Source organism: Lycorma delicatula, chromosome 1 (genome assembly GCF_047948215.1).
Source record: "Lycorma delicatula isolate Av1 chromosome 1, ASM4794821v1, whole genome shotgun sequence".
Taxonomy (NCBI): Eukaryota; Metazoa; Arthropoda; class Insecta; order Hemiptera; family Fulgoridae; genus Lycorma; species Lycorma delicatula.
In genome coordinates this window covers 163,064,527-163,208,705 of record NC_134455.1, presented here as the reverse complement: position 1 = coordinate 163,208,705, position 144,179 = coordinate 163,064,527, and the positions used below count along the sequence as shown (strand labels likewise).

The window sequence follows — 144,179 nt, the reverse complement described above, 5'->3', positions numbered from 1 at the left end:
TCCAAGATTCCCTATCTAATGCTAGTCGTTTCATTTCCGTTTACCCCCTACATCTTACAATCATAACAATTTCTTTTACATATTCCAAACGTTGCCTGCCTACACAATTATTTCCTTCAACCTATCCCTCCAATTTTAAAGCGACTATTCCAGGATGCCTTAATATGTGGCCTATAAGTCTGTCTCTTCTTTTAGCTATATTTTTCCAAATGCTTCTTTCTTCATCTATTTGTCTTCTTTTTAACTCTCTTCATTTGTCACTTTATCCACAGATTTGATTTTTAACATTCTCCTATAGCACCACATTTCAAAAGCTTCCAATCTTTTCTTCTCAGATACTCCGATCGCCCAAGTTTCAATTCCATATAGAGCAACACTCCAAAAGTATACTTTCAAAAAACTTTTCCTGGCATTGAAATTAATTTTTGATGTAAACAAATTATATTTCTGACTGAAGGCTCGTTTCGCCTGTGCTATTAGGCATTTTTATGTACCTCCTGCTTCGTCAATCTTTAGTAATTCTACTTAACAAATAACAAAATTCTTCTACCTCCATCTTTTCTCCTCCTATTTTCACATTCAGTGGTCCATCTTCGTTATTTCTACTACATTCCATTACTTTCGTTTTCTTCTTGTTTATTTTCATGCGGTAGTTCTTGCGTAGGACATCATCCATGCTGTTCATTGTTTCTCTAAATCCTTTTTACTCTCAGCTAGAATTACTATATCATCAGCAAATCGTAGCATCTTTAACTTTTCACCTTGTACTGTTACTCTTAATCTAAATTGTTCTTTAACATCATTAACTGCTAGTTCCATGTAAAGATTAAAAAGTAACGGGGATATGGAACATCCGTGTCAGACTCCCTTTCTTATTACGGCTTCTTTCTTATGTTCTTCAATTATTACTACTGCTATTTGGTTCCTGTAAATGTTAGCAATTGTTCTTCTATCTCTGTATTTGAACCCTAATTTATATTAAATGCTGAACATTTTATCCCAGTCTACGCTATCGAATGTCTTTTCTAGGTCAATAAATGCCAAGTATGTTGGTTTGTTTTTCTTTAATCTTCCTTCTACTATTATTCTGAGGCTTAAAATTGGTTCCCTTGTCCCTATACTTTTCCTGAAACAGAATTGGTCTTCTCCTAACACTTCTTCCACTCTCCTCTCAATTCTTCTGTACAGAATTCTAGTTAAGATTTTTTATGCATGACTAGTTAAGCTAACTGTTCTGTATTCTTTACATTTATCTGCTCCTGCTTTCTTTGGTATCATGACTATAACACTTTTTTTGAAGTCTGATGAAACTTCCCCTTTTCGATAAGTATTACACACCAGTGTGTATAATCTATTGAATCACTTCCTCACCTGTACTACACAGTAATTCTACAGGTATTCCGTCTATTCCAGGAACCTTTCTGCCATTCAAATCTTTTAATACTCTCTTAAATTCAGATCTTTGTATTGTTTCTCCCATTTGATCCTCGTCAACTTCCTGTTCTTCCTCTATAACATCATTTTCTAATTCATTTCCTCCGTATAACTCTTCAATATATTCCACCCACCTGTCGACTTTACCTTTCGTATTATAAATCGGTGTACCATCTTTGTTTAACACATTTTTGGATTTTAATTTATGTACCTCAAAATTTTCCTTAACTTTCCTGTATGCTCCGCCTATTTTACCAATGTTCATTTCTCTATCCACTTCTGAACACTTTTCTTTAATCCACTCTTCTTTCGCTAGTTTGCACTTCCTTTATAGTATTTCTTAATTGTCTATAGTTCCTTTTACTCTCTTCATCACTAGCATTCTTTTATTTTCTACGTTCATTCATCAGCTGCAATATATCGTCTGAAACCCAAGGTTTTCTACCAGTTCTCTTTGTTCCACCTAAGTTCGCTTCTGATGATTTAAGAATTTCCTTTTTAATATTCTCCCATTCTTTTCTACATTTTCTACCTCATCGTTTTTACTCAGACCTCTTGTGATGTCCTTCTCAAAAATCTTCTTTATCTCCTCTTCCTCAAGCTTCTCTAAATTCCATCGATTCATCTGACACCTTTTCTTCAAGCTTTTAAACCCCATTCTACATTTCTTTATCACTAAATTATGGTCGCTATCAATGTCTGCTCCAGTGTGTTTTGCAGTCAACGAGTTAATTTCTTATTCTTTGCTTAACCATGATATAATCTATCTGATACCTAGCAGTATCATCTGGCTTTTTCCATGTGTATATTCTTCTATTATGATTTTTAAACTGGGTGTTGGCAATTACTAAATTATAATTCATGCAAAACTCTATAAGTCGGTCCCCTCTTTCATTACTTTAGCCCAGCCTGTATTCACCCACTATATTTCCTTCCTTGCCTTTTCCAATGCTTGCATTCCAATCTCCAACTATTATTAAATTTTCATCTCCTTTTATGTGTTTAATTGCTTCGTCAATTTCTTCGTATACACACTGTAGCTCTTCATCATCATGGGCGCTTGTAGGCATATAACAATCGTTGTTGGTTTAGGTTTTGATTTTATCCTTATTACAATGATTCTATCGCAGTGCACTTTGAAATACTCTACTCTCTTCCCTAACTTCTTTTTCATTATGAAACCTACTCCTACCTGCCCATTATTTGAAGCTGAGTTAATTATACTAAAATCACCTGACCAAAAGTCATTTTCCTGTTCCCACCGAACCTCACTAATTCATCTTCTGATGCAATATGTAATGGTGGTCCCAGAAGTTAAAAAAAAAATTAAGGTTAATTAGTAGATGAGATTAGCGAGCGTTAGATTATACACAGAAACAAAGTTTATACACGGAATCATTTGTTACCTAACCTTAACCTAAAATGTTGCCTTTAAGCTAGTAGAGTAATAAAACATGATAATGTTTTATCATGTGATTTGTTACTAGACAACTAATGCCATCTAGAAGAAAATCTACAAAACTGAGATGTGTTTGTAGCTATGTTTGCCGATCAGTGCATATGTACCTAATAAAGTTTTGTTAACTTTATTTAACAAAGTATCAGAGGGTATATTTCTAGACAGCACTTCTTGTAGATAAAAATTTACCACACTAATCATTTATATTGTATTCCCATCCTAAATGAAAAACCAAGATGAACACCTAACAATTTAATACACAAAATTTTCTAGATAATATTATCTAATAATTTGGGGGTCAGCAATTTTGAGGTTTGAAATGCATTACATGAGTTTTACAGATATTTAACTCAAAATTGTTATATGTGAATTATGTTTGGAGACAAACTTCTTTCTAGTGAAGGAAAATGTGAGAATAAGAAAGAGAGAGAAAATTAAGGATGTAAACTAACAAATAGAATCAAAAAGAGAAAAATTCAGAAACGTCAATAAAAAGGAACAATTGAAAGAATTTAGGGAATAGTGTAGAAATTTAAGGCAATAGAAGATGTTATCCATGAAATAAAAAAGAATGGATTGGCTTAACAGAAGCCAACTCTGCTTCTACTGCCGAGAGCAAGCAAACATTGGGGCAGTACGTGTTAACATCAAAAGTGAGTGTGATTACATTGCAAGAGGATGTACAATAACAGTTAGGCATAAAAATGGCACTAGTGGTAGCATCTTGGCCTTTCATCCAGAGAGGTCCTGGGTTGAATCCTGGTCAGGCTTCAAAATTGTCATTTCACATTTCATCTCATCCTCTGAAGCAATACCTAATGGTGTTTATGGAGGCTAAAAAAAAAAAAAAATGATGAAAATATTACATTTGGGACATGTTCTTTTCTGCAGTTAAGTACAAAAATTTGTTTGGTGAGTTTGTTGTAAATTGGGGAGAAAGTGAGTAATAAAAGTATAAGCTAGTCTCCTATAAATAGTAAAGGTATTATATATAAACTCTATGATTGATTTTGTAATTGATATCTCACTGTCATAATCACTTTGTAATTTTGTATTCACTGTAATTAATTAATATAAACTTTATAATAAAATCAGAATTACATTTGTGACACATAATTTACTTATTTTATACATATTAAGTCACTTAGTAAATAAATTGCTTTTTTTTTATATTTTAATGTTTGCATTATTTTAATATTCTTTATCAATATATATTGCATTATGATATATTTTTTTGGTAATTTTATAGTAATATTTTGCATCATAATATGTGTCATAAAATATTATAATTAAATAACAAATTTAAATCTCTTACATTTGAGAAAATATACATCAAAAATATAATGTAATGAACAAATAAAATTTGACCTTTATATTGGATTAGAGAAATAATACATTTAATTTGAATTATTTGACTTATGTTTAAAATAAATATTCAGATTGGTATTAAAAATGAATAGCGTTCTTATCTGTCATATACATTGCAGTAATAGTAGAACAGTTCATTTTCAATTGAGATGGTAAAATTACCTCTCTATATTTGTAATACTTCAATTATGTTTTTGGTTTAAGTGCCATATAAAATGATCTGATAAAGCAGAAATTTCTGCAAAATAGTAGTAGTAAATAATTATCACTATTTTCATAAATAATAATAATTATTGTTATTAAACTATTATTATTATTATTATTATACTATTTAAAAATTATAAATAGTTTTCTGCTGCTAGATCCAATCTGTTAAGACTATTTAATAACATACAAAGTACATACTTACTTTTTTAAATATTAAAAACACACTTCACAACAGAAAATACACAGTGCTAACCAGCTCTTAAATCAATTGAATTCATGCAAAATTTTCAAGAACAGTCATTTACTTTGAAAAAAAAAAGAAGATTATACGAGTATTTTAAATTAATGAAGCACACTAATAAACACAACAAACAGAGTAACCCACTGGTTTAGTCTAGTGGTAATACTCATCATTGTAAATCAGCTGATTTTGAAGTCGAGGGGTCTTAGGTTCAAATCATAGTAAAGGTAGTTACTTTTATTCGGATTTGAATATTAGACTGTGGATACCAGTGTTCTTTGTTGGTTGGGTTTAAATTAACTGCACGTCTCAGGAATGGTCGGCCTGCATTTGTTCAAGACTATACCTTTACTGGTACAGTTACAGTTACACTTAAGTTGCTAATGATGTTAATTGTTGATATGACTATAAATAAAAGAAATAATAATAAACAATGTTAGCAAAGATTAAATTGCAGTGACTGCATTTAGTAGTAAACTGGGATGAAAAAATCCATCCTCAACTACATTCCATAAAAGCATGTATGAACTACCATTATCTTTGGAAATTATACCATAAAATTGGACTACATTATTATTAACAATATGTAAATTTTACATGTAACACATAAAAATAACGAACTGCCTAAACAGCAAAATTTTTTTAATGTTTTTTTTTTTTTTGAGGGCGAAAAACGCTTGTGCGTTATCATCGCCCGCATCCTTTTTTTTATATAAATAATTAAAGGCTTTAAAACTATTCTAAAAGATGAATAAAACTTACAACTAATATCACAGGTAAAGACTAATATAAGATCAAGAGCAAATAGAATTTTACAAAGTCCAAGATGGGTGTAAGGGCCCATTCTTGGATAACAAAAGACTAAAAAATAAAAATAAAAACCATAAAAGATCTAATATAAAACTTAAAACTAAAATAACAAAATTAAATAAAACTTAGAACTAACACAAATTATATAATTAAAACTAGGTTAAAAATAAAAATTAAAAAGTTGAAATAAAAGTTAGAACTAACATTACTAAAATCTTACAACTAATATCACAGACAGTCTTTAAAATATTAAAAAATAAAAATAAAAAATAACTATATAAAATTTAACAAATTCCGATAAGGAGTGTAAAAGGCTCCTAATCGGGTAAAAGAATCAAAAACTCAGAAAAAAAAACTTATTAAAAACTCTTCCAGCATTAAATAATATACGCAACACTATTAAATGTTTTGCATTAAACCAGCACTACGCAGAAGTAGACACATCCGGGTTAAAATTTCATTATCATTGCACAAGACACCACGGATATTTCTGGGTAGATTAAATTTACGACGCAACGCCGCATAACATATGCAATCCACGAGTATATGGTACACAGTCATGGGGCAGTTGCATCGTGCGCAAAGGGGTGCTTGTCCTCTTGTCATCAGGTAATCGTGTTTGATCCTCGTGTGTCCTATCCTCAATTGACAAAGGACTACTTCCTCACGCCGAGTTTTTCTGTATGAGGAGTCCCATGGTAACACAGAATCTTTAATCTGTCGGAGTTTATTATCAACGGTAGACGTCCAGTCACCTTGCCACCACGCTCTCAGTGATTGTTTTACACAATTAATAAAATCAGAGGTAGCAATTCGGTTGGTGAAAGGAGGCTGATTACATGCTTCTTTGGCAGCAGAATCTGCATGCTCATTACCTGGAATCCCTACGTGGCTAGGGACCCAGCAAAAAGTTACTTCTGTGTTGCAATTATTCAACTCAGCGATTGCGTTGTAAATTTCAATGACGATAGGATGTTTAGAATAAAAGTTTTTTAAGGCTTGGAGAGCACTACACGAGTCACTGCAAATAAGAATTTTTCTATATTTAGGGTTAATGATGTTTAAAGCCTTATTTATAGCGTATAGTTCAGCGGTAAACACACTCGTAATACCGGGTAGACCAAACATAAGTTCTTTCATTGACAACAAATGCACAACCAACGGTATCGTTTTGTTTCGATCCATCAGTGTATACAACCGCGTCTGGTTTCATCTTGGAGAGAACACACTGAAACATTTGCTGGAAGACAATAGGTAGTGTTGATTGTTTATTGTATGTCGTAAGGTCAAAAGTAAAATTTATAAGGTTTATTCTCCACGGAGGATATGAGTAAGGATACGTAGGAAAGAATGACGGCCTGTCAACATTTATATGTTGCAGCAGACGCCGGGTACAGACACCTACAGGTGCAGTACGACGTGGATGGTCCTCATACTTTCCTAGATTATGATTTCCAAAGACTGACTCAAGAACCGGGTGATTTGGCTGTCCTCTGAGACGAGCAAAATAAGATAATAAAAGCTGGTCTCGTCTAACCCAAAGTGATGGTTCACCACAGTCTACAAGTAAGCTTGCGACAGGACTTGATCTAAACGCGCCTGTGGCAAGCCGAAGGAAAGCATGATGTACACTATCCAGCATTTTAAGCACGGTTGGACGAGCTGAAGTGTAGGCGACACAACCATAATCTAAACGGGAGCGAACAAAGGAATAGTAAAAACGTATCATACATGACCTATCGGCTCCCCAGTTGGTGTTAGTAAGGACTCGCATCATATCTAGAAGTTTGGAACATTTTGTTTTTAATTCTTTTATATGTTTGACCCAAGTAAGTCGGCTATCAAAAAATAAACCTAAAAACTTGACGTAGGTAGAAATAGTAATAGTCTCTCCGTTCAGAAAATCTTGCGGAATAGAAGGGTTTCGTAGCAGAGAAAAACTACACATTTTGTTTTTTTCGGATGAAAATCTGAAACCAGTAATCCTGGACCAAGCTTCAAGGTGAGATATAGTGTTCTGCAGTAGTCTCTCTGCTGTGGGTGTTGAACGGCTTGCAATGTAAATAGCAAAATCGTCAGCAAATAGAGAACATGAAATAGAAATCTGCACACATCTGGTAATACTTTCATGGCTACAGAAAATAAGGTGGCACTTAATACACTACCTTGAGGCACTCCATTCTCCAAGATGACACTATCTGAGAGCGAATCGTCCACCCGAACACGCGCTGTTCGGTGATTTAAGAATCCCCGGATAAAAGCAAGCATATTGCCCATGATTTCCCATTCTTTAGAGTGTTAAGAATACCACGTCGCCAGGCTGTGTCATACGCCTTTTTTATATCAAAGAAGATAGCGACGAGGTGCTGGCGATTGAGGAAAGCGTTTTGTATGGCTGTTTCTAGTGACACTAAATGGTCAATGGAAGATCGTCCTTGTCGAAAACCACACTATTCTGGAGATAGAAAGCCATGTTTCTCCAAGTACCACGTAAGCCTGCGGTTTACCATTCTCAACATTATTTTACACAAAACGCTTGTTAATGATATAGGGCGGTAGCTTGAGGGGTTGGTTTGGTCTTTACCAGGTTTAAGTACTGGTATAATAAATGCTTCTGACCAGCCGGGTGGGAAGACTTGTTCAGAGAATAAACCGTTGAAAATATTCAAAAGTTGTTGTAGTGCCGAATTAGGAAGGTGTGAAAGAATGGAAAGGCGAATGTTGTCCGGTCCAGGGGAAGTGTCCCGTGAGTTTTTAAGTGCATGTAACAATTCCTTAAATACGAATGGGGTGTTTAATTCACCAACTGAATCACCAATGTTTAACGATAATACTTCTATCTGTATCTTGTATCTTTGAAAATCGTTATTATATGATGAGGTGAGAGACACCGAGTGGAAAGATTTTGCTAGACTATTTGCCACTGCCGAAGGTGATGAAAGGAGTTCTCCTTCATCAATAAGACCGAGAATAGATTGTTTCGGTGATCCGAAAATTGCACGGATTTTCTTCCATACAGTAGACGTGGGAGTAGTGCGTGAGAGAGTGCTCACGTATTTCGTACATGAATTCCTCTTAGCGTCCAAGAATACCCGACGGCACACCGCTCTAGCCCTGCAGTATAAATTTAGATGTTCTGCTGTAGGCATACGATTAAATTTGCGTAGTGCCTGCCGTCGATTCCTAATAGCATATTTGCAATCATCGTTCCACTATGGAACGAGAGGACGTCTAGGATTACCCGATGTTTGTGGGATATATCTGTTGGCATTCTCAAGTATCATGAACGTAAAAGAAGAATATTGGTCGAGGATGTTCGCTCCATCGTCATACTGCGATTGGAATGCTTTATGGTATCCATTCCAATCTGCCTTTTCAACAATCCATCTCCGTGGCCTTCTTTTAATATCGCAGTCTACATCGAAACCAATAATAATTGGTGTGTGATCACTGCCGTGAAAGTCATCACAAACAGACCAATTAAAATGAGGGAATAAATTCGGCGAGCATATGGAGAGATCAATGTTAGATACAGTGCCAGATGATAAGGACATGAATGTGTGTAATCCATTATTCAGTAGACAAAGGTCCAAGTCTTGTCTCACTCTGTTTATCATATTTCCTCGAGTGGAGTAGAAGATTGAGCCCCAGGAAATATGATGGGCATTGAAGTCTCCTACTATTAACGATGGAGATGGTATTTGCGTGAGATTTGAGACATCTAGAGCACCGAACTCAGTGTTCGGTGAGAGATACAGGTTGCAGATATGCAATTTGAAGGGGATAGAGACCTTTACTGCAATAGCAGGAATGACAGTGGGTAGTTGAATTCTTGTAGCCGACACCCCATTCTTCATGAAGATAGCCACTCCACCACTCTCCCTACTGTCAGTAGACAGTAGTAAGGCACTGCCTAGTAAGGCAGTCGTATCTCTCACAGAAGTATCCTCTGAGTGTAATTGGGTCATGTTGTAGAAGGTGAGTTTCTAGGAAACACATGATTAGTGGATCATGTGCGTGCGCCAGTACTCTAATATCTTCAATGCGGGACCGAATACCTCGAACATTCTACTGAATAATGTTCATAAGTGTAAAAAAAATTAAATAATTAAATTTCAGAAATTATATAAAAATTAGCTGAACGTGATTCGGTTTTTCTTTTTTGTATTTTTTATTTTAAAGAACTCTGATACCCTAGGGTCGGGTGGTTCTTCAACCATATCCTCAAGTATATGAGGTGATGGTGGAGGAGATTTATTTGATTGGGATGCTGCAGTTAACATCCCAGAGGAGATAGATATGTTGGTTCCCTTTACGGGGAGCTTATTAGGTGGCTTACTGCCAGCTGTGATAGTCGCTACTCGTGCCGGTACGACTTTGGGAACAGGAACTTTCGTATGTATCACACTGTTGGATTCACTAACTGCGACGGAGGACTTTTTATTCATTTTTGTCAGCTCTGAGATTGTGGCTGTAAGTGAAGCTACTTGATCAGAAAGCATCTGAACAAGTTTTTTAAGCTTGCAGGATCCGCACTACTGACTATTAACATTTGTAGGAATTTGTTTAGATGTAGCGGTGGCAAAAGATACATCTGGTTTAACCAGGTTCCGTGAATTGTTTATCTTTTTATATTCTCTACGTGCAGCCGGGAAAGATAGTTTTTGCTCCGTACAAATTTTGAGAATTGCCTTTTCTTCTTTAAAAGTTGGGCAATCTCGGGAGCGGGCTGTATGTGGACCACTTCAGTTTGCACATTTTTCACTTTCTTCGCAGTTAGTGTCGTTGTGACCTTCTTTACCACATCGAGCACAGATCTCAGTTTTCGTGCAAGATGTTGTAGTGTGACCAAAACCTTGGCATCTGAAACATCGCCGTGGGTTGGGTATGAATGGTCGTACCCGAACCGAGAGGTAACCCACTTTATTCTTCTCTGGTGGAACAGGGAGATTGAATGTTAGTATAAGAGACGGTCTCGGTTCTTCTGTTCCGTTCTGCCGTTTCATTATACGTTTCACGTCAACAACATCTTGGTGGCAAAGCTCATCAACTATTTCAGAGATATCTATATCTAAGAGGTCTCGACAAAAAATTACACCCCGGCTCGTATTTAACGTTTTGTGGCTTTCTGCGCTTATATTCATACCACCCATATTACGGAGACGTAAGATAGATCGACTCTGTTCATCGTTGAATGTTTCGATCAGAATCGATCCGTCACGTAATTTCCTGATATTCTTCGGGGAGCCACTTGCACCTGTTATGGTTTTGTTTATTAAGAAAGGTGAAACCTTTTGAAGGGAGCCACCTTCCTGACTATTTCTGAGAACAACGAATCTAATATTTTTAGAATTAGATAAAAATAAGTTGTGGTTCTCTCAGTAGGACTTTTATCCTCGTCCGACAAAGCTGACCGATGTCTCTTCACAATACTGGATTTGGTGGTTTTTTCAGATGGACCACCAACCAATATTGTGTTTATTATTGGAACTGAAATTTTGGCCCCACGAGTACCAGCGAAAAATGGACCACTCCAGCAGAGCGCACGCGTACTGGAGCTAGAGCTAAATACAACTGGATTCGCCCTGGTGCCCAGAGGACATCGTTCGAGACTCACTACGTAGAACCATTCACCCATCGGCACGATTTGTTCCCACCTTGGGTTACGGTTGCGTTTCGTAAGATGTCGCAACACCACCGAGTGTAAATGTAAGAAATATCAGTGTAGGTTGTTGTTGTGTAATTGTGTAAGTGTGTATGTTGTAATTTATGTAGTGTTCTTGGTGTAGTATATGTGTATAATGTAAAGTGTTCTGCAGCTCATTGTATAGTGGAAAGAAAAGCTGCAGAGGCTAGGCCTTTGGGGACGCCAACCCCCAAAGTCTTAAAGAATAAGACTCCCCGTCAGGGATTTTTTTTTAATGAACTACCACACACAGATAAAGGGCACTTTTTGACAAGACATTAAACCAGTTTACTAATCACTAAAACAAGAGAAGAATGTTAGTAAGATTTAGTTATTTTCATCAGTGCTCTCTGCAATGCCAATGAAAAATGAATTGAATCATAGCTGAGAAAATAATTGTGGAAGCATAATTCCCAATAATTAAGAAGTGACATATTAAAATATATTTTCATTAAAAAAAATAATAAAAACATGTGAAAACCTAACAAAAAAAAAAAAAAAAATAGATCTTATGACAAATTTGTTTAATAGCTAAATTATGTTTCATTAGTAATTACAAAGAGCTAACTATGTTAAAACCTCAATTAAAGTTGATAGTAACGTATGAGATATTTACCTGCAATGGAATGGAGACAGTACATGTGTTTGGGGTAAGAGGTTGTGTGTATGTCTGTTACCATTTTCCTCAAAAACTACTAGACCAATTTCAATGTGGTTTTTTACATTACATAGGTACCACTTCAGAGAAGATTCTTAGACATGTTTTATGGTTGTAGGCTAACAGGGGGCTCTGCAATAGATGTGTTTCTCTAAAACAGCTGGACTGATTTTTGTGCAGATTTTTCAAGATGAAATATATCTAAAAAACCTCTCAGTTATGCCAAGAAATATGGATAAAAATTTGGTTGTGGTGATCATGTAGTATTTTACCCATGATGGAGACAGTATATGTGTTTGGTATGATAGGTTGTTTGTGCACGTGTGCGCATGTGCTTGTATGTATATCTGTTACCATTTTCCTCAAAAACTACTGTGCCAATTTTGATGCAGTTTTTGCATTACATAGGTATCACTTAAGAGCAGGTTCTTAGAAATGTTTTACGTTATAGGTCAGCACTCCAGTAAATGTATTTCTGTAAAATGGCTGGGCCGATTTTGATGCTGGTTTTTTCATTATATAGGTATCACCTCAGAGCTGGTTCTTTAGATTAGTTTTTTGGTTATAAGCCACCAGGGGGCGCTGAAGATATGTTTCTTCAAAGAAACATATCTTTGAAGAAGATATGTTTCTTCAAAACTACCTTGTACGTTTTTAAAATTTTTAATTTTATCACTTGTTTCAATAAATTTTCAAGACAAAATATAAATATTTTTTTTATGAAAAAAAAAAAGAAAACATATGATTTATAGTAGGATTTTTTATAGATAGTAGGATATAGTAGGATATTTTGCTTAAAAATTGGTGTAAGTACAAATACAAAAAAGTTTTAAGTTTTTTCTTTGATGTATCATATACAGGGCAGATAATAGACAAATATGTCTTATTCATGAAAATTAAAATGTTTGTCATGGATTTTCATTTTTTTTTTGTTGAGTTCATAGCTTTTTTAGTTCCCTGTATGAAGGAAAGGAAGTATTGTGAAAGATTTCAACGGAAATATCCATTTTGACCATACCTGAATACATTTCGACTAGTTTTGGCATGACGTCTGTGCATACATACTAAATGTATCTCGCATAACTCAAAAACGATTAGCCATAGAATGTTGAAATTTTGGATGTAGGTCTGTTGTAACATCTAGTTGGGCACCTCCCCTTTTGATTGCATTCAATTGGACCAAAAGTCCAAAATAAAAAAAAATTGTATTTTGGACTTTTTCTTAACTGTAATAAGCCCTCATTGAGAGCTTTTCAATGATATATCTAAGTGGAATATATTTTCATTGGTTCCAAAGTTATAGCCAAACAAAATTTTAGTATGAAGTATTTGGATCTTACAAGGGGAAGGCAATGGTTTGAATCATACTTCATTTCTTATTTTTTAATTTAAATATATTGATTTATTAATAATTATTAACCTCTTATTGTTAACAAATGTTTATGCTGAATAATAATTCAATAATAACAAAATAAAAAAATATTACAAGTTAATAATGAAATAAAATTTTATGTAATTTTCATTTTTTTTAAATGTGTATATGTAATTTAATAGGCATACAAGGAAGTCATGTGGTATCAGACTTTTTTTAATTTAACTGCTATTTTCCTTAGTATCAAACATTTAATAAAACAAAGAAATGTAGGTTTTGTTTTTGTTAGATTTTTAGTGCTAGGATGGACTGTATTGATTGCTGGATGAATGAATGAAACAATATTCTTCTAGAATAGTTGAATTTAATTTGTAAAAGATACTAAATAACATACTAGATAACTAAACAAATCAGTCACATTAGACAAAGAAATACATGACCGCGCCAGACGGGATTCTTAACTCGAATGAATGTATGAACTGGCTCACAGGCCAGCGCTAATAGAAACTAGAGAGCAGCACTAGCTGGCTCAAACTAGGAACGGATCAGTTTTATCCTGCAAGAGGCCATGAGAATATCTAACAACGACTTTCTTAAATTAATTTAATAAAATTTAAATTAATTTAAATCAATCGATCTGTGTAGCAGAGTGGTAGCAGCTTCTTGGTCTTTCATCTGGAGATCCCGGATTTGAATCCTGGTCAGGTGTGGCATTTTTCATATGTTACAAAATTTTATTTTCAAATCCCATGGACAAGTTTCAAAGTTTACGTGGCAAAATAATCAAGCAAAAAAAATGTTAGTTTTAACTTACTCATCAGAAAATTAAGGATTGTAAGGCTTAAAAAGGAGGTTCCTAATTTAAACACATATCTGTTTCTCTCATAAATGTTCATGTGTTACTCTTTACCAAACGGGGAAATTTTTTTTAGAGAAACTTTTTTTGGTAGATGTTATGTTTCTTACAGATGGCATTAGAAAGAATTATTAAACAAAAAATTATATTGCCTTCATAGCTTATTATCAGAGATTTTTTCCTGTTATTGATTAGTATTCCATTGCTATTACATTATGATGTGAATGATTGATGTCATGATAGATGAAAATTAATTGAAATTTTTAATGAAAATTCAATGAGATTCGTAGAGTAAAGCTATGTTTTTAAAGTAATACATACTTGAACCCACCGGGTTGGTCTAGTGGTGAACGCGTCTTCGTAAATCAGCTGATTTCGAAGTCGAGAGTTCTAAGGTTCAAAACGAAGTAAAGGCAGTTACTTTTATACAGATTTGAATACTAGATCACAGATACCGGTGTTCTTTGGTGGTTGGGTTTCAATTAACCACACATCTCAGAAGTGGTCAACCTGAGACCGTGATTTAAATAAAAATATTACTAAAATAAAACAAACTTTTTCAAAAGAACAAAAAAATGAATAAAACCATTTTTAAAAATAACTGCCCCATAAAGTTAAGAATAATATTTTTCATAAAATTTAGACTTTTTGAAGTCAGCATAAAATTAAGAGTTGCTAAATTCATAGTTGTTTTTAATTTGGTACTACTTCAGTGGCAGACATTTGAAGAAGCATTAAAAAAAATATTTTTACTTCTTTAGGTAGTTTGTAAGTCAGTTTTTTTTTCATTACTTATCGGTTTTATGTTTTTTCTTCTTTACTTCTTCATGAATTTATGTAATGAAAAAAAATCTTACTTTAACATTGAAAATTTCTTCTTGCTGATTTATTTATTCCTCATTTAGAAACACTAGTTTTTATTATAGTCATTATTTACACTGCAATATATAAACAAAGACAAAAATTATTCTGTGATAACAGTATAAAAACCTCCTGCATGGTTCTGCTCAAGAATACCAACTTTCATTATTTTATTTTGTTTCCTTTTGAAAACGTATCAACTCATTCTAATAAAAAAAAAACTTTGAACCCTACACACAAGTATCAAATTTAAACTCATTCACCACTGTGACTCACTGCGTAAGTGTGTATGAAAATACACCACTACACAGTCAGCATAACCCTTACATAAAAAACAAATACTCAGTCATAAAAACTCTCAAAGGAGGTAACACTACTTGAATACGCTGAACAATATTGTTAACAATAAATTCTGCAGATAAAGAAACACCAATGTTCCAACTTGCAGCATCATAACATACCACACTTCTAACTTGCACTGCTCAGATCTTTTCAACATTAAATTGAGCAAACTCAAGAATGACTCGACCAATCTTCATCAAATTTTTAGATGCACAACTTCAACATATCTAAATCCCAATGAAATTAATTAAGTAGTTTTGGAAATTTTCAAGCCACAAGATTTTATACATAAGTCTATAAATAAATATATAAAGAGACCACAATTTAAGTTAATGGTATTTTTTTATATCTCAAAACTTAAAGAAAATTCATTTTCATACCTCCCTCCCACCATGTAACCAAAAGTAGAACCATACTTTTCTTCGAGGTAAAAATGTTTATTTGTTAACAAATTAATTATTGCAAATTATTTAATGATGAATCATACATATTATTACTCTTATATAATTTGAATATCTTGAATAACTTAGCTTTAAATGAATTTAAATGATATAAATGATTCATTCTTTTATCACCAATACAGTAAAGTTAGTAGTTTGATATTCATAGTTACTGGATATGCTTACAAATATTTGGTTGTCAATTAAAAGGTTTCTGATTCATTGTAATGAAATAGCATCTAAACAGATATATAATAATAGATTACATAAATTTTAAGAATGCAGTGTACAATTTTGTATTGGGCAGTTTAATTGTATTTAGATTTTAATTAATTTACTTCTTTGCTAAATATTTCAAAATTAGGTAGTAGAATTCTATTTTTACTTATGGTATGATTTTCAACTTATTCAACAGTATTAAACAAATCTGATGTGGACACTATATAACTTCCTCATACTACTATTAAATTAGATATAAACATTTTAAAATTACATAAAATTTTATTTCATTAATAACTTCTAATTTTTTTTATTGTTGTTATTGAATTATTACATTTTAATATTATTGTAAAGCTTTTTGCAATCAGAGGTTAGTAATTATTGATAAATCAATATATTTAAATTTAAAAAAAAGGAAATTAAGTCTGATTCAAATCAATGTGCCTTCCTGTTGTAAGATCCAAATATTTCATTCATTAAAATTTTACTTGGCTATTACACTGGAACCAATGAAAATAAGTACCACTTATGATATATCGTTGAAAAGCGCTCAATGAGGGCTTACTACTGCAGTTAAGAAAAAGTCCAAAATTCAATTTTTTTTAATTTTGGGCTTTTCGGACACTTTTGGTGCAGTTGATTGCAACCAAAAGGGGAGGTGCTCAATTAGATGTTAGAACAGTGCTAAATCCAAAATTTCAACATTCGACTGTTTTTAGTTTTTGTTATCGTTTTTGAGTTATGCGAGATACATATATATACATACGTACGTACGTACGCATAGACGTCACGCTGAAACTAGTCAAAATGTATTCAGGGATGGTCAAAATGGATATTCCAGTTGAAATCTGAAAACCTAAATTTTTCGCGATTATAATATTAATATTCCTTGCACTTTGTACAAAGAAGTAAAAAGTAGCAAAAGCGAATAAGTTTTTAACAGATCCAGAAAAAGAATATTGAGAAAACTGAACCTACTGCTGTTTATCTTTTGTGTAATGAAAAAGATAATGATAATTTAAAAAATAGATAATTTATCTTTCGAAGAATCAATAGCATTCCAACTCCCGTAGAGGAAGACACCCGCCTTGTGACGTTTCCGTCACCACACCGCCCCCTTCGTTCCTAGCCCTGATGGGCTTTAACGGGAGTCGTCTTTTATCCTCTTAACTTTTTACAACTTGGTGGGATGCCACCGATGTAAATGCCTCGGTAGACATTTGCATCAGTGAGTTAAAGACTCAAGCTTTGCCTTCACTGTATGCTTCTTTTGGACAATCTTGGCTGTCCTACTTTGTTGGCTTCTGAACTAGCTAACGCAGTTCGCAGCAGCACGAACCCCGCACCTAGTTCTACACTTTATAGAGTCAATTGTGTGCAAATGTCTCATAATATTCGAGGCAATTGAATAAATAACATACCACCAAAAATGTTGTTCGCAACAACAAAATTTATTCTTAGTTCCCTTAGTGAACTCAGCTTTAGTTCATACCCCTGACTTGGTTTCATTTATGGATTCCAGTCTGCTCTGCCAGGGCGGACAGACCTCCTACTCCCACTCAACTCCATTGCAGAGTCCCGTGTGACATTTATTTTCTTTCAATCTTTGTCGAGATGCCGCTACACCTCACGGCTGCATGGGATCCATGCCCTCGGCAGTGCAATCCCCATCTCGTCTATAGCTAACATTCAAATACTCACCACAATTTTATCTAACCATGGCTTGACGCCAATACGGCTTCCTCCGGCCGATCAACTGCCCAGGCAGTCCGTAGCCACCCAAGGTACTACTCTACTATACTTCTTCAGCTGTTCTGCCCTGAGCAGAACAGCTGCCTTGTGGGTAGGCAGGTAGGTAGGTAGGTAGGCGGATAGGCAGGTTGGAAGGTGGATAGGCAGGTTGGAAGGTGGGTAGTTGTTGTTGTGTGTCCTGCACAGCATGAGGGTGATCCTGATTGGTGTACAGTTCTGATTGCGGATTATTGTCGGAAGAGGACCGAGTATTTTCACAAGGTTAGGTCTTCTAAGCGTGATTCCTGGCGCTCTTTTGTACAAAGAGCAGAGAAACAAAGACCCATGTTGGGTTGTCTATAGAGTACTTGCTCCTAAGCGGAAAAAAGACATTCTTCTGTTGGCTCTCTCGACCCAGGATGGAGTTGTTATAGACAAAGATCGTGTCCTCACTTTTCTGATGAATGATCTGCTTCCTAATGATAGTGAGGTTGGTGAAACCTCGCATCATCGATGTGCTCACAGGGAAGTTGCTGGTTTTCGCTCTCAGAATTTGTCTTCTGAGATTACTGAGGCAGAAGTTCGCCAAGTAATTTGTAGCCTGGCTAGAAATAAAGCCCCCGGATATGATGGTATCACAGTGGAGCTCCTTGTTCGCATGTTGCCGGTGATTCTTTACATAAAATCATTTCAACTGTGTTCCATTTTAATGAAATTTCTGTTAAAATTAAATAAATAAATTGTAGTGGAATTTTTTTACAAAAACAAATTTTAATTTTATAAAGATATCTCTTGAGGTAGAATTTGGAGAAATAAAAATCATTTTTAAGTGAGCAATCTCACAAGCTGTATAAGAGATTTTATTGGATAAAAATAATTGGAATTTTAAGCTCAAGGTCGTGTAATTAATTTATATGAATGAGACTTAAATCTATGTTTAACATGGTCTAATTAAAGGATGGATGCATTTGGCTATAAAATATATGGTTTGTATTTTGATGTCAAAAGGGTCCTAATTAATTTTTATTATCCATGAAGGTAGTGAAATGAGTTTTATCAAGTGTATTGCACAGTTAAAAATTGAGTAATTTCCTTTAATAACACTTAATTAAGTCTGTAGAAAGTGACATCAAAAGTTATGAAGTAGACAAAACATTAAATCCATATATTCTTTCTGTTTTGAGACTTTTTCCAGACCAATCTGTCTGTTGACAGACCAAACTGTTGTTTTTTTTTTTTGTATTCTCCAACCAGTTTTCCAGCTACTACCTGGTCTGGGTGTTTGTGTGTATAGTCTAGCAATTGCAGTCACTATTACTGGCTTGCCAGGCCTGATGTAGCTGCAGACATATTGCAATACAAGTACAAATGTACCAGTAAACATGTAGTCTTGAACAGACTCAGGTCAACCATTTCTGAGATGTGTGCTTAATTGAAACCCAACCACCAAAGAAGACTAGTATCCACAGTCTAACATTCAGATCTATGTAAAAGCAACTGCCTTTCCAAAGACTCAAACCTTGAAACTCTCAACTTGGAAAATCAGCTGATTTTACGATAATGAGTTTAACCATTAGACCAAACTGGCAGGTTATCAATCTGAGCTTTGTATAATACTTGTTAATAAACAACTAGGTACACCCAAATAATTCCAATTATATTGGTGATGTGAGAAAACTGTTAATGAAAAACATTTTCAATTAGTGTAGAAAGCTTGAAAAAACAAGACTAGAATGCATATAAAGATGAAGAAGAAAGATACAGAAATGACCAGTAGATCACTTCAGTGTTTCAGTTATAACTTTTTCTGTTAAGAATAACAGTAAAAGTTCTTCAGAAAAAAATATGAGTATATGTGAAGTGGAATTTGCAGAAAAAAATTCCAGACATTACACTACATTTGGCAACAGACACAATAAGCAGATTATTTTAAATTGATATAATTTTATAGTTAATTTATTATATAACTACATATAGTTTTGTAGTTTTATATATATATATATACATTTAAGTTAAGATTTAATTCAAATTTTATTAGTTTTAAAGTATAAAAATTCCATTGAAAAATGTTCAATTCAATTTGGTAGTATTGATACATACAGTATTATATTTACATTTTTTTAGTTAGTTATTTAATATATTTCTTATATAATATTAAATAAACTGAGATTAATGTAATTTAACTTTTATTTTAAAATATGTACAATATAATATGTAATTTTTTAATAACAAAATATTATACTGAATAAATATAAAATAAGTTTTAAAAAAGAATAATACAAATTTTTATATTTTTAATAAATATTTAAAATCACAAGCCCGTTTATATAAAAATCTTTATAAATTATAATTGCTTTGAAAATAAACTTTTTTAATATAATTTAAAACACTTTAATTAAAAAAAAAACTCCATAATTTGTAATTAAATATTGTTCACACAAACCACATGTGTTCAATCTGTCTAGTGGATTAATGTAGCCCCATTCAGTAAATTATAAATGATATTTACACAAGAACCTTATTACATAGCCTTGTATATATGTATATATACATACAGTTCTATTATAAATATAGAACTTCATGGAACATAACCAGGAATGAAATTAAAACTTCTTCACAACCTCTGAAAATATCAATTTCAGTATGTGAATTTAATAATTATTTTGTTAATAATAGCAAAGCTGAAATCTTTATAGTTACAAAATTTAAGGGAAATTTGTTTAGATGAATGTGTAAAAGGATTAAAAACATCTTCAGTAGTAAAACATTACTGGATAAAAGATCAAAGAAATAGGTAGTAGTTTTTTTTCTCCATTGAGTACTGTTTACCTTTCTTAGCTTCATTTTTTTATTTTTAAAATCTGTTCATAGCAGAAAATATAATAATAGTTATTATCTTAGTAACAACAAATAGTTCATAAAAACAAAATAGTGTTATGAAATAGTTCATAGTATGAAGTCATGATTACTTTGATATATAATAAATTTTTTTGAAAAATATTGTTGTAATTGCTATACAATTGACTACTTTGATTAAGATTTCCCATTCTAATTGTTATTTCCCATCCATATTAAACATACAATAAGACAACTCCAATATTTAACAAAGGAGATAAATATATGTCTCATATCCATTGTTATTGTATTTTTATTTTTTTTTCGTTGTTTGATGACATCATAACAGTAAGCTTGAAGCCTGTGGGATATGGAAATGTAGCGTATGAACCCAGGACCTCCAGGGTGAAAGGCCGAGATGCTACCACTCATGCCACGGAGGCTGGTGGCGTGAGTGGCGCCACCCTTTTTTTAAGGGTTTTGAAACTGTTATAAAGACAAGTGAAATTACCTACTCTTTGACCAACACTTTGGTTTCCAGGAGGAAAAGAAAAATTAGGGCTACTCAAACCTTAGTAAAGCAAGTCATGGATACATTTGAAAATCACAAATATTTTGGGGTAATTCTATGCAATCTAAAAAGGCATTTGACTCATTCCCACAATGAACTGTCCAAAATAAACTGAAACATTATAATATTACTGGTAATGAACACAGATTGCTTCAGTTATACCTGTCTGACTCTAAAGAAATAGTTTCAGTAGACAGAATTCAGAGTTTAATGCAATAAAATCTGGTATTCCCAGGTCATTTTTGGATCTTTTTTATTCACTGACTCAATTAATGATATAAGATTTTATTTATCATCAAACCTATAGTTTACACAGATGAGACATTTTTAATCAGTTTCATCTGACTGAAACATGTTATCCATTTTGTCTGACCATTTGCTAAGGGGTAGTTTTTAAGTAATAACTTATTCCTTAATGAAAGCAAAACATAAACCTTAAATTTTAATCTTTGATCGCTATGTAACGTCTCTTCATCTACTATGTGATGAGATTAGGGATCTCACTATCCCTAACCTCATTCTTTTAGGGATTAATCTAGATGTTAAATTAAAAAGGTCTAGCCAAACAGAAACTGTGGTAAGGAATCTACCCAGATTCTTTACGTGTTATAGAAACTTGAAATGAACACGACTGACAATCAATAAGATTTTTCATTTTTGTCTTGTGGATTAAAGCATAAAACTTTTAAGGGAACTTTAATGGCAAGGAACTTAAAAGAAAACTATACAAATTTTCTGTAGTATTTGCTCTAATAGTACTTATTAGACTTTCATTATAAAAAAATTAGTAGACTATTATTATATTTATAAACTGATTATACTTATAACTGATTTTATAGACTTTTATTTCAGTTTCACAGAATTATGATCCTTTATTCTCAGTGTAATTCTTGATAATTTAATTGATGTTGAAAATAATTTTGATAGTCTAAAATATAATTTGGATACTGAGTTATAACTCCAAAAATAATTTAGATCCGTTCATGTTCTATTCAAGATTAGTTGCAAATAGTAAAAACTACCACATAATAGAGTTCTTTTACAAGAATTATTGATGAGTGATTAATATCTAAAGTGTTGTTAAATAAATCAGTTTTTTACTTTTACATTATTGTTATTATTTTATTTATTTTCTTTTTGGCAGTAATATTATGTTATTATTTCTTTTATCTGTGTTTTGTCTATTTAAGTAATAAATAATAAGTCTATTTTGTAATAAAGTCTTATTTGATTTACATATAATTTTCCATTTTTTTTTTTTTTTTTTTTTTAACTATTGCACAAGTATAAAGAATGATTATATAAATTTTAAGTTATGGTCAAATGTTTCATTTATCAGTTGTAATACTGACTAAACTTGTCTTATTTGTAAAGATTATGGATCAAAATAATAACAAAGAAACATCAAGATCTAGATTTAATTAAAAAAATTAAATTATTTAGGAAAAAAATGTTTGCTGTATCTATTAAACTCTCTTTTTATTGCCTTTTATGTGTTCATGATTAAATTCCATTTTTTCTGAATTACCCAGAATATGTGTCTTCAAGAAAAAAGGCAGTCTTATAACTGCTTAGTTATCTTCCTCAATGCTTTTGTATTTCTTTTTCTTTCAGTTATGCACCCTGGTATCACATTTTTAATGTAGTACTTGTTAGATTGAATATGATTTTCGATGGTTGGAAGCTTCATCCAAATTGTTACAAACTAATAGGGTTGTCATATCTTTAATAGTGTTTATATAATTAATGATAAGTGATTGATGATTACAATTTGGTGTAGCTTGCCAGACAGTTAGTTGCTTTATCCACTGTCTAATATTATTACAATTTCGAACACAGGCAGTTGAACCTATATATAGTGTAATATATTTGGAGGTCTGTATGTTTATTTGCATGGTAGACAAAAGGACTGCAAGTTGCAAGTGAAGTCATACTTTTAGTTCTTTGTATAGTAGATTTCACTCATTTTTTACTGAATTCAACAAATTGAGTTTTGTAATGAAGTTGAATTAATAAAGTGAAAATAAAACTAGAGTAGAATTGTCAACTGTTACTGATTTTGGTAGGCTTAGTCAGTGCTAAAAATAATTTTACTGCATTAGCAATATTGTAAGGACTATATCCAGAAAGACGAGTTGCTGTAAAGCAATAAGAGAACTGTCTTTAAGATAAATATTAAGTTTAGGTATGGAATTGAACATGAATGTACAAGTAAAACAATGGTGACACTACTGATCTACTTGGTGTAAAGGTAATCTCTCAGCCTTTCATCTAGAAAATCCTAGGTTCAAATCCCAGTCAGGCTTGGCATTTGTGTGATAAAGGTTTCCATAACATACTCCCACACACAAACTTGAATTATATTTTGTATTATCCATCAGTTAATCACTAACAAAGTAAAAAAGAATGAAGAGTCTAACATATATCCACTGAAAGAAAGATGGGAATTGGGGGTGATTTCTGGAGAGGGGGAGTCCATGTGTTCAGTCTTTTAACAGAGAGAGCATAGGAACATAAACTTCCAATCTACTACACTTCAACTGTAAGAATGTGGCACTGCCATTTTTAAATGAAATATTTTAGGAAAGATTTTTATATATTAGTTAATCCCCTAATAGCAAGGAACCTTGTCAATATCAGAAAATTGATTTGGCAGTAACAGGTCAACTCACTTCACTTAGTCAATTAATCTCATTTCTTTTTTTTTGTGAATATTTTACACATAAACTTAAAACTTGTGTTTGGGAAAAACACACCTGCTATGAAATGTTTTGTAGCATGTGAAAAATGACATCCCTGATGAGCTTTCAAACCCAGGACCTTTAAGAAGAAGGTTTTTTGTTGCTCTTTTTCAAAATCAATATCAAAATAATTTCCAATTATTCTATTTAAATATACTTTCATAATTTATTTACATTAATTTTGATTTATTGTGATACTAAATTTAAATTATTGATGCGATTAGTGAAGAAGTTACGTAATTCATTATTTATGTTAAGTGATATAGTCAATATCAGTGTAACTCAAATTTACCACATTTGCTGCTTATTAAAAAGATGTATATGTGATTTTTTGGATACCACAATTTAAAATACAGAATTTTTTTTCTTTTTGTTGGCGCAAAACAAAGTGTCATCATTTGTATCCAAACACAATACTTACATAATAAAAAATTTAATTTAAAAGATTAACCTAAAAATGAAAGAAAAGTAGTACATAAACACAGTATAGATGGAAAATGACTGTCATATGCTAAAAGTAAAGTAAATCCACATTTAAAATGTAACTAAAAGGAACAAAAATACCATCTGGCTAATGCCTAATGGCAAAAATAGATAAAAAAGATTGTATGGATAATCAAATTTTTAAATCAAGATGTACAGCCTTAGGAAATCATAAGACATTTGATAACATAATTATATCATTCTCTAAAATATTTCTGGTGTTAGTTCCAAATTTCCAATGCAATGCTGCGTAACAGTCACAGTTCACAAGTAGAGGCGTACCGTCAGCTGGCAGTTGCAGCAAACAAACAGTGCATCAGTCTGAGTCACCAGATATCCATGAGTGAGCCTAGTGTGCCCTATTCACAAATGGTAAATAATAACTTCCTCACAACTGTTACTCCTATACAAAGAGCTCACGAGTGAACATTTTCCTTAACTGGACAAAGTTTATTATTAATGATAGCATTCCATTCACTCTGTCTCTTATCACGAACCACACTCTTCAGAAAATGGACAAGACAATGCGATTAGTGAAAGGAAGCTGCAAACAAGCCTCTTTTGTTGTATGATCAGCACACTCATTGCTTGAAATTACAATATGGTTGGAAATCCAGCAGAAGCTCATAGTTGTATTACGTTGCCATTTCAGAAATGATAGTGATAGACTGTATATCACAGATAATACATATCACTAATGGCTTGCAAGGCACTCATGGGGTTTGAACAGACAAGTATTTGTCGAAATTTGGACTATGTTTAAGGCCTTGTTAATTGCAAACAGTGCCATGACGAAAACACTGGTGATACTAGGAAGGACAAATATATATGTCCTAACAGGTGTTATATTAAAAACTTTTTCTCATAAGATAACAGTATTCACGTCTTTTTTTGATATCAACCAAGACTAAAGAAATAATTCACAAGAGAAGGTTGCCAAGGACAGTAATAACGTTGAGTAACAGGAGGTACTGGAAGTAATTTTATATTTAAAGATAAGAAAACGAGAACAGTGCTGATGGCAAGCCAAGTAATAGATCTTGGCCGTTTGCTCATATCGATTAACATGCTGGTTGGAGAACACAGCATCAAAGTTAGGATGATTTGAACGCGCATTAATGCTAGCTACATAAGAGCAGATCATTTAGTTTCGTCTATTCCAAAGAGATGGCTCTCCATTGTCCATTAGTAGACTTACCAGGAGACTTGAACTAAATGCACCTGCAGCCAGAAACAATGCGGTTTCCGCCAAGGGCATTTCTCTAAGGTACCACACTAGACGATGATTTACCATTCATTCCATCACCTTGCCCCGGAAACTGGTTAAGGGGATAGGACGATAACCTGAGGGGCATGATTTATCCTTACAAAGTTTCAATACGGGAATCACCAATGCTTCTGACCAAGAACTTGGGAAAAACCTGATCAGAGAATACTCTATTATAGATATACAAAAGCTGTCGTAATGCAGTATCCGGGATATGTGATAACATACTGAGCCTGATATTATCATTTCCAGGGGAACTGTCACTGGAATTATTCTAGGCATACCTTAGCTCATCAAAAGAAAAAGGAATGTTTAATTCATTTTGCGAATCTCCGATAACAAATGGCACACTTTCTACCTGCAATTTATACCTGGCAATAATTAAGTCACGACAATATGATAATGAAAGTGAAAAAGACATAAAAATCCGAATTCACCACATCAAATGGCGCCGTTACGAGAATGCCGCTGTTTTCCAGTCCAATTGGCTGCGGAGATTGTTGTGATCCACATGTGGCTCGAACTTTTCTCCACGCAATCGATTATGGAGTTGTCCGAGAAAAAATATCGACATATTCATCCAAGATTTCTGTTAAACACACCGAAACACTCGACCGCAAACAGCTCTCGCGTTGCGGAAGGCACAGAGCAATTCTGTCGTAGGCCTTCGATTGAAATTACGTAAAGCTTTCGACCACCCTTCGTGCACGATTGCAGTCCTCGTCCTACCGAGGACAGAAGGCCGCTTTGGCTTTCCAGATGTTAAAGGGATGAATTCATTTGAGAATCAGATGTGTAAACTTGGCAAGTTGATGGATCACGCTATCACTCTTTTAATATTGACCAAAGGAATCCTTTCATCCGATCCTGTCCGCTTTCTGAACCCTGGGTTAGAGGATTTTCTTACTTTATTAGGATTTCAATATCTTCATGGTGAGAACGGAACCCGCAAACATTCCAGTAAATAACATTCGTACCCATAAAAATACTCTTTTCTTGTTTAATACAAAATTATGTGCAAATTATCTGTTAAATACTATCTGGGTTTTCTTTTTGCAAATGATAACCTTATGGAAGTTCTTTGGTTCTTTGGACACTTCATTGGCCTCCATATTCGCAAAGAGACCTCGAGATGGTGGCGGGAACTTGGAAGCCTGGGAGACCAGGTGATGATTTTTTAATAGATACCTTCATAGAGATCTCAGTAGTTTGCTCTGTAGTTAGTGCAATGGGAATCTTTATTTGGTTGTGTACCGACTAAAGTGGTTTTTAGTAAACCACTGTCTGTCTTTTCACCAATAATACCTTTCTTCTTGTTTGTATTCTTAGTTAGCTTTGAAATAATGGTTGTGAATTAGGCGACCTGTTCAGATAACACCTGAACAAGCTGTTTTAATTCATTGCAGTATCCGCAATGTTGATTATTGGCATTTGCAGGGGTTTGTCTTAATGTAGCTGCTGCAAAATAGAAGTTTGTTCTACTAGGTTCCAGGAGTTCAGTATCTGTGAATATATGAATTCAGTATCTTATACTCTCTTCATGCGGCCAGAAAAGACAGCTTCTGCTCTGACGTTTTTGTTATTATTCTTTTTACCTCTGTATCACCTTAAGGATGAAGCTGATTGGCATTTTCACTGCTGTAGTTCCACAGTGCCTATATGCGAGCCACCACTGATGTATGAACATTTCATGGTGTATGAATAATTATAACCCTAAACAAGATTCAGACTTAGATTCTTCTGAATGGTAGGTTGAGATGCTACCACTCTGCCTGAAGGTCAGTGAAATGGTTAATGCTGGGTTGTTGTGTTTTACCATTCTCATACATTTGTTTCCCTTTCTATGTTTTGAAAGCTGCTCAGCAACTCTCTTCATGGAAACTGTTAGAACCTTTGTTTGAATTCTGACTGATTTGAATCTTAACTAATGTTAAATCTTCCTGAATGATGCAATACCAAGCAACATGTGTGTGTCTTTCCCCTGCATTGGTTTTTACTACAGTTTAGTGTACCACAATACTTCATTTTCCAGTCTTGAGTTAGGTCGCATTTTGCTTCTCAGATGTTGTAGAATTAGGAAATTGTTCTGGACCATCTAGCATAATCATAAACGTTTTGTTTGGAATGAATTTTAGATTCCTATTAGGTTGTTTGTCTTATCTAGTTTATCTTATGTATATTACTATACATCAATTTAATCTAAGCCATATTTACAATAAAATTTTACTGCCCAAAAAGTACATTTTCATTTTCTACAAGGTATGCATTTTCTATTTTCTGTAAGAAAATTATGCATTAAATACAAGATCTAAGTATTAATTTAATTTTAGTATGAGCACTCTGTTTATATAAAAAATGTATAAAAGATATGCAAAAAATATATATCATAAAAAAAAAAAGGCTAAAAATATGCATTTTAATAAAAATAAAATAAGAAATGTACAGAAAGGAAGTAGAGAGATTGCTGCTAAACATGAAATAGGTTGTTTAGAAATTACATAATGAATTCTAAACCGTCATATTGTTAAAATTAAAATAATGAGTTATTTATAATTCATTACTTAGTCATTAATTATTATAAGATTACATAGCACCTACTATTGCTGAAATAATCATAGTATTTTCATGTGAAAATTTAGAATAAAAAGCTATTTTAGAGAACATTTGTTGATTCCCAGCAGCAGTGTTTAAATTGCTTCTATGCAATAATTTTTGTATTTTTATAAATATTTTTTGCCTCTATGTTTCATGTGAATGAATTTTTTTTGTTGAATTTGCAATAAAAAAAAATTTTTTTTTTGTTTTGTCTTCAGTCATTTGATTGGTTTGATGCAGCTCTCCAAGATTCCCTATCTAGTGGTAGTCGTTTCATTTCGGTATACCCCCTACATCCTACATCCCTAACAATTTGTTTTACATATTCCAAACGTGGCCTGCCTACACAATTTTTTCCTTCTACCTGTCCCTCTAATATTAAAGCGACTATTCCAGGATGCCTTAATATGTGGCCTATAAATCTGTCTCTTCTTTTAACTATACTTTTCCAAATGCTTCTTTCTTCATCTATTTGCCGCAACACCTCTCCATTTGTCACTTTATCCACCCATCTGATTTTTAACATTCTCCTATAGTACCACATTTCAAAAGCTTCTAATCTTTTCTTCTCAGGTACTCCGATCGTCGAAGTTTCAATTCCATATAAAGCGACACTACAAAAGTATACTTTCAAAAAACTTTTCCTGAGATTGAATTTTTGATGTAAACAAATTGTATTTCTGACGGAAGGCTCGTTTCGACTGTGCTATTAGGCATTTTATGTCCCTCCTGCTTCGTCCATCTTTAGTAATTCTACTTAACAAATAACAAAATTCTTCTACCTCCATCTTTTCTCCTCCTATTTTCACATTCAGTGGTCCATCTTCGTTATTTCTACTATATTTCATTACTTTCGTTTTGTTCTTGTTTATTTTCATGCTTGTTTTTGTTCATGTTTCAGTTCTTGTGTAGGACTTCATCCATGCCCTTCATTGTTTCTTCTAAATCCTTTTTACTCTCAGCTAGAATTACTATATTATCAGCAAATCGTAGCATCTTAACTTTTCACCTTGTACTGTTACTCCGAATCTAAATTGTTCTTTAACATCATTAACTGCTAGTTCCATGTAAAGATTAAAAAGTAACGGGGATATGGAATAGCCTTGTCAGACTCCCTTTCTTATTACGGCTTCTTTCTTATGTTCTTCAATTATTACTGCTGCTATTTGGTTCCTGTAAATGTTAGCAATTGTTCTTCTACCTCTGTATTTGAACCCTAATTTTTTTTTAAATGCTGAACATTTTATCCCAGTCTACGCTATCGAATGTCTTTTCTAGGTCTATAAATGCCAAGTATGTTGGTTTGTTTTTCTTTAATCTTCCTTCTACTATTATTCTGAGGCCTAAAATTGGTTCCCTTGTCCCTATACTTTTCCTGAAACAGAATTGGTCTTCTCCTAACACTTCTTCCACTCTCCTCTCAATTCTTCTGTACAGAATTCTAGTTAAGATTTTTTATGCATGACTAGTTAAGCTAACTGTTCTGTATTCTTCAAATTTATCTGCTTCTGCTTTCTTTGGTATCATAACTATAAAACTTTTTTTGAAGTCTGATGAAACTTCCCCTTCCATAAATATTACACACCAGTGTGTATAATCTATTAATCACTTCCTCATCTGTACTGTGCAGTAATTCTACAGGTATTCCGTCTATTCCAGGAACCTTTCTGCCATTCAAATCTTTTAATACTCTCTTAAATTCAGATCTTGGTATTGTTTCTCCTATTTGATCCTCTTCAACTTCCTGTTCTTCCTCTATAACATCATTTTCTAATTCATTTCCTCTGTATAACTCTTCAATATATTCCCCTCACCTGTCGACTTTACCTTTCGTATTACAAATCGGTGTGTCACCTTTGTTTAACACATTTTTGGATTTTAATTTATGTACCTCAAAAGTTTCCTTAACTTTCCTGTATGCTCTGTCTATTTTACCAATGTTCATTTTTCTATCCACTTCTGAACACTTTTCTTTAATCCACTCTTCTTTCGTTAGTTTGCACTTTCTGTTTATAGTATTTCTGAATTGTCGATATTTCCTTTTACTCTCTTCATCATTAGCATTCTTATATTTTCTACGTTCATTCATCAGATGCAATATATCGTCTGAAACCCAAGGTTTTCTACCAGTTTTCTTTGTTCCGCCTAAGTTTGCTTCTACTTATTTAAAAATTTCCTTTTAACATTCTCCCATTCTTCTTCTACAAAAAATGTATTAAACGAAATTTAAAAAAAATATTAAAATAAGTTAAATAATCGGCTAAATAAAAAATAATTTATTTTCAGATCTTAGACATTTTTACTTTTCATTATCATTAAGGCACTTAATATTTTATATAAAAGTTGTTACTTTTAATGTTGATTTTATTTATCTTTTTCATTAAGTTTAACTTAGTTGGTTAAAAATAGTTTTACGAGAAGAGTCAAGCTACCATAACTTATTTGTACTTATTTTATTTTGTTCTGCTGATTGTCCTTCTAGTGTCAAAAATAATATTTTAAATTTGCCGCTTTTCCTTGCCTTCCTGATTTGAGCAAAGTAAAATGCTTTTTTAAATTTCCGAAAATTTACGTACTCTTACTGGCAAGAAAGTTAATTGTTTCTCAAAAATAAATTTTATTAAAATCAATGTTTATAAACATCTACTACTTTTTTTAAAATTTTGTTATGATATTCCATTTTTACTATTACATACAATCATTGTTAGCGTGCTTGTACGTTATAGAAATAAACATCTGATTGCAGTTTGATATGTTGGCGTTCATGTGTTATATTTATTTGCATCTAAATTTGGTTATAATAAGACGATTTTAAGACTAATAAATTTAAGATTTATTAAAAACCAATTTATGCAATATCAGTGAAATATATTAACGAACGAATAATATGACAAATATATACACATATGCGACACCTCTTACATGAAGTTATTTTATTACTATTTTAGATAGCCAATGTTCTTTTACATAAGCTCTTTGTAAAATCTGATTCTAATTTAGTGCCAGTACTTGCGCATTGGTATCACGTGATCTTTTTTTATCTGTTCTCGCTGAACTGAATTGACCGTCCTACTCTTGCGGCCATGATGATGAACGTACTAGCGAGAGCGGCTTCTGGAGCTTTGAGGGCTGCAAAACCCTCATTATCATCGCCATTATTAAAAAATGAAGCCGCAAAAGTTGTGGGTTCTCTTGCAGCTACGTGTGAGTATATTTCTTAATTTGTACGTTACTTTTGTTCGTAAATTCAAGTTTGTTCTCTTTGTCACATTCAAGGGTACGAGGTCAATATGTAAAATAGCAGTATTACGTCCAGTTTGAATTTTTTAATATCATTATTGTTATTTTTATAATAGCTACTCATTGTTTTATAGATTTTTACCTTTCAAAGTTTATGAAGAAAGATATATTTGCCGATATGTTGTGCCAATGCAAGTGCTTCGTTGGGCAGGGCTTAGGATTGGTACTTTTCGTTTTAATGTTGTATTATAATTAACTATAACGATTTTTTTTTAGAATGAGGTTTTCCTAAGCGGTAATTTATATTGACTTGTCGCTTTCGCGGATTGCGAAATATTTTGGATTGGAATATTAAATATTTCAATCTAAAATTAAATTTGAAATTACAATTGCACAACAATTTTGTACTAACAGTTTGTAGTTGGGTTAACTTTTTTGTGATCTCATATTTGAATTCTTTGTTAAATTTCATTAATAGTGCTTTCCTACATCCATATCAAGCCTTTAGATGCTTTCATTGTGATAAATTGTAATAATATTGATAACTTGCACTCGCATTGAAGGTCGCATTTTCAAAGTGATGTGAAAAATTTGTTTATTTTCAATGTAAAAAATTATTACAAATACAAAATTGATAATTTTATCTTAAACAAAGTACTTAAAATATAACAAAATAATATAAAAATACATGGTAATGCTGTTCTGTGATTATGAAATACATTTTAAAATTACTTTGTGTGAGGAAGCAAATTATATTAAATATCTAACATAAAATCACATAAATTATAATTTACCAGTTATATGATAAATTTATTTAATAGGTATTACTTTAAGGTCAGCATATTTCAGCAAGTTTCATAAGAATGCTGAACGTATAAGAACATTTAATCATTGCTTTATTTTTAAGCAAAGGTTATTTATATATTATGTTGAATTTACTAAATTTTTGCAAATATTTGAAATTGCTAACATTTTATGTTGCTAAGTGTGATTGAGAAATATTCTTAAGTCTGCAAAAATTCAGGTAAGGTTATACTTTAATGATTGGTTCACAGTTTTTGTGTGAAAAATCACAACACTGAATGTATATATATTTTTTTAATTGCATTAAACATTGTACATAGAGATTGACCATTGGTTGTAAAAGAGGTCATGATATTTTCCACCACGCCCCCTTTGGAATACTACTTATTTTGTTTTAGGGTTACAGTATTAAGCATTTATTGAACATACCCAAAAAAAAGAGAAGAATTTGCCTACTTTGAGAAGTAGTAATTGAGTATAATCCTATGCTAGATTGTAATGAATTCTTTGGCATTTTTATTTCTTATTTAGTAGAGAATTATATTATACTGGTCCCACATCATTAAAAAAAATTTTCATTTATTGGGTTACAAATTATAATGTTGTATACTGCTTGAATTATAGATTTTTGGTTCTTGTAAATGTAAATTTAGTAGTATTTGTTACTCATAAACATTATGATAAGCAGATTTTTTTTATCTAAAAATTGTGATATACAGATAAGGAATTGCAACTCTTAAAAATTTGCTTTCAAAGTCAATAGACAACCTATTATATTGATATTAGATTTCTGTTCTCTGATTATATATTAAGTTAAATCGGTAATGACCTTTGGTTTAGTAATGGTCTTTGGTTCATATGCACACCTGCAATACATAGGTTTCCTTTTTCCCTGCTACATTTAAAGCAGTTTTATTGTGGAAATGTTAAGCAAAGTAAACTTAGCTTAGAATTTATTTGCAGTTACTTAATTCTTTGTTGGAAATTTTCATAGGTAATAAACTTTTCCAGTTTATTTATATAAATAAATAATATATATTATATTAAGCATTTATTGAACATACCCAAAAAAAAAAGAGAAGAATTTGCCTACTTTGAGAAGTAGTAATTGAGTACACACACAAAATACTTGATTATACATTTTTTTGTTTTGCAGTTTTATTAATGCTGATAAATTGTATTTCTGTTTTTAAATCTGTGATTAATTTCCTAAATGATATTTGCTAATGTATTTATTTAGCCTTGTTTGGAATAAGCTCTAATGGTACTGAATTCAGTTCACACATTTTTCTTGCTTGAAATTAAAATAAATATTGAAACTCATTCAATACTTTAATTCTCTTTGCTTAGTTCATTACAGTATTTATGTGAACATTATCTGATAATGTGCAAAATATTGTATAATATGTAAGCTGGCTTATTTTCAAAAGTGTTTTGTTGTAAAATTAAGTCAAGGCATCATCAGTGAGTTAACCAAACTATTGATTTGGTACGTTACTATTAATGTACTCCAGTTATGTATATCTGTGTTTTTACTTATTAGTGTGTACAACATAAAATTAATGGTTAGCTGAAATTCATTTAACAAAATTGATATAACTCTTAAATCCATCTGTCAGTAAGATTGTGTTTGTTTGATAAACAAAATTAATTTAATCTTAACACCTGCTTTTCATACTGTTAATAACTGCAGGCCGAAGGCCTGGCTTACTACTGCAAGTATTTAAATCACTTAAATTAATAAATACACTGTCAGTATCATTGCTAGGAAATTTTTATAAATTTCCTTGCAGTGATACTGGCAGGGTATTAAGTGATTGCTGTGTATAATTAAGTATTTCAGCAATTTCTGAATTTCTGTAGTCTGGCAAATCAAATACACCTGAACTTAGATTGTATATATAATAATTTTTCTCTCAGAAAAAATTAAATTATACTTAACCAAAGCTTGTTCCTTTATGTGAGATAAATGCAGGGTCTCTAGAATTTAAACAAAAAAGTTTTTGTAGAATGTGCAGTTTACATATGTTAAAAAATATGATCTCTATTTTGACCCCCTCATCAGATTTCAGGTCACCTTGTCCAGTAATCTGGCTATGACAGGTGTTTTTTTAAATGCTATCCATATCCTGTAGCAGTATCAATTTAATTAGAATTTTTCACATTAATAAACAGTTTACATCAGAAATTAACATTAAAAAATTGACATTAGATGTGTGTGCGCATGGTGAATGTAAGTGAGCGAGCGAAGTTAATTAAAAACCAAATCTTACTTAAAAGTTTTCTTCAATAGTCTGTTCTGCTGCCATTCTCCACACTGAAGATACACAGTGACCACCCAACGAAAACTTTTCTCTCCCTTAATTACTTAATGTTGTGGCTGCTGGTAAACGTAATTAAGTTTTTTTAAAAACCTAATCTGGTGGAGTTGGATTGGGTGATTGTGCAGGCCCCAAACCCCTTGAAATGATTTGTTTACCAAAGACATCTGTAAAGCAGATAATTTTAATTTGTTTTAATAAATAGTAAACATTTTATAAAATTAATAATTTTAAATTATTTCATTGATCAAAATTAATTACTTATTTACGATTATGGGAAAACAAAATGTTTTTCTTTATTTAGACTGACCTTTCAAATTGTATAATTGTTCAAGACATTCTTCAATAATACTTTAAAAAAAAAAAAATAGTTTTATAATGCTCTATGAATGTTTTTGTAGAAGACTTATTAGAAAAAGTAAGACATTGTTTTTGGGAAGTAGAAATTTTTAAGGGATAAGAAACACAAGATTATTATTTAAAATCTTTTAATACTGATCATTGCCTTCTTAATGTTTCGTGGGTGGATTGTACAAGAGAAGGGACTAAAAGCGAAAAATCTGTGAAGGAGAATATAATTGTTTATCAATGTTTAAAAAACTATATTACCATGAGAAAATGATGCCAATGAGATTACCATGCAAATAGACTGGAAAAATTGTTTGAAGAACAATTACTACCAAATATCCCAACTAATTCTGTAATTATACATTGTCTTTGGAAAATTGCTGTGTGCTGTACTTAAGGAAGTGTAACCATGGAACTTTCTTAATTATTACTTTTTTATATAGAAACTTATATAAGAATAACTGGAGTAGTTTATAAAAGGTGTTGAAAATGACCTCCTCCAACATCAATACAACACTGCATATGTCTCAATTAGTTTTCAAACATTTTAATCAGCTGATGCATTGCATGTCATGTACTTACACTGTTACTGCAGTTTTTAGTTTGTCAGTTGTGTGATCTGTTACGATACTGTGCTTGTTTTATTGTCCCCTGTAGAAAGTAATCTGGTGGAGTCGGATCGGGTGATTGTGCAGGCCCCAAACCCCTTGAAATGATTTGTTTACCAAAGACATTTGTAAAAAAAATTCATTTGACCTGTTAGCTATATACACTGGGGCACCATCTTGTTGGAACCAACCGTGATTGATTTTCACTTTTATTAACTGACCAATAAATGAAGTTTATTAAAACAGCACAGTAACTATCATTAACTGTTTTCCACAATGATTAGTTGTCAACCACAGTCTTGTATTTTGTGGATTAATAAACCCTTTCGGATGAAACCACACCTTATTTGTAAAAAACAGTGTTGAAGATATCCGCAAAATTTTGGTTGACAAAATGTTTAAACCATTCAGTCTTTTGGCATGATCAGGTTTTAATTCTTGAACACGCATTACTTTGCAGGGTAAGGTTTCAATACTTTTCTTACAGCTTTGTGCAGTAGAAGTCCAATATCTTGCTACTGTGCTAACTTACACGTTGACTGATGGTCTTTCGACCATAGCATCCAAAATATCAAGCAGCTTCTGTTTGTTTAGTTTAGGTGGTCTTCCAGTTAGATCAGTGTCTTCAACAAAGTCTGTTGCCTGAAATCTTTTGATAAGAGTTTGAACTGCATTGCGATGAGAAATAGGAGTAAATGGAAAATTTTCTAATTTAAATAAAGAAGTGAACAAAAATATATATGCCTACATCTGACATACAAACAGTGGTAACGAAAAATACAAAAGACAGTACATTCTTTTATAAAGAACTGTTATCCAAATCTGTAAATTACTAAATCCCTAAAATCAGTATGTATACTTTTCAACTTCAGTAGAGTAGTACATCTTTCATGAACTATTATTTTTCTTGCAAACATTGATCCTGATAAACGAAACAAAGCACATTCAATCAAGTAAACAACTGATGTCTTGGTTTATTACTGAGCAACACCCAATGAATCCACATGGCAACTAACCTAACACCATAAGAACAGAATAGAACGCGCCACATAATTTTGAAGCATACTGCGCAGCAACTTTCCAAATGCACTGTGTTAGATAATGAACTAAAGTAGAGAAATAAACATAAAACATTGAATAGGTTTTGAATCTGAAATGAAACTAGTGGAATTGCTTGAAATAGCAACATATAAACCGAACACAGTCCATATGTAATCTAAATAATATTGTTGAAAACAGCCACCAAATAATAACATTGTGTCATTGCCAGGATAATGCTATATAACCAATTAGGACCAATGTTGAACATTGCATAACTGTCAGTACCAAGTATCTTAACTTTGCTTAATAGAAGAGCTTTTCAGAGATTTGTGCAAAAATTTAAGTAAACTGGACTAGAAAATTGAATAGAATACGTTAAATAATTTATAAAGCCTGTATGATTTAAGCACTTATGAAAAACATGTTGAAAAAGTTTATTGTAATGAAGAATTTGATGATATTCAAGCCTAATATGTTCACTTATAATGATGAACTAAGAAGGTGTTCTCAATTAATGTAGATGCAAACTAGTAGTTATAATAAAATATACTTTTAAATGTATTTAAAAGTATGTAAAAAGTGTTTCTAAAAGTAATATCTGTATTAATGTTGTAAGGTCGTTGCATGTTAAAGTTTCAGTTTTAGGTTGGCAGAATTAAAACTCATATTATAGCACTTGATTCTCTACCTCATATGATCAAGCCTTGAAATCAATACAAACTGTTTTATTTTACCTTTTCCCTTTTCTATAAAATATGGTTCTTTCATTAGAACAGCCTTATCTAATTTCTGTTTCAAAATCGCTTCTTTTAAAAAACTAGATTATATCAAATTATTGAGAAAACTGGCCTGCCAACGCAGGCCAGTATTTGTATTGGACAAATATCTCAATCATGTATTTTTGTTGATTTAGGAATAAAAAATATTTAATTAAATGCCATTTAAGAGCCTGTGATTACATAAACCAAAGAACTGTAATAGCGAATACAATATATACTTGTCAAATGATGTTTAGCAGAGGATAATTGTTTACTGTTTTCCATGTTTAGTGGTTATACACATTACAGCTTTATTGAAAGAATTCTGCAGTGTTGAGTTATAATCAGTGAAGGTTTGAAAAGTATTAAAACTACTCTTCTAAAAAACTACATTTTTTCATTTACATTGCAATTAACAGATCTTTGATGGAAAATTTTATTTTGTTTGGTTTTCATTATATAAAGTAAAATTGTACATCCCAACAGAACCACTGCTTGGTGAATAAACAGCACCAATGTCTATCAGCATTTTAGTGTTGACAGTTAAATTACAAGGGTGGTCTGAAAAGTTCTCTGCCTGGTCCATAGATCATAAAAATTAGTCGCATGATTTTTTCCCCTGCACATTGGTAGAACTGTTAGAAGCCAAGGTGGAAGGAAGGTTAGAAGGTGAAATAGCAAGTCATTCCATTCAGCAGTTGGCTGCAGGCAGCCGTCTGAATCTGTTGCAAAGGGTGTGGTTGAAATTGAAAAAATAAAAGTATCATACACTGATAAAATTCTTCATAAAAGAAGGTTTGATTCTGACCAAACTCATTTGAGGATCGTAAATATGTATGGAGACTCTTCTCTTAAAATTTCCACTGTGAAGAAATGGCTGGGTGAGTTTAAACGAGGCCGTGCAAGATCCAAGTGAAGGATGTTTGAAAAGTACAATCACACCAGAAATCATTGAAAAAGTGCAAGATATGATTTTGGAACATCAGTGTACAAAGGTGTGTGAAATTGCTATGACTAGAAATTTCAAAAGAACACATGTTACATAATGCACGAAAAATTGCACATGAAAAAGCTTTGCACGTGATGGGTGCTGCCACATGTGCTCATATAATGTTCTCTCTTAACACAGTAGTCTGTTCAAAATACCCCTAACTTTCTTTCTATTTGTCAGATCAAGGATTTCAATAGCTTTTAACCTTCTCTAGACAATGCGGACCATTTGCAAAAACCTGTGTGTAAATCGGTCCAGTAGTTTTTTTTTTTGAGTCTATAGCGAGTACATATATGAACATTGCCTTTTATATATATAAAGTATTTGTATATTTTTGTTAGTTTTGTAAATATCTTGACACCAGCTCCACCTAGTGGATATAGTTTTTGCAAAAATATTTCTTTTCACATAGCTAATGTCTATTTTGAATATGAGCCAAATATCTCAACCCCCAGCGCCAGCTACAGGGTTCATTTTTTGCATGTAAGTATTTTTTTCCATGTAAGTAACATATATTCTGAATTGAGCCAAATCAAACCATAAATACAATTTTTTGATATATCTCGACCCTAACGGCATCTAATGGTTCAAACTGATTCAGAAACCTTCATGGGCTTGCGCATAACTCACCAAAGTTTCATCATTGCAATCAGATTAATTGTATAGGAATACATATAGGACAAACAAACATTCATTTTATATATATAGTCAAGAGTGATTTTTTGCATCGATATGGGACAGTAGACGAAAATGGATTTACCATAATACTAAAGTCAAAACATCAATCCATGTAGTGGATAGAAAGCAGTTCTTCAGCTCCAAAAAAGGCAAAGACAGTGCCATCGGCAGGAAAGATCGGCGTTGGTTTTTTGGGATGCAAAAGAAATTTTGTGAACAGACTATCTGGAAAGAAGTAAAATAACTGGGGAATACTATTCTAACCGTCTTAAAAAACTGGATGCATAAATTAGTGAAAACAGTGCCTATCTTGGAGAAGAAAAAAATCATCTTCCATCAGGACAATGCACCATTCACCTGCCACAAAGTGTCTTTGCGATGGGATTTACACCATGAAATGCTAGAACATCCACCATATTCCCCAGATTTGGCTCCCTTGGACTTTCACCTATTCCCAAAACCGTATTCCTCGCTGGTCAGTGTTTTTGTCCAATCAAGAGGCAATTGTGGCTGTAGACGGGTATGGCACTGGAACACACCTGGATGGAAATGTATTGTTATTATTAAGAGATTATTTGAAAAATAAAAAGTTTTTGAAAACATAAATTCTCATTTTCACTATCTGGTAGAACATTTTTCAGACCACCCTTGTATGTAGTTTAGAAATATCTATAGCTCCAATGAATGCCTTGTTAATAACTTTTAACCCATAAAAAAGTTGTTTTATAAGCTAAATCTTTGATTTATGCTTGTACTTATGAATAAAAATAACCTTAGTTAATAATCGATAATTAAGTCTACCGCATAAGTACTCTTAATTGAATATAAAGCTTTTTCTCTTTTATTTTTCAGTTGCTGAAAAATTATGATTTAAAAAAAACAAAATTTAAAAATTAGTTTTACAGGTTATATATTTTAATCTCGCAGAGATTTTAGTGTATACCTTTTTTTGGGATGTTTGTATTTAATTATGATATATAGTATTTTACTGTACTTTTAAGTGTATTATATTGCTAATTATTTATTTTTTTATTTTTCTGTGCTGTGTATGCTTAGTGCATACCACGTTTGAGGGATGTAGTCCTCACAGTTCATTGCCATTATTGAAAGGTAAAAAATCTGATGATGACGACGACATTCCTTGCATTCCTAAAGATGCTGATCTTGAAGATGATGTATTTAAAAAAAAAAAACCTGATAAAGATGAAGTTTGTGATCCTTGTCGTCCCAAAGATCCTAAATTCCTTCCTGGTGATGAACCTCCTGCATCTTCTGATGAAGTTACACCAAAGGTAAAATCTCGTAAAGTACAAGAACCAGAAGGACAAGAGGATGTTCCTGATATTTCTTCCACAGTTCCTTCTGGACCTATTGCACCTAAAGAACCTTTATCTCCTCCCCTGGCTGCTGAAATGTATACTGCTGCTATTGATCAAGGTATATTGTCTTATCCAAGTTATGGGGAAAATTTAATATTTCTTTGATTAGTGAAATGTGTTAAATATTTCTTATTTAGTGTTCAAAATTAAAGTTATCAGTCAACTCTGTTCATATACAGAGTGGTATATGATGATCTCTCATCATAGTATCTCTCATTTTAGTATGAAACTAAAATTTATAACTCAGTTTTTTGCTTTGTATCATGTTATAAAGCTTGACCATATATTTAAATCATATATCTGTATTTCTGAGCGTAATATTTTCAGGGTAAATAAAAAAGTAGAATGAAAGTTAAAAAAAAAAATTTTGCACTTGTCTCACTAAAGTGTGCAGCAAACCAAAACAAAACAGTATGATTCTAATTTAAATACATAATCCATCTTAGGAAAAAACACTGTTTCTTTTAACATAAAACTGAAGTAAAAATAACTTTTTTTTGTGATAAAATGATATATTTACTTTAAAAATAAAAATTTTAAGAAAAAATATTACTGCTATATTAAAATTTCATTAAGTAAAACGGAAAATAAATATTTGTTACCACAATAATGTATTTCTTCTATACCTGATAAGCGTGCTACCCGTCTGTTGAACTATTGTAAATTTATCACTATATGTTCAATATTATTTTCTTGCAAATTGTTTGCTTGCTTCCAATGCCTTTTTCTTCTTAAATTACGTTTGACAATTTCCAATTTTATGGTCAAAACATTTGAAATTTTTTTCAGGTATTGGTATGGTGCATTATCCATTACTATGATAGATCATTCAGCAACAATTTTGACATTTTTTTTTTACACTACTGCACAATTTTGTCACCATTCATGTCATCATAATACTCTAGGAAGTTTTGGAATACCCATAAACCACTGTTCAGAAACCCATTTTAACTTGCAACATGCTTCACTATTGTTTACATTTTCCAGCTGGGGGTCTTCACCCAAATATATTTACCTGGGGTGAATATATTGTCTATATTTTATGTTTCTAGCATCTTTTGCATTTTACCCACCCATACCTTTCCTGTACATGTCCCGCATTAACCCAAGTTTCATGTAGGTAATTTATTGTCTTTTCCTGATCACAAAATTGCTTCTTATTCCCTACATCATGAAATATGTATACATTCATTCAATCGATCAACTTTTTTTTCTGAGAATCATTGATTTTAGAACACGATGAAATGTGTACATTACATCGATGTAATGTACATCAAAATTGGCAGTTCAGATTCTGTATTTGTGCCAGTTAATATTTTGTTCCTGTTGGGAAGCTCATTATTGAAATAAAATAAGTGAAGAACTTTTTGTAATAGTGGTTTTAATAAAATCTTCCCAACTTTTGAGTAGTTTTTACATGCTTTAAGTCTTTTTAGTATTAACATGTTTACCACCAATCTTTTGTTTCTTTATTATATTAAAAATTGTTCTTTCACTTAAACAACTATTGCACGACATGCTCTCTGAGCAGTGTCTGACTGAAGTTTCAGGGTTTTCTTATTTTAAGGTTATACATACATTGCTGATTATTTTAAGGTTTTTTCCAGTTTGTTTCACGACAGATTCGCTCGTTCTTAAAACCAGATTGGCACAAAAACACAGGGTTAATGAAAATGACACTGAATAAATCTTATAAAAATGAAGTGTAAAACTGTATCTTACCATGTAGAGTAATACAGAGATAAAAAGTTAAAAAGCTGTGACAGCATGTCACAGCTCTAGACAAGTGATAGCTTACAGCAGTTCCTAAACTTTTCCAGAGTCTCTGTGCCCTTTTTCAACTAAAATTTTTCCCTGGCGCCCTACCTTAAGTAAAAATATGACTACTCGTAAGATGAAAGTAAATAAAACTTGTATATCTTCATTATTTTTTACTTTATTAACATTAAATTAATAATTATAAATGTCTTTGTTCAATTAATTATGAAGCTTTTACAATATTTTGTGGCACCCCTGTAAAGAAGCCATGCCTCACTGGTGCACAGTTTGTGAATCACTGGCTAGCAGTATATGCATAAAGTAGTTATTGCACTCGCTTGTGGGAGTGACGAATGACACAGCCTAATTACTGAGATATTACTCATGCATACTGAATTCATATTTATATATACTATACACAGTTCCATGAAACAGATTATAGATAAATTGTTTCTGTACACCTAGCCCATTTTATAACAAGCTTTTGAATTGCTTTTTAGAAGAAACGTTTTTGTCTGGTGGAGAGGTAATTTTGCATAGATTTGTATGAGCTCTTCAGATTGATTCCATTATCTGCTTCAGAAATGTACTTTACCTTTATAACCCTCAAACTGAAACCATTCTCTTTGTTTGTCTGTTGATTGGTGTGGAACTCCTCAACAGATTTTTCAAAAGTTTAAAGAATGTGGATGGTTGAAAATGTGAAGCTGTGGCTTTTATTTAACACATGCATTTTCATGAATTTTAATTTATTGAGACCACTATGTTAAACTGCTTTGATATTTTATTAACAGAGAAATCATTTTGACTTTATACAAACAACGTTCTCTGTATTGTTCCAGCATTCTAAAAATAATATATACTAGTTTCATTCCTTCTGAAGTGAGAAAACGTACCACTGTTGACAGATTTTCCTTGTTCCTTGGTGTAATTTAACTAAGTAGCACTCATTTTAAAGTGAACTTTTAAACACAATCACAAGCTGCTATTAATGAAACAATATTTCCAATGAACAAATTGTGAGGTAATGAGTTATTGAACAAATTGTTTGTTACAAGACATTGACTGGGAGGAAAATAAAATTTCCCTTTATCTTTCCGAACATTTAGATGAATGTGATCAACTTGAGTTAAAATACTTGAAGAATAAGTGACTATATGTGTATGGTCATGACCATGAAATTTGCTACTGAATGTAAATTGTGTACTGTGTATTTTTAAAATTTTTAATTGTACAATTTCATTATTGACAGTTTTTCCATGTGCATTTTATGAAAACTTTAAATAAATATTGTATTGGTGTGTGCGCACGCTTGCTCGTGTGTTTCATAAAATAAACATGGAGAAAATTTCAGTAGTGAAATTGTACCATTAAAAATATATAATATATATGTTTTTTTCTAACCTGTCCAGAATGTCAATAGCAAAATCAAATTTTCACTGTGTCCTGTGGATAAAATTGTAACACCTGAATTTTTTTTAGTGAAATGTTAGTCTTTATAACACATTTTATACATCTTTCACTTTTTTCTACAAAGTATTAGTATTCGTACACAATTTTGTTCAGATTAAAACTACTTTTCTTGTTGACAAGAAAACTTATGACATGAAATGTTATAGTAATGCTTATGTTTTTATAAGTAATAAATAAGGATTTATTATGAAATTTATTACTCTTTATGCAGTTTTTACCCATTCATCACATCATGTTTCATGAAAAAAAATTGATGTATCAGCTGTTTTACGTAGGGTATTTTTGTATTTTTATATGTTTGCTGAAAGTAAGACAAAAATTTTTATGTTCAATTCATTTATAATTAGATTTTTAAAATATTAAAAATATGATCAAATTTTAAAAATTCAATACCATTGCAGAAAAAAGTATTTTTTCCGAACAGAAAATTTGAAAAATTGGCTTTTCAAATTATCGCAATGTTACTTTGAAGATAAGATTTGTAAGAACAGATTCCTTTGAAAAATGACAAGTTGACCCATCAGCAATTTCTATAAATTTATATGGCTAGGATTTTTAGGATTTGTAATATTAGGCATATTTGGAAAGTAAGTACAGTGTTAATGATGCATTAACTTTCAGTAGGATAATTTTATTATTAACAAAGAGCATTACTTAGATTACCCTTCTACATAATTTCCACCATTATTCAGGCATTTTTTATATTTTTTAACCAGTTTTCTCATATGTAGCTCAAAGATCTGTCGCTGGGTAATGACTGTTGTACAGCAATTAAAATGTCTGCATATTCATAGTTATTACTGACCAGCAAGTGATTGCTTGGGATAGAGAAACAGTGATAGTTACTTGTTCTGAGTCAGGACTCTGCTGCTTGTTACTCTATGGTTGCTTCAATTGTTCCTAGACAAGTTCAGCCAGACTTAAGTTCCACTGACAACTTTTTTTTTTTTTTGTGGTGGGTGAGCATTGTCTTGAAACAACAAAACCTAAGACTGCCTCTCTTGTTTTAGATTGCATGGTACAGATTTTTGAGAGTATCACAATAAAGCAAAGCATTTAAAGTCCTACCTTTTGGCAAGAAGTTTACCACAAAACTTCTTTCATATTTGCTCAAAAATCATCACCTTCATTTCTGTGTTTGGTAAGAAAAGACAGCAGAATCCAATCTCTTGTGAATCAACATTTTAGCACCCAATAAGAGCGAAGTTTGTGGTAGCTAGGTCTTTTAATTACTTTTTCCGGGAACTCAATACATAATGATATTCTAAACAGTCAATTTTCTATAATTTTTTTCATCCACTTGTTTCATATTTCTCTGTTTATCATGCATGTTACTGGTTCTCCTCATTGATTTATACCACTTTTCTAACCATTCTATTACACATAGATTATTAGACATTTTACTATAAAATCACATTTGCACATGAATATCAAGTGGTTTGGCATTTCTTATGTTTAAAAATCAAGATAACTGTCCTAATGTCTATCTTTGGGATTCTCCATTTTAATTGACAGTTTAATCAACTGTAAACAAATGTTGCTGTACTCTTAATGGTGTCTATCAAAAACTAACGAATTAGAGCATGTTGCACAATTGCTCAGAGCTGTGATTGCATTCCTGTGGTATTTGTAGAAGGAAACAATTCTTACTGGATATGGTTCATAATATACTAATGAATTCATAAGTGAGTGATACTAACATTATGTAAATGTAATGTAGCTCTTAAGTACTTGTTGGACCTTCATTAATGACAATATTACTATCACATACACGTATTATGAGACTAGCCTTATTCTTACACACTGAGGGCCATTTTGTGTGTATTATGAGTGCTTAATTATGGTGTTATATAATATTTGCATATCTGCCATCATTATGTTTATTCACATATATTTCTATTACTACTGTGCTTGGTAATTGCTTATAATACATGCACAAGTTTGTTTGCTGTAAGTATGGGTTAATAAAAAAATATTGAACAGATATAAAAAATTCTTACAGTATTATAACTTTCTGTGCGATAGGCTATGTAAAATTACATAACCCCTCCCTCCCTGTTGTAAACTCTAAATTGTCATTTCCTTTGATGTGTACTCCCTTCATAGCAGTATGATAGTCTGATTTTAAGACTCTGTCTTAAAATTTGGTAATTTGGTTGATTTGTATTATTTTCAGTTAGATGTTTGATTTTTTCTTTTCCTTTTTTTTTTTTATCTTTCTTGAACTCATCTCTCCCAAACTCATAACTCTTGATTCCATGAGATAAGAGAATCATTCTGTTACCAGAGCTGAGGAAATTGTAACTACTGATAGCCCTTGCTTTATTGCCATAAAATAAATTTGATTTTGTAATATTAACATTTTTTTTTTTCAAATGCTGCCTTCAGAAAAAATAGAAATATCAAATAATACAAGAATTTTACCTCCTCTGGCCTCCTAAATTTATGAAAATTGAAGTATTGCAAGTTTATTCATTCCTTTTTCAAAATATGTAGCTGTATATATAATGTAGAGGCATTAGGGATTCATTCCTTTTTGCCTCTAAAAGTGCTCTTCAATGACATTAATTAACAAACTATTAAGTTTTAGTATAATATTATTTCAAAATGTATTTTACTTAAGAAAGAATAAAAATGCAATAGTGTCCTAGAGAATTAGGTTTTTGCTGACATGAATGTTTACCCTCTTAATTGAAGTATGTGTACTCTTTAAATTAATTAATCCATTTTGCTGTAAAACATGTGGAGGGACTACTTCTTCAGGATAAAATATAAATCTCTTTGTAATTTTTTAATGTGTAATTAAAATTTAAAGTTTAAATTAAAGATTACTTAAATTATAATGACTGAATAGTAAGATTTAGTCACATAACCATTATTTTCAAGTAATTTATGTTAAAAACTGATTCTCCTGGAATATTGAAAATTTTATTATTAGCTAGTACTGCAAATGAAAGTTGATAGTGTGGTATGTGATTGTATAAGATCTTTAGTATATGTTATTAAAAGCAGAAACAAGCAAGCAGTGAGAGACCACAGTAATAGGGGGGAAATTATATCATAATGATTTAATTGCCCTTGACTAATGTCTGTAGCAGCTGAAAGGTGGTACTGTTTTTTCTAATTTTCTCCAGTTGATGCTTTGTTGCATTAAAAAATACTACCTAACTTTTCATAGGCCACACATAAGATTAGCTATAGAGGTAATTAGTTTTTTGTTTGTTTGTGGTAATTGAGCTGTTCAGGTTCTTGTTGGAAGAATTTTTCATGAATTTTATGTTGTTTGGTGTTTCTGACAATATTTATTATATTTTCATGCTTTTATAAAAAAGTAAAGTTATATAGTTCATTTAAATCCCTTCTAAAAAAAAGGATCAAAAGTTTTTTATTTAAATATACTTTGAAGTACTTGGAAAATGCTTGCCTATATAATGTGCTGCCATTACAAGATAAATACAAAAAAAAAAATGGGCTGACTAGATTTGAAATAAACATGGATTAAAATTGTCTAATATGTCATTACCACAATCTTACTACGCAGTGATTATATTTTACAATTATATAAAAATGAGAATTAAAAAGTTGTAATTATTAAATTACAATAAAATTGTTGTAATTAAAAAATGTAATTATAAAAGTTCTGATAAAAGTAATTACTACTGAGTCAACTAATATGTTGACCTAATATATAGGGTGTTCAACTTAAAAAATGCCCCATCACTTAGTTTAGTTTATAAATAATAGTTTATTAGCAAAGATTCACCTAATAATTTATAGGTGTTGAAAATGAATCCATCCACTTCTATGCACTTGTCTATATGTTTGACATGTTCCTGGTTACTCTTGTTAGCTGTAACCTGTCTTATTTCCTGGGTGGCACTGCTAATGTCAATTCCTGCAAGATGTGTAAATTGCTCCTACAAACAATTAATCCATCCACTTCTATGCACTTGTCTATATGTTTGACATGTTCCTGGTTACTCTTGTTAGCTGTAACCTGTCTTATTTCCTGGGTGGCACTGCTAATGTCAATTCCTGCAAGATGTGTGAATTGCTCCTACAAACAATTTCTTTAAAGTAAACGCACAAAAAGAACTCTGGACTGGCCAGATCACAATCCTTTAGAAATTATTTTTCCACTGAAAAAATCCTGCAGCATTTGCTTGTTGTCCAGGTGGTGCAGTCTTGATGCAACCAGCAGTCACATTCATCCTTTTGCAGTAAGGCAATGAATTGTTTGATAATTTTTCTTGGCTATCCACATTTTTCAAAAGACAAGTGCAAGGCTCTTAATATTCATCGCCTTCAAATTGCACACCATACACTTATTTTATGTGGATGTAGGGGAGATTCAAAGGAATGTGTGGGTTTTCAGTACCCCAGGTCCAGTAGTGACTATATATATACATACATACCCACAAAGGTGAAACCGTGGTTCTTATGTGAAAAATATGATCCAAAATGCCAGTGTTGCCTGTAATGAAGTTCTTGAACCATTGACAGTAGTGAATCATTTTATGGATTTTGCTGGATTATCAGCATTATCTTGCTCATGGAAAACCTGCATTCGATACAGATAACATCTGGCTCAGTCTTGTAAAAATTTATAAGATCTTGTAACTGTTGCTTTAATGTCTTGTATGACCTATGTTGTTGTTAATCTGATCTGTGGTATAACATCAAACCTGTTTCTCAAATTTTTTAACTAACTTATAATATTTTCACTGGTGCTTTTCAAATTTCTCCCAGAACTTTCATCAATATACAACATGAGATTTCATTAATACACCATCATGAATACACGTTCTTCAAGTTAAACTGCATTTTAACAAATAACATATGATTACATACCAGTTTTCAAAAGCTAATGCTTGACATGGACTGGTCGTACTTAAATGTGTCGGCAATAAACAGTCCTCCCCACTGCACCACCATCTTCTTGTTGTATCAATGTCTTCCATGTTATTTTACCCATCTCACACCTGTAAGCTTCTGGTTCGTTATCTTATATCAAATTGTAAAACTTTTTAATAACAAAAAAATTTTAATTTATAATTTCAAAAGTACTTACTATGGTTGGGATTTGTGAAATAATGTACTAGGTCTATGCTGCATATGTTCTCACAAATTTAACAAAAAAAATTGCAAAAGCTCATTACATGAAAAAATATTACTAACAGCGATGAATGATACATTATTTATAAAAATAAAGAAAATGATAAACACATTTGACTCAGTTGTCTACTTAGGTGCGCTCATAGAACCGCTATTACATAACTACTTGTACACATCAAAAGTTAACAAAACATCTTACTAATACATATGATACTAAAGAATTGACCAATCCAGGATTAGTCTTAATTATAATTTTACGATTAGTTTTGCCATTTTAACATGTTACAATTTTAATAATATTTTTAGAATTATCTTTAAAAAATTGACAAAGTAAGAAATCCTCTAGTAGATCAAAGAATGTTTCTTATGGAGTGGCCTTTTATTAAAAATTCTCATACCTGTGTTCCTTATAATTCATGATCAGCCTTTTTTTTTTATATAAATGTTCACTACACACAACTTGCCAAGACAAAATTATGCATATAACTGACGCTTTGTGTTGGTGTCACAGGTCTAACCCCACCACTATTTCTCCAAATTGTTGAAGTATGTGTATTCACACAAACGTAACTCTCTTCGTATAGAAAATGTTAGTACATTTTTCCAGTATGATGTAATGTTAATTAAAATTCTATTTTAAGAAAGAATTTAATAACAAATTAATCATACTGCTATTAATTTAACTTTTTATGTTTTAACAAATATATAGTCTGTTGACATATAAAAAATCCATATAACAAAATAGTTTAATATAAAGTAAAATACAAATGAATTCGCAAATTTGCATAACCCAATTTAATTTTAAATTTAGGTCAGAATTTATAATGGTTACACACCAACAACAAATGAATTTTAACAAAAATATTGATTTTAACATAAATTATTTAGTGATATAGGGTTCTTTTTAAGTTGAACACTGTATTTATTGAATTAACTGTCATCAGATGCTTGCTTACGTGCTGAAGTAAAGGATTAGTAAAAACAAGGATAAGGCATCTCTTTTGTTAATTTTAAAATTTATTTACTTAGGGTTCCCCCCATTCAGGGTATTTCAGGAGGAAAGGGAATAATTTGTAAATTGATTATAGAGCTTGAAACATGGAAAACGTTCATACAGACATTTGTCTGAAAATGCTTTCAGGTTATGGCTAGTCATATTGAAATTTTAAGGAATTATATAAGGGTGTGAACTTGACAGCTTCTTATTTGACATGAAAAATCAGATAAAACAGGTTCCAGAACTTAGTGTATGAAAAAAATAGTAACATTTTATTATTGAAACCATTAAAAAAATAACAAAAATGTTATGAATCTGTAAAAATTAAAAACAGCTCTTTTTAGTACAATGCATTTAAAACTTTACAAAATTAGGTTTTTTTTTGTCTTAAGTCATTTTGACTGATTTGATGCTGCTCTCCAAGATTCCCTATCTAGTGCTAGTCGTTTCATTTCAGTATACCCTCTACATCCTACATCCCTAACAATTTGTTTTACATATTCCAAACGTGGCCTGCCTACACAATTTTTCCCTTCTACCTGTCCTTCCAATATTAAAGCGAGACTATTCCAGGATGCCTTAGTATGTGGCCTATAAGTCTGTCTCTGCTTTTAACTATATTTTTCCAAATGCTTCTTTCTTCATCTATTTGCCACAATACCTCTTCATTTGTCACTTTATCCACCCATCTGATTTTTAACATTCTCCTATAGCACCACATTTCAAAAGGTTCTAATCTTTTCTTCTCAGATACTCCGTTTGTCCAAGTTTCACTTCCATATACGGCGACACTCCAAACATACACTTTCAAAAATCTTTTCCTGACATTTAAATTAATTTTTGATGTAAACAAATTATATTTCTTACTGAAGGCTCGTTTAGCTTGTGCTATTCGGCATTTTATATCGCTCCTGCTTCGTCCATCTTTAGTAATTCTACTTCCCAAATAACAAAATTCTTCTACCTCCATAATCCTTTCTCCTCCTATTTTCACATTCAGCGGTCCATCTTTGTTATTTCTACTACATTTCATTACTTTTGTTTTGTTCTTGTTTATTTTCATGCAATAGTTCTTGCGTAGGACTTCATCTATGCCGTTCATTGTTTCTTCTAAATCCTTTTTACTCTCTGCTAGAATTACTATATCATCAGCAAATCGTAGCATCTTTATCTTTTCATCTTGTACTGTTACTCCGAATCTAAATTGTTCTTTAACATCATTAACTGCTAGTTCCATGTAAAGATTAAAAAGTAACGGAGATAGGGAACATCCTTGTCAGACAACCTTTCTTGTTACGGCTTCTTTCTTATGTTCTTCAATTGTTACTGTTGCTGTTTGGTTCCTGTACATGTTAGCAATTGTTCTTCTATCTCTGTATTTGAACCCTAATTTTTTTAAAATGCTCAACATTTTATTCCAGTCTACGTTATCAAATGCCTTTTCTAGGTCTATAAACGCCAAGTATGTTGGTTTGTTTTTCTTTAATCTTCCTTCTACTATTAATCTGAGGCCTAAAATTGGTTCCCTTGTCCCTATACTTTTCCTGAAACCAAATTGGTCTTCTCCTAACACTTCTTCCACTCTCCTCTCAATTCTTCTGTATAAGATTCTAGTTAAGATTTTTGATGCATGACTGGTAAAACTAATTGTTCTGTATTCTTCACATTTATCTGCCCTTGCTTTTCTTTGGTATCAGGACTATAACACTTTTTTTGAAGTCTGACGGAAATTCCCCTTTTTCAAAAATATTACACACCAGTTTGTATAATCTATCAATCGCTTCCTCACCTGCACTGCGCAGTAATTCTACAGGTATTCCGTCTATTCCAGGAGCCTTTCTGCCATTTAAATCTTTTAATGCTCTTAAATTCAGATCTCAGTATTGTTTCTCCCATTTCATCCTCCTCAACTTCCTCTGTAACACAATTTTCTAATTCATTTCCTCCGTATAACTCTTCAATATATTCCATCCATCTATCGACTTTACCTTTCGTATTATATATTGGTGTACCATTTTTGTCTAACACATTATTAGATTTTACTTTATGTACCCCAAAATTTTCCTTAACTTTCCTGTATGCTCCATCTATTTTACCAATGTTCATTTATCTTTCCACTTCTGAACACTTTTCTTTAATCCACTCTTCGTTCGCCGGTTTGCACATCCTGTTTATAGCATTTCTTAATTGCCGATAGTTCCTTTTACTTTTATTCATCACTAGCATTCTTATATTTTCTACATTCATCCATCAGCTGCAATATATCGTCTGAAACCCAAGGTTTTCTACCAGTTCTCTTTATTCCGCCTAAGTTTGCTTCTGCTGATTTACAAAATTTCCTTTTTAACATTCTCCCATTCTTCTTCTACATTTTCTACCTTATCTTTTTTACTCAGACCTCTTGTGACGTCCTCCTCAAAAATCTTCTTTACCTCCTCTTCCTCAAGCTTCTCTAAATTCCACCGATTCATCTGACACCTTTTCTTCAGGTTTTTAAACCCCAATCTACATTTCATTATCACCAAACTATGGTCGCTATCAATGTCTGCTCCAGGGTAAGTTTTGCAGTCAACGAGTTTATTTCTAAATCTTTGCTTAACCATGATATAATCTATCTGATACCTTGCAGTATCGCCTGGCTTTTTCCAAGTGTATATTCTTCTATTATGATTTTTAAATTGGGTGTTGGCAATTACTAAATTATACTTTGTGCAAAACTCTGTAAGTCGGGTCCCATCTTTCATTCCTTTTGCCCAGCATGTATTCCCCCACTATATTTCCTTCCTTGCCCTTTCCAATGCTTGCATTCCAATCTCCAACTATTATTAAATTTTCATCTCCTTTTACATGTTTAATTGCTTCATCAATCTCTTCGTATACACACTCTACCTCATCATCATGGGCGCTTGTAGGCATATAGACGTTAACAATCGTTGTCTGTTTAGGTTTTGATTTTTATACTTATTACAATGATTCTATCGCTATGCGTTTTGAAATACTCTACTCTCTTCCCTATCTTCTTGTTCATTATGATGAAACCTACTCCTGCCTGCCCATTATTTGAAGCCGAGTTAATTATTCTAAAATCACCTGACCAAAAGTCGCCTTCCTCTTCCCACCGAACCTCACTAATTCCAAAATTAGGTATGCTTCAAAAATATTTTGAATACTATTCATTTTTGTCATAAAATTGTAGTTGGGTGTTAATAAATGTAAGGTGGTTTAGCTGTTTTTGACATAATTTTGATTGTGTTTAATTACTTTTGAGAATAGATTTAAGTAGTGTTTTTGTGTTGTACTTTAAACTGTACGTGCAGCTTTCCAATTGAATCTGAATCTAAAAAAGTGTAATAGTGGTTTGTATTCTTTGTTTTCAAAATGTAGTGTCCTCACTTGTATAGAATATGCTGATAAAAATTTTATGTATGGCTTTTACGATGGAATTCCACCTGCTGAGGTGGAAGTATACTGTAGGTATCGTGGACAAGTTGTTCCAAATTCTATTCCAGCAGAATTGGAAGTAGAGAGACAGGTATCCTGGACAAGTAGTTGCAAACTGTTAAGTATTTTGTAGAATTTTTAACTTATCTTTGTGAGAATGGTATACTTCCCAGCACATGTTTCATCTGAACATTAAGTGGTACATTGTGATGAAAGGGAAAACATACTTAGGTGGTACAACTTAGCCCTACAGCGAGCACCCAAAAACATTACTACAGTCTCACTGACTGCATCCTTATCATGTTCGGAAAGTTCAACACCTCCAGCTTTGTGGCCATGCCAGACAACTGCTGTTTTTTCAGTGGGTTAACAACAATTACTACTTAATTTTGTTCATATCTTTTTTTGGACGAGTACTTTTAGCCATAACATAAACATGGAATTCACATCAGTGGTCTGAACAAAAACCACTTTATGTGGTTGAACTTCCAGCAGTGATTTTCGGTAAACGGTGGTGTGTCATGATAGACAACCAATTAATAGGCCTTTTTGTTCTAGAACATGTCACGGGGAGACGTATCTAGAATTTAAAAATAATTAATTCGTATAGTGTTAAGAAAATTTCTTGTTTGCAAAATGAATGATGTACTATCAACTTCATGGACCCCTAACACATTTTATGAACGAAGTAGTGTGTGCGTGTGCGCGAGACAATTCTTGGATGAAAAATTTACTGGTAAATGGATTCGATGTAGAGGACTGGTAAATTGGCCACCAAGATTCTCTTGAGGTAGGTGAATTGCTAGATATACAAAACAAAAAGTAGATATCTGGTGAACTGGTTGCTTGCATTCACAATGCTGCTGCCTTAATCAAGGAATGTAAGGATATCAGAGTTGAAAAGTGTGCAGATGTCAATGGTGGTGGCATTTTTAAATGTTTATTGTAAATTAATACATTGTAAACCACAGTGAGTTTAAATTTATTTTACTGAGAACTTCTGGTTTTTTATTTTTTTCAGATTCATAACATTTTTCTGTTCTGATTATTTTGTTTTTGATAATAAAAGTTAATTTTTTTCTTTTTTTTGTTACATCAATTTTGTCAGAATTATATTTTCTACAAGTCTTGATAATAAAATATATGCATTTATTATTTGTTAAACAAAGTTATTGTACGTCAAACCTAAAATAAGATGTTTATCACCAGATTTTTCAGTTTTATGTTTGGTATTTGATATAAAATTATGGGAGGTATAGTTCTGGGACTTTTCAATTTTTCAGGTCAAAAATCATAAACTATCAAATTTATTCCTTTTATAACTCCTTAAAAATTTCAGTATGACTTATTTCACAAAGGGTACTGAAATCTCGGCAAAAGTTTTCACTGGCCTTAACTCAATAACAAAGGATTTATATATATATATATATATATATATATATATATATATATATATATATGTTTATCTGAATTTTTTTTGCCTTATTTCAAACTTCTAGAATTGATTACCAAATTATTTCCCTTTACTCCTGAATTCCTGTTAATAACCACAAAAAAGTCGAGACCTAGAAAGAAGTGTTATGTATTTTTAAGACTTAGATCATTTTGTTAATATTCTTTTACTAGGAGTTGTTAGGAGAGAAAATTGCCATTTTCACATAAGAAATCACTTTCATGTTAGATATCACCATTAGTAAGAATGTTCATTGAAAACGAATGATGAGTAAGGAGTCAATTTCTCATGGCTTTTGTTATATTAACAATTATTTTGAAAGTAATTTTTTTACTTAAAATTGTTGGTCTTTATATTCCTCCTTCCATACAGAGTCCATTTCCACATTACTGTAGATCATTGTAAATTCTTACTATTTCCTATATGTGCCTAATTCAAAATTCCCTACTACATCCACCAGTGTAATATTCCTCTACATTTTCCTTTTGTTGAAACCATACAACTCCATAAAAAATTGACTTTTATACTTAACTTACTCTTCTGGGTGATTTCTATTTTGCAAATTCATACATATTTAAATTCCAGTGAATAATTCATTCATCTTTTTGTTCTGTTATTAATTTTGCCGATCGTAAGAACTGCTTAGCTTTTATTGGTAGCTAAAAAAGATCTGTAAAACTCAACTTCATTTCTTTTATCTAAATATATGTTTTGGATAAGCGTTTTACTATTGGGTGTATATATTTAATGGTGAAAATTTTACTCTTGAAATATGTCATTAACATAAAGTTATAACATGAATGGTTTTTGTAGATTTCTGATAAAAAAATGAAGCAGCTTGGGCATATATAATGAATCTGATAGAAATTCAGTAATCATATCTTCTTTTAGTGAATTTATGTTTACAAAAAATTAAATTTCTAGGTACTTCTTAAATTTTAAGATGACTAATTTTTTTCTAGCTTATGCAACTGCTGCTCAGGCAAAACCCTCAGCTGGAAAGGGAGCTAAGGGTAAGATCGTGGCTGTAATTGGTGCAGTTGTAGATGTGCAGTTTGATGAGAATCTACCTTCTATTCTAAATGCCCTGGAAGTCCAGAATAGATCACCAAGACTGGTTCTTGAGGTCGCTCAGCATTTGGGTATGTTGATAAAAGATGTTACGTGATGCAGTAATTTTGTTTATTTTATAGTGTATTTTATTTATTATTCATTTAAATTTAGTGATATTGGAAGATCTTAGTGACATTTGTGGAAAATATATGTACTATTTCTACTTTCACTTAAGTAAGTTTTTATTGAAATTGTGAAACAGGCTTTATCAGACAACCAATTTTTATGCCACCTATAATTCTATAGATAACTTTCAGCTACTTTTTTTTACAGCTATCTTAGCACTAAAATGATAGACAAATCCTGTGAAGTTAAAAAAATTAGTAGTATGCAATAGTTGGTTATTCCAATTTATCAAATTTAATTTGCAGTGGGTAAAATTTTCCAACATTCTCCTTGCAGTGGAGCCTAAAAAAATATCTTAGAATGCTTCAAGGATTGCTTGAATATCCTTCATTACCTCTGTTGTTAAAATTGATTTGTCTGTTGTTTTCTTTATTTAAGATAAAATTGTTACTCAGTTGAGTTCTCGATTACATTTTTTGCTGGGATTTATCAGAAAATTTACCCAAAAAATAGAAAAGTGTTTCTTCTACTGTAATTTTCCACTACATGTTTTTTAATTATTAACCACATAATCTGCACATAATTAAAACAGAAGGTAAATTAATTGAAATAGGAATGAAAGTGATAGCATTCAGGGAACTATATTTTTGCATGAACTATACATCCTTGACAGTGTAAATGTCCTTCCTAAAAGAATTTTACTTGGAGTATTTGAATGTACGAATTCAAATACTGCCCACAATGAGAATCAAATGTTTTCTAGCGCCCCCAAAATTTTTAAATTTACCATCTGTTAAAAATAATAATTACAATTGGTGTTTGCGCTCTTAAAAACAGCAATTGCCATTATTGTTTTTAATGGCATACCCTATTTGAGTTGAAATTGACATTTTAAATGAGAGCAATTAAAACTCATTTAATCATATTTGTATATATTTTTATTGAAGGGGTGTTCCATTTTAATTCTAACAAATGATCAGTGCATCACTGTTATTGATTTTTATGAAATTTGGTTTTATAACTACCCACCTTGTAGTGGCCAAAAAACTTTTTTCTGAATAATAGAGACTATTTCGTAACTCGTCAACAAATAAAAAGAGCCATTTTTGTCGCTTTTTCCATGTGCTGTGTAGCATTCTTATTTTACATCATACAGAGTCAAAAAGGGCTTTTTGGGAAGTGTAAAGATGGAACTTCATCATATTGTATTCAAAATTCAGTTTGTTACATAACCAAATCTTGTAATGTTTACTGAAGTTATGTTTACAAATTTTTTCAAATTTTGGGCCCAAGATAATGAAGGGCTTAGGGTAAAGCTGGTCTTTTTATACCTTTTAACTCATACGTACTAATAGTACTAATAAAAAAAAAATTGGACTGTTACTGAATGTCCTTCATTAAAAAAATGGCTGCCAAATTGTAAGATTTTGAAGATTTCTCATTTTTAGGGGCCAAAAACCACATGTGGGACAGGTGGCAAAAATCTGAAATGTCTACAACAGTAAGTACTTATGCACTTATAAAACTGTAACCATATAAAATTTATTTTAAGGGGTAGACGAGTAATGGAAGTCAACATCAGTAAAAACACCATTGCTTAACTTAAACAACATATCCAAAAATACTGATTTTATGTATTTTTTCATATTATAATAATTACAACTAGACTTATTAGAATGTTTATCATTACAAAATGATAAACAATTCAAATACATTAACAGGTTGTTCAATTCACTTTTACCTTATATTACTCCTGTTAATTGAAGTTACGAATAAACCTACTGCCATTATTTTTTTTTTTTTTTGAGTAGGTAAGTCCTTATTCATCTTAGGTGTAATGTTGTGTCCTATCTCAGTAGTTGATAGAAAAAGCTCTGAAGGCATGAGAATCTTTAAAATATTTTTCACTTGAGCCCATGTTTGATTATCCCTCAACGATTTCTTGAGTGAAGTACCCTGTGGATGGAAAAAGTGTATTTGATATTCCTCTTGGTTTTCATGTATTTTGACTTCACCAGTTGCCATCGTATATGCAGCAAACATAATTTTTACATTTTGGCTTTGGTAACCTATAAAGCAATCAGAAACACCTAATGTCCTTGTGTGCTGATATTAATGTAAATGTTTCTGATTTCAGAGGTTACCCAGACTTTCAGAATACATTTCTGACTTGTAGGAACATAACTGTGAAAGGTTCTTGTTTCTGGAACAGTTTTGATAATGAGAACTGAGATGTTCTTCAGTGTTTTGAACTTCTTTATTAGTGCAGAAAATAAATTTTATATTTTTAATATTGTCTTTGCAATAATTGTACATTTCAGAAGATGTAAAACTTTGATTGTTGGATGTCCTTTGAAGGCTTAACTTTAATCACAACCCTTTTTACAGTTCCACCATTATCATCATATGGTCCTTTTCCATGGTATGAGGCAAAAAATGCCATTCAGCTGAAATTTCGAAATCTTGATGGTGTAGCACAAATTTATGAATTTTTTTTATCTTTAAACTGGGCTGAGGAGCCATCAGAAAAATAAAAAAATTGTTTAACATTTGGTAACAGTATATTACTTGTTTTTGGAAGGAGAAGAATGAAGTAGTATTGTGCTTCAGTAGCTTTGGCTTCGTAATTTTCCTTCTTTGTTAAAATATGTGAGAAATGGATGTACTGTGGCATAAGTTTTTGACCACTGATATGATTGGACTTCATCCTGTATCATAAAAAGGAAAATTTTGAGTGAAGTCTCCTATTACAATACATTCACCCTCCAACAAGTTTTCCTTTTTAATTTTGAGGAAATTAACTTGTTTTTTTGCGACAAATGATGCCTTTTTAGATTATTTAAATTTTCAGTATGTTTAAGTACTCTTGAAATTGAAGAATTTGAGTAGTTAGTTCACAATGGTCAACAGAAACCGCTGTTTGAAAATAATTTCAGAATCAAAATAATCCAGCTCTTGCAGTAATCTGAGCACTTCATTAGTGCCTGGACATTTTTCCCACTGTTACATCATGCAAGTTTCATTTTGTATAGCATGGTTGAAAGGAGAATTTTATAAGAGTTTTACATTTTGGTGGGTGACACACATACACACACACACAGAGAGAGAGAGAGAGAGAGAGAGAGAGAACACACAAAATTTAGGTCTTAATCAGCAAATTTTGAAAAACCAATTTTTAAATTGTTTTTCTTTGACGACTGTGTACATTTCTTTTAAGTTACATAAGCTTTTTTGAATATTAATTGTCTTCCTGTCAGTTTTTCTTAGACGCAATCTTTTTTGCCTGGCATCATTCTGGTAAAAATCATGGACACATTTAATAACATTTTCATCAATTACATTACAGGTTCTTTTTACTGATTTGTGGCGAATTTCCACTTGTCTTAACCAATTGTTTAGATTGACTGGCTAAATACTGATAATACTAAACTCATTTTGAATTTTTTGAATGCTTCACCTGCTTGGTAATAAACTTAAAAAATGTTTTCCTGGGTAACTGTTTCATTTTATCCTTTATTTTAATGATTAATATTTCATATTCCCTACTATATTCTTCATATATTTCTTATTTAAAAATAAGAAATATGTAAATCAAAGGAATCTTTTAATTTACTGGTAACTGACTCGGCTATCTTTGTAACTTTATTTTTTAAAATTCTATTCTTTACGCAGCTCTATAATTTTTGAACCTTAACAGAGGAAATGCCAAGTGCTGAACAAGTTTTGTTCACTAGCTCGGCTATCTTTGTAACTTTATTTTTTTAAATTCTATTCTTTACGCAGCTCTATAATTTTTGAACCTTAACAGAGGAAATGCCAAGTGCTGAACAAGTTTTGTTCACTAGCTTGCCTATAACACATTGAGGCTCAAACATATCTTGTAATTTCGGTTCACTTTCTGTATCATCTTGTGGTTTTTGTATTTTGTTAAAGCATTTTATAGACAGTGCTCTGCCAGGAATTAATTTTAAATTTGGATTGCTTGTTGAAAGTGTCAAGGATATTTCTCGAAGAGATTTCTTAACCAGTGTAGTGTGACAACTAAATAGGTCGGAGAGCAACTTTTCCCATTAATATGAAAATATTTATCTAAATACTTGGTTTTATGAAAAGTATAGATATTTTTTGTTTCAGTACATCCAGTTCTGATATCAGTGTTATTTGCTGTTCAGTAAACAGTAAAATATGCAATACTGAATATCTATTGTAAGTCAATTTGTGACTACCTTTCACAGTAGCTCATACTTTAGGATTATATAAAAAAATACTTTGGTTATTGTAGTGCCTTTTAATTAAATACAATTTTTAAATTTTGTTTTTTCTTCAATAAAATGATAAAATCCAGGTTTGAGCTAATATTTACTGCGGCAATTAAAAGATTATTTAATGTATATTTTTCTGAAATTTTTAGTGAAAAAACCATTGTGATATGATGAAACTAAGTTTTTTACTAAATCAACTTCATAATTGCTAAAAGCCTCAGAAACAACAATGTATTTTTTAACAGATTTAAAAAATTAATAACTTAAAATGAATTTAAGATATCAAAATAAAATTTTACATCGCTAATAAGCTTGGCAAATAAAAGTAATAAAAAAAATGTTCATGTCATTCTAAGACCATGGGTTTCATGACCTGTATGTCTTAATATGGATTGACCAAAGAACAACTATTATTTGCTAGAAATTTACAGACAGATGCAAAGGCAGAAACCGTATAAATACACTGGAAACATTTTGTAACAAAAAGGAAATTCTTTTGAAGAATTTATTCAATTTCTACTGAGGCGCTCCAGCTATGAAAGGGTGTCACAAAGGCTTTATAGCATACTTAAAAAATAAAGTTCCAGACGTGCTTGCTGTACATTGCTTCATTCATCTAAGTGCTTCAAGTAATCCCAGGAACTGAGATTACTTCTAAGAGTCTACTTTCCCAACTTATTACCCTTTGTAAATTTTTTCATTCACACTGATTTTATTCAATTTGTTATATAACTTAATGTTAAAATTAAAACTTATTTGTTAAGCCTTAATGTTAAAAATATGGTACTCTGTACACAAACTTTGTATGATTTTATGCGCTAAATTAAATAAATACAATTGTAGATAATGTATATTTTAGAAATGAGCCATACATTTTTTTTATAGGATATTGATACTATGTCGGGTTTCATCATAATTAATGTGATTTATTTGTCAGTTGTTTCATGATGTATTAAATGTATTGGCAGTCAAAATACCACAGATTTTCTTCCAGAAGCTACTTTCATAATAATTGTTCGATATTTTCAGCCATCTCATCAAAATGTGTCTTTGCATAGAACTATTGCCAAAGGAATTTTTTGGATATCTGCCACTGGTTTATGGAGCAAGGCGGATATACTTTACTATTTTACTGCCAGTAAAACTAAATCTTCCCCAATAGTGTGTGGTTTGCCTTTTTTAACAATGAGATTGTACAAGCTCAGTTCATCATAGTCTTGCTTGGAAGCCACTGAAAAACACAATGAAAATAAAAGAAACAATTACTTCCTTTATTTAGGTTTGAAATGCAATATATACCAACAGGAATAAGTATTTTAAGCAGGATGATGTAAGCTGTAATTTGGTATAAACACATATTATCCGATAATTGGTTTGTGTAATTCTTATTTGAAAATTAAAAATATGTTAATTTTTTCTACTTCAATTTTATATTATGTTGTACATGTTATTTCCTGTCGCTTTATCTTCATTGATAATTGAATAATACTTTGTATATAATAAATACTCATTTCTTTTGACATATTTATTATAAGTAGTCATCGAAATGACACATTTTGGTGACTGCTACACAGAAAAAAAAAGTTTGAACTTGCGTCAGTATAATATAAAAATAATATAAATCTATAATAATATAATCTTAATCATAATCTATAATAATATAAATAATATTAATAATAATAAATATATATATATATAAATCTGTTTTGTACTATTGCTAAATTATACACTGGTACAAAAAAAATAGTGACACATATATATTATGATAAAAATGATTGTATTCAAACTGTTTTAACTTCGCAATCCAAGGGGCTTAGAGAGACGAATAAAAAAATTAATTAAAGTTTGACACTACTTTTTGACAGTGCATTTCAGATTTCAAATCTTCAAATTAAAAAAATATGAGAGTACAAAAAATTTACAAATTTGGTCTTCATGTTTGATTGAGCACATGAGGAAAACAAATTTTTTCAGTAAACTGCATTAAAATTGTTTGAAAGCTTAAAACTTTAGCCTTTTTTTTTTTCTTTTTTTTTTTTGTATAATATTCCACTTTAAAAGAGTGAAGGCCACATTTGTCTTTAATGCCCTGTATATTTCCAGAGCTAAGCAACAAATAAATATGGAAATAAATATTGATATAAATAAATACGGAGATTAAAGGATTTTGATCTAGCTTTAATGACAAATTGTGTTCTTTAATTTAGCGTTTTTGTTTTTTTCATTTTGTGCTGATATATTGAAATCTATAATGATTGACAGTGTAACATGATCTTGGATTAAGCTGAGATCAGGTGGTACATGCTTACAATGCAGCATTTCAGTTCAGAAAAATCAGACACAAAAAAAGAAAGTAAAGTTAAAGCCTTAAGGTTTTAAACGATTTTAATGCAGTTTACTGAAAAGATTAGTTTGAAATATCAGGAAAACATCATTTTTGCCCTTTTTTTGATCAACCATTGCCTTACTAGACCACCTGAACGTCTCCAATTTTCTGTGAGCCTTCCTACCGCCCCCCCCCCCCCTGAATGCCTATAAGGAGGCATTATCGCCCACTTTGAAAACAAATGTACTAGGGTATAGTAGTAGAGTTTAGCCAGAATCCCCTTTCACTGCCAGTATGAACTGATGGGGAGCTGATCTTTGCATACTATGAATTTTTCTAAGTCTTCAAGGCCGTTAAATCCTTTGCTCTGTCAAATACCCACAACCTGGTGTAATGTTAAGTTTTCAAAACAGACATCTGAATTGTTGGGGAGAGCCCCACTCAAGGTGCAGCCTGAGTGAAGATAAAACTAATATAAACCGCTTGAAATTGATTTTTCAATATAATTATCAGTTCATTCATTCTTTCATCATTTAATAATATAATCAGTGTATTCATATATATATTCATATATATATATATCCTTTAAGTTGGTGGACTATAACAGTTTTATCTAATCCTGAAAAAAGTTTCATTAATATTGAATTTTTAATGATTGACAGCTATAATACTTAATGTAATAAACACTTAATGCGCATGATGGTTTTTGTTTTAATAGGAGAGAATACAGTTCGAACAATTGCTATGGATGGTACAGAAGGTTTAATTCGAGGTCAGGAAGTTCTTGATTCTGGATATCCTATCAGAATACCTGTTGGTGTGGAAACATTGGGCAGGATTATCAATGTCATTGGTAATAATCTTGATTTTATAAATTTTTTAAATACTCTTATTTTAACTACTTCAGTTTTAGGTAACTGCACATTTCTTTTGTCAGGTTTGTTAATGAGTATTTGAAATTGTGCATAAGTAATTATGTGGAGGTTCTAATTAAAAGGTTTTTTAGCATATAAAAACACTTATTTTACATTAATATTATACAGTTATTTTACATTAATATTTTGGCAATTAATTTTTAGGTGAACCTATTGATGAGAGGGGACCTATTGCAACCGATAAGTTTGCTGCTATTCATGCAGATGCTCCAGAATTTGTAGACATGAGTGTTGAACAAGAAATTTTGGTTACTGGAATTAAGGTTGTAGATCTTTTGGCTCCATATGCCAAGGGAGGAAAAATTGGTATGTGTGTTGGTTTTGTTATACGTATATTTTTAGTTTTAAGCAAAGAAATATAAACTTGCGTTACAAAAATAAACCTAAGAAAAGGTCTGGCTTAGATTTTAATAATGTTAAGGAAAATGCATTTTTCTGGTAAATTTTTATTTTTTATTATAATTTTGACTGATTTCCTCCCCTATAACGAACATAGAGGACTGGTCAATTATAGACGTTGTCAATGTTTATTGAAACCCTGAAAACACAACATAACAAGGTGTAAAGGGTCCTTGTTGTTTTAAAACCTTTTTAACCATTTCTTTTGAAACTTTGTCAAAACTATCAAACAACACTTCACAGTGATAAAAATTAAAATGCACTGAAAAAAAAAACTTCTTAATAAGGGTGTAAAGGGTCCTTGCCATTTAATCATATGGTCACTTAATCATATTTAATCATATGGTCAACATCAAAAACACATATCAAAACTATCAAGTTAATCAAAAATGAAAAAAATACACCTTTTATTATGAAATTCTTCATGGAAACATATAATCAATCTCTTTTTCAATTCTGTTGCCTTGGTTTCCCTTTAGGCCATCTTTTTTTGCTTCTTTTTTCCATCTTCCTAAAGGCCTCTACATTGAATTCCAAGGTACCCGAGGTCTCTGAGATGGAGTCTTCACATCCTCTGTTGTAAGTTGTTGAGAATCTCCTGCTGCTGGCATCATATTAACAGTGCTTTGCTGGTGCAGTCAGAAGTACATCACAGTCTAGACTGAATTCTCTCATCACTGAAACATGTGGGACGGCTGAAGTTCTTGCCCTGTCTGCTAAAGGCCTCTGTGCTTTTGGAGATTTCATTAATGGTTGTTCAAAATTTTCCTTTTCCAGTATTTTCACTTCTAGTTTTGTAGATCTCTCGATGGATTTTTTCTACCTGCACTTTTTTATTTTAGATGTAGTTGGCTCAGTCTCTCACAGTTACTGCTTCATTTGACTATATTGTGTACTAGTTGTAGGCTCAAGGTTTGACTTTATGGAGTTCTTTTCTTTGGAATCGTCTGCATCTGCTTTGGACTATTTCTTCTTGATGGTCATCTCTTCATTTTTTGATTAATGACTTGTCCAACCATATTTGAGAGGACCGGTGCTATTTTTGTTATGTCCTTTGAAGCTATAGGAGCTGCAGCAACCTGCGCATATAATGTAACCTTTGGTGTTTGCTGACGCACAATCTTCCTAGCTTCCATGTTGCTAATCTTTTATATTATATTGACTTCCTGAATAGCTACCTCTTCCTTGTAAATAGGACAATTTTGAAGATCTCGCAGAGTGGTATTCATGACAATTGACCTAACAAGTGGGTCCCAGCATGGGTCATTAGGATGCAATGACTCACCACAGACGCAGATTTGTTTCCTGGTACATCTCACTGCTGTATGTCCAAATCATTGACATCAAAAGCATGGCAACTGAGTCTGTATAATAGGATATACAGCCTATCTTTGAAGTTCTGCTGTAATCTTTTCCAGACACTTCGGTTTATTGAAAGTCAGGACGTGCAATGCAGAGGGAACAACTTCTGTTCCATTGTGCATTCAGTTGTCGACATGCAACAACTCCTTGAGCATGTAATTCTGACAGTAATTTTCTTTGCTGCAATTTTATAAATATACATACAACACCTTTTGAGGTATTTAATGTAACATTCAGCATGACCTTAACGTCTAGTACTTCAATTTTTAACTGTGATGATTATACATCACGACTTCTACAAATAGTCCAACTGCAGTTTTCTTAAGATCCTTTGCTGGACCTCCAGTGGCTTCTGTGATATCTCAAGCTATCACAAAAGGCTAGTCTTCATAAAATTGCCTTCGTTTTTCTTGATTTTTGGAGCGAGTCCACTACTCTTCGATTGAAACTTTGTTCGAACAGTCTTTTCCAAACAGTGAATTTTCTTTCTTACTCAACTCTATGCTCTTCCTTCCTTGTCTTTGCCAGCGAAGACAGAGGCTCTCCGAGGGGTTTTATGTGGGTCCTTTGCCATGAAAGCTGTGGGTGTTGAATTATCCATAACCCTATTCTTCGTTGGTCAATATGTCGTAAGGTATGGGTGGAGAAATGATTGGGCATGCCTTGGGTTATTGATTCTGCCTGGGTTCACCCAGTCAGCCACCTCTCACAAATTTAACCCAGGCCAGGGAGTCGCGTACTGCCTGACCCATGATACTGACATCCCAGAGCTCACACGTAGCAGTAAGGGCTTTGATACCCTCACCCACAGGGCAGTTCCTGCCAAGGACTGAAGTGACTGACATATGCTAGTCGGCGCAAGACTTAGGGAGAGCAAGCTCACAGCAGCCCACCCTCAACTTGCCTCCACAACTGAGAAGTGAGAAGAGGAATCAGAAACTCCCCGTTTGCCCTCCACCCAACGTTGGCAAAACAGATCACGATAATGCTCCCCGCCACCACTGCAAACAGCGAAACTGAGAAGCACAACCGCAACCAGCTTGGATAGCTCAGGACTACCAATCCTGTACTCCGCAGGGAGCTCCTGAGAAAAACAATTTTCCCGTTTGCCGACCTAAGTGAAAGTACCGAAGTACGATGTCGTTGCCTGCCCCAGATGTGTGCGTAGATGTTATTGCATGGACATGGGGTTGGATTTGTCTGGGGCAGATAATGCTGTATGTTATCACTGATGGAACCCCGTGGGCTTGCACAGTTCCTATAGAAACTTCAAAGAAAATAGGGTGAAGGATAAGGAACGGAGTAGAGTAAATTAAGATTACTGGTCTTTGGACCAGTTTCTATAGTATAATCTTTATTGATTTTTTTTTTAACTGTTCACAATTTTTATCTTTTTAGGATTGTTTGGTGGAGCCGGAGTTGGTAAAACAGTATTAATTATGGAACTTATTAACAATGTAGCCAAGGCCCATGGTGGTTATTCAGTATTTGCTGGTGTAGGTGAACGAACACGTGAAGGAAATGACTTGTACCATGAAATGATTGAATCTGGTGTAATCTCATTGAAAGACAAGACTTCTAAGGTATCTGTGTATTACAGTTTCACATTAAAATCTATGAATTTACTTTTTTTAAGTCTTAAGAGATTGATTTTAGAAGTAGGTTGGAACTGAAAGAAAAAATTTTGTTTTATTTTTCATTTATTTGTGTAGTCTTAAAATGTAATATTTATTAAAAGCTCATGTTGTTCTTAATAAGTATTCTCTAACTTCTTTTTATGAACTGTTAGGTGGAGTGAATATATCATCTGAAAGATCTAGTTATTGTAAAACACTATTCATATTTTATGATGTTCATCACATTTAAAGATGCTAAACAATTACTATAATAGAAACAGGTCAAAATATTTCTGTAGAAAAATTGTAATCCGTATCTAAAACCAAACAAGCCTTTTAATTTTCGATTATCAGTAGTTGCTGAGGAATTAGTATTAAAAAATAACTACAAACCCCCAATTTATTTATTAAACAGTATTATAAAACTCTTATAGAGTTTCAAAAAATAATTTCCCTTAAGAACTATGCAGGAGAAAGTTAGATCAAACAATTTTCATTATCTCAAACTCTTAATTCTGATTTCTCACCATGACCTAACAACATAACTCTTACGCAGGGTTGGATAATGTAGTTTTCTTTTTTCAGGGATCAACCAAAGAAATTTTTCTCAAAGTATATTAAGGGTGGGATATCCATGATATTATAGCACTCTTCCAGAAAAATTCATGTAATTTTTGTTAAAAGTTATTGCTCTCTAACCTACTGTTATTTATCAATGAAATTTCTCCATGTTGATAAAAGTAAGATTCCCAACTTTCTAATTGCTGTTAATTAAAACGTTTGTTCTGCACAGTAACTACTTAGAAGATATTTTTTCTTGCAACTAGGTAGAATTGAGTTTGTAATTTAGTCCTTAGTAGACAGGTGTGACCATACCATGTGTTAAATACAAAAATTTTAATTTTGTAGCAATTGATTTCAGTAATATAATTTAATGTAACCTATGTAAGGGATGACACACAGTTTAGTTAAGTAACATGTTAAATTCCATGTGGGCCAACCAGTTGTGTTGGTGGTAGCGTCGTAAGTTGTGCCTTACTTGCTTGTTTCCAGTCATGCTGTCATTTGTGTTCTGTATTTAGACTCGTTATAGGTCCTTGGTACCTATTTGTACCACCAGACATTACAGGTCATATTGCATACAAAATTATATATAAATTGACTCTTATTGTTCATTTAGATTATATAAACGCTCTTTGGTACAATCATACCACATTTTTATTTTTTCCTGCTACTATGGTTACTAGTTCGTTTGTTGACTTAAGCGATGTGCCACTGTACCAGTGGTCTGTTGATGGAAGAAGAATACATGCGTTTTATGGGAGTGTTTTATTTTTGATTGTATGTCTGCAGCATCTTCTATTTTAACAAGGTAAGTTGATAGATGATAAGAAAATCAGTATATTTTAATTATTATTATGTATTACTTTTTAAGGATCTCAAGAAATTATTTTAATTATAGATGAATAAATACAGCATGATAACCTATAAATGAGGTATTGTTTACCTGTTTTTGAAATGCAATTTACAGAAAGTACTATCAATTTGAGTGTTGTGAATTAGTTTAAAAGAATCCTTGAATATTCTAGTTTCAAATGATATATAGAAATATGTGGAGTTTTTTGTCGAAAAGATGGTATAAAATTGAAATCATGAGCCTGCATAAAACTTAGGTTATGTTACTTCCTTGTTGACAGTCAATGAAATCAGTGTTTCTTTCTGCTTTGTGCAAATACTGAAAAAAAGTATATCGAAACTTAAAGTGGAACCTATAATGTAATACTCTTTTTTAAGTTAATCTGATTTGAGGTTCAAAAATTTATCATAGTAAATTATATGTATAAAAATTAAATCATTACATTGATGCATGTAGGCCTTCAAAAAATTATACCTCTTTTGTTCGTATTCTAACCAGAACATTACCAGCATCTGTATATGTTAATAAAAAGCCATCTAATTATATTTTTTTCAATGAATTTTTGAAGCTTACCTTTTTTTCTAAGTGGCCTGCTTATTATTTTGAAAGTGAAAATATTTATTTCTTATTTTAAGTTATTGGACAAAATTGTTTTTATTTTTAGTGTTCATTACTTTTAGCTAAATGGGGTTTCTTTGTTTGAATTTAAGATATGGTGACAAGCTTCTCTAAAAGTCATAATGATGATGACATACTGTTATACATAACAGAAGAAATGGCTGAAAATTCTGATGTAGATGGAGATTCTGATGCAGATAACTTGCCTAGCAACTTATCTCTGTGAATGGTTCTTCTAATGAGGTGGATGAAGTGAAAGTCATTTGTTGATGAGTTGATTGCTGAAGATGATGTGATGTGATGAAGGTTGAATGTGACCATGATCGTGACAACAAGCAACCCCCATCATCATCATCTGAAGATGATTCTGGTAATGAAGACCTTCATTGGATTAAAGTTGGGCAAGTACCTCAACAGTTTTCTAACTTTAAGTATGATGAACCATTTGGAGTCGAGGATAATGTAAAAGTTGACCTTCATAGTCCACTAAAAGTTTTTCAGCAATTATGACATTGCCATTTTTGACTTAATTGTCAGTCAGTCTAATTTATATGCAAATAAAGATAACATACAACTCAGCTTGTCGTTGAGGAACTGAATGCTTTCATTGGCATGCTGATTATAATGGGTTTCAACATATTATCCAGTATATGCCTTTGCTGGAGTACAGATGAACTTTTACAACCCTAATGTTGCAAAAATTATGCCAGTAAAAAGTTTCATCCATCTAAATGATATTGCAAATTGCCTTATAAAAATCACCCAGATTACAGAACGTATAAATTTAAGCTGTTTCAGGACCATCTCGATGCCATTTTCAGAAATATTTCTCATCCCTCTTGATATCAGTTGATGAATCAGTGAAGTGTAAGGGGAGAAGCTTCTTCAAACAATACATGCCAATGAACCTGATAGAAAGGGGTTCAAGATGTGGTAATAACCTGTGCCATAACTGGTCATTGGCTTGGAATGTTCATGAATGAGGGTAAAGAGCCCAATTCTGCTGAAACTTCACTCTGTGAGTGAATGATTATAAGTTGATGGCAAGCACATTTGAGGGGATGGGTTATTGCCTCTTATGACAATTTCTCGTCAAATATTGAAATAATTAAATTATTATTACAAAAACCAAGTATTTATCTGCATTACAATTGGACAAACTAGAAAGCTGTTTCCTAAAAAGATGATAAAAAATTGAAAATGAATAAGATGGAATTTGCTAGCTAGAAGGGGGGACATTGCGGTTTCTAAATGGAAAGACGGTGGAAGAAAATGTGTTTTTTCTTAGCACAATCCAGAAGAGCAAAGTCAAGTATTTAAAAAACAGGGAGTACAAGAAACAATCAATTGCTCTGCAAGCATCAGAGATTATTATATGGGTTCACTCTGCTTATAAGTTGGAAATTTTGGTGATTGTAGATGAAGTTTTTTATTACTTTATTGATACATCAATTGTAAATTCATTTTTATTGTATAAGAATGTGGCAAAAGCGGCTCAACCAAAGAGCAAACACATTGCACATTTGAAATTTTGGCCCCATCTGGGAGATGAGTTGATTGGAGACTTCATCCTGAGAAATCATGAAGAGAAATCATCCTGATGGGTGGGCTACACTTTCAAATGTTAAAAGGTTGGTGAACACTTGCTAGCGTCTGGAAGAAGAATATGCGCATACTGCAGCACAGCAAAGGAACAGAAGCGTTGAAGTATGTGTGTCAGTTACGAAGTAGCGTTATGGATAGAATGTTTCTTTCCATTTCATGCATCATAAGTTAGGTGGTGTTTATATTAGCAATTCTCTTGAATGGTTTTTATATTTTATTTATGTAATATTTTTGAAAGATATATTTTTTATATTAAAAATAGAGGCATTTTTTCAATAAAGACATTACAAGTAGCAATTCTCTTGTTCTTATTTTATTTTTCAAATAAAAAAAGAATGTTATAAAAAATGACTAAAGATTTATATAGTATACATATGAGGTTTGTAAATAAAGTAATGAGACTGGTTCAGAAAAACTTTACTTATAATGCTATTATCATTATATGAATAATCCAATTGTACATGGACAATCACTTTTGAAATAGTTCCCTTGGGCCATGCTACGCTTAAAACTGTTTTTTCACTCTTCATAGCAGTGTTGGAGCTCAGAAACTAGAGTACCTTCAGATGGTTGGTTACATTTTTTTTAATGTTTTCTGTTATTACAAAATGGTATCCCCTTTGTGGTGTTTTTTAAAGTCAGGAATAGGAAAAAGTCACAGGAACTCAAGTCAGGTGAGTAAGGTGGTTGAACTATAGGAATGTTTTTCTTTGCCAAAAACTCATTAATTGAGAGTGCAGTGTGACAAGGTGCATTGTCATGATGCAGCATCCAATTGTCTTTGATGGCTGGTCTCATGCAGGCAACTTTTTTCTGCAGTCTTTCAAGAATTTCTTGTTAAGCATATTGATTTACAGTCTGTCCTGCAGCCAAAAACTCTACAGACAATGTAATTACTATTGAAGAAACAAATTAGCATGGTTTTGATTTTTGATTGTTTCATGTTTGCTTTTTTGGGATGTGGTGAACGTGAAGTGTGCCACTTCTTGTTTTGGCGTTTTGTTTGTAGGTTGTCCTCAAATATCCAAGATTCGTCACCAGTGATAAACATTTTTTTAATAAAATCAGGATCAGTTTCAATTCGCCCTAGAAGATTGCAGCACACTTCCTTCCTGTTGTTTTTCTGTACAACAGTGAGTTTTTTTTTAAAGAAAATCAGGATCAATTTCAATTTGCCCTAGAAGATTGCAGCACACTTCCATCCTGTTGTTTTTCTGTACAACAGTGAGTTTTTTTGGACCAATTTTGCACAAACTTTTTCCATATCCAATTAGTTTGTTAAAATTTGATGGACTGTGATATGGCTTAAATTTAATTGTTCTCCAAGTTATTTGCCAGTTGTACCATATCAAGTCTTTTATTCACTTAACATTGTCACTTTTTGACATTAACGGTCTTTCAGAGAGTGAATTGTCTGCAATTTCTGGCCATCTGAAAATGCTTTAAATAACCTAAAAACTTGGGCTTTTGGCAGAGCGTCATCTCCATACATACTTTAAAATTTTGAATAATTTTAAATTTTTCTATAAATTTTTCTTTGAAAATGGTTACATGTCCAACAAAATAGGTGTATTCTTTTTTGGTCTATTCTAAATAAATTAATATAAAGCTTAATCATATTTTTAAATTTACTCAAGATATAATTATTTGTGCCTAAACATATATATCATTTAAAAACCCCCTGAATATTTTTGCAAGGTAATTACAAAGGAGGTGGGCACTAATAAGGTTAATTTTCAATTTTCATGCAAGTAACTGTGAAAGAGAAGGCAACAAAAATTTAACTTGAAAGTGAATCTAAAATGTAGTATGTTAAGTTAAATTTTTGCTATTAATTATGCATGTAAAATTATTTATTTAAAATGTAAAAATTTATTTAAATAAAATAATTTGATCACTTATATTTTTTCTTAGGTTGCGCTAGTATATGGTCAGATGAATGAACCACCAGGTGCTCGTGCAAGAGTTGCTCTGACTGGATTGACTGTTGCTGAATATTTCCGAGATCAGGAAGGACAGGATGTATTGCTGTTTATTGACAACATCTTCAGGTTTACCCAGGCTGGATCAGAGGTATATTTTTTGATATCTGAATTTTAGAACATTAAAATTACTCTGGAATGAAGTATTGATATAATTCTTACCGTGATCATTTGTCTTGTAGTAGTTAGTTTAAAAGAAAGATGATCTACAGCAAGATTGTGAAATCAGTGTATTCGCTCTCTTGTGATTTAATTGTTAACCCTTGTGTTAATTTTTACTTAATGGTTGTGAGATTTTTTTTAATACTCTAAATGAAAAACAGTATTAATAATTACAAGATTCATCATAGTAGTTTGTTTGGTTTTTCATTAGTTGCTCTAAAATTTAGAGTAAACTTAACACGATGTGAAATCATTATACAAGTTATATTTGTAAATTAAATGAAGTCATTCAATTTACAAATATAATGTGTTGAGATTTGATGATAAAAAAATATATTCAGAAGCCTTACAATATTTCAAAACTGAGGTATGGTTACTTGATATTTATATGATGTATATGACAGTTATAATTTTTCACATCTTATGTAGTTCAGTCCATCGCCTTCACTTCTTAAGTTTTATTAATAAGTAATCTACTTAAAATGTTAAGATGAAACTTGAAGTTAAAAATATATCATTGTTTGAATATAAATTTTTGTTAAAACATAATTTTCTAATGTTTTGTTGTGACCAATTGTCAGAATCGATATGTACTGCTTAAGAATGATTTAATTTTTGTGGTATACTTCAATAATATTATTTACAGAAGTTTATTTTATTTGAGTATTGTTTTTATTTTTAATTATCTTTGACTTTAAGGTATCAGCCTTGTTGGGTCGCATTCCATCTGCTGTAGGTTACCAACCTACTTTGGCTACTGATATGGGTACCATGCAGGAACGAATCACAACCACAAAGAAGGGTTCCATTACTTCAGTACAGGTATTTTTTGTCAATTTCTTTTGTCATGTAGAATTTGTAAAAATTACTTGCTGATTTATAAAAATTATATATATATATGTATATAATTAAGAATTAATTTTTATATATCATTAAGAAGCTGTATGTGAAAATTCTGAAGTTAGAATTTTCTCAAGGGTGCTGTTAAAAATGAAGGGACTGAAATTCATATTTTTAATTGGTTTTAGTCTGGAATGGTTATGCATCTTGACCATCATTTTGTGATTGTATGCAATGGAATGCAAAGTTGGCATTTATAGATTATAGAGTTTATAGATTCTCCCTACGGATCGCAGAACCTGGACAGTGTCCCTTGCTGCTGGATGATTCTATCGGGCGTGTTTTTAAAGGTTTATTTTATGACATGTCTCATTTTTCAATTTTTGTGTTATTTTGTATTTTAATGAAGGATTTAATTGCATTCCAAGTGATTGTATGCTGTGATGCTGTTGAATCCTGGTTTAAATGTAGTTTAATCCTAGTTTAAGGTTTATTAGATTTGTAAGTATACTGGTATATCAATTTGATTATGGTTTACAAGTAAGGTTTATAATTAATTGTGATTATCTTATATGGAATTAACTAATTTACAGGCCATTTACGTACCTGCTGATGATTTAACTGATCCTGCTCCAGCCACTACCTTTGCTCACTTGGATGCTACCACTGTATTGTCACGAGCCATTGCTGAGTTGGGTATCTATCCAGCTGTAGACCCTCTTGATTCAACCTCACGTATCATGGACCCAAATGTTATTGGTGCTGAGCATTATAATGTTGCTCGAGGTGTTCAAAAAATTTTACAGGTGTGATAGTATTTTTGGTTTTATATCAAATTTGATTTACTTTATAAATTTCAGTCTATAGAAAAATAATAAAATGGTAGTTTTTCTTGTTTTCTAAAATCTTGTGACATTGTAGAAGAGTCCATCAAGAAATGCATGAGATTATATTAAAAACTATTGAATAAATATGTGATGTCCTTATCATTACTCTTCACATAGTACTTAAAAAAGAAAGATAATTGAGAAGCAGTTTTTTGAAATTACTTTCACGTTAATTTTATTGCACAGAATTACCAAAGTTCTATGTACCATATTTTTCCATATTTTTTTATATAGTTTATTCAGTATTTTAAGTATGGAAAAAGTTAATTAGTTTGTAGTTTAATTTGTTTGCTTGGGCAGCCATGGTTTTACTACTAAAATAGCTTTTAATATTAAATAATGTGTAAAAAAGCTATTGTTTAATTATTATTGTACTTTGGTTAAAGTCTGAAATAAGTTTTGGAAATTTATATATAAGACATGTTGAAATTTAAGTGTTTAGTATGTTGAAATTTTGAATATTAAGGATAATCACACCAAAATTTTAGCATTTCATTAATTTTTAATGTTATACATTGAATTTAAAAATTACAGTGCATATAATAAGCACATTAAAAATAATTTGTCAAAAAGACAGCACTTGTGTGCTGTTCAGAAGAACAAAGAATTGTTCAGTGGAATAGGTTCATAATCAGTATGCTTGAGTATGTAGGGACTGGTTCAGTCTGTAAATTAGTTTGGGAGGATAAACTATTCAATTTAACTTTTAAATTTCAAATTGCACATTTATATTACTTTGGTTCACACATATAAGATCATTGCTGTGAGTGTTGATTAAAATTATAAACTTTACAATAACAATAAGTAATGTAAAATGTCAGAACATGGTTTAATATTTTAACAATCCTAGTTATGTAAAAAAAGTGATATTTGTTTTGAATTAATTTAATTAAGTTTCTGTGCAGATTGTGAATCAGTAGTCCCACAATGGGTAAAGGTATAAATTTCTACTTTTCATATAAATAGATTGAAAAGTTTTTTAAAGATTATTTTTTTTAAAGGACTACAAGTCTCTTCAGGATATCATTGCTATTTTGGGTATGGATGAATTGTCTGAAGAAGATAAGTTAACAGTAGCCCGTGCCCGTAAGATCCAAAGATTCTTATCTCAGCCTTTCCAGGTGGCTGAAGTTTTCACTGGTCATGCTGGAAAACTTGTACCTCTCCAGGAAACCATTAAGGTTAGTATTTTTAATTACATTACCAACAGCTTTTATCAAGCTACTTTAAGAGAATATGTAATTAAGATCTTTGTTTGTGCCTGTAACAGGATAGCTAATAATGTTTATCAAACTAGTATCCATCTCAAATATGTAATAAAATGTTAGAAATTTGAATAAAATTAAAGTTGTGGTCAGTAGGTACAAAACTGGAAAAACTTATATATTGTGCAAAACAGTGCACAGGTATTTCACAAAGTAATGGAAATAATTTCAGGTTACGTTCTGTTACAAGTTTATAATGAAAGTTAGCTCTATAAACATTATTATTACATTAAAGAAAAGTCTGAGCCAGTTTTGTTTCATGACACTATTTTTGTATCTTGGGAACTAGTTCATTTTGTAATAAATATTTTACTTAAAGAAAGAAACCATTAACTGCCAAAATTTAAATCCTACCTGTTCTACCTGTGCACTATACTTTAATATTTTCTAAGTATAATTTTTGTTAATTTTAATTTCTGAAGCGTTTGCTTTATTCTTTTTCTGCTACTTACACTCTAGAGGTTGGAATAAACCTTTACTGTAAATGTGCAAACTCTGTTGGTTATAAAAGTTAATATTTATGATAGAATTAATGTATAATGTGTCAGATTCACATACTATTAGTATTGACGTTTAGATTAGTTTAGCTCAAACAAGTGTTAGGTTGACATAACCTACAAAAAATCCGCCAACTCTAGGCTAGGCTAGTTGGTCAAGCACAGCTAGTTTTTCAATATCTAGTGTTGAAATTAAGTTGGCAATAGATTTGAGTCCAATCTCACTGGGATCTAGCACGACTTTTGGACAGATACAGGGAAACAGCAGTTTCCTGTATCGCTGTTACACCCTTGTTTCACTGTTGAGAGCCCCTGAAACACAAACTCCCAGGATTCCAGGCCGGACCCCCTCTGAGCGACTTTTGACCCCTCATTTTTTTTTGCTTGACAACCTTCCCTCCCTTGAAAATTCTACTTTTTTTCGGGGACTTGATAAACAGGGTCAAAAAATTTTGACCAAGAAAAGGTTTTTAGTTTTTTTCTGACTAAGTGCCAAACATAAAAACTATGGCAGACCAAGAAAATGTCAAAAACATTATCAGCTGCTGTAAAAACAACAAGAAAAAAATTACTAGGGGTACCAAACCTTCCAAGGAGCTCCTCCGACTCGGAACCAGAACTATTGGCTCTAGATTAGGTGGCTAAAAAAAGACAATCTGCTCCCAAGGCAGGGGAGAAAACGACCACAATAAGTCCAAACACATAATCACAAACAATACATTGCCACCTGGGGAACTCAGCATCAAAGTACCAGATAGGTGGGATGAGAACACATGAACTGAGTATGACCCAGATTAAGACTAATCTCAAGAGGCAAAAATCAGCATCTCCAGTGGAGCTATCTTCCGCTGGCAAGAGAAGACCAACAGCAGAGAGACACAAGCAGCACTGATTCTCACGCCTGATACATCAAAAATAGATCTGTAGACCATAATACATAGCTCATGTACGAAAGCAAAATGCTTGGATGTTCTCATACAATCGCACAACATCATCAATGAAGAAGTTAGGAAGGCATCTTCAGCCCTATGTCCACAGCTCAATACATTAGAGCTTATGATGAGTAGTGCCACTCAAACACACACTGGAGAGCGCAGGAATTTCTCTGACATTATGAAGCACACAGTGTCAGAAGAAAAACTGCTAGAGGCAGTGGACTACAACTGGCCCACAAATGTAATGGTGCAACTAGAACTAGTTGAGAATCTACTGAACGACAATATGGACACATGCCACTTTGTGGATCTGGCAGATAGAGGGGCTCTGGGGAACAAACATACAATACCTGCCGTAGCTGGCGATGTTGTGGAGAACAGGCAACATGACAAATATAAATACCAGACATCTAACTCTGTTTTATGACACCACAAGGTGAAACAAAGACAATATGAACAATTTTACTAGCATTGCTAAAAATAAAGGAGTAAGCACTGCTACCAGTGTTCGTGCTGCTGGGTAATAAGCTAGGTCATCAAGTGGAGAGGATGGTGCTGCTCTGTACACCTTTGGGCAACAATAGGTGGATGAATCAAAGTACTTGAATCAAGAGTCACACAAACTGCGAGATGGGAAGCTCCACCAGCAAGACATGCTACTCCTGCTGGTGGAGAAGCAGGAGTAGCATGTGGAATCGTAGTGGTCCTGACTTTACTACAGGTTGTAAAGACTACGGTGGCCAAGGAGGAAGTAGGTGATGTGCTCTCCTTTAGAAAGGGAACAGGGGAGGTATTGCGCAACTGAGTACAGGGCGTAGAGAAGGCTGTCTCTAAGAACAGTTCTCAAGGACAAAGCCACTGAATTACAGGTGGATGTCAGGTTGAGGGACAGGAAAAAGATAGTTTAAGGCGGAGGTGGAAGCAACTGTGAGAAGTGAAATTTTTAGACTGAAAATTACATAAAATGTTTGTGATGTAAAATGAAACATTGGTATACAGAGACCAAAAAAAAAAGTTTTACATTATGAATTCTTACAAGGTTGTGTGGTCAACAAACTGAATTACTCGTAGATTTATGCTGTTTACACAGGCAATCTGAAGAAAATTATCACATATGTGGGCAAAAATTCTTGAATTTTGCACACAATAATGCTTCAGCTATTAATAGTGATTATTTAGCTAAGCAATAACACATACCTGATGTCCAGCCTCTGTTTTCTTGATATGTGGGCACCCTGCTACTTTTTCTGGTTCTTACCGATAAAGAAAACAATAGAAGAGGTCGCATCTCTGGGGGATTACTTTGTAGAGGACAATATTAATATTGAAAAATTAAATTGTATTATTTTTATGATCACATCTCATATATTAATTGATTTTTCATTTGTTGTAAGTGCTTCATTGTCCTTTAGTCAGTTAGAGATCTAGACTAATGAAATAAATTCCAAGGCACCTCGAGGGAGAAATAATAACTTACAATCCCTTGCAACTAACAGTTGTTTTTCATATTTTTATTGGTAATGTTTCACATTCTGTAGAAAGTTTAATATTTTCTCAACTGTAATCAATAGGCCTTTCTCATAAAAGGCCTATTCATATATGTTTATCAGTGCTTAAACTTTTAGATAATCTGATATCACGCTTTCCCAAGTAACATTTTTATGTTAATTCCTCTGCACCATTACTTCTTACAGTGTCAAGAGATGGGTCCAGATGTTTATAATTTGGATGATTATACCTACACCTGAAGTAAAGTGAATGACCACCTGTGACGAATGATGGTTTATAATAGAGTCAATGAAAGGGTTTTACAGACTGTTTCACAATTTGTATGCCTTCCCTCAGCAGCTTAATGAAATTTCATCTTTGTAATGCCCAGGGTTGTTACTGAAGAGCACAAGAACAAACAAATGCCTTTAAAGTATTAGAATCTTAAAGAAGTAAAAGAAATTATCAATTCTTTTACTTACCTTGCATGGGTATTTATGTAACTGACCTTGGTAATCCAGATGAATTGAGAATACCTAAGTGTAAGAACATAAGAATATTTTAATAAATAAAATATTTATTACTAATAATTGTTATAGTTATTATTCATAGTTATTTATTTTTCAGGGATTTTCAAAAATTTTGGCTGGTGAGTATGATCATTTGCCAGAGGTGGCTTTTTACATGGTTGGCCCCATCGAGGAAGTTGTTGCTAAGGCTGAACAGCTTGCTAAGTCAACATAAAGATGTTCTCAACGTATGAATTACTGAAAAATGTTTGTTTTAGCAATATAAATTATACCAGATAAATGAAACTGTGCTTGATATAAAGGGGGGAAAAATTATTCTGTTTGATATTAAATAGTTATTAAATTTTACTCACTGTTTTTTTGTATAATTTTGTTTTAATTTTTTTACCAGTTTTTCCTCCCATTCAATTAGTGTTATTAGCTTATTTTGATAACTGAATGATAGTAAGCATTACAAAGGTTGTGTAAAACAAATTATTTTTAAATACATAATTATATATTAATGTTGACAAATTTTTAAATACATAATTATATATTAATGTTGACAAATTATTGAAGAAAAAAGAAAAAAATTGATAATTATACAGATTAGAATTCAGCTTTAGATAATGCTGTGGGACCAACAACAACTGGTACACATTCTCCTAGAGATTGTGGTCATTGACGAGTTGATACAGTGTTTTTAATCAATATAGATAACCTTAAGCCACAAATGGTCTCAACATTTCTTAACTGTGCACACAAGATGGGTATAACACTGTAAAATATCCTGCATTCCAATTTCCAACCAGGCCTGTACCTCAGTGAAATTATTCCAGTTCCTGAGCTACCTGTGATGTATGTTTCAAAAGCAGTGATGATTTTGAATTATCTTCTAATAAGCCACATCTTATATCACAAGGGAAAGTCAAGCTGAACTGCGGATCAAATACTTCAGGCTCTTTCTTAATCCTTTATTGCACAATAAATAGTTTTGAATGGGACGCCAAGCTAGGGATAAACATTTTTACTCTCCATTTGTAAAAGAAATAAATGAAGGATACATCTGCCTGAAAGAAATTTCCAAATGAAATGAAGTGAAGGAAAAATTAAAGAAGGATTATTTGTGGTCCTCGAATAACAGAGCTGGTTAAAAAAGATGATGTATGTAACTCGGTGTTAAATAATGTAGAAAGTGCAACTTCATTTAAAGAAGTCTGCAAACAAAAACACTATGAACCTTTTCACAAAGACATGTCGGTGATGGAAAGCCACTATAAAGGGAAATATTCGGTATGTGCCGGAGGCTATTTATAAAAGAAAAGCATCAGTAAAATTATTCTAACACAGATATAGCCATGCAAAATTATAAATTTACAAATTTTCCATTTGAAGCGTAATTTATTTAAAAGAATTTAAGTGTTTAGCTGAATAAAGCTGAAAATTGGAAAATTTTGAACATCAAGTGGAAAAATAAAATGTTTGCATGATAGCCAAAAGCCTATTTATTTATCTTGTTTTCATATAGCCATGCAAAATTATAAATTTACAAATTTTCCATTTAGCTGAATAAAGCTGAAAATTGGAAAATTTTGAAAAATAAAATGTTCGCATGATAGCCAAAAGCCTATTTATCTATCTTGTTTTCAAGTTGTTTGTCTCGACATTGGTTCCTATTTCTGGATTCCACAACTGTCCCAACAAGAAGCCCAAAACTGTGCAGTTCATGCATTTCCATTAAATTAATATGCTGAATGTTTCTATTAATAAATAAATAAAAGAGGACATTTTATTTTTTGTAATAAAGTTTTTTTATATTAGATAAACATTCCAGTATATGTTTAAAAACATCTTGAAAAAGTGTCTTGAATCAGTTTCATTTCAAATTTCTCACAGCGTTTGAAATTTTGTAACTTCACCATAGGAGGAATTAAGATTTATAAACCAAATCATATTCTCTTCTATAATGAATCGGCCTAATCAGTGATGTTCTACTTGCGTACATTAATGTGTTATTACACATTAATTAGGACACCCTTCCTGGGATGATTATGGTGCTTTTAGATGCTTGATTGGTGTTGATTCCAATATTTAAGTGGTGCTGAATGTCAAACTACAGGTGGCTAATAACTTTCAAATTGTGTCTTAAAAATCACGGGAATGGAAATGGGGAGGCTTTTTTTGAAAAAAACAAATTATTGCTTTAACTTTCTTAAGTAAAATAATGAACAAAGTTGTTGATATCACCGGCCACTGGCCCAGGGGGTGAAAAAAATGGAGTTAATTCCTAGTTAATTCCTCCCTTAATAGGCACAGTAACAACCAAATCATTTTAAAGAGGTCGTTAGTCCTCTAAACATTACCAAAAGTTTTTGATATGACCATACTTTTACAGCTTGGGAAATTGAAAGAAGATGGAGCTTGTAGTATGCTAAACATGTGAAACCTTTTTTCACATGCAACCATTGTTGTATTAACTTTAAGGTGGAAATCTTTTTTATCCCTTACTTAGCATCAGTGAAATCTACCTCTTCGCCTTCATCAGATGTGTCAGCCTTCTCTAGCTGACACATATTGAAACTATTGAATGAATATGTGATATGTAAATACTTCTCTTCTCTCTATATATGCACTCATCACTAACAGTTGCTTGCAATATAGTCATTCCAATACTTTTTGTTGTCCATAAAACATTTGATCAATGGATTTCAGGTTTCTTTTGAAGATTATAATATTGCTATCAAGGTCTATCTAATTAAAGTTTACCACTGAATGCTGCAGAAATATGGGTTATAAGAATGAGTACTATAAGAATGAATTTACAGTATGAAATCTGGAGAGGAAGGACAAACTTATTTATTCTGATATTTTTATAATCACTGAAACAAAAGCAAATGGGTCTATTGCCTTTCAGTGAGGCTGAACAGTTTACAGTTCAGTATCATACAATTCTGAGGATAGATGAAGCTTACTGTTTGTAAGCCTCTACTAATAACTCAAATTTTTGAGCATTTCATTTTGGTTGCAGCTTACATTTAAGCTGAAATAATCAGGAATAATCAATCATCTTTAGTAAAAAAGCTGACTTCAGATAGGGTTGTTGTGCTAACAGTTCTTCTGTGGTATACTAAAAGATGAAATGGATCGGTTTTAATGAATTGTTAAGAGATGCTTCTGTCACATAAAATATTAATTTCAATAAGAATTAATATTAATTAATATTCTTATTAATTCTTTTAGAGCGAAAATTCAAAACATCAACTCGCATTAAAAAAACACAACACTACTGCTATACAATGTACAAATATTTCAGGAAACTATCTTAATAAAAAGAATAACCAAAATATGGTAAACAATCATATTGTTTACCATATGATTGTAAACATATGGTAAACAATCATATGGTAAGATTGTTTACCATATGATTGGTAAACAAATGTATGTATGATTGTATGAACAATCATATGGTAAGAGCTACTCAAAACTGTTCAAAATGAATTAAGATTCTTTGTATGTATCCTATTCATGAGAATAGCCTGTGTGCCGGTTGCAATAGAATTAAATGTAGGATGCATGCTGTACTCGGGCTTTGGTCATCCGTCCGCATTACTCTATGCAGGCTATACTCTGGTATGCATTTGCCCTGCCAGACTGTCTGAGTAAATGGAATCTCACACGTAGTACTCTACTTTCCACATGGAAGCACATTAACAGAGTTTTACAAACATGTTTAAAGTTGAAAGTCTTAGCTTTAATAAATTAAAAAGTATAGAAGGATGATTGGATTAGGTTTACTAATAGTACTTTTGACATTGTTCAGCAACAAGTAGTCATACACTATTATTTTATAAGCATGTTTGGTTATGTTTATGTCGTGAATAGTACTGAAGTGGACACTAACATTTGTTTTAAATTGTAAACTGTTATTTACTAATCGTGAAAATTGATGAAAGTAAACTGAAATTATTCAGTTTACTTCAATGAGGAGTGATTTGGGAAGAGTTGTAAGATTATATAGGAAGCCAGATTTAATGCTTCTGACCGTAATGAAAGTGACAGTGAAAATGAAGTGTGTGTATTTCATGATTGGACAGAAAACTTAATACTTGACTATGTAAGTAGTGACCTTTCTGTTGATTCTTCCCATGATAATGACTGGATGCAGACATTTGTGAAATTTTATGTGAAGGAAGCAATTTTGATTTTTATTCACTATTTTAATAACTGATAGTTTTACAAACTAATATTTGTGCAGAACAAAAAGTAAATGCAGGTGGACTTTGTATATATTCTAGATTGAGCAAATGTATACTGACAGATCACAAAGTTAAAAATTTCTTTAGAATTATATTTGGATGGACCTTGTAAAACTTCCATCTATAGCTGACTCTTGGAATAATCAATTACTTTTGAAAACAGTATTAAAAATAATGACACATATTAGATTGAACTTTTACTTCAAACTGTTCATTTCCAGGCAATATAAAATTGAAAAATGTGTGTCATGGCCAAAAGAGCTCTTATTGATGAATCTATTGTACTTTACACAGGCAGGTTAATTTTTGAGCAGTTAGGTGCTGTTCCCTAAATCTATTGGGAATTGAAAAAGGAAGAAGTCATTTCAAAGAGTTCAACAAATGTCTTTGTTTTAAAACTGAAGGTTAGATGTGTGACCTTATGCTGAACCCAACATTTGACTCAAATTATTTGGAAGTTTCAGTTACAAGTAAAATGAAATTAATATAATTTGCAAAATTAGCTGTAGATCAACTGGCCTCTTACAACTCTCCAATTAGGACTCTTAATTGGTATTGTAAACTGGCTTTGCAATATAGGCATAATTAATGTCCACACATGCAGGCAGTTAACAGAAGAAAATTGTCAACACAGTTCAGACAGTCGCTGTTACTTTTTGTGACATGTGCCTAAATAACTTGACCTCTACTACAAGATGATCACAAAGATATGCAGTGGTAAGTGTGGACTAATACACTCATCAACATCAAATAAAAAATTAAAGTTTCTTTGTTGTTAATGATATAAATTGGTATTCCATTTATTATTTTTTAATTATTGAATGAGTAATTCAATTTTCCTTCTGTGTCTATTTTCTGTTTATTATAATGATTATTAAACATTTTTTTTGTTTTTTGTTATTTTAGGTCATGTAATAAAACATGGAGAACTGATATTCACTCTGTATGGTTATGGTTTTTAGAATTGAGTTTATCCACTTTTTGGGGATTATCAAATAAGGCCTAGGTTTATCACAAATTTCAATAAATCATGTATAAAAAAAACTTGTAAATACTATTTTTACACTATTTGATTTTTATTTGAATTCAACAATGTAATGCTAATTATAATTTTGTGGAAATTCCATATGGTATCACACAGTCTAGGAAGCCATGAGATTCCACTTGGAATTTCTGCAATTAAGGAATCAGAACAAAAAGAAACCTAAAATACAGTTACTAGTCTGCATACAGATATCACAAAAGTAAAACAAAATCTGTTAGCCATGTGGCATGTCACACTGAAATTTGATTGGCGTGCTTGGTTAAGCACATAAAGTTTGGCCAGTCAGTCAAGTTGTTACAATCTGTTTAATTACAAAAAGTTTGAGCAGTTAATTATCACCCATAACACAGGTTGCAGATTATTTACAATAAAATTTGCTTAACTAATACATATCAGTTGCTCTCATTTAGAAAGCTTTTGAGATAAATGAAAAGAAAGAAAAACAAAACAAAAACAAGTCTTTATATTCAATATTTTTCAAAATATTTTGTATTAAAGGTTTATTTATGAACTCTTCTTTACATATAAAATTGATTTTGTAATAAATGCTCTTTTGAAAAATCAGATAAAAAATTTAAGTTTTTGTGTTGTTAATGATATAAATTATATCATTACAAATATATAATAATTATAATAAATATATAATTATTGAATTAAATATGCTCAATATGCCCCCCTTGGAATGCATGGCATGGCATATGTCTACACGGTAGTTTGAATTCATCTCGCACCTTAGCAAGCATTTCTCTATTCGCTGCTGCTGCTGCTATGATTCCGCAGTTTGACTGCTGTAGCTGGAAGGCGAGGCACATAGATGGAATCTTTTACAAAACCCCACAAGTTAAAACACAAAGTGAGATCTGGCAATCGGGGGCCAGTGATGTAAAGCAGAATTTTTAGGTCCCATATGGCCATTCCATTGTTGAGGGATCCTATCATTCAAAAATTCTCAAACATATAGACTCCAGTGAGGTGGTGTTTTGTGTTGCTAGAAAATGAAATTTTCTAAATTGATCTTAACTGAGGAAAAAGCCAGTTTTCAAGTAAATCAAGATAAGAAACTGTACAAAAAGCATTAACCTTGGGAGAGTTTCTCTCATGCTGTAAAATTTATGTGGCTTCTTTGTACCCCATAATCTAACATTGTAGCGGTTTGCCTTTCCACTTTAATGAAAAAGTAGCCTTTTTATTAAACACTATGCATGTTATTCATCTTCTGCTACCTTGTTACGGTTGAATTCATAAAACTCCACAAGTCATTGTTTGTCACCTTCATAAAGAGGTTGCAGCAACTGAATCTTGTACAATTTCATAGCAAACATGCTGTACATTTCAAGCAAACATGCTGTACATTTCAAGCAAACATGCTAGATAGACGTTCTGGGAATGTTTACTTATCTAACGGCATGGTGAGTTGATTTTCAAGGACTATGTGAGAAACTCTGATGGATATGCTACACATTTTTGTTTGACACACAGGGTCGACCACTTGATTTTCCCTTATACAGATAACCCATGTCTTTAAATTATCTACACTACTGCCTAATGTTCTGAGCAGGAGGTTCAGCACTGTATTCACTATGAAATTTGCAGAACAGTAATTATGAACTTGCACTGTACAGTGTGTGTAACACAAAATGATGTATAGCACAAAGTTTTGATGCTACCCAGCAGCAACCGTGTGAAACTTGAGAGTTCCTCTTTCTAACAGTACTTTGCTCGTTTCTGAATCTGATTTTAAAATTTCATAACTATTCAAGTATGAAATTTTAAAATCTGATGATTCAAGGACATATATATTTCAACACAGCATTGATGTAACTGTGCGCTTGTCAGTAATCCACCACATTGTCAGAGGTAAAATTTAAAATAGGTAATTAAATTATTGGTAATTATTTATTATTAAATAATAAAAAGTTAAAATGAAAACGGGGAATAAGAAAATGAGTCAAAATCTGCTAAACTAAATTTTACTTAAAAAATTGATATCAGCATTTTCACATACAGCCTTTACTAATTTGTAATTGAATGCTTCCAACAGATCAAGCTGAGAATTTGCACACTCTTCTGAAACATTAACATAATATATTAAAAAATTTATACATACAAATAAAATTAAGAAGATAATAAAACAATACTCATTTATAGTGGCAATATCTGCTAGATATTTGGTAAGATAGACAATTGCTGGAATAAATGTGTAAAGATAGTGAAATTCAAAAACACAGTTATACATTCATAACTAGAAAGAAAAGTGCTTCAACTGGATTCATCATGGTTAACATATTTTAAAAAAGAACAAGCTGTATGCACATTTAAAACGTTAATAGCCCTCAAGAACATTTTTTTAATTGTAGAAATATTTGCACTGGTAATAAGATCTTGATATTAGTGTAGCAATTTCATGAAGTGGTACTCCACTTCTATAATTAACAAATCTTAGTCAACAAGATTAGTGAATGATATCTGTAATTACAAAGGAATAATTGTGTCATCCTTTACCATGACATAACAGATAACATTTAGCTGTCTCTGTAGCCTTAAAATTATCATTCCTTGATTTGATACAGTATGAAGAACATTCATCGCACCACTTTAAAAATGTTAAGTAGGGATGTATAACAAAGTACTATGAAAATGTCATCAAATGTTCTTGTATTGATTGCTAAGCCACACATCTCTAAGGTCCCTTTCTAAATATTAAATTGGGTGGAGCCTTTAGTCATGGAAATGATTCCAGTGGTTTGGAAGATACTATCACATTCAAGAATAGGAAGTTTTGAAAGATTTTTTCTAAACAAATTTGAAGGTTGTACAAAAGCACCATTGGTGGCATCACTCACCCGCAGATCTTCTAATTATATGTACCTTCCATTTGTTTATGTACTAAGTTGAGATTGTTTTGTTTTCTTATACTGCAATTCTTATTTCAAATTAGTTTAATACTATTATAATTACTCTAGAGTAATATTTCAAATAAAAAAATTCTTTTCAATTTTTAACATGATATTTATGTAATAAAAATTTTTCAAAAATGTAAATATTAATCTCTTGAAAAGAAATTAAGTTAAATGATTAACAAATTAAGTTACTTAATTCAGTTATTTACATCTGACATTAATTCAAATAATAAAACCTTTTATATAATTGTTACCAATAGCTAATGCATAATGGCAACTGTCTCCTATACTACTGTTTTGGCACACTATTATAATAAAATAGTCTGTGTTTATTATAGTAGAATTGTAAATGAAAATTAATTACACCTTTAAAAGACCTAAAACAAGGCTTTGGTATGATTTAGTTGATAAAAATCTTTTGACTTTAAATTGCAGTTAAAATGAAGTTTTCATAATTTGGTTTAGTGGAAAATAATAATTTAAAAAAAATTATTACTAATTGAATAAAAATCAGTTAAAACTAACACTGAATTGAAGAAGTCATCTTTAAAAATTATACCATTAATTACACTTTAAAGTACTTAATTTCAATTTACTATTGCGATAAATTTTAAGAAAGGTATGGCTTGACATGTGGCTATGATTGAATAACAGAAAATTCACTAAACTACCATCTTACATACACTTATTACTAATGTTCTGAAAATTCCCATTATTGTAAATTTCAAAGAACTGCTTAATATAGCAACAGTTTACTTTAATTGATATAACAACTATTCTAACAATCTGCAACTTTCAAATGGCCTCAACCAAACATTCAGTACAGTACATAAAATGATACGCGAATAGTCAGGCACATTTCAAGTATAACAGCAATTTTTTTTATATTTTGATAAATACTGCCTTATGAACTATGCTAATATTACAGTTTCATAGTCTGACATCACTAGTGACATTGTTCCAGGGGACCCCAACAACCGAAGTGCAGCAATAAGGCGTTCAAGCAGTCAGGGAAAATTTTAACCAGTTTTGTTACATAATCAGAGAAATTATTATGTTAACCTATACCTGTAATACGGATTTGTAGCACTTGTAAATATCAACAATTACAACAGTATTGTTATCTTAAAACAAAATAAAAAAGAGTAAACTTTTGAAAACTTGAGAAAGTCTGAATACAATGTTTGAATAGTGGTGAAAGACTATTCTACATTAAATGTAACTTGGGTTTAAAATTGTTGAAAGGATGCTTACTTCTCATTTTCAAAACTTGTTCTAACAACTGGATTTCTTGATTTAGCAATATTTCTGTTTTTCTTATAATTGTTTTTGGGCAATTAAACTTATTCTCCGATGAAACGTCGGTCATTTTTAGCTTTTCACAAAAAATTAGGCCTAAAAATTAAGTTCCTTCATATACATCGATAATAACCGGATTTCCTCCCTTAACAACTATCTTCGTACTCATTAGTACCAACGTAAAACAAAAAATATTTTGGGAAAAAATCAGTGTTTCTGAACAAAAATAAGAAAACATACCATCCCACAGAGTAATTTACAGTTGTGAGGAAAGCGAACGTAAGTGGCAGCAGAATAAAATATTGTAATAAAGTGTAAGTACCATTTACGTCTTAAGTGTTTATCAATTATTCTGTTTTTTGATAACAAATGTGTCATTGAAATATTTATGTAAGTATTTACATGATATTATATAACTGAAAATTAATCGATTATTGTTGTTAACAATGAGATATTTTTCTTCATAAAAATTGCTCAGAAGAGTCATTATTGATAACGGCCATGAGATTTGCGCAACTAAATTAGTATCAATCTTTTTGTCGTGAATTTGAATCTAGCGTGTTTATTTTGATGAATAAAGTTTATTGTATAAACTAATTATTATTATTTTTTACGTGGTGTTACAGAAATAAATTAGTTGTTTTATGTTTTGAGTTAGGTTTCCCATTAGTTTCATACTGTCTAAAACATGAAAATTAAATTATCAAGCTTCTGTAAAAAAAAAACCACCTTTAACTTACGCGTGTAAATTGCACTTGTGATTTCTGTCGCAATTGTTTATAAACAATCAGTATCAACATTATCGGTTATTTTCCTACTTTATAATGATCGTAAATGACCGTGTTAAAATATTTGCTGTATTAATTCACGTCACAAACGACTAGTGTTACCGGGAAGTCGTTTATAGAAAGAGTAAATAGTTTCAACGGGGTGGTGGTATTACTATCGCTTTTAGGAGCTATGATTATTGTTTCCAGAAAAAAAAATTATTAGACAGATTACTTGAAATATTTATTAAAGACTGGTGTTGTTGTGACACGATAAGAAAAAAATTAACTTAAAAATTACAAAATGTGATTGAAAAAATCACAGGGAAAAGTAGCCCCTTGTGGTATTTTCTATAAGAAAAGAAAGTACCACAGTAGGACCATGGCCTGAGTTGAGTTTGACAAAAGAATGGTTCTAATTCTTTTTGTTCTTCCTAAATTAAAGACTGAATCCAATTTTGAATATTTAAATATTTGTAAATTGTGGAGATTTAGGAGGGTGTGAGCCTTTTGAGGGCAAGAAAATGGAACCTCCTAAATTAGTTTTTTTCTGAAGGCAGAAACATTTTGAAAGAGAAAAGTTTAAATGTTTCAGTTTTTGTTAACCTAGCTGGCAATGGGGGTCAGAGGACCGTGCAAACGTGAAAACTTTTGGGCAGCATTATACATTGTAATTTTTATCATGCAGTGGAACACATTTTCAAATAAGACTTAATAATACTTGAAGGGGACTAGGGGGCATATGAACAGTTAGGGAGGGACGAAAACCTTCCAAACCTCTCCTTTACCTACACCATTAATTTTTTTTGAAGACAACATACTTGAAAAGTAAAATTTTATTATTTAAAATTTCTTTAAATTGGAAGCTTAGGGTGTAGGAGCCCATTGGAAAGAAAAGGCCTAAACAATTTTTTTCTGCTACTTTGTATTTTTATTTTTTCTGAAGGAAGAGCATATTTGAGAGTATTCCAATATTTCAGTTTATCATCAAAAAGAAGATCTTAGACAATGAATATTTAAAATATTTTCAACTCTAGTGATGGAGTCATAGAACCAAACATCAAATTTTGTTGCACATGTGATAAAAGAGTTTTAAGTCGATGAAAAAACATCTGTTTATATCAAAAGAGAATGTTTTTTCCTTCAGGCCATTAAAATGAAACTATGGATCTAAGATATCTCAAAATAATAGGTTTAATTTTTTATATCATGTTAATAGAAAAATGAAGATTTTATTTCTATTATAAATCTTGCTGGCAAATTGGTTTTTTCTGAATTAGTGCCATATCTAGATGTTTTTAACACTAGAAGATATTTTAGAAGATATAGAAGATATTTTTTTTGTAGTTAACATTTTATCGTTAGATATATAACATTTTATAAAAAATATTTCAGAAGAAAACTAGACAAAATCTTATGTAGACTTAACATAAGAAAAAAAGATTTCTCTGATTTTTATCTTTGGGTCTCCTTAAAAAGTTATCCTTGATACTTGGTCTATTTTATAGAAATGATCTATTTTATACCTTTTGATTTTTTATGACGTGAGAAAATGAGATGTGATTTTTGGGGTACATCTAAAATTCCAGATTCACAGACTAAAATTTTTGTGTTCTTTATAAATTAAATTTTATCCAAATCTGCAGAACAAACCCTAAAAATAAAATTTGAAGCATGATACATGTTTTCAGTTCTTGTGAAAATTTGCAGCAACTACTAGTAATAGTTTATTTTTCAATATCTAAAAAAAGTATGTATACCTTTATGAAATGCTTTATCAAATTTTTTTGGTGTCTTAATTTGTAGTTTTCATTTTAGCAGTAGATTGAAATCTTTATAATTCTTTTCTATATATATTTCTTTATCATAAATAAAGATTTAAGAAAATATTGTTATATTTCTGGTGTATCTGTAGGTTCATAATTAGGATCTTTTGGCTTGCATTCCTCTTTCAAATCACTAGGAATAACATTTTTAGTAGCGAGAGTTACTTGCTCTAATGGACATATCTCATCACAGCCAGGTATTTTCAAAAGATAAGGCTCTTGTGTTGTAGAGTTTCTAAAAAATATCTGGGAAATAATTAAAAAAAAATTAGTTTTCATTAATAAAAATTGTTAAAAATTCAATGAATTTTAAACAAAATACATGATTTAATGCTGATTTAACATCAGTTAATGAGTACACAAAGCTGTAGGTAGGTAAGTAAGTTTATAAAAATGTACATAATGAATAAAAATGTACATTGTAAAACTGATAATAAAATTAAAGTGGTGCTATTTAAGTATGCGGTCTACCATCATCATCAGGTCTAAAGTAGCATCTTTCCAACTATATGCGATTAGCGTCCCACGTAATTTCTTTTAAATAGTAAACAATATAAATTATATACAGATTGTGTATAATTATACCACCGTTAGGTACTGCTTCAGATGATATGAACAATTTGTAGTGTGTGTGAAAATGCCATGTCTGACCAGGATTTGAACCTGAGACCTCCAGATGAATGGCCGAGATGTTACCACGCACGCCATGGAGGCCGGCAGCCAAACTTAACCTAATGCTTGCTTTACTCACTAACCTCATAATAGTAAATATAAAAATTATATAGCCAATGGTATGGTAGACGTATGTACTGTGGTGGTACACAGTATACTAAATTAGCACCGTTAAAGTATAATAAACAAAATACCAAACTTACAAGTTATTTATCAGTGAAAAAGAATTACTACTAAACATTTGTAAATAAACAAATTATTCTCTTCATTAGTTCTCAGCCTGTTTGAAAAATGGAATTAAAATTGTTAAAACTCATGTTCAACAATTCAGTTCCTCTACCCTAACTATCTAAATGTGCTGACAGTTCATTAGGTACCTACATAAAAATCACAAAACTATTTAATAGAAATCAAACATGTATACATACCATATAACCCTATACTTGCATCTTATCAATCTATATGCTAACAAACATTCAAGAAACTAGCAACACACTGAAAGAAACTCTAAAACACAATATATCATTATACTGATACCATTATATGTATATATACACCATTATACATATGCCATTATACACACACGACTGAAATCGTAACTGTTATGCTATCATAACAGAGCAAAACGTTTTCAGTTCCAACAAATACTACATTAAACCAGTCCTGCTGATGGGTTTACCTTCTAGCCAGTCTGAAATATTCTACTTCTGGAAATAATATTTATGTTATACAATGAAAAGCAAACTATTGTTGTGAAATGAATATATATTCCCACTGAAATGCAGCAAAAAACAATGTTGTACATGCCCTATTCTTGTAACATACTAGATCCCCAATTTACATTTCAGGAGAGTTTGAAAATACTGAAATGCTCAACTTGACTAGAATTTACTGAAAACTGGTTATAATTTTAATTACAAAACAGCTAAATCACCTCTTGTAACAAAAAAATGCAAATGCTAACATACACAGACAAAAATGTTGCATAAATGCGAGCATTTTCAGAAAAGAAGGTTTTTGTGTTGCTTTCAAAGCTATATGAAAAAACTACACAAGATTATGCAACATAACTCATGCTGTTAAGTGCACCAACTCAGGAGAGCACAAATTAAACTACAATGACTGCACTAAATACTGTTTTGAGCAAAATAAACAGACATTCACACACACACTGATGTAAACAACAGATTCCACAACACACCAGATTCAGGCTTCTGCAAATCATTTTATAATAACATGCAGTCTTGATGACTGGTATCTTATTTGAATACACAATAAATGAGTTTCCTTGCTGTTTTAGGATGAGTGTCATCTGCAATAACACTGAGAAGTCCAGATTGTAATCTTCAAAAAAAAACTTGTTTTACAATCATATTTTTGACGTATTTAAAAAGAACGGTTAGAATTTTTATTCAGTATGTTTTTGTCCATACTGTCAAGATGAAACTTATTTATTTAAAATAATGAACTCTTTAAATGTCAAACCAAACTAAATTTGTCAAAAAAATTAAGTTTTTATATTATAGTGTTTTGTTAGTCTAGTGGCCAACTTCACTGACTGATGTTACTGCTTTCTCCCTGACATCAGTTGATATTATTGCTGGTGTTATTACTACACAATAAAATTATTATACTTCACAAAACAAAACCGGATTGTCTTCTTGTGGGCTGCCTTATAGTATCAGCATAAATCTTTTTGCAGCACATAAAACACACACAGATACTTAATAACTACAAACATCTACACAAAATTATATTAGCACAGATTTGTTGATGATAACCATCTTGTTACAAAGCCAAAACAAGTTAATACCTGCATAAACAAACAAAGTTGCAAATTAATCTGAATTACACATGAATAACAGCTTAGTAGATGATTAGGTTTTACTATTAATATTAAAATTTATAATTATTAATGAAAAGTTAAGTTACCTTTAACCCATGCTGATTTTTATCTACTTCATGTAATTCCAATAAAATTAAACTGTTATATTCTGGTAGTTGTTCATCCCATACATTTAAAGCACTTAATAAATGTGCAATTGTAGAATCATGACCTGCATATAGATGCAATTGCTGTTGTTCTGGTTTCAGTGTATTATTAGCTTTGGCTATGAAAGTATTTAATATTCTTTTCAGAAGTGGACCTGAAATTCATCTTAGTTATTTAAAAGTCATTTTATAGTTATTAAATTAAAAATGTAAAATGTTAAAACTAAGTGGATTGTCAAAAATGAATTAATATAGAGGCTTTCATATATAGTTGTACATTACATTAATATTTATTCTGTGTCAGTTTAATAAAAAAAAGTCTAAAATTTCAATAATGTACGTATACTTCAATTTGACATTTTGTCAGCATTTAATCCTGAACAAATTTTTTGGCTTAAAATTAATGAAAGACTACTGAATTTGTTTACAAACAACTCATCTTTTGTTTCTGTAAACTTTATTATTTTTGAAATTTAATAGTTGGTTTAACTGAATTTGAATCCGGCAGCAGATGACAACTGTAGAAAGTAAAAGTATAAAAATAACCTACAATATTAAAAAAAAAAATTTTTGCCTGACAGTACTTAGTTATTGTCTTAATATTATGTTATTGTACGATGTTTTAACACCTGTTACACAGTACAGGTCTTAGCTTTAAACTCTTGTTTCATTTTTGTCTACGTTGTAATTTTCGTAAACATATTATAAGAAGAGTATTATAATTTAAGTAATTCTTCAGCTGTTGCAAATGGAAAAATAAAATAAATAATGTTAGTAATAAAAATAAATAAATATGGTTAACTGATGTGTGAGGATACCTTTGATAGTGTAGAAAGGATATTCAAAAAATTATTGTTGTGTAGGAGAATTCAGACTGTTGTAAGGTAAACAGTTTTTAAATTTGGATTTGTTTTTGAAAGAATTGTTCTCAGGGATATAAAAAATCTGAATTTCATGTGAGAAAAAATGTTTTTTTAATATGAATTATCTATAATAATCATTTGATTATTATTATCATAATTTAAATTTAAATCTTAAAGCCTTATTATTTTCCTTTTTTTTGATACCTTATTATGTTTTTTTCACAACCTATGTTTCTTCAAGTTGAAATGTACATTAGCTTTGTGCAAATTATAAACATAATTAAAAAAAAATTAAAATTCTTGGAAAGTAATTAATTTCTTTTATTTATATATCTGAGAAAATTATTCCTGGAAGTATATTTTAAAACTAGAGATACTGGATTCTGGAGATTTTTGTTATAAAACCAGCTGGAAATATTGTGGAAAACATTAAAAACAATGAAAATAGAAATTGTTGTACTTTGAAACATTGGTTTGAAGTTAGTAATTGTAGAAAAACTTATTGAATCAGGCCCTTGGAAATTATGTACATTATTTGAAGATTAAATTAAATTGGCTAATAATATATATACAAAATGGAAGATTAAAAAAAGTACTGTTAACTTTACAAATGTATTTTTCTGTGTAAGTAAAAAGATACAGAATACATAAAGCACATAGCAGAGTAAACATTACAGATCAGAACTAGAAGAGTTGAAACAGAAAGATTAAAAAACTTAATGACAGAGTGAAAGGGAGAGAGTAAAAGAAGTTATAGGTGAAAGAGAGAATTTGATGAAAATAAATGGTAGCATAAGTGAAATTAGAACATTCAGGGAGAAATGTGTTACTGCCAAAATATATATAATATGCTAGTTTTAATATATGATAGAATTTAAGACATTAATGCCAAAAGTATTTATTGAAATTTCAAGTTGCTGTGTTGATTCGCTTAGTAAGTACAGGTTAATATTAAACTGTAGTCATACTTGTTTTTATTATGAAGAGGGTGAAGTGAACATTTTTGTATATGAACAATATTCATTTTGATAACCAAATTTGCAAACTTTCTAATAAATGCAAGAACTACTTTATCATGCAGATAAGCTGAAATTTTCTGATTTATGCGTATATGATGACGACAAATGTTTTTTTTTTTTAATTTTCTGTATCCTATTCTGATATGAACTATGAAATTGTATATAAGTGAGATACAAAGTTAAGTAATAATAATGATATTTTTTGTATACCTCCTTTTAGTTTTCTTAGCTCAGGCGTGTAATCATTGAGGATAAACGATCTAGCTGCAAGTTTAGTCAGTGGTTCAGGATATACTTTTGCAGTCCACTCAGGAAGATCTAAGTTAAGGTCAGACTGAAATAATGAATGATGGTTGTTTTAATAGTTTATTCAGCTATTAATTGCATGGAGATTTTAATATTAATCCATTTTTCAAAAGAACAATTTACAAATTTTTCATGATTTTTTTTTCATTTTATCTACATCTTTACTTTCAGATTTAAAAAATAAGACAGGAAAGGGAAACTCTTATTTTGTTTTTTAGTTACGACCTGTGGTATTCACTGTGAGTTGCAATGTTGCGTTAATGCTATGTTGGGAAATGATGTAAACAGTAAATATAAGACTGATCATTATGTAAAATAATTTTGTTAATACTAGTAATAAATATTAATAATAATTTCAGTTCACACTATTTTTTGTAATATTGTATTAATAATTTTACACTTTACTTTTCAGCTGCATTGTGAACCTTTTAAAACAGTTTGTCTATGACACAGTTTACAGTTTTAGCTTGCATTTAGTTTCATTTCTGTCTATTATATGGTCAATTTTGTCTTTTTGTACATTGTCTGGTAAACTCATTTTACTGCAGTACCCTAACAGTAAATTTCTGTCGCTTATGTCAGGTTTTCCAATTTTCTCTGATTGAAGTAATGACAAAACTAACTGTGATTTACGTGCTATTTGGTTAATTTTATTTCCTGTTGATAAAATATAATATTAGTTTTTCTCTCATGATCATTTTTGTCGAATGATCTCCAAAATAAAGGACTATTTGCTCATAAATTGAAATTTTATGAGCAAATTTTAACACCCCAAATTGGCTGAATTTGACATTAGATTCATTATAATATGGTTGGAGTTTTGAAAATTTGTCTGATTATCTAGTATTGTGTGTCCAATAATCAATGTACTTTTTAATTTCATCAAATCTATTTTGTGACATTGTCTCTTGAACAAGAGGTATGCCTTTATTGGGATCTTTACTCCAGTACATTTTATGTTGGAGGAGTGAGTGAGATAGCCTGTCAGAACAAGAAATCCAAAAACGTTTATCATGTCTGGATAAGTTAAAGTTATGGTTAGTTTTTCCTTAGCATATGAGATAGAAAACTCAATAATTTTGTCCAGGAAACATCATCAAAAATTAAATTGAATGTTTGAAGAACTGTTAGACTCTATATTACTTTTTATTTCTTCCACAAGTTTATTTATTTCACTATTATCTAGAATTTTTTATGTAGATCGTAAAGAATTTCCCCAATTTGGATTAGGTAAACAATTTTGTGGCTAGCAATTTGTATCTCAACTAGCTGTAAACTCCAATGTTGTGCCAATGAAACACTTCCACATTCCATTGAATAACAAAGAAACTCAAAGCTCAGTCGTAATGGAAATGACTCAGCAATGAACTGAACATAATAAGAATAAGTGACAAAACAAAAAATACAGTTCTAATAATGTACATTTATTTCTTATGACAAAAGAGCAGATTCAGAATGCATTGGTTTTATCATTATTCAAGTTCACATAAGAAAGGAAATATGTATAAAAATATTAACAAAAAAACATCAATAAAATCTCTATTTATTTTAGAATTAATAACACAAATCAAAATAAAAGTGACAAATCACAGAAAAAAATTATATACATAATTTTGTACTGTTGCTTTTATGTGTCTCGTAGAAATAGGTGTAGAGTTATGAATTTGGTTCATAAAGTAATGATTTTATAGAATTTAACTAAAAAGAAATTTAGAAAACAATTTGCTTCCCAAATCTTAGAGCTACTATTTTGCAGTTCTTGGATTGCAGGTGTTGTAGATTGTGTTTGTCTTGAAGAACATTACTTTATTAAGAAGAAGAGATTAGCAAGTTTTGTGGTTGGGGAATTGTAAATAATAATCACAAAGTAAAATAAAACAGAATTAGAGTGAGATAATAATGAGTAAGAATATATTAATAAGAAATATAGTAATAAATTATTTCTGCCATAGTTCAAAAGCCCAATCTCATGGTAGTAATGCAGATTATATGAGTACTGTTTCAGCAGTAGCTGAAGAATTAGAAGGGATTTATGAAAAAGTAGGTGATCTAATCAATACATGGTAATAACAATTTGATGTTATTAGAGACTAGAAAGAGACTAAAAATTTATGGAGGCATAGAAAGATAGAAAGAGCAGAGGAAATAATTTGGAACATGGACTATATCAAAGAAATGAAAAAGTGACTTTTCATATTATTCTCAAAGATATAAACATAAATTGCCAAAATCCTATTTATAAATCTTAAAAGAAGAAAATGCACAAGGAGTAGGCCAGGAAAACCGTTAACTTTGCATAGAAAGGTAGTGGTTAGACAGTATAATGAATTTATATTACAAACTGTACCCAGAAACAGAATAAAATAGTAATAGTGATGTGATGACTAAAGTTGAAAAAATGAAGAAAATGCTGGAAATAAGTAATTTTGATATAGACACTAACAGAGAAAGATGTGAAATTAAAATCTGAACAGACCATAGATACAACCTTAGAAACAAAATCTTATTTTGTTTACTACTGAGTGTGTATTCCTGACATTAAAAAGCAAAAAAGGAGGTAATTCTAGAAAGAAAGTTTCCTTTTTCTTCTACTTTAATGTTACAAAAAAAGGATTCAAATTCGTAAAAAACTTTACTTCTCTGAAGACAGGAGTCCCTTCATGAAAAGCATATCAATGATAAAGAAGCAATGAAGTTTATAAGAAACATGAAGTTGATCAATTGATTAGAACAAAATTTGTATGTTGACCTCCAGAATGCAATATTATGTTCTAAACAGAAGTATAGAGAGCGCTTCTTCTATCACAGTAACTAAGTGTCTATAATATAACTGTATATCTCTCAACATCAAAGCAAGTTTCAGCTGTTTGATGGAGTCAGAATCATTAATGGGCTGATTTGCAAATGATTCAAGTTTTCAATTGAAAAGATTCAATTTTAAGGTTTTTAAAAAAATTCCTTAAAAGAGTATTACAAGAAAATGCAGGTATAACAAAACTGATGTTATGGTTGTATAGTTGTGTTCCAAAAAATCATTAACTCGTATGTTTTGTATGCAATAATGTACATATGCTACAAACCCATCAAAGTTTGAAAAATAATTAGGCGATTCATGAAGTTTTCAACAATGGACCATTCATGCATACAAAAGAACTAGATTCAGCTTATGATTGAACATATGTTATTTAAGAATGAATTATATACTCATCTGGGAATTATAAACTGCTGCTAAAAGTGAACAGTCACAAACCATTCAAGGTCAATCAGATGGAAAAACATTATTTCAATGATTTTCATGTATACTCAGAAATTCAATTTTCAGAAAATCCCATTTTTTTAATGCTCAAACATTTAAGTTAACTCAGTCAAGAACAAGAATAACAAGAATTACCCAAATAATTAGCAATACAGTCAAGAAAACAGTAGAACTGAAAATGAAAAATCCGCTAGTGTGTTTCCTGTTAGAAAATCTCAAAACTGTAGGTAGATTAATGAAACTACCTAGCTGAAAAAAGTTTTCAAAGCAATGTTTATAAAGTGTATCCTAAAATAGATGCATATTTTAATAATACAGTTATAAATTGTCACTAAAAATACCATATTTAAGATAACATTTTTGTCTTTTATCTTGAATAACAACAACAAATTTTATTAATGTGATATTGTATTTTATTAGATTGGGTTGACCTTAAAAATGCAAGGCTAAATTGTGTACATTAAATTATAATAATATTATTTTTTCTTTTGTTATCTTTTATACTGATTATTGCATTAGGTTACGAGGCCACATTGATTATTTATAGTGTACAAAAAGTTTACTGAAACCATTAACCAAGCATATCTAAAAAAAATATATTTTCAGAATTTTTAGATTTTGGAAACAGTTGATAATTTATATGGAACAGAAAGTTTAAAATTTTAAGAAAATGGGATTGAAATAGAGTTATTTGTAATTTGCATTAGTATCTGGCAACAGTAATAAGATTAAAAAATGTATAAGGAAGAAGCAATAAGAAACTGAAAGATTTTACTACAGAATAAAATAACAGAAAAAAAATTAAAGATTTATGGATAAAATATTATTCAGAATAATTTATTGCCCTGAACTATGAATTCATTAGAAGTAATAAATGAAAATTCATTTCTAGGAGATAATTGAATGATAGAAAACAGAAGTAAAAACAAGGAGGACAGTAAGAGTTAATAAAGAAAATAACATTGTACTAGAAGACAGAATTTTATTTTTTGAGTGGTTAAATTACAAAATAAAAATGAAATCATAAACAGGATTGAATACACCAAAAGAATATTTATACTGAAAAGAAATTTGTTTTTTCAGCCATAAATTTTGTCTTCAGTCATGTGGAAACAAAACTTAAATTGAAAAAGTCAGTAATATTAAATATCTGAAAAAACTGTTCAAAGAATTTCATAACATTAGTAGTTATTAGAAGTATATGAAGTGTAACATTTTATTGCAGTGAAGCATGGACACCAGGGGAGGCAAGAAAATAAAGAATGCAGGCATTTTTGAAATGCAGAGTTTCTGGAAATTTTGAGGCTTGGTAGAGCATGAACTTAGGAAGTACTGAAGGAGAGGAAATTGTGACAAATTTTGTAAAATAAGATATGATTAGAGTGCATACACTAAGATTTCTAGGGTTGATAAATCTTATTTTAGGGAAGTATAGAGAATGAGAACAATAACAGAAGACATAATTAGAATACATGAAGCAGATGAGGATGTAAAATGAAGTAAACATATTGAATGAAGATAAGAAATTTTTACAGTATAGAAAAAAGTGAAAAAGTCCATCATACTAAATAACTGATGGCAAAAATATGAGTTATGTAATCATTCATAGGCCATACATATATGACCCACCAGCTTGGTCTAGTGGTGAACGTGTCTTCCCAAATAAGTTGATTTGGAAGTCGAGAGTTTCAGCGTTCAAGTCTTAGTAAAGTCAGTTATTTTTACATGGATTTGAATACTAGATTGTGGATACCGGTGTTCTTTGGTGGTTGGGTTTCAATTGACCACACATCTCAGTTGAACTGAGACTGTACAAGACAGTCATTTACAGTCATACATAATCATCCTCATTCATCCTCTGAAGTATTATCTGAAAGGTAATTACAACAGGAAAAAGAAAGGCCATACATGTATGATATGATAATTATGATTATTTTTTACATCAGTCTTCCCAAACGTCATTAATTTTATTGATCTGGTCTTTGTGGCATTAGTCTTTGTTTCCGATTGAAGAACCTAATTTTTATGACATTAGTTTTTAACATGCCAGAATAAAATGATTATTCTGAGACGGTATGTGACCAGAAATGTGCTGATTATATAAATTTGTTCTGCAATAGCTATTTACTTAAATGGACTTTTACTCTTAAATTGGTAAGATTTACTTACAATTTATTAATTACATTGACACAAAAAAAAAAATTGAATAAGATTAAACCTAGATATCTGAAACATATTCAGAAATGTTGTATTTTTTATAATCAAAAACCAACTTGAACAACCCAAGTACAGAATTACAATTTTTACATTGCAATTCTGTACTAGGGGTTTTCAATTTGGTTTTTGATTATAAAAAAAAATAATATATTGGTACAGAGGAATATGGGTTTTATAAGTATTGACCTTAGAAAAATCATTCAGAAATATATATGCGCATATTTCTGAACGTATGACTGAGTAACTTAAATATTATCAAATATTATCTTCGAATTTAACCAGTTTTTAAATCGATTCATTAAACATATTTCATAGTTTCTTTCTAAAATGTTATTGCAAGCATTCTGTTCTGTAACAAAATTCTAATTACTTTTTGTATGACAATAATTTTATGTGTAATGCAATTTATATTACCTTTGTCAATTTTCAGTGGTGAAAATTGTTCAAATAGTAACTTTTAATGACAAATCAAACAAAATTTATTAAAATATTTATATATACAAACCCAATTTAAAAAATGTTACTGGTGTGATAACTTCAGTATTTGGTACTGATGTGGTCAAGAGGTAATATTAAATTTACATTGTTTATTCATTTAGTATATCATTGCTGAGTATTTGTATATTTCATAATATTGATGTGTGTAACATGTCTTTTTTGTGTAGAAAATGAAGATAATTTTTGTAGGTTTATGACTTATTTCTATAGAATGGGTAGTAGATGTTTACTTATTGTGCTTTGAGTGCTTTTGTGTGTTCATCATATTTTATTTGAACAAGTGTCCTGTTTTGTTCAATATAGAACATTATACGATCAGAATAGTTTAGTTTATAGTAGGAACAAGAAAACTTATTTTTAGAAACATAGCTCACAAATTAAGATGGATATAATGCATTTTAGAATAAAAAACAGCTAAAAAAAGAAAATAAAATAAAATTTATATTTCTAGAATTACAGAATTCAGTAATAGTTTCTTATACTTTTGAGGCATACTGGATTAAAACATCGATTATTATGTCATTTTGTAATGTTCAGTATGCAATTTAGATAGTTGCTGCATAACAATTTGTTAGGCTCTCCTTGATGTATGTCATTGCGTGTAAGTCTATTAGATTTGAACAAGCATCTACTATTACAGGATTTTGGGTGTTGGTATAGAATGTGCCATGAATATAAGAACATTTTAAATTTTATTCCCTGACTACAGTCTAATACTAATGAACTTAATAGATTTTACTTCAATCATTTGGTATAATATATATGTATTATTTATACCACCTTATACAGTTCATAAAACAATACAAGAATAAAAAACTATTACACACAAAAACTAAAACAAATACATTGTCCTTAACTGTGTAGTGCATGTGAAACTAGTACAAGGGTTCAGGTCATAAGGTAATGAAACTACACAAGTATCATAGGGATTAAGAACAGTTTCTCATCTGAGTTATTTTAATACTATTAACTGTAAGTAAAAATTATTATATATATTCAATATACCTCAGCTCGTAATGTCCCATGGATTGAAAGAAGATCATTAAATGTTTTTACTTCCATTCCAGAATGATTTGTTATATAACTGTAAATCCCTTCACTTTCTTTTAGCTGATTTTTTACTTCATCTAATTTTGATACTTCTTCTAAAGCTTCATAGTAGCGAGGACATGGAATTGCTACCATAATTAGCTGAAACAGAATTTTTATGAGTAAAGTGCTAGAAAATGATTATATTTTTTATGATTTTTCTTATACTGTGGTAGTTGAGCAAGCTGTGTTATTAAGTTTGGATTATATAAAATGTTTGGTTTGATAGTAACATATGTAATATCTTCTATTTCTAGAATTATGGAATTAAGTAATTGTTATTTTAGATGCTTTTGAGGCACACCAGATTAAAGCATGGATTCTTATGCAATCTTGTGATTCTTATATCATTTTATGTTTGTATGCACTTCGGATAGTTGTTGCATAAAAATTTATTAGTTCTCCTTGGAGTGTAAATTTTATTAGCACAACGGTCAATATGTTAATGAATTAATTGAATTTTCAAAAGAAAAAAAAAATTTAAATAATATTTTTACAAGTCAGATACAGTAAATAAAAAGTGAGTACACTTTCCTATTTGTCTGAAGTACTTCCAGAGCATCAGCTTAATCATCAGCAGACTTGTTTTAAAATAAAAATAATTAAAATATGAAAATTAAATATATTTATTTTAAAATTATAGCCAAGAATATAAAAATGCCAGTGTGTGTCATATTTAAAAACTTCCTATATTCACTATGTTACAATACAGAATATGACAACAGGCATAATATTCATCCTGTATATATTTATATATACAGGATGAATATTATATATAGGCATGTTCTACTGGTGAAAAAATTCATATAAACATAGGTCTGAAAACGCAATTTATACACAATAGGTTTGTAAAATGAGCTTCGCTAAATGTGGAAGATTTAGTAACAAAACTTGTAGAGAATTTAATTCTGAGAAAATTAATGTAAATACAGCCAGTAAAAAGTAAATAAAAGCTTAAAACAGATGAAGAATTGTATTACTCTTTCTGTACCTAATAAACTTTAAAAATAATTCTACTGAAAATAATTTTAAAAGGAATACAAAATCTATAAAACAATATTTTAGCTGTGTATATTCAATAATTTACCAAGATAAAAGTAATAATTATATAAAAAAACTAAATTGAAGTATTATTACTTTAGAAATAGTTACATTTTATAGTATAGGTTGGCAATTCTAACAGCAAGTCAACATTGAAAATTGTGTACTTCTTTTGAATCTGTTGTTATAAATTATCATACAAATAAGGAAAGTGTAGTGTAAAAATGCAGTTTCAGTTTTCTAATTAGGAATATGCCAATATAATTTTTGTTAATGGATTTTTTAATGGAAATTTTAAAGCTGACAACATGAATATCAGGAGAGATTTCCTGCAAAGTGAATTCCAAACACAAAAACCTTTTCTTTGGTGTATCAGCATTAATGAACGAAAGGGTCATTTCCAACGTGTTTGTTTTCTGTTGAATACTAAGTAAATAATTGTGTTAATTATGAACATCGTGTGATTCAGCATAGCCTAGGTAGTAGTACAAAGCAAACTGCATGATGCACTGGCTTGCCAAAAACAAAAGTGTGGCACATCCTATGGAAAGAATATCTATCTCATCCTTTTTGCCTGCAGAAGGATCAAAATTTGTGGTGAACAGATTAACCCCAGGGGTTAAACTTCTAGATAACGTTGATAGACAAATTCAATTTTATTTACTGATAGTCAATTTTAAGAAAAACACAGTCTTCTAAAAATAATAAATTCTATAAATAAGTAATTTATGGAGCGAAGATAATCCACATGGTACTGTGGAAACTAATTTCCAACATAAAATTTCACATTGTTTGTTGTGGCATTATTTTTGACAAAATTCTGGGACATTTGTTTTCAATGAAAACCTTAACAGGAGATGAGCATGTTCATTTCTTCAAAAAATAATTTGCTGGTTCTTTTGGAGGATGTACCTTTTCAAACTAGATTGCAAATGATTTTCCAGCATGATGGTGCAACGCCATATTTTTCTTTAGCAGAGAAATCACTTTATACCAATTTCCTAAACTGGATTGGACATTGTGGACAAATCAATTGTCCACCATGATCAGCTTAATGCCACTAGATTACTTCATTTGAGGCCATACGAAACCACCATTTTGGGTCATACAGAAAACCACCGGAAATATTATACGTATGGCAGAGGGCTGTGTATACTGTGAAGGAGGGAATGTTGAACAGTTAATATTTGTTAATTTTTCAGTTAATTTCAGTTAACTTTTGTTCAGTTAATTTTTGTTTTGCTATATTAAGAATAATGTTTATTAGATTTCTTAGAATAACACGATTTCTGTTTATTTTTCATCTGTTTTGCTTCAATAAAAAAACTTATTTAAGTTTTTATTTACTCTTTATTGGCTGTATTTAGATTAATTTTCTCAGAATTAAATTCTCTTAAAGTTTTATTACTGAAGCTTCATTTATTAGTCATTTAACAAAGCTATTGCACTATAAACCTAAAAAACACTTGTTCTTTGACGCTGCATTTTGTGTTTTACGTCGGATATCTTAAAAATTACAGGAGTTACAGTTCTGGAACCTATTTTTTCCTATTTCCCAGCTCAAATTACAAAAGAAATCCCCAACCTTATTCCTTAATTTGGGCCCCAGAAATTACTGTAGGGCTTCGTTTTATTAGAAGAACTGAAACCTGGACGAAGTCATTCGCTAGCCGTAACTCGAAAATACGTTTCCAGACCTATGTTTTGTTACCACATATATGTCTAACTTAATATCGGCGGATGGCAACGGTAGCAGCTCAGATGTCAGATGTCAGCGGTAGTACAGTATAAGTACGCTGGTACAGCGTCATTCCCGCCGCGCAGTTCTCCCACCATAGCGGCGCTGTGGCCCCACCAATCTCAGGCTCTAATAAAAGAGCGTGCACGTGAGTGAATTAATTCATCGTCGACCACCACCTGGAGAAGACCAAGAAAAAGTTCTTGGGCCATCACTCCCACGCTGTAGTGGGGACCCAACTGCCTCTGAGGGGAAGCCCGGTCTGATTTCAATGGACAGCCGCAATTCTCCGACTACAGCCAAGCCGACTTCACCGGAGATCAGCACCTGAGACTCAACAACTCTTCGCAGAGATAACGCAAAAAACGACCCTTTTCAGGGCTACCACAAGGTTATAATCAGCCGTTGAAGCCAATTGACAACAGCCCTTCTCAGGGCTACTAAAATGTTATAAACTGCCACGTGCCGTCGAAGCCATTTGCCAACAGTTTATATATTTTTCATTATTTTCAATATTTATTTATTTGGGATATTTTAACATTTTTCTTATTTATTTTGTTAGTTTATTTTTCTGTGATCAATATTTACAGTCATCTGTATTTAATTTGTTTGTGAAATCTTGGTGAACTGCTAATTGTTGTCTCCATTTCTCTCTGTGTTGCCATTTGTAACTTCCTTTTATTTACTTATCTATGTTCTTTTGAGTTAAAAAAAGAATGTTTCTTTTATTATTAATACATAGTATTGTATTTTGTTGTATACCCTTTTTCAGTGATATAATCTTCCTTGATTGATAACCATAAAAAAATCAATCTTAGTGCTGAGTGTGCAAAATAAATTTCCTCGAGTAAACTAATTGCAAGTATTGCTATTCAAAATTTTTATATTGCTGTATACAGTTCTAGAAACTCAAAACATAACCTCAAACTTAAAAATTAGAATTTTTATGTTTATCTTATCTTTAACAATAGTTTATTTTAAATGCTTAAACATCTGCCATACTCTCCAATTAATTTTTTATTTTCATTTTGTTAGTAACTAAGTATGATTAAGTTAACTAGGTTTGGATATTAAATTCTTAGTTACAACTTAAAAATGGTATATTTGTAATTTGATTCTGTTTCAGAAGCCACAGGATAATTATATATTAAATAAAAGTAAATACATAGTAATAAAATTGTATACTAAAATGTATTTTTTTGCCATAAAAAGGAGGTGAGAACTTATTATAAGTATATTATTTATCTGTTGATTTATTTGAATTTCTTTAAATATAGTGTATGGTGTGATCTATTTTACTTTAAATAAAATTAATAATTTTTTTTTTTGTAACCGGATTAACAAAAAGAAACTAAAAAAGTAAAATTAGAATGAAATATGATTACATTTATAATTAGTAACTGTATAAAATTATAAATATACAAAATATAGTACATTTGGCTTATCTTAAAAAAGTTTGGCTGTGTTTTAAAAAGTACTTCTTACATAATTTGTAAGTGGGAATACGTACACAAAAATACATCCTTATATGTGTAAACAGAGAGAAAACAGGCACAAACATTCTATGACAAAACCAAAGTTTGTTGCTCTCTGAAAGAAGAGTAGGGGGAAAATAAATAGTTGAAAAACAGTGATGAGTGAAAGTGAAATGTAGGTGAAAACATATCGATTTAAAATTACCAATAATTGATAATTTTACTTTTCCTTATTTAGCTGAAGTGAATAAAACGCACTAATACTCCTGAATATGTGCTTTTAGAGAATATTTCAAACTATAATTGTATGCTTCTGAATATGAATTATGTTAAAATTTAAAAGAATTGTTAAAATGCTAGAGAATCTTGTCGCAGAGTGGTAGCATCTCCTCTACCTTTCATCTGGAGATCCTGGTTTCAAATCCCAGTCAGACATGGCATTTTTCATATGCTACAAATTTCCTTTTTCATTACTTCCAAATGCATACAAACTTATTTTGTAAATTAATTCATCAGTAAAAATTAAAAAAAATAATAATTTAATGATTGTAATTAGCTTTCATGGGAAATAAGTTTATTATTTTAATACCTGATAATAGTTTAAGCAATTAACTGTTGTTTAATAGCTCAACATAAATATTTTAAGAAATACATTTTGTAAATCGTTAAACATATTTAGTTTTAATTTTTTAAAGAAGCAAGTTTTTAAATGTATGTAATTTGCTGGTATTGTCTAACTATTTTCTGCATTGTTGTAGATCTACATTATGAAAATATTTGTTAATATTGTCAATCACGTATTGTATTGGTAACAATATTTTAGTAAATTTGTCATTTAAGTTACTGCTAAGTTTTAAGAGATCTTAAAATAAAATCTATAAAAAAATCTTTCTTCTCTGTATTTCTGGCTTATGCTGGTGAGCATTTCAAATCAAATTAAGTAATAAAGTCAAAATTAGGTAAATTAAAAGTACAGTTTAAAAAATTAGTCTAATTTTCAAGTTTTGAAAAACTTTATTTATTTAGCTGACAGTAATTCTAAAAAGTAGACCAATTCGACTTTTGCCCAAAATGCAAAATCTTTTAATAAGTTTTAATAACTATTTACTTATAAATGTAAAAAAAGAGAATTTTAACTGAACCTTATACATTTTTTCGCATTTTATTATTTTTTATTAAGATCTTTCTGGAATCACTCTTATTTCATTTTTTAAAATTATGCATAGTCACTAAATATTACGAGGCATGTTTTTAAGTAAGTACTGTTTTGAAATTAAAAAAAAAGTACACTATTCTTAACAATTTTATTTTACGTGAAAGCCTATACTTTTCTACATAATTGTCACCAGTGTTAAGGCACTTGTATCATGCAACCAGTTTTTGAACACTATCTTCATAGAAGTTTGCTGCCTGACCTTATAACCACTGCAACACGGTCACAATTTCATAGACAACACTTTTGAAACTTGAGGGAACTTTTCAGATAGAAAAGAAATCGTAAAGCGCCTGTTCTCTCACTTTTTCGTCGATTTTCTGTACCAAATCTTCAGTAATGACAGAAGGTCGTCCATCCCGTTTCAAATCATGAACATTCTGGTGGCCATCTTTAAAAGCTCCAACCCATTTTCGTACCATTTCATAGCTCATAATGTTTTCTTCATACACTTCACTGATCTGACAATGAATTTCAGCCGCTTTTACGCCTTTATCGCTAACAAAATGAATCGCACCACGTATTTCACAGTCGGCGGGATTCTTGATCAACGGAGGCATTTTAATTATTCACAAACAAACGGAAACAAGTCGAATATTTCCTATGGGCGTCTGTGGCTTAACAGAAGCGAGTACACAGTGCGCATGTGTGGAATGCCGACCACAGTGAAACAATGGCAGAATTTCAAAACGGTACTTACTTTAAAAACATGCCTCGTAGCATATTAAAAAATAACTTGATTGATCAATACCTCATTGTATATAGCTTCTACTCATAATGTCTCAGTTTAGAAAATTTCTCTTTTAAAAGTATTATTTGAGGCAAAGAAAAAGTATAATATTAATGACAATGATAGCTGCAGCTGACAGGGGTGCTAGTATGAAAAATGTATTGTGCCACCTCCTTTCTTGATTTCATAGAATTTATTGCCTTTAAAAAAGTCTGCTAACAAATCTTTATTTTCTTTAAGAGCTTTTGGGCTCTCTCAATCGATTTAGTGATGAAAGTTCGGGCGGCCCTGTAGAAGTTACGAAGAGGCAGGGAGGCCGAAGTATTTAGGATGCGGTTTCGAGCCGGTCCTGTACCGGAGTGGAACGGTGATCACAATGCCCCGGTTCTAAATTTCGTTCAGTTGCCCATCTCCCACCTACGGAGGAGGCTTTACAGCTTCGCGATGGACGCATGGCAGCAAGAATGGCACACCATGACTAAGGGAAGGTCCTTGTATAGATTTATACAGGACTTGGGGGGATGGTATGTGTCTCCTTCGTTTTTAAGGGCAACAACTGCTGCTCAGGTGCTCTCCAACCATGCGAACTTTAACCAATATTTGTTTCGGTTTCGCCTGGCAGCTGATGAGCTGTGCGTCTGCAGGGAGGTCCAGTCAAACAAATGTATGATGTTTGATTGCCCAGCTCTTGGGGGGTCAGAACTCAGGCCATTCTGGAACAGAGAGTTCAAGGGGAAAATTGGTCACTCATAAGCGGCGAGTCAATGTGGCATGAGCCGCATTATCGGACCGTATGGGTGTTCCTTGATGCTGTTGCTTTATTTAACCGGCAACAGTACTTTATTTAAGGGAAAAACTCCTACCTCACTGCTGTGGAAGCTACTCGAGAGTTATGGCTGGCAATCAGCCAATTAAAGCTCCAAGCGCTTTAATATTGGTGGACAGGTACTTGCTGGCATTCAGTGACCTAGACGTGGCAGCGAGTTGCTGTCTTGATGAGATAAAATTAATTTATTGAATGTTATAATTTTTAGTATTTGCACCTACCCATTTTAGAATATATGACAAGTGAGCAGTGGGACACAAAGCAAGTGGTGTGTGGCACCATGCTCTCACAATTAGGTTAGCTCTGTGCTGGTTAGAACACTGGTTGATAAACTAATTTGAAGCTCAGTAGCAATTTGTGGCACAGACATTTGGTCTTATGCTTTAGGGTGACCGAATGGAGTGGTGGCTGGAGAAATGCCATGCAAATCAATCACTTATTTCTTTAAGAGAAAACTACATTGTAATGACAAACTGTTGATAGTAGTTACAGGAGCCACAAATTATATAATATAATTATATAAATTATGAACATAGGTTCCCAAAGGGCTTATTTAAAAACTTTGCCAGTACTCAATCAGATTTTAAATTGTTAACATGGTGGTGAATCTTTTGTTTATTTTTAAAGTAGTTTTGGTTAACTGATGTACCATAAATGTAAGTATTATCACAAATCTAAGTACCATAAATATTTCTCAATTGGTAATCTGAAAAAGAGAAAAATGAGTTGGCAGAAAAGGTTAAAAATCTGTCATCAGATTGAGAGAGCTCTTAAAAATGCCAACATAAGGCTCTATAAAATGTTAACAAAGCAATACAAACAACAAATCTTACTTTTTCAGTTAAATACTCTTAACTTTTTATTATGGCCTTTTAGAAAAGGAAGTAGTTGATCTTCCATCTAAACGTTTTAGTTACATCGTAAAAAATGGAAGGATATTCTTCTGTTAAGAATTTCAAGCTGCCCCAAAGGATTCAAATTATTGAATATAATTATGATTTAAAATACTTTAAGTGCCAAGGATGTTATGTTACTGAGCGACAATAAATTAGCAGAAACAGCCAGTTGGAATTGAAAGACTAGTTTACTTTGATCAATCATGAGCAGCGATTGGAAAGATAACCAATCAGAATGAGACTATTATTGGTCGTCAACTCAGCAATCATGAGTATTCCATCATTGCTTCTGAGAAAATATTTTATGTTAGTTTTAAATGCTATTAGAGGAGATAGTGTAATAATTTTTTTTATAGAATAAGAAAAATTTTTTATAGCTTATAAAAAATAAACGGCTTAGCTAGCTGATAATTTAATTTAAAAAAAAAATATGTACAGAAACTGAGTAGGTAAGATAATTCAACTTTTGAAGATAAATTATCATATTTAGATTATAAATATGCGAGATTACAGTATAAGAATGACATTTATGTAATAACTGAAGGGCGGGTCTGTAATACGCTAAGGCATCCCCTTCACTGCTCTTAACATCACTAACATCACTCAATGACTTCTCACACTAGCAGTCAAAGTAGTATATTCCAAAAGTCCATTAATTTATTTTGCAATGACTTTCACCATATCTTAATACGACGTCACTATTATAGTAACAAAATATGTTCTGGTAATTTATTACAAATAAAATTATTATTTTGTTCAAGATTTATGCATATATGAAGTAATTTATTTATTTCTGGAAAGTATATGTTTTTTCAAGATTAATAAACAGTAACAATGACATAATAACAGAAGTATATGAAATGAGTTGTGTATTTATTATAAGTTTGTATATATATAGGTTGTATATTATGATTTTCTTTGATGTGCTCTAGTTAACAAAAATGATTTCTAAATAGCACGTATGCACCAAAATAAAATTTGTACTAAAATTGGTATGTATGCACCAATAACTGATATTCTTTTGAGCTTTGTAGACCTACCAAACTAAAAAAATAAAAATATTAACTTGGGCTAAAAAGTACAAAAATAAAGTGTTAAAGAAATATAGTTAAATCATTATTAATTTATTCTAAAAAACATTTTAACTACTACAAAGATATTAAGTTCATACAATAAAAAACATAAAATTAATTTAATTTATTAAAATGTATTCATACTATATTTTATAAATGTGAAATATTAAATGATTTCATACAAAATAATTTTTATAGTATCTCAAATAAATAATTAAATACAGTAGAATAAATAAATAGCAGATGAAATAATTAATAATTAAATGACAAATTTAAATAAATAAATAAATAACAGCAAAAATAAATGAATATGGTAGAATAAACAAGTACAGAAAAATAAAAAAATTAATAATGAATACAAGTTTGTTTCAAGTTAAGGTCTTACTTTTGTCATAACCAGTAAGCACATATGTGATAAGAGTGTGTGCCAGATTGTAAGAGTGGGGTAGAGGATACAAATAGAAGTAGCTTGTAGGGAGGACCTGCCTTTAGATTTTACATGCACTATAGTGTTTTTAAAAGCTTGCATATTTCATCATGCAAAAATTATATGTGCTTTTTGTAAAAGTCTGGTACAGACAGTTGTATTACCTTACCCATACATATGCTATTACCCTTACCCATTTATTTATTGACTGATTTGCTGGTCAACAGAACTATGCATTGGTATCTATGTAGATTTCAAAATAAAGTTTAATTTTCCTTGGAACTATCTCATCATATTACTTTTTTTAGTTGTTGGATTAGATCAACCCACCAGGTTGGTCTGGTGGTGAACTCATCGCAAATCAGCTGATTTCAAAGTCGAAAGTTCTAAGGTTAAAATCCTAGTAAAGGTGCAGTAACTTCCACTTGGATTTGAATACTAGATCATGGATTGCAGTGTTGTTTGGTGGTTGGGTTTCAATTAACCACACATCCCAGGAAAGGCTAATGTGAGACTGTACAAGACTACACTTATTTAAATTCATACACATCATTCTCATTCATCCTCTGAAGTAATACCTTATGTGGTTCCGGAGGCTAAACAGTAAAAAAGTTGTTGGATTGACAGTAGGAGAGAGTCTCATTACAGATTTGCAGGTAGGAAGACAGAACAGAAAGAGAGGAAGTTTGAGGAATGGCCCCTAGGAAGCCTGTAGTCATCAGGCTAATAGGAACAATCTGTATTTTGGTTCGGCCATTTGTGAAAAACCTTAAGTGATGATCCTGCTGACAAATTATCTGGTATGCATAAAACAGATTCTTTATTTATAATAGTCTATATATAAACTGTATAAAAAAAATTTCCCCACATAGAAAATTTTACTGTTAATCATCTTTTCTATTTTCTAACTTCAATTTTTTCAATTTTACTTTTATTTAACTGTTAAAAAATGTGTTGTATTGTTATAATATCACTCAAACAGCAATTTTGTCTCTGAAAAATTTTTTTCAACTGCTAATTTTGTAAATTTATTAATGGAAATTTTATTTTTTATTTAATATTTTCTCCCAATACCAGTCATAGATCTTAATCTTTCCTTAGAGTATAAATAATATGAAAGAGCAAGTGAACTTCCCTTTTTTGGACTTGAATGACTTAATGAGACTTTAAAAAAGTAGGAATTGAATTACTGTTGGATAAGTAAATGTGTCATCCTCCAAAAAAAAGAAATTATTATTTTATGTCTTAAAATGATGATATTGTATGTCTGCTTTTTATATTATATCTAATTATCTATAAAATTTCATTAAAAATAAAAGAAATGCAGTAAAAGCAAAAAGAGTAATGTCTTACTTTATCTTCATTGTAAGGTTCAAAATGAATCGGTATTGGTTGCCAAATAAGAGCTGAATTCCACTGTTGTATCTTTGTCGGTGGATATAAACCAGCTAATACAAGCTGCAGACTCATCTTTGTTCTGTCTACATCTGAACTTTGTGCATAAATATATTTTGGGGAATAAATATCGCTGAGGAAGTTTTTATAACGATTTCTTAAAAAGTTACCAAGCTCAAACTGTTGTAGCTTTCCTTCCTAAAAATGAAGAAAATAAACTTGAAAAAATATTTTTGCAATTTATCATATTATAATAAAATTATATATATATATATATATATATATATATATATATTTAAAAAGTTATCCACAAATTATACAAATAAGTAAAAAAAATGTAATCACAGAAAAATTCTCATGAATTTTCTAATAAGTTTAAAAATCTTATAAAAAAATTTAAAATTTAAAAATGTATAAAATCAATGATTTATGAGTTTATTTAAATAATAAAAGAAATCTGAAGTTTTTAACACTTTATAATGATATGATTAAAAGAGAAAAGAGATTACTTGCATTATGTGGTTAAGACAAAATTAGATTAATATCACAAATATTAATCTAAGAGTTTCATTTTTAATTATACTGGTCTGGTATGTAGATTTCAAGTTATACTGACATTGGTTAGTGCTCCCCATCCCATAGGAAAAAGTTCTTCATTGATGTGAGGGTCAGTTGGGTATGTACTAGCAGGTGTTCTTTGACCATGACGAAAAACCTGGAAAAATAAATTTTTTTAAATATCTGTAATTAATTTTGTACATTTTTCTGTTGAACAAGGAATGAAATTTTTCTAGAATGATAAAAGTTTAGATATCCTCTTTCAGCGAGTGATGTTTCCAACAATGTTTTTCTGTCCTGTGTGAAATGATCTGTGATCTGTATAAGTATCACTGCGACCTCTTTACATCACACAGCAGGGAAAATCTAAGAGACATATTTATAATACACAATATGATTCCAAATTGCATGGCAGTCTCTCAGGAGATGATTCTATAGCTAAAAGTAAGAAAAAAAGTTTACATAATAAGTGAGAAAATATACATTAGTGAGTTTCAGCTCGCAGAACATTTAGTCCTGCTTTCTGCTCTGTGAAATTACCATACTAAAATTCTTGAGGCACAAATCAAGGGGTACATTTCGTACTTCCTAATAGTTTTTTATCTAAGTAGTTGAATAGTGGCTAAGTGGTCCCAGACCTCTACCTCGCTTAGGTTTTAAGAAAAACAGGGTAAAAACACAAAAGCTTTTATTGGAAAATACACTATTTTTAGGTATGAAATAAAATAACTTTGTTAATCTAAATGGCAGAAAGGCTCCTGGAATAGACTGAATACCTGTAGAATTACTGCGCAGTGCAGGTGATTGATAGATTATACAAACTGGTGTGTAATATTTATGAAAAATGGGAATTTCCGTCAAAAAAAGTGTTATAGTAATGATACCAAAGAAAGCAGGGGCAGATAAATGTGAAGAATACAGAACAATTAGTTTTACTAGTCATGCATCAAAAATCTTAACTAGAATCTTATACAGAAGAATTGAGAGGAGAGTGGAAGAAGTGTTAAGACCAATTTGGTTTCAGGAAAAGTATAGGGACAAGGGAAGCAATTTTAGGCCTCAGATTAATAGTAGAAGGAAGATTAAAGAAAAACAAACCAACATACTTGGTGTTTATAGACCTAGAAAAGGCATTTGATAACGTAGACTGGAATAAAATGTTGAGCATTTTAAAAAAATTAGGGTTCAAATACAGAGATAGAAGAACAATTGCTAACATGTACAGGAACCAAACAGCAACAGTAACAATTGAAGAACATAAGAAAGAAGCCGTAATAAGAAAGGGAGTCTGACAAGGATGTTCCCTATCTCCTTTATTTTTTAATCTTTACATGGAACTAGCAGTTAATGATGTTAAAGAACAATTTAGATTCGGAGTTACAGTACAAGGTGAAAAGATAAGATGCTACGATTTGCTGATGATGTAGTAATTCTAGCCGAGAGTAAAAAGGATTTAGAAGAAACAATAAACTGCATAGATGAAGTCATACGCAAGAACTATCGCAGGAAAATAAACAAAAACAAAACAAAAGTAATGAAATGTAGTAGAAATAACAAAGATGGACCACTGAATGTGAAAATAGGAGGAGAAAAGATTATGGAGGTAGAAGAATTTTGTTACTTGGGAAGTAAAATTACTAAAGATGGACGAAGCAGGAGCGATATAAAATGCCGAATAGCACAAGCTAAACGAGCCTTCAGTAAGAAATATAATTTGTTTACATCAAAAATTAATTTAAATGTATGATTTTTGAAAGTGTATGTTTGGAGTGTCGCTTTATATGGAAGTGATACTTGGACAATCGGAGTATCTGAGAAGAAAAGATTAGAAGTTTTAGAAATGTGGGCTATAGGAGAATGTTAAAAATCAGATGGGTGGATAAAGTGACAAATGAAGAGGTATTGCGGCAAATAGATGAAGAAAGAATCATTTGGAAAAATATAGTTAAAAGAAGAGACAGACTTATAGGCCACATACTAAGGCATCCTGGAATAGTCGCTTTAATATTGGAAGGACAGGTAGAAGGGAAAAAATGTGTAGGCAGGCCACGTTTGGAGTATGTAAAACAAATTGTTGGGGATGTAGGATGTAGAGGGTATACTGAAAGGAAACGACTAGCACTAGATAGGGAATCTTGGAGAGCTGCATCAAACCAGTCAAATGACTGAAGACAAAAAAAAAAGTTAATTTACCAATAAACAAATAAATATTTGTAGTTAAGTTTGTAGAGAATTTAATTCTGAGAAAATTGATGTAAATGATATTAAGATTAAACAAAAATTTGAGAAGTTCAACTTTAATTAGAAACAAAACAAAAAAATGAATTTACAAAAACAAAAAACCTTTGACATTTGACAGTTAATGACTACAATTAACAAATTTGAGTCGCACTTGATTCTATGTGAAAACTAACAACAAATTGTTTTGTTTCTGTGCTGTGTACTATATAGCACCCAGTGCATAGTAATATGCTACACAAAAATTGTGGGTTCAGAGAATAACAGTTTGGTCTGTTTTTATTCACCTTCACTGATTCAAAATTTTTCATGAATTAATAAAAATAAATAAATGTAATAAATAAGTGTAATTTTACATAATACTAAGGTACTGTGTTATAGTACAAGCTGTTGTTATCTTACTGCTATATTATCTTGTAGTATTTCTATATCAATTAATTAGTCATTTTCCATCAAGGAAATTTCCATCATATTCATTGTGTGATTGTGTTGCCATGTATCTTGCAACAGAAGTCATTCCTATAGGCCACATATATAAGTGTGTCATCCTTTCTGTAGTAAAAAACCAAGAAAATTTGAATGAGATTGATGTAACTTTAGTAAAGATACATGATTTGTTAACAAACATGGATTTGAATGGATGATCTGTTACCGTGACACAACAGTTTCTGTTCATGTAATCATTTAAAATTTGTTATATTTTCATTTTATCATTATAAAATAAGTTAATTATTTTACGTTAATGAATTGTGTAAAAATGAAAAACATAAATATTATTAATTTAAGATATGTGTAATATATAAATTTCTTATATTTTAGGAATCAATTGTACTCCCAACATTAAGTATTTATTTATTTATTTAATTATCTCCCATGTTAACTAGAGATGAGACAATATAATCTTGGGCAGTCATATTTTTCATGGTCATGTAGAATAAATACATACTTTATATAATGTAATTTGTCAAAGCACCTGATGCTTAGTTAACAAATACTGAATGGCAGTCAAATGTGAGAAGCTATCTAAGTAGCCATAAATACTTTGAAGTTTGGCATTCCTACCTTATAGCATACTAGTTAGTATACTGTAAACATATTAGGAAATATGTTCAAGTGTGTAAATTGATATAACTGAAATAAAATATCAAATAAAGGATATTTTTCAAATACTTTTGTCAGTCTACATTGAAATATTACACTGGACCTTAAAATATTCACCAAAACTGAAATGTAATTAAGAAATAAGTTATAGAATTTTTGTCAGTGAATGTTTCCACCTTTTTTTTTTTGTAGATAAACCTGAGTGTTTATTAATCTTACATACTTAATAAAAATAGTCAAAAATGTTTGCTTGGGTTTTTTCTATTGAATCAAAAATTTCTCAGTAGTATCATAAGGATGGGGACAGTCATTTTCGGTTACCAGATTATTTAAAGCCAAAATTTATTATTTTTTTATAGCTAGCTTTCTTGCATCATTGTACTGGCATCACTGTTTAAATTTCACCTTTAAACATGATGTAATAGTAATTTTATTACTACCTTTTTAAATTTCAATGTCATTCTCTCTATCCATTTATCCATTTTCATATTTCTTCATAATTAAATTTCCACCTTGATTGATTTCACTATGTTGTACTATCAATTGTCTTTGTTTTTGTTCCTATTAAATACACTTTACAATGTTTTGAAAATCCTTCTTTGGACTAAATTTTACATTTGATGTTTAAGTTTTTTTTTTAACTATTACTAATTACAATAAATTTAAAAAAATATATTACACTAAAACTAGTTGCCTCATTTAAAAGTAGTATTATATTTAAAAATCTTTTCTTCAAAAAAATAGTTTTAAATTATTGGAATTCAGGTAACAAAATATATACTGTTACTGTGACACAACAGTTTCTGTTCGTGTAATCATTTAAAATTTGTTATATTTTCATTTTATCATTATAAAATAAGTTAATTATTTTACTTTAATGAATTGTGTAAAAATGAAAAACATAAATATTATTAATTTAAGATATGTAATATACAAAATTCTTATATTTTAGGGATCAATTGTACTCCCAACATAAAGTATTTATTTTGATAATGTATTATCAAAATCATCTCCCATGTTAACTAGAGATGAGACAATATAATCTTGGGCAGTCATATTTTTCATGGTCATGTAGAATAAATACATATTTTATATAATGTAATTTGTCAAAGCATTACCTGATGCTTATCACTTAATCTTAGTTAATTATCTCAGTAATTTGTCACCAGATAACCTTGTTCTAAGTTTTGTTTCCAATTGTAAAGAAAAGTGAGAATTGAAATTAGAAGATATTTCAAAACAATTCAGTATAAATATATGTTTAAATTACATAGAATATGGGATTAAATTTAATACATTTTAGTACTTGAAAGGTGAAATTTATTCTTTTCAAAAAGAATTGTTTCTCTGGATAATATGCATGTATTATATTTTTATAGTATGTAAGAAGTAAATTTGTTTTTTTTACCCTTGAATTTTGATTTTTCATTAATTTTGTAAATGTTGTATTTATTTTTAATTATAACAGTAACTGTTTTATTTTCTATTACATGAAGTGCTTAGTTATGTGAAAAAATCAATTAAAAAAAAGGCAATTTTATTTATTCTTGTTATTTACTATTTGGTGTAAACTAATATATTTCTGTTCCTACAGTGTATTTGTTTTGTAATCTATGAATATTTCGGTATGTATAATTCAGTGCCTAGTTAAATAAAAAAAAATTGTATAAAATCCACGTGTGAAGTTCTAATATTAATTAATAGATCATACTTCTGTAGCCAATTATGTTATAGTAAAGTCACAATATTTTTCCTTTCAAAATTAGTTTTGAAAAAATTACAAGGAAAAGGAAAAGTAATAATTATCTTGAAGAAATCTTACCTAGAAATAGAGTTTTGTTGTGATAATTGTTCAACTAGGGATTATAAGGTCAAAGTGATTTTATGTGGTCAAATATATCAATAATATAATATATTATCATATATAACATTTTCTTCACTATTTTCATTAATTAAATATTATCATTGTTTTCCAAAATAAAACAAACTATATTGGGTTTCATTATTTGGTAGTGAATAAATCATTGTTTTTTTTCCAAATGGCATTTTTTCTATCTTACTATTTCATGCATGAATTTTCTTTTTCCTTCTCTCTCATGCTTTGTTTTTGAATAAGTAGGCCAGAGTGCCTACTTATTTTTCTCACATAGGAAAGTCAATTTTGTAAAACTGAAAAAATAAATGAATGCAAAGACAAATTACACGCGATGCAGTTAAATGCTATTGAAACAATGAATATTACGAGAAATCAAGATTAGTATTTTTATATTTGACGACGGATTTATTATGCACACAAGCGCGCGCACCAAATTTTCAGGATTACAATTTAGCGTACATAATTGTTGCAGACTAGAGGATTTTGTTAAAATTTTGATTTGTTTATAGGTGAGTAGAGTTATAATAATACTCACTTTTAATATATAGTTCTATTAAGTACAAGTAATTTCAAAGAAAAGAAAAAAAATAGAAATTATTAATTCCTATAAATTTCTAAAAATACTAAACTTTTAACATTTAGTTAGTCGAAAACTGTTCGTAGTATTAATGTAAAATTTTAATATTCTAATCGTATGAGTATAATATTTTTTCGACCTTCTTATCACACAAAATTCTGTTTATTATTTTTTGTTAGCCCAAGATTTTAATGGCAAACTTTGCAAATTATGTAAATAATAGAAAGAACTGATGAGAACTGACCGCTGCGATTAATCTTAGTCCAGAATTCGTTTTAACATTGCCATCTGATCCAGTTACAATTAAAAAGCAGGACACAGCTACACCAACTACAATCACTAATACACCAGCAGAACTGAAACTAAAATTCATAGTTTTTCTTGTGAGCGAATCGAAAAATAACATATCGTTTCAGGAGCGTCGCCTTGCAAATGTTCAAGGCGAGCGACCTACCGCTAATGTTTCAAACTAGTTAACATCGCTCGCTACCTTGACCTTGTACACTTTTTTTTTGGTTGCAAAAATTACAGACCTGATAAAAAAGATATAATCTGTTAAAAACTTAAACATTAATTTTGACTTTTATGTTCATGTTCATAATTTTAACTTCGTACCAAATAGTAGTCATTTACTAAAACGGATTTTAGGAGGTTTTTATCGTTAAAAAACATTTGTAAAGAATAAAAGTAAATTAATGGAATTTTTTATTTCAATTGTTATAAATATATAAAAAATATAAAAAAATATAACTAGGGTTTTATCCATATTATCGAAAGTTGTTCTTACAATTTTTTAATTGCACAGTATAAAACTTGACGTAATTGGAAACAAAAGAAAAACAAGTAAAGTATTTTTGTGTTTATTATTAAAAAAAAGTAAAGTTAGAAAGTCAGGTAAACAGTGGTATAAAATAGTAGTAAAGTAATAAAATAATTTTAACAGTTTCGTGTCTAATTTTTCTGCATTGTGTAGGACCTGCTCGCCTAATCGGTAGTAGTTGTAATCAGTCAGCTGTAGTTGTAGTGAGTCAGACATTTTCAAATTAACTTCGGTTCCATTATTGGCCTTCCCGGGTCAGCGTCCAACAACCAAATCTTACGAAGCTTCTTCCAGGATCTCGCTTTCCGAAACTACTAAATCATCTGAGACGCGCTTCGCATCTTGAATGAGATTGGCGCCACTCCAAGAGCATCTTTTTATTCTCGTGTTTTCTAACTTAATTTAGCCTCGTTTGTTTATCGACACAATATCACTTCTCGATTGCACGAGTCCAATACAGTACAGTTGACGGGAACGGGTGTAATCTACATGTACAAAATTGCGATATACAGAAGTTTTTTTGGCATATATAGAGTATATCACGAAGTTCTCCCGGGACTTTCATAACTATTATACTCTTGAAAATAATAGAAAAAGTTTATAAGTTTATGTACTAAAATACTTCGCCTGCGAGTTACGCTTAGTGAAAGAGTTTGCTCTGATTTTAGCTACCACGGTGAAATGAGGCTGTACTGAAATTTTTAGGATGTTAATCGTGGGACAGAATTAATGATTTCTTATGGCTTTTGAACTGAAAAATCGAATAAAATAATCCCAGACTATATCTGCAGTAGTTTTTGAGTAATCTGGGGTGAAAACCCTGTTTTTTGAGTTTGACATATAATAACTTTGTTACATGGGAATTTCAATTCTGCAGAGAATTTCAATTCTGAACAAAATGGTGTAAGATAAATTGAATAAAATAAAGAAAAGTTAGAAAAATTCGAATTTTATTTAGAAACTGTACACTAGATCAAAGTGCTTTATATGTACTAGTTTATAAATGTTCAAAAATAAGTTTGCCATTTTCAACACATTTCTTGGCGTGCTTCTGTAATGAGTTTTTGCTCTTTTTAATACTTTAGGGCTGTCCTTAAATTGCTCAGCTGCATCCATAATGCGCACAATTAATTCCTTCCAGACAAAAAATACATTCAGAGAATGTATTTTTGTTTTGTATACAGTATTTCTGATTCATCAGGTCTTCCAGATGCTGACACATACTTTCGAAAATCCATCTCTGCCTCTTCTTCTTTCTCTTTTTTTCTCTCTGTTGCTTCTTTTTCTCTCTGTCCTGGGTTTGTATGTAAGTGCTGAGTCTGTAGTTAAAACTGGAGAAATTTGAGATTTGAGAAAGTTGTGATTTGTCTACAAACGTCTTGCTCAGCTGATGAAGTTTGCATGCAATTAACAGAAATGGCACTTCATAAGGTGCACAAATTTTTTGAATAGGAATAAACTGTGTCTGTATTGAAGCTGTGGTAGAGCTAATTCCAGCTACACTCAATGAGCAGATTTCCTGTAGTGAGTTAATTATATTTAAAAAAGGAAGCTTCTGAACAATAAAGGAATTTTTTTCAGTCATTTTTTTACTTTTTAAATTGTTTTTTACAGTATAAATTTGGCCCAAGTGAATTATTTTGATGTATGTAATGATTGGAAACTTGCTACAGAAAGACCTCCTATGTAGGAAAAATTGTGGTCATTGTCTATTTTAGCTATAGCATGACATTAATAGACTGTTAGGTATTTAAAAAAAATATTCTGTTAAAGAAAGTTAAACTGGCAAAGTTCACTTTGCATATTATTTATTAAATTGTACATTTAAATATTCTTATTATTTGGTAGCACTGAATCTACTTAGTTTTGTATTAAATTAGTTATTATATTATTTTTCTGAGAGCTTGACTGATTCTTTTCCTCATTTCTTTAAATATCCATATTTATTATAGTGCTTGTAAAATCAGATTTTTTAATTTTAAGATTATATAAATATTCTTTAAGATAATACATTTTTGTCCAAAAAACTGACATGTTATATTTATGAATTTTTAGTTTTACAAACCAAACAAAAATTACTACAGTTAGCCAAGTAACCTGATTGAGATATATGTATAAATTTAAATCCCCTACTGAATGGAGACATTGAATAAAATGCACTGTTTCCTTCAGAAGGAATACATTGACTTAATTATTTATCCTTTCAATTTTTTTCTTATTGTTATGGTGCAAACAATGCATCTAGAGTCTAGTCAGAATCATTTTCTCTAACTGTAACAATATTCAAACCAAGTTTCTGTGATGAACAAAATAAAGATGTTGCTTGTAAGATTGTCAATTATATTTCAATGGACTTGGCTTGCTGATATGTAACAATTTATTCAGCTCGCTGAAGTCAGTAGAAAAACATATGTTTTTCCTAGTAAGCTGACATAGGAATCTTGAAAATAGCTATGCACCTGTGCTATGATTTTCAACTAAATTTTTTTTTCAATTAAATTCTACAATACTAGCTATATCCTTCTCAGAGCAGTACTGTTTTTATTAGTTTTATTTTTTTCAGTTTATTTTTTCACCTTTTTTACTTTTTTTCACTTTTTTTCACCTTTTTTTATCCTTTATAAAAACTAAATCCATTCCACTTTGAAGACTTTTAATGCAGTATGGATCTGCATATTTACGCCATCCTAAATTATACTGCAAGATTAGCTTTTATAGCTTTCAACTTGACCTCAACATTATTAACTATATATATATATTGACTAGATCTAATCTACATAATAAAATCTTAATTTGTTCTAGCTTAATTCATTCATACATATTTTGCAAAAATTGTTGTAGATGTGAAATCAATGTTGCATGTAATCTCTTAAATGTTTGATTTAATAAGAGACATTTGTTTGATTCTAATTTTTTGTATAATTTTTATATTTCAGAGTCAACTAAAATAGTAAGTTAAGATAAAACAAAATTTGCTGTCATTCTGTAGGGGTGAATGTTATACGTAAAATTATATTTTGGACGTTAGGATTTAAAATGAACAGTTCATTTCTAAGAATCAAGTAAGATGCACTGAAGGCTACTTGGCTTTTCTGTTAATCGGGTTTCAAAGTACAGCTCAAATTAAAACTTTAACATGACCACATAGAAAATGTTTGAAAACTTTGGAACACAATCTTCAAGTCCAGAAAACAATTTTACTCTAAAGTATTGAAAATACATAATACATTTTTTGCAATTCTCCCTGATATCTGATCTTTGAAAATTTTGTGATGTTATATTTTTAGGAAAATCTTTAAAAAATAAATAAATGCATAAGTTTTTTACTGAGGAATAATCTTTTTGTCTTTACCTCTTGGCCAGGTTCAATGCACCTCTTGGCCAGGTTCAATGCACCTCTTGGTTTCTGTTTATTCTCCCAGTCTTTTAGCTTCAACCCATCTTCTACAACTTATTCTCGATTACCTTCTTTATACATTATAGTATTTTACATTGATTTTACATTTTATACTGATTTCACAATCTACACTTGTAGAACCAAATTAATTAACCCTTTATGCCTTAACAAACTGCCCATCTATCTTTAATATTTCCTTATTACACCACATTTTCAAAAGTTTCTATGTTTACTTTTTTTGTGTTCCTACTGTGTCCATCTTTTGGAATCATAAAATGATGCCACATTTCAGATAATTATTTTTAAGACAAAGTGAAACCGATTGACTTACTCGCTCATCTTAACTGTAATACTTAATGACTGTAGTATTTATTGTTACAGGGAAGCAAGTATACTATCCAAGCTTCTTTTACATCGAGCATTCCTAAGTAATAAATCAGCAGGAAGCACCAAAGAAATGACAGTACGAGATGCTTTAAATGTAGCAATGGATGAGGAGTTGGAACGTGATGATAGGGTTTTTCTCATTGGAGAGGAAGTAGCTCAGTACGATGGAGCTTATAAAATATCTAAGGGACTGTGGAAAAAATATGGTGATCGAAGGATAGTTGACACACCAATTACAGAGGCTGGATTCACAGGACTTGCAGTTGGTGCGGCACTGGCTGGCTTGCGACCTATTTGTGAGTTTATGTCTTGGAACTTTAGTTTTCAAGCGATGGATCAAATTTTGAATTCAGCAGCAAAAATTTTTTACATGTCAGCAGGCATGTACTCTGTACCAATAACGTTTAGAGGGCCAAATGGTCCATCTGTTGGAGTGGGAGCTCAACATTCTCAGTGTTTTGGAACTATCCTTTCTCATAATCCTGGTATCAAAGTTGTTGCTCCATATTCCAGTGAAGATGCTAAGGGACTGCTAAAAACATCAATTAGGGACACTGATCCTGTTGCTGTCCTTGAAAATGAAATATTATATGGAGAATCCTTTGCAATGTCTGAAGAGGCTATGTCAAAAGATTTCGTTATACCCATTGGTAAAGCTAAAATAGAAAGGCCTGGGCAGCACATCACAGTTGTATGTTATTCAGTGATGGTGGGTGTGTCACTGAAAGCAGCACAACTTCTAGCAAAAGAAGGAATTGAGTGTGAAGTGATAAATCTGAGGACTCTGCGTCCTCTTGACATGGAGACAGTAACAAAATCTGTCAAAAAAACTGGCCATTTAGTAACTGTTGATACCAGTTGGCCACAGTGTGGTGTTGGTGAAAATGTGTGCATGCGACTTATGGACACTGAATCCTTCTACTATTTAGATGCACCACCAGCCAGGCTAACCAGTTGTGATGTACCAATGCCTTATGCCAGGGGTCTTGAAGACGCTGCTGTGCCAAGACCACAAGATGTTGTATTTGTTGCAAAAAGACTTCTTAATTTTAAATGGTGATACAAAATTAATGACAATGATATTTGCAAATATATTTCATGCGAGGTGATTTTCATGCAATTTTTTTATTTAACTGAAATATATTCATAAGTTTGCTGGAATTGCAGTTTAATTAAAAAAAGGATTGAAAAATTTTAATCATTAATTTAAAAAATGTTTAATTAACTTAATATGACATTTGTGATCACCATTTTGGTTTAAATAAATTTTTTATACAGTTTTTCTAGTCTCGCAAATACGTTTAAAACAACATATCACATGTCTATATGTCACTTTTAAAATTTTTGAGCCACTCCCCCCACCATCCTGCTGAAGGCTGAACATTCAAAATTGGGGCTTACTGAGTTAGCTTTTTGTTATCAGAGAAAATTTCTAAAGAGAGAATCAGGATACATCAAATATGAAAAAGTTACCGAAATCAAGCTATCTGAAATAAACACATTGTTGGCTACCATTTTGGATTTTAGTTTTAATTGTATCATTTTCCTTGTCTCATTGAGCTCTTTAAAATGATATTTTAAATGACCATTGATCCCATTTCAAATTTTTTAGCTGCTCCCCTGCCCCCGTCATCTAAAAATCTAAAAGAGGGGAATATATGTTCATTGAAGTAGCCCCTCTGTACAAGAAAGAATGCCACAAAATGCATCCAGTTATTAGATACAAAAGTTTTAATACCTCTACAACTTCACATTACCATCATTTGCTGAAAAAAATTGTCCATTAACTTCCTAGAAACAGAAACAACGTTAAGGTCATTAATTTTTGTGTAATTTTTTTAAATAAATAAATAATTTTGATGAAAAATTGAAATCATAAATCAAAAGATTGTTAATAGTAGTGAAATTTATAGAAATACATAATACATAATGGTAAAACGTAGTACAATGTAACACAACATACAATGTAGTACAATGGTAAATGGTAGTAATCCTTTATAGTATTAAAATATTTAAAAACAGAAATAAAAGAAATTTTTTTAAACATTGTTAATCATCTTATGCATAGACATGCAATTACACATGTAGAAGAAAGTAACCTAGAAAGAAATATTAGAATTAATAATAACTTAAATATTTAGTAAAATATTACATTTACAATGACATACAAAAACATAGAAAAATTCTTGGACTGGTAAATTTTGAATATGGTAAGTTGACAAACATATTTTAATGGCTAGTTTAGCTGTTGGCAATGTTGATAACAACTATTAGTTTTTACATAAAATGGTAACACATTACCTGATTTTATAGTATTTTATTAATAGTATTTGAAACTCTATCATCAGTTATAATTGATGAATCTGCAGATTAAAAAACTAAATTAATTAAAACTAATACTAAATTACATGTAAGACACATGAATAATATGAATAAATATGTAATTTTTTTGATAACCTTGTCTGCTTTCAGGCAAGTTTGTAGACAAGGAATATGGTAATTGTTGATTAGGGGAAAAGGGCGGTTTCTGTATTTTTTTATGGAAAGGCTTCAAGACAGTGGCATTAATGTTATTTTTGGGATTTTTACCACTTTGACATGCACAGATTAGTAAAAAATACATCAAGGATTTTGTAAATGGGTTACTGGCTATTAAGGAATTTGTTTGTTGTGACTTCTTTTTTGTTTAATGTCACCAACATAAGTATTTAAGTCCCATAGTGGTTGTATAAGTGATCTGATGTGTGTTTGTAGGTCACTCCTCCCAAAAACAGCATAGTTATGCTTAAAAAATAATAGTTTGACTTGATGCCTTGTGTATCTGTGATGCTACAGTGATCATTGATTTACATATAATAACATATTATATTTATATGAGAAGTTATCTCTAAAGTAAAGACCATTTCATTCTAAAAAAAATATTTTTTACAAAATAAAAAAAATTTTATTTCTCTTACAATTACATATATTATACTAATCTCTGTATAATCGCCACATGAATTAAGACATTTATTGTAGCGATACACCAGGTTCAATATACCCTCCTATTCTTCTGCTGCCGGTTCATTTAGCTGCTGATTAACAGCATATTTAAGTTCAACGTCACCTGCGAATTGTTTACCACTCAAAAATATCCCAAACAAATGGTAATCAGAAGGAGCAAAGTCCGGACTATATGATGGGTGATCGTAAATTTCCCATCCAAATGTTATCAGTAAATCACGTGTTGGACCCACTACATGTGGACGTGCATTATCGTGCAGCAGGACGCCGTCGGTCAGCCGCCCACGTCATCGATTTTGAATGGCGCGCCGTAACTTAAAGTTCCGAAAGGTAAAGTTTCGCAGTAGGCTTCTGCATTAAAGTCGTTCCACTTGGCATGAAATCAATCGGCAGTATGTCAAACCGATCCCAAAAGATTATGGCCATCAGTTTGCGTCCAAATGGCCTGTGGCTTGACCTTTGTTCGTTTGGTTGGTGATTGAGGATGACGCCATTCACATGACTGCCGTTTTCTCTCTGGCGTGTAATACGAAATCCATGTTTCATCGCCGGTAGCAATTGAATTAAGGAACTCATCACCTTTTTCTGTGTAGCGCATCAAAAATTCCAAAGCAGATACCATTCGGATTTTAGAGCTGTTATTGGTCGAATTATTCATGACTACTTAGACCTCAGAAAGGTTTGTGCATGTTGGGTACCACACGTCTAACGGAACGTCACGTCACAAAAAAAAATCCGAAAAGACGTGCAGCACCCAACGTGCACAAATCTTTCTGAAGCCTAAATGATCATGAATATTGCGACCAATATCAGCTTTTGAAACATTAGGAAAAAGAAGGACCAGGTCGGAAATCGTTGAGCGACGATCTTACCGATGTGTTTCAACAAGTCCTCTGTGATTATCGAGGGCCTCCACGGACATTCTTCATCGTGCATATTAAATCTGTTATTTCTAAACTTTTCACACTATTTTCGGACGTTTCTTTCATTCATTCATTCATTCATTCATTCATTCATTACATAATCGTCGTACACAGCAACCAACTGCCTATGAATTTCAGCCTGTTAACGTTTTGATGGTTTAAAAAACGTATGACTCCACGTATTTCACAATCGACGGCAACATAAATTTTCCTATTTATTTTATAAGATAATAACCCACACGTAATCAAAGTTACTATAACGCGACAACAATGCAGTGTGTATATTACTAACGTGCCCATGAACAACACATGTTCGCCAACCTTAAGGAGAGGAGAAATCTGCTCAAAAAGATATTCATTTAAAGACTGTGAAAAAAATATTGCTCACATTAACCAAGAAATTTTGGATTAGATGTAATGAACGGATGTGGATTATGATGACATAGGTGTCATCATAATCCACTCTCTTTAACAATGACTCTTTAACAATGAAACCCCTCTCTTTAAGGACTCTTTAACAATGAAACCCCTGGCACCAAACTGGATCATGAAGGGACACAGAACCTCCTGTTAGTAGCGTTTGTTGAGAATTTGGTCATCTGGTGTATATATGTGATGCAAAAATACTGCAGTAAAAAGAAAAGCTCAGCACCACTATCACTTGTTCCCGACCTGGCCTGCTTATTACAGCCTAGGAGTAGATTGTGTCTCCATATGATGACCTAATTTTTTATTTCTGGGTTATACCCAAGATTCATTACTGGTTACCGTAATATTATGGAAGGATCACAGTTCTGTCGATCTCTATCTATTAAAGTAAGAGTAGCTTTATATGAAATTCACAGACACTATACAACATTGAAGTTCAGCAGCTTGTTGACAATATGTCGTATGCTAATCTTACAATGTTTGGGTGATGATAGGGTGTTTCTCATTGGTGGGGAAGTAGCTCAGTACGATGGAGATTATAAAATATCTAAGGGACTGTAGAAAAAAATATAGTGACCAGAGGATAGTTGACACCAATTACAGAGGCTGGATTCACAAGACTTGCAGTTGGTGCGGCACTGGCTGGCTTGCGACCTATTTGCGAGTTTATATTTTGTAACTTTAGTTTTCAAGCGATAGGTCAAATTTTGAATTCAGCAGCAAACATTTTTGCTGCAGTGAAGATTGGTAAACCATTTTTAAATGGTTTACCGATCTTTAATTTATGTATGATTGATATGATAATTTTATGTATTTATGATCAGAACTTACCTAAAATACACTTAACCTTATTGAATAGACGATATTACAGAAGAGCCGTGTTCTGCTCCAACCTTGGAATAGAGATTTGCTTGACAGGCTTAACTCTAGAATTTGAACACAATAAGTGGATTTTAACGTGTTCATTACTATCAACACATCTGATGAAAAGACAAGCACCATATGCGCTGCTACTTGCATCACAAAATCCTGCGATTGATAACTCTTAGTGAAACTACTAATTTTAAGTAACCTTTTTTTTTTTTTTTTTTGTCTTCAGTCATTTGACTGGTTTGATGCAGCTCTCCAAGATTCCCTATCTAGTGCTAGTCGTTTCATTTCAGTATACCCTCTACATCCTACATCCCCAACAATTTGTTTTACATACTCCAAACGTGGCCTGCCTACACAATTTTTCCCTTCTACCTGTCCTTCCAATATTAAAGCGACTATTCCAGGATGCCTTAGTATGTGGCCTATAAGTCTGTCTCTTCTTTTAACTATATTCTTCCAAATGCTTCTTTCTTCATCTATTTGCCGCAATACCTCTTCATTTGTCACTTTATCCACCCATCTGATTTTTAACATTCTCCTATAGCACCACATTTCAAAAGCTTCTAATCTTTTCTTCTCAGATACTCCGATTGTCCAAGTTTCACTTCCATATAAAGCGACACTCCAAACATACACTTTCAAAAATCTTTTCCTGACATTTAAATTCATTTTTGATGTAAACAAATTATATTTCTTACTGAAGGCTCGTTTAGCTTGTGCTATTCGGCATTTTATATCGCTCCTGCTTCGTCCATCTTTAGTAATTTTACTTCCCAAATAACAAAATTCTTCTACCTCCATAATCTTTTCTCCTCCTATTTTCACATTCAGGGGTCCATCTTTGTTATTTCTACTACATTTCATTACTTTTGTTTTGTTCTTGTTTATTTTCATGCGATAGTTCTTGCGTAGGACTTCATCTATGCCATTCATTGTTTCTTCTAAATCCTTTTTACTCTCGGCTAGAATTACTATATCATCAGCAAATCGTAGCATCTTTATCTTTTCACCTTGTACTGTTACTCCGAATCTAAATTGTTCTTTAATATCATTAACTGCTAGTTCCATGTAAAGATTAAAAAGTAACGGAGATAGGGAACATCCTTGTCGGACTCCCTTTCTTATTAGGGCTTCTTTCTTATGTTCTTCAATTGTTATTGTTGCTGTTTGGTTCCTGTACATGTTAGCAATTGTTCTTCTATCTCTGTATTTGAACCCTAATTTTTTTAAAATGCTGAACATTTTATTCCAATCTACGTTATCGAAAGCCTTTTCTAGGTCTATAAACGCCAAGTATGTTGGTTTGTTTTTCTTTAATCTTCCTTCTACTATTAATCTGAGGCCTAAAATTGCTTCCCTTGTCCCTATACTTTTCCTGAAACCAAATTGGTCTTCTCCTAACACTTCTTCCACTCTCCTCTCAATTCTTCTGTATAAAATTCTAGTTAAGATTTTTGATGCATGACTAGTTAAACTAATTGTTCTGTATTCTTCACATTTATCTGCCCCTGCTTTCTTTGGTATCATAACTATAACACTTTTTTTGAAGTCTGACGGAAATTCCCCTTTTTCATAAATATTACACACCAGTTTGTATAATCTATCAATCGCTTCCTCACCTGCACTGCGCAGTAATTCTACAGGTATTCCGTCTATTCCAGGAGCCTTTCTGCCATTTAAATCTTTTAATGCTCTCTTAAATTCAGATCTCAGTATTGTTTCTCCCATTTCATCCTCCTCAACTTCCTCTTCTTCCTCTATAACACCATTTTCTAATTCATTTCCTCCGTATAACTCTTCAATATATTCCACCCATCTATCGACTTTACCTTTCGTATTATATATTGGTGTACCATCTTTGTTTAACACATTATTAGATTTTAATTTATGTACCCCAAAATTTTCCTTAACTTTCCTGTATGCTCCGTCAATTTTACCAATGTTTATTTCTCTTTCCACTTCTGAACACTTTTCTTTAATCCACTCTTCTTTCGCCAGTTTGCATTTCCTATTTATAGCATTTCTTAATTGCCGATAGTTCCTTTTACTTTCTTCATCATTAGCATTCTTATATTTTCTACGTTCATCCATCAGCTGCAATATATCGTCTGAAACCCAAGGTTTTCTACCAGTTCTCTTTATTCCGCCTAAGTTTGCTTCAGCTGATTTAAGAATTAGCTGATTTAAGTAACCTAGGAATCTTAAAATTACTTGACGATTTGAGCTGAAAATACAGAATTCCATTTTTCAGCTAGCGAAGCAGGAAGAACTTCATCCCATTGAAGGTTAGCGCACCATAACTCTTGGATGAACACCTTAAATGGAACGATTGCAGGAGCAAGTAGACCAAAGGATCGAACAATAAAGAAATAATTGACAAAACAGAACGTTTAGTGTAAGAAGTATTATTTTTCTTTGGTTTGATTTGATAAATGAAATAATCACCTCGAGGATTCGAATATAACCCAAGTGTCTTGATATTTTCATCCTTTTCTAATTTGATGAAGGAATTAGAATCGTCAAACATACCAGGCACGTTTGAATGACATTTATGCAGCGGAAGTCCGCATCTGTTAAGTAATAATGAAATATCATTGTATAATTCTTTTAACTGATCAATGTTGTTACAACCAGTGAGCAAATCGACATAAAAATCTTGCTTGATTGATCGGTAAGCTTGAGGAAAGGAGGCTTGATTTTGATTCGAAATTTCAATCAAACGTATTCAAACATTTCAAATTTCAATCAAGGTGCCATACCGTAAGTAATTGTTTGTAAATTGTATGGAATTATTGATGAGTTTTTATTATCATACCAAAGGATTCTTTGCAATGGAAAGTGTTGAGGATTGATGCGAATTTGTCTCTACGTCTTCGGAATATCTCCTGATAGCACGTAGCTATGAGTTCTAAAACGAATTATAATCGAAATAAATCTTGTTGCACTACTGGACCTGTAGCAAGAATTGAGTTGAGTGATCTGCCGTTCGATGTTTTTGCACTATCGTCAAATAATATCTGGTTTTGGTAGTGGTGGAAGATTCACGAAATACTGCGTGGTGGGGCAAATAAAAAGTTTCAGATGGAGCCTTACACTAAGATGAATCTACAGGCTGAATGTAATCTAATTCATGATATTCCTTCATGAAATTCCTTCATGAAATGGAAGTAATCTTCCTTAAGTTTAGAATTTTTCTGGAATTTACGATGTAACAAATTGAAACGATGCCTTGCATTCTCATACGAATCTCCTAAAGCACAGTTTTCCTTACAAGGAAGAGATACAACAAATCTGCCTTGGTCATCACGAAAGATGTTTTCAACGAAATGTTTTTCGCAGAAGGATTCCTCCTTGGTCGGTAAACGATTTTCGATCTCTTCACATCTCCAAAATGACTCTAATTGAGAGGAAAGTTGTTCATTGCTAACAAAAAGTGACATTGCATCTGAATTATTTTTCCGTTTAATAGGTTTAGTAGGGATTTGATCAGAGACTATGAAACCAAGACGAGTTTCTTGAAGTATGGTGTGATTAGAATTACGAGTTAATTGGACAGGCTTAAGCAAATAATAATAATATTGGGCGCCTGTAAGAATATCGACTGGCCCAGGAACATTAAAATTAGGATCGGCAAGAAAAAGATGACAAGGAATTTCCCAGTCGGTTACGTTTATAAAATCATTAGGTAGCAAAACTGTAATAGATGGCAGTATATGACATTTCAAGTTATTTTATGTTTTCATACCTAGAACTAATATTTAAATCAACACTTAACTTAGCCAAAATGAAATCATCGAAGCGGAATCAAGTAAAACCCTGGGTTGAATGAAATTATCCTGTTTATCCTTGACGTTAACTACAGCTGTTGCAAGTAAAACAGATTTGTTAGGTTCTGATTTTAAAGTACAATATGAACTATTAGCCGGAGGAACTTGATTCGGCTTGGAAGATTTAATTGCTGGCTCTTGCAGCGTTTTATCTAAACGAATTAGTGTATGATGCCTTCGTGAGCATTTTTTACATTTACGATTGCTTTGGCAATCTTTCACAATATGCTGTTTACTTAAACAATTAAGACATAATTTTTCTTGAAATACAAAATATTTCCTTTCATTAACATTATAATTTAAAAATTTATCACATTGATACAATTAATTTATGGTTGCCAGTTTTACATAATACGCACATAAAATTATTAGAATTATTTACATAAAATACATTTTAACTAGAACAAGGTTTTGAATAATCATGTTTTTTGCCGCTAAAAGCTACATTAGACGACTGTGCCTTTTCATTACATTGAATTATGTCGGCTTATATTCTAAGAAAGAAATAAGTTATTCTAACTTAGAAATTCATTAGCTTCTAATGTTTGTTCCCAGTCTCTTTAAAGTATTAAATTTAAATTTTGAGTAATTAATTGTATTATAATAAATTCTAAATAATCAATTTTTAGGTTCATTAATGCATTAATATTTGAATTAATTTGATCAATGAATTTAGATAAATTTTCAGAATTTTCCCTTTTTTATAATGGTTTTAGATTAATAATTTCTATTGCATATTTGGCTGCAATTAGTCGTTTGTTGTCATAACGAGCCTTAAGTAATTTTATTGCATTTTATTCAGACGCTATTACATCAAATGTGTTACCTTTTAAGAAATTTGTATGGTAGTAAAATTTATCAACATTAGAAAATTCTTCTCGGTTATGGACTAAACTATTAAAAAGATCAAAAAATTTATGCCAAGCTCATATAAGTCCGACTTGTATTTATCTGTTTCATTTTTATGCAATTCTATTTCAGATTGAAGAACTTCAAAAAATGTTTTTTCGTACTCGAATAGTTTGTTGAATTTGATAGTGAACATGTCATAATCGTCTGATTCAGACTTGAAATTGTCACTGAATGTTTTTAGTTTAGCTATGCTGTTTTTAATAATACCTCGTTTCCTAATTAAATCCTTAAATCCCATTTTTACTGGAATTATAATATTAACAGAGATAAAGTTAAATTGATTAGAAATTAAATTGTAAGGTAATGCTAGTTAGACCCTTTAGGTTGACTAGTTGACTCTTCAGGTCAAAACGAACCAATATGTAATATGAACTAACAACCTCTGACAAAGAAGCTTACAAAAAACCGGTCAGAAGGCCCACAACGTATACCTTCCGCTGTTATAGTACCAAACTTAACTATTTGTTGCAAACCATTGAAATATTTAATTTTAAATATTTCACAAATGTTAATTGTACTGTTAATTGCGCCTCTGAATGTATAAATACAGCTTGAATTATAAATACCGCTTGATCCGGTGACTTGATTCGACCTTACGAATCTTGCGTTGAATCTTGTTCCTCGATCCGACGACTTAACGATCCGGTGACTTGACGATTTGGCAACTTGACTATCCGGCCCGTTAATCCGGCGACACCTCGATCCACTTTATCCGGTCCGGAGGACCATGGACAAATGCGGTAGAGTTTAAAGCGAGGATGGACTGTATTTTTGTTGTTAGATGATGATAAAATTAATCAACGCCTTGTTGTTCTTGATGAATCGTTGTTTAATTTCTTTTTACACATAAATTTGCTTGAACATTATCAAGTAACAATAAGCCTAAGCGTCAGTCCGGACTGAAACGAAAAACATGACCGTACTGTACAGAATTCTTACTTAGAATGAAGGTCACCTACACCACCATAACCGCTCCTCGCGGTATTCTGACGTAGAACAATCGTATGATCCTAGCCTGCTGGTGAGCTCTAGTACCCACTAAATTGCAGCACCCGACGGCTAGAAGTGGAACGTAACAGTATGATTCGTTTCACATTGGGTATGACTAAGCCTTTGCAAAACCTGATGCAGTAATGGTAAATATATCTTTTATCTGAACAGTAAAGGTCGTATCGGTTGGTTGGTGTGCCAAACTATGTGTAAAAATGGAGCTGCCCCAGCACTTGGCAGCTGGATAAAGGGAAACTATGGTAAAACCTTGTCTTAGAACAGTATCACAAAATACCCAATTATAGATAATCAGTAAATGTAGTAAAGGATCATATTTATAATAAATATAATTCATAATATAACTATAACATCAAATCACAATTTAGAAGGTGTAAATAAAAATAATTTGAACATATACTTAGCATTCATTCGAAAAGAAATGCAGTAAGTTAAGGATTTTATTTATTTTTAATTTGAATTATTTAGAAATTCATTCATAGCCAGAATTATGTTGCTTCTGAAAAATAAAAAAACATAATTTTAAGTAAATTAGTATAAAGAACTTTAAAATATCTTTGTATCGGGACAACCCATTTTGTGTCTTGAGAATTCATTATGACTGGCTAACTAAGCATATTAAATATTTAATAACGATAAGCTTAGCATTTTTTAAGAGGCTCATTGCAAATTAATACTGTTCGATTTTGTTACAAAGGAAATCAATAATTTGATTTTGATTAAAGAGAATTTGCAATTTATTAAAATGTGTAGAAATCTTGTATTGCGGGCACAATAATACTATTTTTATCATTAATGGGAATTCTATTCTATCCATGTGATCAGCAGTGTTACATTATCTGATAAGCACAATACAATAGTTTTATTCATATTTAAATTTAGCTACAATCCATCCATTCAGTGAATAATTTTTTAATTGCCAAGATAGAATTTTCAAGTCCTATTACTAGACTGCCCAAAAAAAAATGTAATGTATTTAGGGTATATGTATGTCATCTTCTGGTGTAGATACAGTAGTGTAATCTGCAGAGGAGGTTCTTGGCAATGAGGGGAGTAATACAGTTTTATCAACTAAACCTTTGTCTGAAATAAATCACTATTATTTTTTGAAATTCTGGAGATTTAAATTAAGTTCTTGAAAACTCATTCTTCTTTAAAAGAATAGAACATGAACTAAGAGCTGTAAAGATAATAAAGTTGAATGCATTTGCATCAATATACATATATATATATATATATATATATATATATATATATATATATATATATATATATATATATGTGTGTGTAATGTAGAGATTTTCTGGTTGAAGCACAAACTTTTATGAAGTGAACAAATGAGCTGTGAGCCTCTTATCACTGCATCAGCTGGGTTTGAACTGAATGATTCAAATCTATCAAATGAATAATATTACAAAAATAATAGAATTAAATTTATGTTAAATAAAATAATATTAAATAATTTAAAAAATTATCTTTAAAGATCTCTATTTAATAATAATAATAATAATAATAATAATAATGGACTTCCTCTGGGGGGGGGGGGGGACTGCGTGTGAGGCTAGAGTGATGAAGGGAACCCACCGATTAGTCTAGTGGTGAACGCGTGTTCCCAAATAAGCTGATTTGGAAGTCGAGAGTTCTAGCGTTCAAATCCTAGTAAAGGCAATTACTTTTATACGGATTTGAATACTAGATCGTAGATATCTGTGTTCTGTGGTGGTTGGGTTTCAATTAATCACACATCTCAGGAATAGTCGAACTGAGACTATACAAGACTACACTTGATTTACACTCATACATATCATCCTCATTCATTCTCTGTGATGAATGATGCGAGGTTAGACCATTCATCACCAACTGGTAACAAAGGAGGTGTCCATACGGTGCTGTTTTGGGAGGTACAGTGGGGTGCCATTATAACATCTCTGCAAACAACTGTCCGATTTTCGAAATTCAAACTGGATATTTGCTAGTATTATACAAAATCACGATGAAACCAAACCAGAACAAAAAGAACAATGTTTGTCAGCAGTTTTTTTATAATTTTTAATATTTATCTTTTATATTTTCTAAGTTATAAAGACAAACGATATTCAAACATTTCACAAAGATACTTCAGTAATCTATGCTGATTCCTTTCTCTGTTTAAACTATTTCTTTTGAAAAACTAAGTCATTATTACATTTTTCATCAGAGTTAATTTTTTTATTATTTTCTAATTAGTTTGAGGAAAAATTGCTTAAATTTCGTTTCTTTAATAATCGCCCTTTTAAAATAATAAAACTAATTATCTCGTGACATGTTTACATTAATAATTGATGCTAGTGCAATTTGACAGTCGTAATCTGAAAGACCGTAATCTGCAATAATTCTGTTAGGCTGAAAGATAGAAATATTTAGTTTTGCTAACTAAAACTAAGTGTGACGAAATGAACTACATTTAAATTCTAACTTTGTTACAAGATCGATAAGCACTATAAGATAAACTTATTAGGAATAAAAGTTTCCATAGTTTATGTAGAAAGGAGGCAGATTTAAAATTTAACAACTTTAGACTATGGTGTGGAATAGCACATCACTCAAAATTAATTTATTTCGCGAAAACAGGGTAACTTTCAACTTTGTAGTATAACATTTGTATGAGGTAATTGGAACTAATCGAAGTATTATAACGTACTACATCTTTATTATAAACCAGAGAGACGTAGACTTAGGTATTAGTTTCCCGTTATTAACATGCGATTGTAAAGGTGGTATTTGGCAACGCGCAACTGAAACACGCGATGGAGGTAGGAGACTAAGACAATACCGTCTGTTGCTTCACCAATTTTACAAATGCGACAGAGACCAACTAATGAATTTGAAATTTGTAGTCGATTCAGTGCTTTGTGAACACTTGGGAGCTTTTTAAAATTTGTAAATCTAAAATCACTTCAATGTGTCTAGAATAAATATTGCTTGAAGAAGAGAATGATGACAATGTTGTTGTTATATTACCCGTATTTGTATGGAAAAAGGCGAAGAGAAATGGATTTATTGTACAGGACTAGAAGCACAGAAGGTTTTTTATGAGAATTAATAACCACTTATCATTACAGGAAGAAACATTCAGACATTTTTTCAGATTAAATCAAAGTCAATTTAATTACGTTTTACGTTTAACCGAAAAAGATATCAAAACCAGGAGTGGAAGTATCACACCACGAGGAAAACTTAGTCGCATTACGGTAAGTGTACATACAACTTTGTTACAATTATATTTTATTGGCGTTCGTTAATTATAATGTTAGGATAATCTTCGTAAAAATTTCTTTCATTAAAATATAGCTCTGCACTAATTTATGTCCTTCTTTCCTTCGTAAGCTGTAAGAATTCATCACAATGTTTTTTGATAAGTGTAGGTCAGATACTCTTAGGTGGAGGCAGAATTTGTAATGAGATTTATGAATTTTCGTTATCGTTTATTTATTGGTCAAGAGCTGAAGTAGACGACTGAGATAATTGAGCAGAAAATGACATGGGAGGAATTCAGTCTGAATCTGAATTTGTATTTGTACTGTATTCTTTTCATCGAAACTTGTTGTAGATCTTTTAAAAAAGTCCCACTTAAAATTTGTAGATTTTGCAGCTTAACCAGTACTGCATTTTCTTTTACATTTATAACTGTTATAAGAATCTCTTACACATTTCCATCGTTTTACAATCTAAATTTGGAACAAAAAACTAAAAATGTTAGGTATAATTATAATAAAAATAGGAAGTGGATTGTGCGTGCGTGGATGCGCGCGCGCGTGTAAATTTTGATCGCAGTTAACAAATCATCAATAAAAGGTCGTAAACTATTAGAAAAGCTTTATTTTTACTTCCTTGTACGAAATAAAGGAAGTATTGTGATGGCGAAAAATTTTGGTTTTAACATTTCAACGGTAATATCCATTTTGACCGTCCCTGAATCCATTTTGACCAGTTTCGGCGTATCTCATATAACACACAAAAGATTAGCCGCAGGATGTTGAAATTTTGGACTGTTGTAACATCTAGTTGTGCACCTCCCCTTTTGATTGTAGTCGTTGGGGCCGTAGAATGTAAATTACGGCCCAACAAAAAGGTATAACAAATTTTTTTTTTAATTTCAAAAAATGTTTCATCACTTCCAACAAGAGATAAAAATAAATAATTTTTATGGTGTCATGTCCCTCCTGTATCACCTTTTTTTTACTTAAAACCATTTTTTTATATTCATGAATTTTGTTAAGTACGGAATGACATTGAAATTTCAGCGGTAGTTTGTGAAGTGATACAAATTCAAGTGAACTATAAAAACACATTTTTTGTATATTTTTAACACACAATGCTGTATTGTCTAAATTTTTCGCAAAATCCTGAAATAATTGCAATGTCGATTACAAGATTGTTGAAAATGGTTTCCGTATGTTAATCGGATAATGAATTTGACATTAGGTGCTGTATTTATATTTATTACTATTCTTCTTTGTTTTTTAGTATTACAGCAAACAGAAACACACAAAGAATATATCTTTTCAGTTTCCATTACAAAAACTAAAAAAAATCTTTAATAAGCTTGCGATCAAAAATGTAGATATTCAATTATAAAAAAGTTATAGTTGGCTTGCTGTGGTATAAACTATATCAGAAATGTGCTTCTGTGAGGAATGTGTTGTGCGAAAGAGAGCGATAGATGGCGGTACTACAATGTCACTCAATAAGTAATGATATTCATAGCTACTAATAAGCGTTGCTATGACTATGAGATAAGCACTCACTAGCTATCGGTTTGACACAACCACATTGTTTCTCCTCTCACACCACCCCTGCCGAGGCATACTTAGGTCTCAGCAATACATATCACGGTATGAAAGGAGAGCCATTAAAACTACAGACTACAAACTGGATTGGTTTCGTGTCAGGTAAAAGTATATTACTCGGAATGGTTACTCTCGTAAACATTCGTGGGTCTAAAGATACAAAAAATTCGCACAAGTATCATTTAGAAGTTAACAGTTTTAAATTGTAATGGTTTGATTAAAAAACATATTAATAAGAAACACATTTTTAATCGGATATGAAAGATTGATTAGCCAATAAAAGAAGGAAAATTTTCAACTTCTTAAAATTTTAGAGAATGAACATAGCTATTCGTAAATGATTAATAAAGTAATAGAAAAACGCCCTCTCTGAGCATTTTTTCTTTGTGATTCTATCGCAAATTTCAATATTATAGTTTTTATAAGAACAAAAAGTTACCTAAAAAAAAAATGGTACAAATGACAAGAATTCTATAAAAGACGAATTGCAATAAAAAAAATAACTTCACGATAGCATTATGTATGTAAATGCAAATTTTGCAATTACAAAAAAAAAAATTATATTTGAACTTCATATGCTAAGTGTGTGTGTGCGTGCGCGCGCGCGCTCGTATTATTTATTATTACTGCTACTAAATGAATATGTTACTAGAATTCCAACCCATAACACTACGACTACTGATATAGAACTACTAGGACCACTACTACATTACTACAATAGTAGTAGTGTAGTAGGTTTGGAATATATCATTATTCCAACATTTTTGTTTTTAATTTTTAAGTTAAAGTAATTGAGAGTTTTCGTAAAAATGATCCGATCAGCCTTTTTAAAAACTAATTGTCCGATAATGTATTTCGAAACCAAAATAAAAAATTACCAATAAAAAAAAAATTAGAGTAAGTTGGTCTAATTTGGGGAGATCAAGTTTCTTGGATCCAGGACTGCAATCTTGCGGACATTCTGTAAACTAATTAGGCAGTCAATTTAACCTTGGCGTGCAGCAGCTAGTGTAGTGTGTCACGAGAATTGCAAGAGTGGTGGTGGAGTTTTTTAGTTTTTGTTCGTGCTGAAAGTTTTCTTAGAGGTAGTTTTCTTAGAGGCCTCGTAATATCCTCAGATATTACGAGGCTCGGCTGAAAAATTTTGCACATACATGCGTAGCATGAGAATGAAAAAAGATATTGGAATGAAATAAAAAGTGAATAAAAGTACAATACCTTACCTACAAAATGCAGTATTTATTTTGAAATATAATCTCCGTTTACAATGATACATTTTTCCTAACGTGTGACAAGTTTTTGGATTCCGTCACTGAAAAATTCTGATCTCATCGTCGCTGGTGTAATGATTACCTTTGAGATCCCTTTTGCGATGAGGGAAGAAGTGGAAGTTGCATGGAGCCAAATCCGGCGAGTATGGCTGATGCGGATTAGGCTGAAACTTCAGCTTGCTGAGAGCCTCTGTATTGGCGTGCGATGTGTGAGGCCGCGCATTGTCATGTTGCAAGATTATGGGAATGGTGGTCTTTTGAACGCGATATACTCATTGTCTGAGGTGACTTAACGTCTCAATGTACAGTGCGGAGTTCACAGTCGTCCCATGTTACAGATACTCAGTCACATAAACGTGTTTGGCGTCCTAAAACACCGTCAAAAGGAGTTTCTTCGCAGAGGTTTGAGTTTTGAATTTTTGGGGTTTTGACGATTCGTAATGTCTGTATTAAATGCTTTGCTTTTTTTCTTCCAGGTCGTAATGATGTATCCAACTCTGATCCCCGGTCACAATATTGATTAGAAGTCGTTTCTTTCGGCACGATAGCTCTGTAAAAGTTCTTCACAACATTCGACACGACGCTGCTTGTGTTCGTCCATCAGTTTGCGTGGTACCCATCGTGCACGGATTTTACGGTAACCAAATTGCTCGATAAAGTGGCATACTCGTTCTTTAGATATACCTAACTGAACAGCGATGCGTTGCTGGGTGATTTGCCGGTTACTTTGAAGCAAATCGTCCACCTCCTTTCGATGTTTCTCGTCATTCACAGAAACTAGTCGTCCACTGCGAGGTGCGTCCTCAATTGTCGCTTTATCAGTTTCACATTCGCGAAATTTCAACGCCTACCTATTTACAGTAGTGATGTTAACAGTTTCACTACCGCAAACCGCTAACCGCTTTTAAACGATGAAAAATATTCGTAGGATTCAGATTTTCTGCTGTTAAAAATTCGATCAATGCGCGCTGTTTTAACCGAGTCGACATATTGACAGTACTCGACTACATTTTAACTGCTGCTGAAAACAAACCGATAAACAGATTTCAACGTATTATCGCAGGATTGTAGAGGGGGATTTTAGCTATCATGTGGTGCCTAGACCAACTCAATAGTACTCCGTGTAGCACGCTAGTGTGCAAAATTTATCAGCCGAGCCTCTTATATCTCCCAAGTGGTAAATGGCATTTTGAGTACTCGCTTTTCTACGTAAACATTTATTGAAGTAACAAGCAAGTTTGATCCCCATTATTTGCTTTAACATACTAAAGAAAAATCACATATTATAGTATATTTTAACATGTACTGTGTACTAATTTGCGAATTAGTCGTGTTGCCTAATTCGGGTAGCCCCATATTGCACTTACCTTACAAAAGTTCTATCACATTTCTTTATTAACAATTGCCCATAGAAAGCAATGTGATTCTGAGAGAATGAAAGCTGCTGTCAACTCAGTGAAAAATCTAGAAACTGAATCTTGTAAAACCTGCTCAGATTTTCAATATACACCAAACGTTGAGTGTTTTGTGAAAATTTTCAATAACGAAGAAGGACCTACTACACTTATCTAGACTGGTAGGCAGCCAACTCTGACCAAATATACTAAAGAGTACTTGCAAAATACTGTACCATTATGGGAAATAGGTTTTATGGATTATCTACAAGAGATGTGCGTGCAGTGGTGTTCAAATTAGCTTCATTGAATGGGCTTAAACATAACTCTTCAGAAACATCTGAGGTTGCAGGAAGAAAGTGGTTAAAAGGTCTTTTCACAGGAATCAAAATCTTTCAGTAGGACAATCATAGGGACTGTCTTTCTCTAGGGCTTAAAGGGTTCAACCCTAAAGAGGTATCAACATTTTTTGAATTGTATGATCCTTGTCTCCAGCAAATAAAAAGTAACCCATCACGTTTGTTTAATTGTGATGAAACTGGAATCACAATTGTACAGCACTAGCAGATGAAAGTGGTAGTATTGAAGGATAAGCGGTAAATAGCATTGTTGCAGTCCGCAGAACGTAGAGCCCTGATGTGACATGCACAAGTTCTATGAGACAATTCGACCCTCCAAAGATTATTTTCCCACTAAAAATATGAAATTTAGAACTTATGAATGGCACACTTCCTGGTTCAATTTTCGAATGCCACCCACCTGGATGGTTACAAAGTGAAGTGGTTATGATATTTTTCAGTCATGTTAAGCCAACAGAAGCATACCCAGTGTTCTTAGTGTTTGATGGGCACTACATCCATACCAGAAACACTGATGTTATTAATATTGCTTGAGACAATCATATTATTATAGTATATTTGCCACCTGATGGTGGCACATAAAAACAACCTCAACAAATAAAATGCAACCTCTTGACAATTGATTTATGAAAACATTCTGTGTATAGGAAATTGAAATGTGGCTAAAAACAAAGTTTGGAAGAGTTGTAACACTGAAAGCAGCCACTGTCTAA

General features: G+C 31.4%; 3 protein-coding genes across 5 annotated transcripts; 2 read left to right on the top strand and 1 right to left on the bottom strand.

Moving 5' to 3' along the window:
* The first annotated feature begins 31,220 nt into the window (after positions 1 to 31,220).
* On the top strand, positions 31,221 to 79,254 carry ATPsynbeta (ATP synthase, beta subunit). The gene is made up of 10 exons (XM_075366431.1): positions 31,221 to 31,380; positions 55,544 to 55,723; positions 63,067 to 63,201; positions 63,428 to 63,589; positions 66,443 to 66,627; positions 72,215 to 72,373; positions 73,144 to 73,266; positions 73,878 to 74,090; positions 75,173 to 75,352; positions 78,984 to 79,254. Exons 1-10 carry the CDS (start codon positions 31,260 to 31,262, stop codon positions 79,098 to 79,100), a joined length of 1,575 nt encoding a protein of 524 aa, XP_075222546.1. The 5' UTR covers positions 31,221 to 31,259; the 3' UTR covers positions 79,101 to 79,254.
* A 6,866-nt stretch (positions 79,255 to 86,120) lies between these two features.
* Positions 86,121 to 120,504, bottom strand: LOC142325067 (testicular acid phosphatase homolog). 2 transcript variants are annotated; one of them, XM_075366388.1, is made up of 8 exons: positions 120,279 to 120,504; positions 114,301 to 114,399; positions 113,643 to 113,882; positions 102,787 to 102,972; positions 95,715 to 95,838; positions 93,563 to 93,777; positions 90,893 to 91,204; positions 86,121 to 86,233 (listed from the first exon to the last, which is right to left on the bottom strand). In XM_075366388.1, the coding sequence occupies exons 1-7, from the start codon at positions 120,438 to 120,440 to the stop codon at positions 91,025 to 91,027; spliced, it is 1,206 nt and encodes a 401-aa protein (XP_075222503.1). In that variant the 5' UTR covers positions 120,441 to 120,504; the 3' UTR covers positions 86,121 to 86,233; positions 90,893 to 91,024. The 2 variants fall into 2 exon arrangements, with proteins under 2 accessions (XP_075222503.1, XP_075222512.1); XM_075366397.1 differs by having other exon boundaries at positions 86,121 to 86,230.
* Positions 88,503 to 125,874, top strand: LOC142325080 (pyruvate dehydrogenase E1 component subunit beta, mitochondrial-like). Of its 2 annotated transcripts, XM_075366408.1 has the most exons (3): positions 88,503 to 88,679; positions 106,776 to 106,864; positions 124,633 to 125,873. In XM_075366408.1, exons 2-3 carry the CDS (start codon positions 106,839 to 106,841, stop codon positions 125,696 to 125,698), a joined length of 1,092 nt encoding a protein of 363 aa, XP_075222523.1. In that variant the 5' UTR covers positions 88,503 to 88,679; positions 106,776 to 106,838; the 3' UTR covers positions 125,699 to 125,873. The 2 variants fall into 2 exon arrangements, with proteins under 2 accessions (XP_075222523.1, XP_075222531.1); XM_075366416.1 differs by lacking the exon at positions 106,776 to 106,864 and having other exon boundaries at positions 124,633 to 125,874.
* The last annotated feature ends 18,305 nt before the right edge of the window (positions 125,875 to 144,179 follow it).

Coding starts and splice junctions, on each gene's coding strand:
- ATPsynbeta (XM_075366431.1), top strand. CDS start 31,260: ATGATGATGAACGTACTAGCGAGAGCGGCTTCTGGAGCTTTGAGGGCT. Junction 55,724..63,066: donor TGAGGTCGCTCAGCATTTGG/GTATGTTGATAA, acceptor TTGTTTTAATAG/GAGAGAATACAGTTCGAACA. Junction 73,267..73,877: donor GTTCCATTACTTCAGTACAG/GTATTTTTTGTC, acceptor ACTAATTTACAG/GCCATTTACGTACCTGCTGA.
- LOC142325080 (XM_075366408.1), top strand. CDS start 106,839: ATGTATTTTTTTGCCATAAAAAGGAG. Junction 106,865..124,632: donor TTTTTTGCCATAAAAAGGAG/GTGAGAACTTAT, acceptor TTATTGTTACAG/GGAAGCAAGTATACTATCCA.
- LOC142325067 (XM_075366388.1), bottom strand. CDS start 120,440: ATGTTATTTTTCGATTCGCTCACAAGAAAAACTATGAATTTTAGTTTC. Junction 114,400..120,278: donor GACTAAGATTAATCGCAGCG/GTCAGTTCTCAT, acceptor TTATTTTTCCAG/GTTTTTCGTCATGGTCAAAG. Junction 102,973..113,642: donor AACCTTACAATGAAGATAAA/GTAAGACATTAC, acceptor ATTCTGTTTCAG/CTAATTATGGTAGCAATTCC.